The 117647-nt window shown below is 59.8% G+C and overlaps 10 protein-coding genes and 1 long non-coding RNA gene across 34 annotated transcripts; 5 read left to right on the forward strand and 6 right to left on the reverse strand.

Annotated features, from left to right (window-relative positions):
• Positions 1-379: 379 nt before the first annotated feature.
• Positions 380-5160, reverse strand: TAPBP (TAP binding protein). Of its 2 annotated transcripts, none has more exons than XM_059715328.1 (8): positions 4944-5160; positions 4651-4839; positions 3833-4120; positions 3311-3652; positions 1554-1880; positions 1362-1451; positions 1160-1185; positions 380-810 (listed from the first exon to the last, which is right to left on the reverse strand). In XM_059715328.1, the coding sequence occupies exons 1-8, from the start codon at positions 4972-4974 to the stop codon at positions 799-801; spliced, it is 1305 nt and encodes a 434-aa protein (XP_059571311.1). In that variant the 5' UTR covers positions 4975-5160; the 3' UTR covers positions 380-798. The 2 variants fall into 2 exon arrangements, with proteins under 2 accessions (XP_059571311.1, XP_059571310.1); XM_059715327.1 differs by having other exon boundaries at positions 3311-3655.
• Positions 5161-5256: 96 nt separating this feature from the next.
• Positions 5257-8156, reverse strand: ZBTB22 (zinc finger and BTB domain containing 22). Its single transcript, XM_059715326.1, has 2 exons — positions 8071-8156; positions 5257-7754 (listed from the first exon to the last, which is right to left on the reverse strand). Exon 2 carries the CDS (start codon positions 7747-7749, stop codon positions 6184-6186), a length of 1566 nt encoding a protein of 521 aa, XP_059571309.1. The 5' UTR covers positions 7750-7754; positions 8071-8156; the 3' UTR covers positions 5257-6183.
• Positions 8157-8501: 345 nt separating this feature from the next.
• On the reverse strand, positions 8502-13439 carry DAXX (death domain associated protein). 5 transcript variants are annotated; one of them, XM_059715330.1, is made up of 8 exons: positions 13201-13439; positions 12113-12431; positions 10831-11689; positions 10357-10580; positions 9996-10176; positions 9102-9762; positions 8752-8935; positions 8502-8670 (listed from the first exon to the last, which is right to left on the reverse strand). In XM_059715330.1, exons 1-8 carry the CDS (start codon positions 13407-13409, stop codon positions 8611-8613), a joined length of 2697 nt encoding a protein of 898 aa, XP_059571313.1. In that variant the 5' UTR covers positions 13410-13439; the 3' UTR covers positions 8502-8610. The 5 variants fall into 5 exon arrangements, with proteins under 5 accessions (XP_059571313.1, XP_059571314.1, XP_059571312.1 ...); XM_059715331.1 differs by having other exon boundaries at positions 8503-8670; positions 8752-8938; positions 10426-10580; positions 13201-13438; XM_059715329.1 differs by having other exon boundaries at positions 8503-8670; positions 8752-8938; positions 13201-13438.
• Positions 13440-13472: 33 nt separating this feature from the next.
• LOC102570347 (DLA class II histocompatibility antigen, DR-1 beta chain) lies at positions 13473-21229 on the forward strand. Its single transcript, XM_019492747.2, is given in 3 exon segments — positions 13473-20312; positions 20487-20597; positions 21057-21229. Coding segments are annotated over 3 exon segments (477 nt in total). The 5' UTR covers positions 13473-20008; the 3' UTR covers positions 21119-21229.
• A 6820-nt stretch (positions 21230-28049) lies between these two features.
• Positions 28050-35511, reverse strand: LOC132244213 (uncharacterized). 2 transcript variants are annotated; one of them, XR_009455776.1, is made up of 3 exons: positions 35170-35455; positions 34877-35016; positions 28050-34802 (listed from the first exon to the last, which is right to left on the reverse strand). It is a non-coding gene; the product is annotated as an uncharacterized LOC132244213 (long non-coding RNA). The 2 variants fall into 2 exon arrangements; XR_009455775.1 differs by having other exon boundaries at positions 28050-35016; positions 35170-35511.
• A 4917-nt stretch (positions 35512-40428) lies between these two features.
• Positions 40429-45383, reverse strand: KIFC1 (kinesin family member C1). 3 transcript variants are annotated; one of them, XM_059715343.1, is made up of 15 exons: positions 45204-45382; positions 44972-45128; positions 44820-44870; positions 44234-44426; positions 43950-44148; positions 43182-43328; positions 42979-43107; positions 42460-42576; positions 42207-42335; positions 41954-42121; positions 41451-41589; positions 41204-41340; positions 40941-41014; positions 40721-40796; positions 40429-40631 (listed from the first exon to the last, which is right to left on the reverse strand). In XM_059715343.1, exons 1-15 carry the CDS (start codon positions 45279-45281, stop codon positions 40524-40526), a joined length of 1902 nt encoding a protein of 633 aa, XP_059571326.1. In that variant the 5' UTR covers positions 45282-45382; the 3' UTR covers positions 40429-40523. The 3 variants fall into 3 exon arrangements, with proteins under 3 accessions (XP_059571326.1, XP_059571325.1, XP_059571327.1); XM_059715342.1 differs by having other exon boundaries at positions 42207-42380; positions 45204-45377; XM_059715344.1 differs by having other exon boundaries at positions 40542-40631; positions 40756-40796; positions 42207-42380; positions 45204-45383.
• A 600-nt stretch (positions 45384-45983) lies between these two features.
• Positions 45984-51788, forward strand: PHF1 (PHD finger protein 1). Of its 3 annotated transcripts, none has more exons than XM_019485651.2 (15): positions 45984-46466; positions 47261-47473; positions 47549-47630; positions 47792-47887; positions 47964-48073; positions 48158-48306; positions 48897-48992; positions 49246-49314; positions 49392-49515; positions 49632-49699; positions 49862-50008; positions 50251-50386; positions 50462-50565; positions 50662-50721; positions 50885-51788. In XM_019485651.2, the coding sequence occupies exons 2-15, from the start codon at positions 47279-47281 to the stop codon at positions 51204-51206; spliced, it is 1758 nt and encodes a 585-aa protein (XP_019341196.1). In that variant the 5' UTR covers positions 45984-46466; positions 47261-47278; the 3' UTR covers positions 51207-51788. The 3 variants fall into 3 exon arrangements, with proteins under 3 accessions (XP_019341196.1, XP_019341197.1, XP_019341198.1); XM_019485652.2 differs by having other exon boundaries at positions 47264-47473; XM_019485653.2 differs by lacking the exon at positions 45984-46466 and adding an exon at positions 46474-47059 and having other exon boundaries at positions 47264-47473.
• A 166-nt stretch (positions 51789-51954) lies between these two features.
• CUTA (cutA divalent cation tolerance homolog) lies at positions 51955-53582 on the reverse strand. Its single transcript, XM_059715347.1, has 7 exons — positions 53540-53582; positions 53250-53332; positions 52939-53087; positions 52640-52699; positions 52465-52510; positions 52331-52380; positions 51955-52131 (listed from the first exon to the last, which is right to left on the reverse strand). Exons 2-7 carry the CDS (start codon positions 53265-53267, stop codon positions 52029-52031), a joined length of 426 nt encoding a protein of 141 aa, XP_059571330.1. The 5' UTR covers positions 53268-53332; positions 53540-53582; the 3' UTR covers positions 51955-52028.
• Positions 53583-55905: 2323 nt separating this feature from the next.
• On the forward strand, positions 55906-88169 carry SYNGAP1 (synaptic Ras GTPase activating protein 1). 8 transcript variants are annotated; one of them, XM_059715335.1, is made up of 20 exons: positions 55906-56060; positions 59304-59425; positions 59610-59715; positions 66474-66571; positions 67105-67226; positions 71060-71213; positions 71500-71598; positions 72125-72679; positions 73218-73362; positions 73993-74137; positions 74887-75123; positions 77962-78163; positions 78457-78635; positions 78755-78796; positions 79532-80405; positions 80585-80758; positions 81224-81429; positions 81883-81983; positions 83381-83463; positions 85983-88169. In XM_059715335.1, the coding sequence occupies exons 1-20, from the start codon at positions 56039-56041 to the stop codon at positions 86139-86141; spliced, it is 3825 nt and encodes a 1274-aa protein (XP_059571318.1). In that variant the 5' UTR covers positions 55906-56038; the 3' UTR covers positions 86142-88169. The 8 variants fall into 8 exon arrangements, 7 of the variants coding, with proteins under 7 accessions (XP_059571318.1, XP_059571317.1, XP_059571322.1 ...); XM_059715334.1 differs by having other exon boundaries at positions 55907-56060; positions 81218-81429; XR_009455777.1 differs by having other exon boundaries at positions 55909-56060; positions 81218-81429; positions 81896-81983; positions 85983-86069.
• Positions 88170-88981: 812 nt separating this feature from the next.
• On the forward strand, positions 88982-90727 carry ZBTB9 (zinc finger and BTB domain containing 9). Its single transcript, XM_006271724.4, has one exon. It carries the CDS (start codon positions 88982-88984, stop codon positions 90419-90421), a length of 1440 nt encoding a protein of 479 aa, XP_006271786.3. The 3' UTR covers positions 90422-90727.
• Positions 90728-91796: 1069 nt separating this feature from the next.
• On the forward strand, positions 91797-100381 carry SIT1 (signaling threshold regulating transmembrane adaptor 1). 7 transcript variants are annotated; one of them, XM_019482418.2, is made up of 8 exons: positions 91797-92604; positions 93046-93090; positions 96461-96638; positions 96896-97015; positions 97286-97322; positions 97603-97661; positions 98037-98095; positions 98780-100381. In XM_019482418.2, exons 3-8 carry the CDS (start codon positions 96587-96589, stop codon positions 99044-99046), a joined length of 594 nt encoding a protein of 197 aa, XP_019337963.2. In that variant the 5' UTR covers positions 91797-92604; positions 93046-93090; positions 96461-96586; the 3' UTR covers positions 99047-100381. The 7 variants fall into 7 exon arrangements, with proteins under 7 accessions (XP_019337963.2, XP_019337959.2, XP_019337960.2 ...); XM_059715346.1 differs by lacking the exons at positions 91797-92604; positions 93046-93090 and adding an exon at positions 93189-93271; XM_019482414.2 differs by lacking the exons at positions 96461-96638; positions 96896-97015; positions 97286-97322; ... (1 more) ...; positions 98037-98095; positions 98780-100381 and adding exons at positions 93191-93271; positions 93536-93748; positions 93973-94318 and having other exon boundaries at positions 92890-93090.
• The last annotated feature ends 17266 nt before the right edge of the window (positions 100382-117647 follow it).

Below are 117647 nucleotides of genomic sequence, written 5' to 3' on the forward strand. Positions count from 1 at the left end.
ACACGCATACTCAGATGGGCACACTCACGCACTTGCATGCACACACCTGCCCAAGCATGTACCTGCATGCACAGGTATGTGCCTACATCCATGCACCTGCACATGCATGCTACTCTACTTGCACATGCCTGCACCTGGATGCACACATCTGCACAGGCATGTACCTACACACTCATGTACAAACCTGCATACCAGCACCTGTCTATCCATGCAAGTATGTGCATGCATATGTATGCACACACCTGTATATGCATGTGCATGCAGCACCCTATCCCTATGGCTCCAGGGCTGGAAGCACCAGAAGCCCCTTGCTCCTCAGCCCAGCAGGTTGGGGGTGTGGGGACTCCATGGGGACTTGGAAAATGAAGAAGAGGCCTGGTTGGGGGAGTCACAGCAAATGCCTTTATTTACACACTGGAAGGCCTCAGCCTCCTGCTTCCATACAGTAGTATAAAGCCCCACTCCCACCAGGGGCAAGGGAAGGGGGAGCAGGGGGAGTATAGGCCGGGTGGGGGGAGCTAGGGGATTGGGGGGTGGGTCTCAAAAAGGAGAAGGGGGTTTCCAGCTGCAGAGGGGAGGGGAGTGGGAGTGCAGAAGTAATGGCACGGGGCACAGGAGGGTCCTGGTAGGGGTTTGGAGGGTGTCAACAGGTGTACCAGGGCCATCTGGAGAATCAGACCTTTCTTAACCTTGCCAGCCCCCCTCCCAGCCTTCATCTTTGGGTTCACAGTTGCATCCCAGGGGGCCTCAGAGGCCACAACTCCCTCCTTGATCTCCTTGGGCGGCTCCACTCCGGCTTCACTCTGACTTCTATGGGGAGAAAGAGCTGTCAGCTAGAGTCCAGCAGGGCCGGGCTGGGTGTCCCTTGCAGACTGACTACCTCACTCAGGGGTGCACAAAGTACCTGAAGCACTGGGTTGGTCTCTGTTGACCCCGCTGCCACCCCATCCCCCTTTTCTCCAGCTTCTAGACCCTCGACCTGACCACCGCTGAGTTAGTCTCAAAGATGCACCCTGTCCTCCTGCCTGCAGGGAGGACACTGGGAGATCCCTACACCCCAGTGGGCGAGCTTGGCTGAAGGGTAGATCTGGTTGCTCCAGCCCCAGCAGGGCAGGGGGCACGGTGCGGGGATATGGGGCTGGTTCAGGGGATTATTTACCTTGTTTTCCTCTTCAGCGTTGGAGCCTGGGGAAGGAAGCAGGGGAGTGGAGTGAGACCTGTGCTGGGGAGGGGCTACAACGGGCTGGGGGGGTATATGCCCCAAGGAGGGGAGTATATGCCCCTTCCCCGGGAACTGTGGAAAGGTGCAGGGGAGGCTGGATCCCAGGATGGGTGTATTGGGGGAGGGGGAGGTTACGCACCGAGTCCCCCCAGGGCACGTGCAGCGCCATACAGCAGGAAGGCAAGCAGGAACAGTCCCACAGCGTCCTCCAGGGAGGGACCTGAAGAGCCTGGGGGGGTCAGAGGGACAGTGTGAAGCCACCAGACAGTGCCCTGGGTCCCCCAACCCAGTTCTCACATCTCTATGGGCCCTCAGCCCAACTGGCACCTACCTGCCACATGGAGCTGGGTGCGGCGGTGCACGCGGGTACGCAGGGCCACATGGGCCACAGAGCAGGTGATGGTGGTGCCGTGGTCACCAGGTTGAGCAGGCAGCAGATGGGCAAAGCTGGTTAGTGCATAGGTGCCATTGGGGCCACGCCGGTGCCCTGTCTGCCATGTCTCAGCCACAGCTGTGGCTCCTGCCCCACCAGGCTCCCGGCGCTCCCATGTCACAGTCACATCCAGTGGGAAGTAGCCCGAGATCTCGCAGGCCACTTCTACCCGCGCCCCTGGAGCCACCACCACTGGGTCAGGGTGCAGCACCACCTTGGGAGGCTCTGTGGGAGAACAGGGGGTTAGAGACTGGTCCCATATGGCTCAGCTCCCCTTCCCCATCCCTCAGGGACAGTACCGGAGGGGGAGAGGGGGCAGCATACAGCAGCAGAGTCATAAAATCAGAGAAAATGAGGGTTGGAAGGGACCTCAGAAGGTCACATCTAGTGCATCCCCCTGCTCAAAGCAGGACCAGCCCCAACTAGATTATCCCAGCCAGGGCTTTATCAAGCTGGGGCTTCAAGACCTCTAAGGATGTAGACTCCACAAGCTCTCTGGGTTACCTGTTTCAGTGCTTCACCACCCTCCTAGTGAGAGTTTCTCTCAATCTCCAACCTAAACCTCCCTTGCTGCAACTTGAGCCCATTGCTCTGTCATCTGCCACCACTGAGAACAGTCGAGCTCCATCCTCTTTGGAGCCACCCTTTAGGGAGCTGAAGGCTGCTATCAAACCTCCTCTTAGTCTCCTTTTCTCCAGACTAAATAAGCCCAGTTTCCTCAGCCTCTCCTCACAAGTCCCAGCCTCCAAACCATTCTTCACTAGACTTTTCCCAATGTGTCCACATCCTTTCTGTAGTGGGGGCCCCAAAACTGAACACAGTACTCCAGATGTGGTCTCACCAATGTGGAATAGAGAGGAAGAATCACTTTTCTTGATCTCTGGCAACACTCCTGCTAATGCAGTGCAGGATGCCATTAGCTTTCTTGACAACAATCACACACTACTGATTCATATACAGCTTATTGTCCACTGAAACCTAGGCCCTTTTTTGCAGAGCTGCTGCTTAGCCAGTCAGCCCCCAGCCTGCACCAGTGCATGGGATTGTTCCCTCCTAAGTGCAGGACTTTGCACTTGTCCTTGTTGAACTTCATGAGATTCCTCTTGGTCCAATCCTCCAATGTGTCTAGGTCACTCTGAATCCTAGCTCTACCCTCCAGCATATCTACTATTCCCACCAACTTGGTGTCATCTGCAGACTTGCTGATGCTGCACCCCATCCCATCTTCCAGGTTGCGGATGAAGACATTGAACAAAACTAGCCCCAGGATCCACCCCTGGGGCATTCCAGACAGAGGTCAGCCCCAGTCCAATACAGCCCTTATAGGGCCCAGCTTCCCTTCCTCCAACCCCCTTCGGCTTGGCTCTGGAGCACTGCAACCTATCGAGCAGCTAGAGTGGGCACAGGGGCCTTAGCAATCAGTCCAATACAGCTGCACCCACCTCTCCCACCCCCGGGGAAGTGCATCAGGGGACAACACAACCCAGAGGAATCTCGGGAGCAGGTGTCTTGGAGCCCAGCCCCATATGGCCCAACACAGGTTCAGCCATCGGTCCAATATGCCCCTGTGAAGCCCAGTGCCTCCTCCACACCCCCGGGGGCGGGGGGACAAAGACTATATGGAGACCCTGAGTGGGGTACAGGTCCCGACTCACCAGCAACGTTGAGCTGCATGGCCTGCTGGGCGTGCAGGTGCGGCCGGTAGACGGTGCAGATGTAGGTGCCATCGTGCTGGGTACCCACGTTGCGCAGCCGCAGGGAGACATTGTACATGCCCCCCACATTGTCGCCTAGGAAGAGCTCAGCCCCTGGCTCAGCCACGTGGGTGCGGGCAGCTGTCCCATCGTAGGCCAGCAGCACACGCCCAGTGCCCCGGTGCTGATAGCGCCACTCCACAGAGAAGGAGGGCCCCAGCGGTGCCGTGAACCCGCAGTCCAGCAGCACGTCCGTGCCCAGGCGAGCGCAGGTTTTGGGGGTACGTGTGAACACGGACAGCGCTGCTGCAGGGACACGGGATAGGCATGGCTCCAAGCTATGAACACCACCGAGACAGAGCTGTGGTCTCCCTCCACCCCCCCCCCCCCCCCGCCATTAGCCCCATCAAGGAGGGATACAAGGCTGCGGCCCCCACCTCCCACATGAGCCCCATCAAGGAGAGATGGGGATCCCCTGGTTACCGGTTGTCAGAGTCACCCCCTCTGGTTGCTGGGGCAGTGGTGGCTGGGCCTGCAGGACGCTGCTGATGCCATAGTGGGCAGACGCCTGGACACTGGCCATGAACCAGGGGCCATGGAGGCCAGTGGGACAGAGCTCCCAGGGAGTCAGCCCCGCAGCCCAGGGCACGTGGGCATCCTGGGGCGTGTAGCCTGACACCTCACAGGCCGGGGGTGCCACTGATGCCTTTGCTCCTGCTGCAGACGGGTCCTCAGCCAGGAGCAGCGCCGACCGTACAGCCCCCGCTGGGTCTGGCGGGGAGACGTGGCATTAGGGGGCATGGAGACCCCCCGCCCTCACAGCCCAGCCACGGGGGCCCCATGGGGCCTAGGGCGGGGGTTCATGGCATTAGGGGGGAAGAGACCCCCTCAAATTCTTGCTCAACCCCCCTCAAACCCACCACCCGCCCCAGGGCCCTGATGGGGTCAGGGGGGCAGGATTCATGGTATTAGAGGGAACAAAGACCCCCGCCCCCCATGCTGGGAGGTGGGTCTGGGGGAGAGAAAGACGGTACTAGAGGGAGTGGAGACCCCCCCCCCCGCAGTGCCCCACCCTGGGGCTCTCTCCCCATCGTGGCTGTGTAGGCCTAAGACATGGCATCAGGGACCCTCCCCCCCGCAAGTCCCAGGGCCCCTAGCCTGGGATCTGCCCCTGCCACTGGTGTGTGCATCGCGGCCCCCCACCCCGGGACCGGGACCGGGACCGGGCCCGGGCCCTGCCCCTGCCGTCGGGGAGGGAAACGCTGGCACGAGGCGCGACGTGACCCCCGGGCCGCACGTACCGAGGACGGCGAAGGCCAGGCCGGGCTCCACGTCGGCGGGCAGCGGCAGGCCGGGCTCGGCAGGGCCCAGGGCGAGCAGGGCCGGGCGCTGCGACACGGCGCTGGGCATCATGCCGGCGCGGCCGCCCGACTCCTCCACGAACCAGCAGCGCAGGCGGGCGGGCCCCGCGGCCCCCGCCCCGCACAGCCCTGCGGGCGGGGGGGGGGTGGTCAGCGCGGGCTCGGCCCGGCTCGGCCCGGCCCGCGGGGCAGGGATTGGGGGCCGGGGCCGGGCCCGGGCCGCGCGCACTCACCGGCCAGCAGCAGGACGGCGGCGGCGGCCATGGCGGCGGCGGCGGCAGCAGCAGGACGGCGGCGCTTTCGCTTTCATTTTCGGGGCAAGGGCGGGACGGGGAGCGCCGGGGGCGGGCGGCTGTAGCTGGGCAGCGGGAGGGTGACAGGCACGCGCGGGGAGGCCGCGCCGGGCCGGGCCGGGCCCGCGGGGCCAGGGGCGCTGGCCGGGCACGAGCGGCGCCGGACCCCGCGCGCAGCCCCAGGGCCGCGACTGCCGCTCCCTGCAGGCGGGCCGGGGCCAGGGCCGGGGGCACAGAGCAGCGGAGCCAGCACTGACCAGACCAATAAATATTTTATCGAGACGTTTAAAAAAACCCACGAATGGAATCGAGTTACAAAAGAGTCAAACAAGCGGGAACCCGGGGGGGGAGGGGGGGGGCAGGACCCACCCAGGGGGCCCAGCAGGGAGCCCGGTGTCCGAGGCTGCCCCCTGAAGCCCAGCCCACTCCCAGGGCACGGGAGAGAGCCCGGCGTGGGGGGATGGGGCATGCGCGAGGCGGGGGCGGGGTGAGGGGGGGTGAAGAGGGGACCGGTTCCCAGCCCCCACTCAGTGCCCACACTCCCAGGAGGCAGAGAAGGGGCAGGGAGCACCCCCAGTCTGCAGCCTGCCCGACCTCCGGGGCTACGGAGACGGGGGGAATCGTACCGACATGGGGCTCACTCAGTGCGGTGAGCAGGGGACGGGCAGCAGCACCGTGTACAGGGCAACTGGGGCGGGACGGGGCAGCACCAGTGTAGGGGGGAGCCATGGGGCGGGCAGTGGGGGAGCAGCAGGGGGGAGAGGCGTCAGGTTCCCAGCTCAGCACCAGTCATTGACACACACACACGCACACACACGCACGAGAAAACCGAAGCGCGTCACAGACAGCCGGACAGACAGGGACGGACAGACACGGCCCCCGGCACAGGGTTGTGGGGAAGGGGGACTCAGCCGCCCCCCCTCCCTCCCCCTGCTCCATGGAGAGCAGCAGGCGGGGTTAGTATTAAGAGACGTAGGGACCCCGGAGTCCGGGCCCCTCCTTGGCAGTGGGATGCGGGTTGGGGGGGCATTAGCTGTCCAGCCCCCGCCCAGCCGAGGCTTCCCTGCAGGGTACAATTGTCACTGCTGTACCCAGCTCCTCCGCGCCCCCAGCCCTGTAGGCAGCATTTGGGATGTGGGGGGCAGAGAGGTGCCACGGGGTGTGGGGGGCAGATGCCCCCTCACATCTTGCCCCCGCTGGCGCCGAAGCCCAGTTCACTGCGGGGCGACCGCCCAGAGGCTGCCTCCCGCAGGGCCCCCCAGTCGCCCTCGGCCCCACCAGCCGTCGGGAGCTCTTTTTTGGGGGTAACCCCCGGTGGGCCCCCAGGAAGGCTGGCAGCCCCCCCCGACAGGCGGTGGCGGCGCTCGCAGTGGCCCTTGTGGCGCATGAAGCTGTCTCGCCACATGAACTTCTTGGCGCAGACATCGCACTCGTACGGCTTGAGGCCGGTGTGTGTCTTCATGTGCTCGGTGAGGTGGTGCTTCATCTTGAACTTCTTGTTGCAGACGGGGCAGTCAAAGGGGCGCAGGTTGAGGTGCATGTTGACGTGCCGGTCACGCATGCTCTTGTGCGAGAAGGCCTTGCCGCAATGGCACATGAATATCTTGTTGCCATCGCCAGCACCAGCTGCCAGCTGCACAGCCCCATGCTCCACGGGCGCCTGGGGCGGGAACACCAGGATCTGGTTGCCCTGCATGTCCAGGGGCAGGAGGGAGCGCTGGGTGAAGCCGGCCCCGCCTGGTGACTCCTCCAGGCCCTCGTAGGGCGAGGGGAAATCGTCCGAGGACTCGCAGAAGTTGACCTGCTCCTCCAGCTTGGAGCCAGGCGGCTCTGTCAGCGTGCGCACGTCGCTGATGCTGAGCGGGGGCTCGCCACGGGCCGGCCCCACGTCCACAGGGTCCTCGTCCTCCTCACACGTCAGCACCAAGTCTTCCTGCAGACGTTCCTTCTTCACGTATACCCACTGCTTCTGCGGCATGATGCTGGGCTGCACGTAGGCCGGGCGCCGGCCCCCGCCGCCACCCCCGTCCCCGCCGCTGTCGCTCACGTCATCGTCCGTCTCCAGGATGAATTTGCTGCCCCCGGAGAAGGGCTCGGGGCAGCGCGATGGGCCCTTCTCGGCCTGGAAGATGACCTCCTCGTCAGGGCCATCCGAGCCCTCGCGCTCCAGCGCCCCGGCGCTGCCACCACGGGCCGCGTACTTGGAGGCGCTGTGCTCAGGCGCCTCACCTGCTTCACGGGGGCTGAAGTAATTGCTGCTGCTGGGCGACTGGTTCTCACTGGTGCGGCTGGAGTGGGCACGGAAAGAGGAAGAGGAGGAGGCTAAGGAGGAGGATGGTCCCACGCCGCCCCCACTGCCTGCCCGGCCCTCCTTGAGCAGCTCCGTGCACTTGTCCACGATGTGCCACATCTGCAGGACGCTGCCCACAGTGAGGAAGTTGACGATCTCGTCGGCCGCCATGCTGAGCCGGCCCGTGTAGGCCGCGCCAAGCACCGTCTCAAAGGCGCCAGGGTCCATGACGCTGGGCAGCACCACGGACGTCATGTTCTTCAGCAGCACCTGGTCATGGAAGTAGGGCGAGGAGGCGGCCAGCACGGCCCGGTGGGCACGGAAGATGCGCCCCTGCACATGGATGGAGATGTCGCACAGCTTCCCCTCCACCCGCTGCTGGTTCAGGTTCTCCAGCAGGGCACTCGCCACCTCGGGGAAGTCCACGTGCACGATGGCGCCGCCCCCGCCGTCCATGGCGCCTGTGGGCACACGAGGGGTCAGGGCGGGCAGTGTGCCTGGGCAGGGGCCCCAGCACAGCACCTTTCCCTGGGGACCCCTGCCCAGCTACACCCTGCACTCTGCCCCGCCCACACCCGCTGGCCCCGCCCCCTCGGATCCCCGCAGCGCCTGGCGAGGGGGGGGCTCTGCCGCGCCCCGCCCCCAAAGGCCCCGCCCCATGATCCTTTAACTCGGCCCCGCCCACGCAGGCCCCGCCCCCTCTCCGGTGACCCCACCCCTGCCCCGCGCGGCCCCGGCCCCGCCGCCCCGCCCGCCGCGGCCCCGCCCCGCGCTCACCGCGCTCCGGCCCCGGTCCCGCTCGCGCCCCCGGCCCCTAGGCCGCCGCCACCGCCATCTTGTTATTCGCCCTCCTCCTCCCCGCCGGCCCCGCCCCTCAGCCGCCTTAAAGGGGCAGGCACCACGGATATCACCCCCCCCCCCTCCGCTGCAGGCCGGGTGCCGGCCGACCCCGCCCCTTGCCTTTAAGGGGGCCCCGCCCTCCAGTCAGACGGAAAGGGGCAGGGCCGGCAGCGGGCCTTAAAGGGGCAGCCCAGGCCGCAGGCTCAGCTCCGCTGTGGACCGACAGCAGTACTTCCCCTTTAATGCACCACCCCCTCCAGGCGCCGCGCCCCTTCCGCTGTGGCTGCTGCGCCTTAAAGGGCCAAGCCCTACGCATCACCGCCCCGCCCCTCCCCTCCCCTCCCCCCCATGAAGACGCAGCACGTTGCCTTTTTTTTGTAATCTTTTTATTATTGTTTTTTGTACAAACACCAATGGGGGAGGGGAGGGGAGGGGCCAGTGGTCCCCCGCCCCCTGCCCCTCCCCCCGGTCCCGGGTCTAGTCTGAGTCGGACAGGACGATGATCTCCTCCGGGTCACACTGAGTTGCCACGCTGGTCTGCGGGGGGAGAGGGCAAGGGTCAAGGGCCAGGGAGCAAGGGTAGCCCTGCACCATCCCCCCACCTACCCCAACCCTCACCTTGCAGGCCTTGGCCAGGAGTTGCCGGTACCCCCATGGCTGCGGGCTACTCTGGGAGCTGCTGACTAGGCTCTGGAAGGGGGAGTCGCAGCGCGTGGAGTCGGGCAGGGGGCTCTGGCGGGTGGGGCACAGCCCCGAGCCCTCATCTTCCTCCTCTGAGCCCACGCTGTGAACCTCGATGCAGCTGCTGCCAGGGAAGGCGCAGGACAGAGGGAGTCAGGCAGGTGGGGTGAAGCCCAGGACTCCCCCGCCCATCTTGGGGCCTGTCCTGACCCCCCAGCCTCTCCCCTGCTCCATGCTGCTGCAGGTGCAGGGGCTGCCCCCAGCCCCCCCCGCCCAGCCCCTCTCACCTCCTGTTGAGAGCCAGCTTGTGACGCCCCCTCTTGTGGGCCGGGGGCCCAGTGCTGCCATTGGAGCTGGTGGAACTGATGGGGCTTCGTGCCCCATTCTCCAGGGGCCAGGGGGCCCGGGGCCACTCAGGGGTGGGTGGCCGCTGCCTCTTAGCAGGCAGCTGAGTCCGGAGCTCATGATCTGCCCCTTCCAGCTCCTTGGCCACTGTGGTTGGCTCCATGGGGCAGATGCCCAGGTCAGTCCGAGAGGAGACTGCCTCGGGGGAGGGAGGGCTCATGGCGGTGGCCTCGGAGGGTGCAGGGGAGGAGGGGACAGCCTTGGGGGTGGCTTCAGAGCCCCCCGTGCCTTGGGGAGAGGGGGGTGGTGTCTCGCTGGACTCCAGGGGGAGTGCTTCAATCTCCAGCACAAACATCTCGTGCGCAGGGCTGGGGCTAGAGCCCTCTGCTTCTGCTTCTTCAGTGCCACCTGGCTCAGGCTCTGGGTCCTTGCATGGCTGGAGGCGTCCCTTGCTCGTTGTAGGGGCCACAAGCTTCTCCTCCTCCCCTTCATGTTCTATCTCCTGAAATGTGCTATCTTCCATGCCCGACAAGGATGGCAGCAGCTCTTCACTCAGCTTCATGCACTGGTCATCCTCTGTGGCCTCGCCAACTGCAGCCTCCTCTGGGGGAGGCACCAAAGAGATCAGAACTGAGGCCTGCAGGCTTCCAGGTTTCCCATGTGCCTCCCAGAGCAGGAACAAGATCCCAGGCATCCAGGGACAGAACTCCTCAGACTCCACTCCCTTCCCAGAGCAGGGACAAGACCCATTTGTCTAGGCTCCCAGGCTCTCCCCATCCTTCCCAGAGCAGCAACAGAACCCCTCAGACCCCAGTCCTCTCTCAGGGGTCACGTACCCTTCGCTAGAGCATCTGCTACCCCTTCCGCTGCCTCCCCAGCCAGGCTCTGCTGTGGTTCCCCCTCTGCGTCTGTGCTCAAAGCCTCTTCTCTCTCAGAGTCTTCCTCCTCCTCTTCTTCTTCCTCCACCTCCTCTGCTCGCGATGCCATACTGCTCCCAGCCACTGGACTCCTGCTGGCCTGGGGTGGGTGACAAGACAGGGCAGGTCACTTGCTGTGCTTGCAGGAACCCTACCACCTCACAAAATACCCTCACTCCCAGGAACTCTCTGCTCCTCCCCACTTGGGAAAGGTGGCCCCCAAGCCTCCAGCCACTCTGTGCTCGTCAGGTTCTCCTGTGGCCCAACCCTCCGCTTTCACCTCTGCACTGGGGTCCCCATCCCCCAGGTCAGGCTGTGCTGGGGGGCAAGGGCCAGGGGTGCCCCGGACCTGCCCTGCCCGTCTACGGATCCTTTCTTCCTCCTCGCTCTCATCCTGCAGCTGGGCATAGTGCGAGATGACGCTCTCCAGCCGATTCAGGGCTGTGGTCTGGTTCTCCCGCAGACGCCGGGCCAGCATTGGGTCCGTCAGTGCAGGATCTGTACCTACAACCACGAGGGAGAGGGACAAATAAACTAAGCATCCACAGCCCAACCTTCTGCTCGAAAGGCACTAGCGTCCCTGCAACCAGATTAGCCAATAGACCCCACAGCACGTAAAGAAGAGGCTCAGTGCTCATCAGCGGGGTCCTCTGTCTACCACCTTGTGTAAGCAGGAGAGAGGCACAGCTCTCCCTGGAGCAGCAGTAGACAGAGGCCCCTTGGGCCATGCCAGCCCCACACACCCTGCACTCACCAGGGCGGTAATGGTCGGTGAGATGGCTGCCAAAGTTGTAGATGAGGTCGAGGTGGCGGCGCTCCTGGAGCCGGTTGCCGACATCCCGAAAGGCATCCTGGGCCATGCTCTCTATTTGACGCTTCTTCAGGGCTAGGCCATGGCGGGCACTGGCCTTCTGAATGACCTTGAGGATGTCAGAGTAGTCAGGGAAGATGTCAGGACGGTTGATGAAGCGCTCGATGCGACGGTTGACCTCTGGGTAGCGGGTGCCACGGTAGGGGATGCGCTGCTCGATGACGCGCCCGGTCAGGCTGCTGCACTGCTTCAGCTCGCACAGGCGCTCAAAGATTCGCATCATGCGGCGCTTGAGCCGGCTCTCCTGCAGGTAGGTTGAGTCCTCGCTGTCCATCTCCGTCAGGTCCAGCTCCCGCTCCTGTAGCCGACGGATCTCCCCCATGTAGATGTGCAGCAGGTTCTCCAGGTACCGGATCTGCCGCTTGGAGCCTGTCCCATGCCGCCCTGCCCCAACCTCTGCCTCCATGGCTGCCAACTCGCTCCTGCCCGCCTCAGTGTCCGCTGTCTCATGCTCCTCAATGTTGTTCTGCTCCTGATTCGTGGCAAGGGGTGGGCAAGGAGCGGGGACAGCACTGATGGCCAGCTTACGGCGCTGGGTGTTGGCCTTGAGCACAGTGCATACTTCATTAATGTAGACATACACCTTGTGGTGCCGGGCCTGCACGCGTGTCAGGCAGCGGCTCAGCACATTGCGGAATTCAGCTGAGCCCAGGAATGCGGGACTGGCCTTCTGGTGCCGGCCCGTCAGGTAGGGGACCACCTCGGGGTGCTCCTCCGTCAGCTGGGAACAGCAGGCTAGGAACTGTTGGTGACAGACGCACAGAAAAGAGGCAGGTGGGGCTGGGGTCAGCCAGGCACGGTGCTCCAGGAATTGAATGGGGTCAGGTCAGGGTGGGGGTGGGAAAGGGAAAAGATAGGCAGGGAGCAAGTATCAGTGCTCCACGGACTAGGGGAAGGAAAGCAGGCAGGTGGGGAAGGGGTCAGGGGTCAGCCAGACACGCTCCAAAACCTGGGGGCACAGGGGGAAGCCAGAGGGGGTGACAGTGAGCAGCTGGGGCCTGGGCCCCGCTCCACCTCCCCGTGCTGGCACAGGGGAGCCCCCCTCCACCCCCAGGGCAGCCTGGGGAACTGAGCACAGCGCGCTGGGCAGTGTGCACTGCAACCCACCCTGGGCTGGGGATAGAGAGGACCAAGGAGCCTGGGCTGGCATGCGAGGGGAACTCACGTCGGCAAACAACTGCTCGTTCTCAGCCTGGAAAGCGCCCCTGTCCTGGGGGGCCGTGGCGACAATTGTGGGACCATCCAGGGAGGCCTGGCTGGGGGGCGGGGGGGAAACGGCATGGGCCAAGGGGCCATCCTGGGGGGCGCAGCTGGTGGGCAGGGGGGAGGTGGTGGGCGGGGTGGGCGGCGCCTCATGCCCCTCGTAGTCGTCGTCGTCCAGGACAATGATGCTGCCGTGGGGCGCGGCCGCCATGGGCGCAGGCTCACAGCGGGGGGGCGCAGCGCATCCCAGGTGGGCGGGGGGCACCTCCGCGGGGATGGACCTGCGGGCGGAGGGGCGTTAGCACCACCAGGGGCCCCCACCCATCTCCCCGTAGCCCCGCCCCCGCGGGGCCCGGGCCCGCGGAGCCCGGCGGGGGCGGGGCAGCCGCACGGGCCCACGGGACGGGGAAGGAGGGGTGGGGCCGGGCCCGGGGCAGGCGGGGCCCGCCCCCCGCGCGCCCTCACCCGCCGCCGCCGGCGCTTCCGCGGGGCCCGAGCCACCGAGTTCCCTCCGCGGCCGCGCGCAGGACCGGAAGCGGGCCCCAGTGTCAGGTGCGGGCGCCGCCATGCCGCCGTACGGCCGCGCCGGGCCAATCCGGGGCCGCGTTCGCATCCGGGTCCTGGCCGGGCCCGCGGCGCCGCCATCTTGTTGCACGGCGAGCGGGGGCGCCCCGGCGCGGTACGCCTCCCATCGACCCCGCCCCCGCGGGCCGCGGCCCCCGGGTGGCTCCCGCCCATCCTCCCTCCCGCCGCCGCCGCCGCCCCGCGACAGCGGGAGGTGCAAACCGGCCGCCCCCCCGACCCCCGGGGCGCCGCCATTTTCCCGCGAGGAGAGTACTTCCCGGTGTCGCTAGCCACATGACCTCACTGCCCACGTGACACCACCCGACCAATCAGAACGCCGCACTCTAGCTTCCCCCGCCCACCGTTTAAGAGGCGCGGGCGGGGCATGACTTGGACCCAACCACCTTCCCGCGCGGGGTGGAGGGGGCGGGCGTTCCTCTCCGTTGTAGGAGGGGGCGCGCGCCACTGCGGGGGTCTGGCCGATACCATTCCCGCAGGGCGGGGGGTACGTGCTCTGCGTCTGCTCCGCTTCCGCAGAAGATGGCGGCCTCCACGAGACAAGCCATTAATAGCGCCGTCCACGCGCCGCTCCGCCGCGGGCTGCTAAAATGGCATCGGATTGATAGCGACTCAGCGCGCATGTGCGCACCCGCACCTCCGGGCAGCTGCGTTGGCGGCCCGAATGTTCTGCGCATGCGCTTCCAAGTCCGTACAACAAAATGGCGGCGCCCAGGACATTTGCAGTTTCGGTCAGGTGGGTGGAGACGGCGGCTGCGGAAGGCCAGAAAACCCCAGTGCGGCCAAGAGGTGGCTCTATGGCCCTCCCGGGGCTTTGTCAAGCTGCACGGTCTGCAGCGGCGGGAAGCGGCCCAGAGGCTGTCTCCCAGGGTCGGGCTTTACGGTTACACGGTGCATCTGAATGGTGCTGGGGGGGCTTTGCTGTCAGGGAACAGATCCACCGCAGCTGCAGCTCCGAGGTGGGCAGTCCGTGCCGCCTCTTTCAGCATGGAGCTGTCCACTGCCCCACGTGTCCCCGCAGCCGCCACGTGAAACCCAAGGGAGCGGGGCCGGGCCCTCGTGCCTCGGGGTCACTGCAAAGGAGCGGGCATTTGCAGCACAGCCGGTGCGCCAAGATGTCCATCAACCCCCCGCGGTGATGGTGGCAGCGGCCTGCGAGCCCTGGTGCAGGAAGACCGCGAGCGCTGGCTGGACACCCCTTCTCGTTCCCTGTGACTCCGGGTGGAAAAGAGGCTCAGGATCCAAGCCAGGGCCTGGTGGCAAAGCCGAGGCACATACTGCCAGGTCCCTCGTCCGACCCATTGCACAACTTCCTCAGCCCCCATCCACCGGCAAGCGTGAGCTTGGAGCAGGCCTTGGCCCGCAGACACCACAGGGAAAGGTGCCCGGCCCAGTGCAGATCCCCAGTCGCTTGCCTTGGCACGGCCATGCAGTTGAGTCCCAACTCATAAGAACACGATCGCCGCGCCCTGGGTGAGACCCGGTCGTCCTGCCCAGTCTCAGGGTGGGGAGTGAGTGCTGATGGGGGCGGTTGGTTTTCCCCCTGTTCCTCTCCCACCTGCAGCCTCCAGCTTTTCAGGTCTGGAAACCTCCGACCCAGAAGCTGTGCCCCTCGCTCTTGTGCTCCATAGTGACTGATGCCCCTCTTCTCCAAGGATGTGTCCAAACCCTTTGCAAACCTGGCTGAACTCGCAGCTTTCACCACATCCGGTGACAAGGAGTTCTGTCCTTCAATTGCACGCGGCATGAAAGACAACTTCCTGTTGTGAGTTTTAAAAGTCCTATCCAGTGCTATTATTTTGTGACCCCTGGTCCAATTACTTTTCCATGCTTTACAATCACTTAACAAAGCAACAGCATGCCGAGTTTAGGCCCTGACGAAGCTACATTTCATGGTAAATTTAAAATTGAGCTTCTTTTGAATGCTAGAGTCATGGCTGCTTCATTTTCTCCAAGTTGGTGGCTCTCAACCATCTCAGACTTGAAGCTCCTTCAATAGACTCCAGGCTGCCCTCAAAAAGTGGTAGCCCTTAATTTGCAGGTTTTTTGAATGTAGAAAATAACAGAGCAAATTTTCTGGTGCAAAGACATAAGAAAGATGCAACAGGCCAGACTGTTCTTAGCACTATGAATCCTGATGAAAAAGCTCGGGGTTTACTTTGCCAATCACATTCGCCACCTAATAGCACGAGTGTTGTGTGGCACTTTGACTCACCCCTGAGAGGATCTCACAGCACCCTGGTGGGGAATCACTGCTCTAAGTTCCTAGTCCAGCAGATGGAGATGGTCCTGTTACCTATGACCAGAACTAGCCCTGTCCATTGACAGTGAGGCTTCTGATGGGTCATCTACTGCACTGGGTAGTCATCGAGAAATCAAACAGAAGGAGGGCTGGAAGAGACCTCCAGAGGTCACGTCTTATTCAGCCCCCTGCCTGAGGCAGGATCATCCCTGTTCAAACCATCCCTGACAAATCCACAGTCTAAACCTTCACCAGCTTTTGCACTCTTACTCTTTTGACCTCCTTCTACAGTGACATCTCCAATATCTTGTGGATTAAACAGCTTACAATGCATTCAATCTTTCCCCAAATAAAACCTGTTAGAACATGTGATGCCTTCCATTTAGGGTAGATTCTTGCTGATGCCTCCCTCTTTTACACACTGGGTTAGCACATCATGCCACATAATCATTGAACACACAATACAGTCATGCGTTTCCAGCCAGCATGTTGCATAAGAATTGGTTAGTACCCTCTTTCTGAGCCTAGCACTGACCTACGAAGCACCCATCTGATGGGAGCCACTGGATACATCACCTGTTCTTTACCTGTTCAAGGCATTGGAGTGGAGCATTTGCAACCCAGCAGGGCCCACAGGTCTGGCTCCATTATCCCCCAGTCTTGGTGTCTCACGGCAAAATCCGAAACCTAGGCTGGGATCTGTTGATTCAACCCTCTTAGACACTTTCCTAGCATCAATATTCAAAGCGCTTGGACCTTGCATGGATACTACTACCCACAAGACTTGTCCCAGATGGTATGAATTCACAGGTCCATGTTTTCACTTTCTTCTCTAAAGTGGTTTCTAGTCCAGTCGTCATTTTTACTGTTACTTGGTACATTTTAGGCTTATTATAATGGCAACCTGTACTTGCCATGGCACAACATTGTCAAAGGATACATGTGGCTTTTCAGGAGGGAAACCATTGCTATCTGCTGTCCCCATCACGTCCTGGTTGTGCTGCCACCGCTTGATCCATGACTGCTTATTTGTCAGTTACCCCTGCTTATTGTGCAGCTAACCTTTCATGAAGACCATTTCACTCTCTGCCACCTGTGCACACCAGCCCAGCCCCCAGCCATGGGCCTACAAGTCCTCAGTGGTGCAGCAGGCAGAAGATGTTCGAATCTCAATGGCTGCAAAGGCAGATGAAGGCTGCAGTGGACCAAGATCCCCAATTGTCTTGGTTTCCTTGCCATTGGATCAAGATCTCATTCTGTCAAGCTGATGCACAGCAGCTTCTCCATGATAAAAGAAATAATGTACAAGCATCTTCGATGGAAACAGTTTTTCCAGCATATTCTTTAAGTCCTCCAGTGGGCAGCACCTAGTGATGATGGGAGCAGGCCTGTGAGATCTGGAAGCTCCTAGTTATGAATTGGCATGATGATGGCAGTTACAAGAAGGTTGTGTAGCACTTGGAGCCAGGACTGCAATCTGATGGTTGTCACTGTAACTGAGCAGCCCTCTTCAGGATCTGCTCTGCTTGCCCCCCTTGGGAAGGGGCCTAGAAAAAGTTGCTCTGGTTACCTCTTTCCTAACTGCATAACTGCATTCAGTGGGATCCCCTTTGCTGCAGTCAAAATCAACAAAGATACGCAATCAATTTTGGGACCTGGAACATCAGGACCTTCACAGACAATGTTAATAGCAAATGCCCAAAGTGCTGCACCACAATTGTGGCTCAAGAGCCCAGGTGACACAGCATTGACATCACTGTCCTAAGTGAGAACAGGTGAATGGGAGATGGGCAGCTCAAAGAACAAGGAGGCAGCTATACTGGAAAGGTAAACAGGAAGGAGAATGCTGGCTTCATGGAGCTGGTTTTTGCCATCAAGAATGAACTCAACCAATGCAATGACTTCCCTGTTAGAATGAATGAGCACCCCAAGACTCTCTGTTTTAAACCGGCAGGAATTCAACATGTCACTGTCATCCATCCCCTATGCCCTGACTCTTGACCCTGCTGACAAAACCAAGGAGGAATGTTATGCCAACCTCGACCAAGTCCTTTTTGGCATTCCAGAGGAAGACAGACTTATTCTTTTCAGCTATTTCAATGCCAGAGTTGGAAGAGACTCAAACCTCTGGACCAGAAGCATCAACAAGAAAGGAGTGGAGAAAAGTCAACTCCAACGGCATACCCCTTTTGACCAGATGGGCAGAACACAGACTTGCCATCACCAACGTCCTGCTCCACCAGAAAAATAGGCACAAAATATGGCAACACCTGTGATCTAAGCATTGGCACCCGATTGCCCACATCATTGTTCATGCCTAGGGTGACAGATGTCTGCATCACCTGAACTATGCTAGGAGCTGACAGTTGCTGGACTGATCGTCAACACATCTGCTTGGTTATATCATTCAGACTGGCTCCGAAATGACAGCTGCAGCAGAGGCAATGCTGACAGGTCAGTAAGGACCCAATCAAGCACAATCTCTTTCACCAGTGCCTACGTGAAAACAAGGACAATTCCAATCAACAACAGTGGGAGAATGCCAGCAACACTTCAGATGCCTTCAAGTCCACTGGCTTCTGCACCTGCATGGAGACATGTGGATTCACTAGCAGGAAACATCAAGACTGGGTTGAGGAGAACAACCAGGAGATCCAAGAGTTGATCGACCACAAGCGCAAGGCCTTTTGTGCTTGGCAGAACATTATCAATTCCAGATAACAGAACTGAATCACCAACAAGCAGAGACAGAAGCTCAAAGCAGGACCCGTGGTATGAGGAACAGATGGTGGGACAACAGAGCAAAGGGATTCAACATCTTCCTGATGTCCACAATATGCATGTTTTTTTCAGTGCCACCAGAGCCAACTATGGTCCGAGCACTCAGGGACCAATCCCCTAAGGATGGAGGAGACCTGATCAAAGAAAGGGGAGCCATCAGCGCCCATTGGAAGGAGTACTCACAACAACAGCAGTGTTGCCATTTATTTCTAGTGGAGTGAACTGAATTCATAGTGGAACTGAGGGTTAAAGTCTATAATCTGTCACTGGACATATATTGATAGGGCTGTTGTATGTGGGATCACTTGTTGGATGGACAGTTCGCTAATGTTGGGTTTATAGTTAATATTTTGGTTATGGGTTTTAATGTGTGTTGTTGAACCAATGTCATGCGTATATGTGTATTATAGTTGTTATTATTCTTTTTCTTTTCTTTTCTGTAACTAGTTATAGCTAAAATAAAGACCCTTATCTGTGACTTAGGCTGGAGTGGATTTTGGCAAGGTGAGAGTGAGGAGCACACCTTTCTTTTTGGCGGGACACCTCAGTCAGCCAAGCTGCCTGAGGGAGAGCCCAAAACTATTGGCACCCTGAGGCTCTTGAATCTGGTATAGCACCTGGCCCTGGTGCTGGGGGAGGGTTACAGAAAGAAAGAAAGCAAGCCCTCTTCTTCCACCATACCTTCAGCTGAATGCACAGGGTGTTTCTGGAGGTAGAGACTAGTCCTAGGTCTGTCCCTCTGGGAGCCCCTGGGGCACAGTGCCCTTCTGGCCCTTTCTACCAGATCCTGACAAGTGCAAACCATTCTAGGGTGAAGGAGCCTGGGGAGTGGGGTTGGGGGCAGAGGGAATGATTCTGTGGGGGAAGGAGGCTCCTGTTATCACACCATCCCTTCTACCTTTCCTGGATCATTCTCGCCTTCCCACTCTTTGTCACTGCCTCTTCCCCCTTCCTCAACACCACAGTTCAACCCAAAGTCTCCTCCACAAAATCAGGGGCCCAGACCCACCTGGACATGGTGATTTTCTCTGTGCTGGGATTCGAACCCAGTGGGATCAAGGTCAGAGTGGTGTACATGGAGCGAGTGCATGCAAAATGGAGGCAGGACCTTCCAGGTCCTGGTGATGCTGAAAACAACCTCCCAGAACAGGACCATCAACACCTGCTGAGTGGAGCACATCAGGCTGCTGAAACCTCTTGTTGGGTAAGAGACTGAGAGCCTGGGGAAGCCCCTGAGCCCCTCAAAAATGTCCTCGGAGTGTGCACCCTTCAAGTGCTAACTCAGGCCATTTTCTACCCCTGCCTGGAGCCAAAAAAATCTGGCTTCCTCTGTTCTTGAAAAGGGTGAGGTGGGGTGGGGGGTCTATCCTTTCTTGGAAAAATGAGATAAAGGGTGGGATTCCCTAAGCTGGCAAAAACTCCCCTGCTAAGAGCTGGAAGGGCCTGAGAGAGCCAGGTGGACCCAAGGCACTTAGACTGAAGGAGCCAGCTCTTTGGTCCCATCTCAACTCATTCTCATTGATCAGACAGGAGGCAGAAGAGAGGGGTTTGGGGCTGAAGGACTCCCAGCCAGGGTGCAGTGGACAGGGTCTGCCAACAAAACGATGGGGTGTCTTAGCAAGGCCATGTGTTTGGCCACAGTGGTGAGTCCCCGGAGTCGTGGGATCTTTGTTGTGTGCACAGAGATCGGGAGGCACAGGCAATAACTCAGCCTGACGCTCACCACAGCCCCCTGCTCACTGTTGTTCTGGCCTGTGCCCAGACACACCTGCCTTCACTGACAAAGATGGCAGGGGCAGGGCGCACACATTGCGAGGTGCGCACACCTGGCTTCAGCGCCCCTTTTCCCTATTTAAGTTCTTCAAAGGATCCTGGTCTTTTAATTTCAGAGTCTTAGGAAGCATCAGTCCTGGTGGATTTTGAATTAAAAAAAAATATGAAGACTGGTTTTCAGAAAGCAAATATTCAAACATTGGAAAGCAGAGTAAAAATAGCAGATTTAAATTTAAAAAAAAATAAAGAGACAATCTCCCTGCCCGAAGGCTAAAACTGCTCCCTGGACTCAGGGGGGTTGAACAGTCCTGGTCTCTCTTCTCGCTGGGAATGACCAGAACTTGACACCAATTGGAGACATTTCTGGTGAGATCCTGCCTAGGGTGACAATGGTTAGAGGTGGAGAAGACTTGGAGGTAGGGAAATAGGGCCTTTCCTCAAGGGAGGGATCAATTTTTCCCAGCTCACTCCCTCTGTTTTATGTTCATCCCTACCCCCACAGGAAAACCCAAGGTGAAAGCCTCCCCAACAAAATCAGGGGCCCAGGTCCACCTGGACACACTAATTTGCTCCGTGACGGGGTTTTACCCCAGCGGGATCTAGGTGAAATGGTTGAAGAACAGGCAGGAGCAGACGGCCGGAGTGGTGTCCACGGAGCTGATGCAGAACGGAGACTGGACCTTCCAGATCCTGGTGATGCTGGAAATGACCCCCCGGAGCGGGGACGTCTACACCTGCCAGGTGGAGCACAGCAGCCTGCCGAGCCCCATCACTGTGCTCTGCGGTAAGAAACTGGGAGCCTGGGGCAGCCCCTGAGATCTTGGAGGGGACGCGTCTCCCTTTGTGCAGCCCCACAAGGGTTGTCCATGGTCAGACCCCTTTCCCACAGCAGGCAGGGGTGTGAGCAGGGGGTGGAAGCCCAGACTGAGCCCTTCACCTCTGGCTCTTGTCTCCACAGAGGCGCAGTCAGACTCAGCCAGGAGCAAGATGCTGACAGGGGTCGGGGGCTTCGTGTTGGGGCTGATCTTCCTGGTGCTGGGACTCCTCGTCTACCTGAAGAACAAGAAAGGTGAGGGGGGCATGGACGGCGCGGTGGATTTGGGCCTTCCTTAGGGCACAATGCTGAACCGGTGGACCTGGTTGCAGGCTCTCCTCCCTGTCAGCCCCCAGCATGAGCTGCACTGGAGTCTGGCAGGGGCCTCCTGCCTTCTTACCTCCCGGGAATGGGAATGGATCCCACTGTCCCACGCATTGCCATCTGGTGACCACTCATAGCCATTTATTTCTATTGGAGTGAACTGAATTCCTAGTGGAACTGAGGGTTAAAGTCTATAATCTGTGAATGGACATACATCAATGGGGCGGTTGTACGTGGGATCACTTGTAGTATGGACTATTCACTTATGTTGGGTTTATAGATAATATTTTGGTTATGGGTTTGAATGGAAGTTGTTGAACCTGTCATGCATATATGTATATAATTGTATTATATTTGTTATTAATCTTTGTTCTTCTTTTCTGTAAATAGTTATAACTCAACTAAAGAACCCTATCTGTTACTTAGGCGGGAGTGGATTTTTGGGAAGGTGAGAGTGAGGAACACACCGTTTTGGCGGGACACCCCAGCCAACCAAGCTGCCTGAAAGATTGTGGGTACGTGTCTACCATACAACTGGTCCAATAAAAGGTATATCCTACAAACCCTTGCCTCTCTTAACTTGTGTTAAATTCTCCGGGCACATTCCCTTCCCTGTAGTGTTGCATTCGCACTACGTTACATCACAACTCATTGTGTAACACAGTGTCATGCTATGGCCAAAGGTGGAAGGAGGTAAAGTGAGGCTTCATTAGCTTATGACAGTCATGCATCAAGGCAATTATTTTCCTGAGAAAGTTTGAGTGCAAGATGTGGCACTTCAAGGAGTTGCAGTTTACAAACATTGCCTGTTCCATGTATTCTCATTTTCCAACCTGTACTTCTATTAGGTGTTTTTTCCTTCAGGGTTAGCTTTCCTATTACCATTCCCCACTCCTACACCATTCATGTGTTTATCTGCTGTCCCTACCACAATGACATCAGCTGTAACACAGCTGGAAGCTGTAGCCCCTGCTGTTAACAGGGACAGCACACTTCAGTCAAGGGATCTGGCCAATCCAGAACACAGACCTCTATTTTCCATTCCTTTTTTAGTTAGTGAACGGCTGGGATTTGGGTCTATCCTTAGCACAGTACAGTTACCCTTTTCCCCAGTCTAAGTAGTTTCATACCTAGCGCTAACTTCAGTCATTCCACTGGGGTATTCTGCTATAAGTTCTTTAGGGTCCTAGCAAACTGCTTTTCAGGGGCAGAAGAATTGGCTATGGGGGCAGAACTGGACAAGATGCCACACGGAGTTTGCTCCATCCATAAATCTGGGTCTCAGCTGCATGCTTATGTACCATGAGCATACTTACAAATGAGGACAACTAAACATATCCCTTCCCTTCTGAAAGCCAGGGCTGCAATACCATCCTTTCCATCGATCTTGTGTTCTCTCTCCTGTTCCTGTAAACAGCCTCTCGGTGGGTTATCTATGCGATTAGCTACAGCAGGGCTGTCCAACTGGTGGGCTATGATCTCATGCTTTCTTGTGGGAAGATGGAATGGGGACTCATGCTGGGATCCCAGGATCCATGACATGGGTCCCCATGACATGTAGTGACCATGACATGCAGGCTAGGGCCTGGAACCAGTATGGCACGCAACTCCCAGCCCCTTGAAGTTGGACCCTAGAGATAAAAGCCCAGAGGGAAATAACGGACCAGGGGACCTAAATGAAAAATAGGGAAGGAAGCAGTGGCAGAAGCCTTAGCAATGGTCTCAGGAAGAGGACAGGTTAGTCCGTTAGGCCCCAGAAATATCTATACAGGAAACCTGCACAGATTTGCGATTCACGGTTTTGAAAATTCGCGGTGTGCCGCGCCAACCCACGCTCTCTCCCCACACAGCGTGATGACACTTTCTTACTGCACTCTGCAAATAAGGGGTGGTTCTTGAAATTTAAAAAGAGGCACAGCCTACGTAATATAAAAGTTGATTGGGGGGTGGGGAGGAGGAACAATAAATTAATAAATAAATACAATCGGCGTCAGCAGACCATGAGGGAGCACAGGATTATCCCCTACACCTTCTTAAAGTAATTGAGGAAAAGGGTTACATGCCCGAACAAGTTTTCAATGCAGATGATGCAGTACAGTATTCGCAGGGATCTCTAGAAAGTATCCCCCGCAAAAGGCGAGGGTCTCCTGTATACGGAAAGTGAGAAGTGGGCAGACAAAACAGGAAGAATTGCAGGGGGGGTGGCCTCAGGACAAGCACAGGTTTAGGATGTTTGGGGGATGACAGAGACACAGTGGGATAGGTTACATGGCATAAAATTCATAGACAGGTGTAGCTTGTTCAGGAAGGATGGACAGAGTAAAGGAGAGGTCTTGCCCTCTATACAAAGGCAATGTCCACAGGTTTAGGGGTGCAGCACGAAGTACGAGGGAGGCCTCTTGACAGCCTCTGGGCAAAAGGTCAGGGACAAGAGACCGGAAGGGGGTGGATTTCATGGTGGGCACCTGCTACAGGCCTTTATATTAGGAGGAGGTGGCAGATGTGGTCTCCTTTAAACACGTGACAGAAACCTCCAAACCACACAACTCTGTTCTTCTGGGGGGGGACTCTACATGGGGACATCTGTTGGGAAAGAAACAGCAGTGCACAGGCAGTCTAGCCAAATCCTAGAGCATGCCAGGGATAATTTTTCAATACAGATGATGGGGAAAATCTTTTCCCCTCTTTGACTTATTTACTGCTCAAATCCAGGCAGAAATTGGTTGGGAAGGCAAAAGGTGGAAGGTAAGTGGGTGACTGCAACCCCAAGATGACAAGAGTTCAAGATCCTATAGGAAGGATGGTAGAAAGGAAGGAGAGCAACAAAACAAGGACCAGAAAAGCAAACAACACCCTTCCCCCCCCCCCCGCCAAAAAATAACAACAAAAAAACCTTTAACAAACTCAGGAACCTGGTGGGGAAGATCCCCTAGGAGGCAAGCCTAAGGGTAAACAGTGCAAGAGAGCTGGCTGCACTTTAAGGAGGCCCTTTCAAGGGTGCAAGTGCAGTCTTGCCAGGATAGTTTGCTACCTCATCAAGGAGTTGAAACTCAGAAAGGAGCCCCATACCAGTAGAAGTCTGGTCAGAAGAGAAATGCAGGGAGAGCATTAGAAAGGCCAAGGCATGACTTGAGATGCAGCTGGGAAGGGGCATAAAGAGGCAATAAAGAAGATTTTAGAGGAAGAGGATGACCAAAGAAACCATCAGTCCCTGATGGATCAGGGAAGGCAACCTAGTTACAGATGATGTGGAGAAGCCTGAAGAAAGTATTTAATACCCTTCCTACTTTAGCCTTCATGAATGAGGGCAGCTACCAGAAGATGCGTGCAGTTAGTAGCAGAGATGGGGAAAGAGGCAGTCAGCCCAGAGTAATGGTAGAACACCTTAAAGATTGCACAGAGACACTGGATGCTTTCAGTTGGGGGATAGGGGGAGCGGAAGGGATGTACCTGAGGGTGTTGAAGGAATTGGCCGAGGTAAAGTCAGAGCTGTTGTCTAATATAGGGCCTATCTTTAAAAAAGGGGAAGGAGGAGGATCCAGGGAATTACCAACCATTTGGCTTGACCTCAGGACCTGGGATGATCGTGGAGCAGGTCTTTCCACCTGAAGGAGAACAAGTTTTCAAGGAAAGCCAGTATTCACCAAGACCAAGTCATGCCTGACCAACCCAAGTTCTAAGGTGGTGACAGGGTCTGCAAATGGGGGAGCGCAGTGGATACGATGCACCTTGACTTTAGCAAGGCTTTTGACACCATCTCCCACTACATTCTCATTCCCAAGATACAGGATTACAGACTAGACTCAAAGTCCTGTTGTAGCAGAAAGCCCCCTTTTCCTCTTGCCTGCATTTGCTCTCCCCTCTTTGGGTATGTTTCTCTTCTTCTATCTTTTCTTCCTTCCTCTTTCTTTCACTATAAGATAAGGAATTGTGTTTTAAAGTTTGTGTGTGTGTATTTTGCATCTCCCCTTGTATTTTGGTATTTTTATCTATTTTTGTGCCATGGCATTACTCTTGGAGTTTATATTTTATACTCCTCACCTTTTTACTAAATGTGTTTAGTTTCAGAAGTAAGTTATACATTGTAACAATGTTAACAAGGACAGGAATCAAACCACTGCTTCCCTGTATCAGGCAGGCCCCTGAAAGAGCAAGTGAATCGGTGATTGAATGCGTAACACAGTAGCAGGTGGCTATTAACACCTAGGAAAATCACAGCTCAACCAATGGAAGAAATCAATAGGAGACAATGTAGCAACCGGGAATTCTCTAAACAACTGGGAATTCTCTAAACTTCACTGATCAAGGGCTAGAAGCCCTGGTCTGAGTTAACCAACACCGGGGACCAACTTTTGGGCTGAATATGTCCAGGTTGACCACTCCCAGAGCCCTATTCAAAATTCATCAACGGACTCCCAAACCTGCATGTACATGCAGATGATCCCTGGGGCTGACAGATGCCATCCAGTAGCCACTGAGGGGGAAGTCCCACGAGGGTCAACGACCCCTGGATTGGACAAACCTGAAAACTGGGGAGTCACCAAAGTCTGCCAAGGACAGATAAAAAGCAGTGAGAAGTGACCCACAGTGGCACTCTCTTGATCTCCAACTTGACCAGCATATGACCTGTCCAGCCAGAAGGACCAGCCAGCGACCCCCTTCTGGAAGATAACACCATGCTGGAAGAAGCCTTGACTGGCCATTGACAGCAGTGCCTGTGGGATACGTATACCTGACTCTAGTAGCTCGCTACTCTCTCTCTGTGTGTGTGTGTGTGTGTGTGTGTGTGTGTGTGTGTGTGTGTGTGTATATATATACACACCAGCCCCAAGGTTTATGATTTGACTTTATTGCAGTGTTTCAATCTGCCTAATAAACCAGAATTTTAAGGATCATGAGTTGGACATTTGTAGCCAACACTGTAAGGAGATATGTGACTGGTTGAATCACTGTCCTCGATGCCTCAATGTCTAGTAGGGAGGAGGTTTTCAGCGCATGCTTAGCAAATCTGTGGCTGACAAGCTGGGTGGAGTTGTGAACACTCTGCAGGGCAGGGCTGAGATCCAGAATAGCCTGGATAGACTGGAAAAAAAATGGTCCACAATCAATCAGATGGGATTCAACAGGGACAAGGGCAGAGGCCTGCACCTGGGAAGAAATAGCCTCGTGCACAAAGAGAGAGCAAGAAATGACTGGCCAAGAGACAGTGTAGCAGGGCAAAGACAACCCTGTTCCTTTGATGTTATTAAGTTGCAAGTAGTCAGGTCAGGGACAGGCAAAGTTAATTACTTAATAAAACACAGATGGGAAGGGGGTTGCACCTGGGGTGAATATTAACTGATTAGGAGCCAGCAGCTACATACATCTACAGCAAGGGGTTTTCTTTTGCCCCTGGGGCACCACATGGAGAGATTAAGCAGGGATGCCAGGAGCAGCAGACCCAGCTCTGGAGCAGCTTGCGGATAAGACTGGCTGCCTGGGTGTAGGTAACTACAGTGACCAGTGAAGTAAGGAGATGAGAAAGAGAGGAGAAACTTACTGGCTGAGAGAAGGTCCCATGGAGAAAGGTACCGCAGGAAAGAAAGAGAGTGGGACTGGAGTGGAGCCGACTGACTTGTGGGAGTGGGCTGCCCAGGGGTGGAGAAAAGGAAGACCACGAGCTGTGAGCACAGCCAGGGTGCTCCACAACCTGTAGGGAAGTTGCTAATAAACCAATTTTTTATTATTTTTTTTTTTATCCTGCTTCTGGGGTGATTTACTACACACTCTCTCTCTTTGGGGAATTGACTTCTTATTCTTCCATCATTCCAAAGTGTGGCAGGCAAGTCCCAGGGTGTGAGACTTCATTATTCACCCCCACCCGGCCACAGACCGCATTGAAGAGAAGGACCTGGGCATGACTACAGCTCATAAGTTGAATGAAGCAGCAATGTGTGCTCTTTTCTTTGTTTGTTTGTTTAAACAAAAGGCAAGCGCCTCCTGGGCTGTATTAACAGGAGGGGGTGCTTGCAGTTCAGAGAAGTGCTTCTTCCACTCTATTCAGCACTGGAGAGAGGCTTCCCCTGGACACAAGCCATCAGCTCTAGCCTGTTCATACTGGGCCTGGTAATCCTGGTGCTGTCCAAGAAGGTAAGGGAATCCCTAGGCCAGAACCACCCCATCAGGTTGGGTCTTGCTGCATCCTGCCTGGCAAAGGGGGTGAGAGGGGCAGGTTTGGCACAGACTGCCAGTTTAGCCCATGCCCCTGCAGACACTGTCCTTCTGTCCATTCAGGTCTGGGCTGGGGCCCTAACCCTGCTCCATCTCTCCCTCTGTAGGAGCCCCATGTGCCCTATAGGAACAGGAAGTTGACCCCCTTCCTCCAGAACTTATTGAGAAGCAGCTCAAAAATGCAAGTGGGGGGCATAGACCATGCTGACCCTCTGTCCTGACCCCATCCATAGACGTATGTACATACACCACCACTGGGAGGACACTGGACAAGGGAAGCAGGCTTCCTGCCCCATGGGTACTCTCTGGGCTACGGAGTGGGGGGCAAAGAATGAGGCCCCCTCTTGCTCTCCCCTGCTACATGCAATCTTCAGTCCCACATCGGGTGCAGCTGTAAAGGCAACACGAAGTACGACTTCAGCTTCAACCGCGTTCCCCCCAGCCTGCTCCCAGGCAGAAGTGTTTGAGGAGATTGCACAGCTAGTGCAGGTATGAGTTGGGCTGGGCCAGGCTGTGGGAGGAGGGGGCTGTTCTCCTCATAACCCTTCTCCCATCTGCAGTCAGCGCTGGATGGTTACCATGTGTGCATCTTCGCCTACGGACAGACGGGCAGTGGGAAGACCTATACCATGGAGGGGCCAGACAACCTGGACCAGGAGACCCTGGGCATGATTCCCCAAGCCATGCGCCAGGTCTTCCAGGGCACGCGGGAGCCGGAGCCCAAAGGCTGGGAGGTGAGTTTCTGTGCCCATCTGTCCCAGCCTGCTGCCCCCACAGCCCCAGCACTGGCCGATTGTGCATGTCTGTGCCCCCCTGCAGTATAGCGTGTCCGCAAGCTTCCTCGAGATTTACAATGAAGGCCTGCGTGACCTATTGGTGGGGTGCTAAGACCAGGCCCCCAATCTGGAGATCCGGTGTGTCAGTCAGGCTTTACTCCCTCCTGGAACAGACCCCAGGTGCTGAAGGTCCTGCACACAGCCAGGGGCAACTGCTGTGGTGAAGACTATGCAAAATGACTGCTTATCCCAGAGCCACAGCATCTTCCAGCTGTGCATCAAGGGCTACAATGCTGTGCCTGTGAGTGTCGGGGGTGAGGGGTCCTCTCAGACAGCCAGGTTGAAGGAGCACACATCTCTGCTAGAAATACCACTGAAAGAGCATAGAGATGCTGGCACCGAATACCAAAACAGTTTACTGGAATGGGAGGCAACTTTGAGGGAACTTTTAGGTGAAACCCGAGCACAGCTAGAGGCTGCAAGAGCAGCCATTTGGCAGACTGAAGGGGTTGAAGGGCAGCCAAGACACTCGGGGAGCTTACAGAGCCTAAGGCATGACTGAACGGCCGGAGGTGAAAGACAGGCGAAGGATAGGACACCTTGACCAGAAGCTGGAAGAACCAGAGGGGACAGCCCATGAAAAAAAGACTGGAGAACTGAGTAGGGAGTTGACAGCTCATGAGCCAGTACAAAGACAGACTGCAGCAGTGAAAAACCAAGTGTGGCACTTAGAGGCTGATCTGGGAAGGGCTCAGGAAAGAGGCCACAGCCTGCTGGGAAAAGGACCAAGCCAAGACATTGGGCAGGAGCACTACTCATCCCTGCCAAAACTGCCCTATGTGCTGAGCCACCCTGAACAGAAGGAAGAGATGCTGAGATCAGGGAGGAGGCTGCAGGAGCAGTGTTTTGGATGGCCAGAGAAGCAGTGCAGGTGGCCCAGCCTACCTAATGCATGTTGCAGCCCTGCCTTGAGAGGCTATGCAAAAGGGAGGTCACAGCTGAGACCATAGCGGTGGTAAAGAAAGGGGATGAAGGTAAAGATGCAGAAGGTGGGAGTTTTCAGGGCAAATGCATGAAGAGGCCTCGAAAAAGAGGGTTCCACACCAAACACGCGCCTGTGGGGAAATACTGCAATAGGTAACTGGAGGGGACATCAATGATTGCAGATGTAGGGGAGCTGGCTGAAGAAATAGCACCAGGCACCCCGAATAAAGGAGCCAGTCTGAGTTGCTGTCACAGAAGACAGAGCAAGGCAAAAATGGGGCCAAGACTAGAGCAACTAGAAGGGGAAAGAGCAGCAGAAATTCAGGAAAACCCAGAGCAAGAGTTTCCAAGTTGGTGCCAGAGGAAGAAACCCCAGGCACAGAACCAAGAGCCCTACAAAGCAAGGCAAGCTCAGGCTAAGGTGAGGAGAAGAAACATCCACCCCTTTCAAAAGGTAAAGGGGCAAGAAATAGAAGATCTTGAGAGAAAGGGGATGATATTGATAAGTAACCTTCCAGAAAACACTAAGCGATGAACTGTTCAGACACTGTTCACAGCCAGAGTGGGAAAGATTACTTTTGTAGACCTACAGAAAGGAGCTGGGGGAAGACCCAATGACTGGGAGGCTGGAGTTCAAAACCAGGAAGTCTGCTGAAGATTCACTGAAGACTTGAACCAAGCGGGAGCTTGGAGATAGGCCTCTAGGACTGGAAGGAAGGCCGTGGAGATGAAATGATCAGGTCTTCCAGAGCGTGGGAAAATGGGGCCCCGAGATTGCTTGGTGGGACAAGATATGGGAGGAGAGGAAATCACTCATGAACATAGAAGGCAGACCCCTCCCTGGAAATAAGACTACAATTTGGGTCAGAAGGGACCCTGCCAGGAGGCAGCTGCCAAGTCCAAGACAGCAGGATCTGTATTGGAAGTACTAGTATGGTAATGATAAGCCCTGCAAGCTGCCACCCCTCCCCAACCATAGCTGTGTGACAGACAAGAAGGTTTGTGTGTTGGGGGAGGACGGGGACACACAGAGAGCCTGAGGCTTCTGTTACTTTAAGAAGAAAAACTACAACAACTAGGGAAACAGGCAATGGCAAAGCCCTGCTGGCCACGCAGGGGAGAGGCCCATTAGGGGAAAGCAGGGGTAGGCAATTATTTGGGTCCACAGGCCACAGAGGGTGTTTTGTGGAGTATCACAAGCGGGATCAGCACCTCTGCCGCAACAACTCACCAAAACTCCCTATGTGGGATGGGGCTGCAGACAGGCGGCTGGGAAACAGCATTTGGGAGCAAGACCAGTACATTAGGGCAGGGCTGCACAGTGGTGACAGCATGGGGCTGGGGTCAGCCTCCATCTGGTGCCTGCATACCCCTGCAAACAGGCACCGGATCCAAGGGCAGAGGTACACAGGGAGCAGATCACAGCTCTGCTCTGACCCCGGTCCCACAGTCCTCACCCCCAGATCCCAGAGTCTCCCCAGCCCTATCTGCCCATCTCGCTCTTTGGCCTGCAGCCTCATCCCAGCCATGTGGCCAAGCTCCCTACCTGCACGGGTCTCAGTCAGTCTCCATGGACAACCCAGAATTGCAGGCCGGTGATGGTATGTGGGCAGGGGCGAGGCTGCAATGTACTCCCAGCATGTCTGCCTGCAGAGCTGGGGCTCTGCCCTAGACCCATGCTGTCACCGCCCTGCAATCCCAGGGTCTCCATAGAGACAAGCCAGGAGCTGCAGGCATCCAGGAAGCTGTGTCCAGGGCCAGGTTCTTGGGGCCGGGATAGTGCAGGGCCAGGGCCGAGCCGTGATCCGTTCCCTGCACGCCCGTCACAGAACCTGTGCCAGTTGTAGGGGTGTGCTTGCAGTGGATTTCAGTTCTGCCCCGGGCCCCACGCTGTTACCGACCCAAGATCTTGGGGTCTCTTTGGTCCTGTCCATCCGTCTCACTACTGGACGCTGCTCCTCAGCCCGATCCCACTTGCCCTGCCCGTGAGGGTACCACCCCCAGCAGTGGGTGCAGGGCACATGGGCTGGGGTGCTAGGGCAGCAGGGATGGCTCTGGTGGCAGCAGCCAGAAGGAGCTGCTACTGGGGCTGCCAAAAAGTGGAATCTACCCGCTATGCAGTAGAGCTGGGGGGGGGGGGGGCTTATGTCCAGGGGTGGCAGAATGGGCCATATGCACCACAGCTTAGCCTGACCCGCATGCTTGAGCTGGGCAGGACCAAGGGACCCAGCGGGGGACAGACAAAACCCCTCAGTGGGCCGGCTGTGGCCCATGGGCCATAATTTTGCCCACCCCTGCGGTAAAGGGTTGCACCTGCCATCAGCCAGCTCTCTACCTAGCTGGCTACAAGGGAATAGGCAGCTGGAGACCAGAAGCTATGACTGCTTACTGCAGGTCTGACAGCCTTCAACAAACCAACAGGGCAAAGCCTAGCTTGAGCAGCAGAACTACTGCTCTAGCAGCCTCCTAAGTCACCTTGCAGCCTATCATTAGGCCCCAAGGAAGAACTGCCATGGTTAGGGAGAGGGCAGGGCTTAGGTAGTATATAGGCCGTGAGCCTGAGCCATGGAGGGAGTGCAGCCCTGCAAGCCACTACATGAGCAGCTCCAAGCCAGGAAGATGCCAGGCTGACTTCAGAGCTGTCAGCACAACACTGGTGTCTTTCAAGGGAACACAACCCCAGAGGAGAAGCCTTGCTGTGACACAGTGAACTACTGCTGTTGCTGGCTATACCTAGAGCAGGTTAACTTTGTTATGGCTTGCAACTGGCAGTGTGTGTTTGGGACTAGCAGGGGTGGTATGGAGGTCCCAGCTCTGCTGGGAGGCACAAGAGTGTCTGGAGCCTTGCCAGGGGCTGGGGGCTTGAGCCTTGTAGGGTGGCAGCTTAGGGAAGGACTGCAGCCAAATGCAACTCAAGCCAGATCAGACTAGGGGGCCTGGAGAAAACAGAGGCAAAACAAGTTCAGGTCCCAGACCAGAGCTGAAGCAGGGCAAGGGGGCCCATGGTCTCAGCTGGGCTAGAAGCAGGGACAAGGTCTAGTAAGACCAAAGATCAGGGACCTCTGCCAGAGACCAAGGGGGTCAGAGGACCTGTAGCCCGAGAAAGGCAGAATAAGGGCCTGGGGCCCAGCAGCCCAGGAAAGGCAGACACCAGGCCGGGGCCTCAGTGCCCAAAGGAGGGAGTGTGCTAGCCCCAGTCAAAGGGACACAGGGGCCAGAGGCCAAGAAATACAGGGAGTCCTCGACTTACAACGTTTCGAATTGCAACATTTTGCACTTACAACAACATTTATAAATTGACATCCTCTTTCATCTTTCGGACATCAGTCTCGACTTTCGACGCTTGATCCAATGTGACGCCATGTCAGTGAACAAGTTTGCCATGTCACTCATCTCCCTGGAGAACATCTGTCCAAGCTTCCTTGGACACTTCCTTTAAGAAAGCAGACAAGACTCCAGAAAAACCTGCAGCCAAGAACCCTTCAAAAAAATCCAGCAAAATCACCTCAAAGGAGTCCTTCCAAATCCATGACTGCCTTTTACAATACAAGTACATTAATGTAGCTATATTACTCATCTATAATTGATCGAGTACAAAGTTCTGGGGTATTCTTGGTGAAAATAGGGTAAATTGGGCCAATCCTCCATTTATAATATTGTTTCTTATGAGAAAATTGGTTCCGGAGTTGCAACGTTTCAACTTAAGAAGCCATTTTCAGGAACCAGTTGTGTTTTAAAATCAGAGCACTGCCTCTACTAGTAACTGACAGGGATGAAGCAGAGATAGCCAGACCTGAAACTGTGGGCCAGGACTGGAAGCTTGCAGCCAGAGGAAAGGGGCAGAGGCTAGAGAAGACCAAGAACTAACCAATTACTGATCTGACAGTAATTCTGCAAGGCATGGGTGTGGTGCAAGGGGTGGATAGAGCCACTTAAGACTAGGTGTCCTGAGCAAGTCAGGAGGACCCACTTAGTTTAAAAGGGGCAGAACTGAGACTTCAACAGGGTCTGGGAGGAGGCTGCTGGCAGCTAGAACTGGGGCTTGCTCTAGGACCCTTAGGTCACCTCATTTTCCACCAAAAAAACCCATTGAGGCATGGGAACACAAACCTTTGCATTGGCAGAGACAGCCGTGCGCAAAAAAGGACTTGTTTCCTAGAAGAATAAAGAGGACCCTTGGGCCAAACAAGAGCAGAGGAAGGCCTGGGTCAGGCAAATACGGAGAACCCCAGCCTAGCAGGGAGGGGAGAGGCAGAGATTTAGAGAAAGCAAGTGGGTCAGGCTTTCATTCAAGTTTAAGTCATAGCAAAAGTTGAAACCAAAGGAGGAGCTAAAATGCCAGTTATTAGATCTACAGCTGTTTTCTGAGGAGATGGGAGAGAGAGCAGGTAAGTTCCAGTGGGAGGTTGAGGTAGCGAGGTGCTATTGTGAAAAGGCCAAGACAGCAGTGGCCTCTTTGAAATGAGACGTGCAGTGAGGGGGATAAGAACAGCAAACTAAGGAGTCAAGGTGTTTACCTCTTTCAGCTTCTGCACCCAAGGGAGCTGGAATGGCTTGTTTTGACAGAGAAAAGCAGAAAAAGAAAGGGAGAAGCTACATATACTTCAGGAAAGGGTTACTGCCATGGCTCCCCGAATAGCCAAGGGGGAAGTAATCAAAGGAGGTGAGCCAGCAAGCTACTCAGATCTTGTAGAGCAGGCACAGGCAAAGTGTGGCCCATGTACCAGACTGGGCCTGTGGTAGACTCCACTTCCCAGCACCCCTCCCTGTATGCGGCAGCTGGTCTCCATGAAGACCAAGAGTGGCAGCTGTGCCAGCAGGGAGCCAGGGTTTGCATAGGGACCAGCCCCAGCAGCACTGGCAGGGTGTGTGGCTGGGCAGGGAGCTGCTTCAGGACCAGGATCTTGTGGCAGTGACAACGTGATCTGGAGCTGGGGGAGAACTGCAACCCATGGGACTCGGGCAATGCTGGGAGTGCCCAGCAAGCTTGGCGGGGAAGAGATGGTGGTCTCTTGCCAGTCCTGTGTCAGCCCCTCCCTCTGCCAGAGCCATACTGAGCCCAGCTCACCTGGCAGCAAGCGTCTGAACATATCACAGTTGAAGGGCGAGTGGTTGCAGGAGACATGCAGGCCATCAACACCAGCCTCTCCACACCAGGCCTGGTCATCCTGGTGCTGCTCAGGAAGGTAAGGGAACCCCCATGCTAGAACCACACCATCAGGCTGAAGCCTTGCTGCATCCTACCTGGCATGGGGTGGGGGGAGGAGAGAGGCTTGGCACACTGCCAGCCTAGCCCTTTTGTCTATGCATGTCTGGGATGGGGTCCTGACTCCTGCTTCACCTCTCCTTCTGCAGGAGCCCCACGTGCCTTCCCAAAAGAGCAAACTGACCCACCTCCTCCAGAACTTGCTAAGGGGCAGTTCCTCAACAGGTGGGAGAGGCTGGCTCAAAGTGCAGCGCATAGGGGTACCTGCCCGGACCCGGTCCACAGGCTCACGTTTGTAAACATAGCGCCATTGGAGAAAAGCATCCATGAGCTGCTCAACAGCCTACCCCTCACCAGTATAGTGACCACTGGCAGAGGGGGAACTGCCCTTACCCCACCCCACCCCTGCACTACTGCCACCCCACTCCCTGCTAAGCCAGGAATGATCTCCCTCCCGTTCAACCCTCTCCCCAGCATCCACCGTTGTTGGGCGAGAGATGCCAGAGATGGCACGTCCAGCTGCTCTGTTCAATGGATGATCCATCTGTTGATGGCTACCTATTTCTCCAGCCCCTTGTTGACCCCAGTTCTGCTCTGCCTCCATCCCCTCCCGTGGCAATGAGTTCTACACAGTAACAGTGCGCCGCGTAAAATTAGTCCTTTCTCTTAGTAGTTCGAGCGCGTCACCTCCTCATTGCAGCAGGCAACCCCTGGCGCTGGTCTTCTGGGACTTGGTCCACCTCCTTCATAATGTTACAGCCCTTGATCCTCTCCCCTCTCCGCCTCGTTTCAAGTGACAGCGTCTGAGCCTTCTTTGGTCTCTGCTCCTTTGGGCGGCATCTGCGCAGCTCCGCCGTACCGAGGGGGCCAGCCCTGGGGCTGCTCGGCCAGAGCCTCGGAGCCCGAAGGGAGACGAGGAGCAGAGACAGCCGGGGGATGGCACTGGGGCCCAGCACCTGCCTGGGGCACAGGCCGGGGAGTCAGTGTGTGCAGCCTCCCTGGAGCTGCCGGGACCCCTCAGCTCCCGGACCCACCTCTGGCCTCCAGCAGGGCTGCCGGGTCCCGCGTAGCCGTCTCCAGGTCCTCGGTCGCCGCGGGAGCTTCCTGCCCGGCCCGGTGCCCGGCCGAGCCGCCGGCCCATCACCTGCCCGGGCGCGGCTCCGGCCTCGCAGGCCTGCAGGCGAGAGGGGCAGCGTCACGCCCCGCCTGCTCCACCCCGCCCTCCGCTTACCGGAGCTGGCTGTCCCGGCCCCGGTCCCGGTCCCCGGCAGGGGCCAGCAGCTCCTGCCGCTGCCGGCCCTCCCCGCGCGGCCGCTGCAGCTCCTACCGGCAGCTGCCGAGCTCCCCCTGCAAGTCGTTCCCCGGCCGCCGCTTCCTCCTGTCCGGCTGCGAGGCGCAGGGGGCGGGGCGGGGCGGGGCAACGCCCGGCCAGAGCCGTCCCGGGCGGCCAGGCCCCACGGGAAGGAAAGGAAAGGAAAGGGTAGAGCCCGGCGGCGGAGCCCCGGAGCGCCGCAGCAGCAGTGCCGAAAACCGCAACCCCGCGCCCGACTGTCGGACAGGCACTCCGCGTTTACAGCCCCGCCCTGCATTTAGCCAATCCCACGCCCCGGCCTGCCTCGCCCGGCCCGGCCCGGCCCCACCCCGCGGCCAATCCGCGCCCTCCGCTCCCAGCTCGCCCCGCCCCCGCCGGGCGCTGGGGGTGGGGCCTGCGGAGCGAAGCGCTGGCGAGGGGGCGGCCCACAGGCGGGTCCCGGGAGCAGGTGGCGGGCGGCGCTGGGGGGACGTGAGCGCTGGAGCCGCCTTCGAGCTCCAGCCTCGGGGCTGCGTGGGCGCGCTGCCCCACGCGCGCCGCGCACAGCAGGCCAGGGGCAGGGTCGGCAGTGAGGGGCTCGGGCTCAGGGAGTGGCCGCCGGGGTTTCCGCGCGGGGCCCGCCCGGAGCAGAAGCGGTGGCGGACGGCTGAGCTGGAGGATGCGAGGGCGATCCCGAACGCCCTGGACCGACTGGGAGCAGCGGGCCACAATCACTGAGCCGAGAGCCGACAGGGGCAGGGGCAGCCCCGGGCGCGAGGGGCCTGGCTGGGCGGGGCGGGGCGGGGCTGCACACACGGAGCAGGAGCTGGCTGGAAAGCGCCTCCAGCGCTGCATGAACCGGAGGGTCTTCGCCGCGACTCTCCCGCTCGGGTCAGCGCTGGGGCGGCCGGCCTCCCCTGGACTCCTGCGCCCGCCCGCCCGCCCGCCCGCGGGATCCACACTCGAGCAGCTCGGACCGACTGGAAAGTCTGGCGCAGTGACAGAACGGAGTAAAGTCTGAGGAGCGCGAGCTGCCGGGACAGGCTGAGACAGCAAGCGGGACTGAGTCTGGAGAAGAGATGCCTGAGGGGGGAGTAGATCACAGCCTTCAGGCCCCTGGAGGGTGATGGCAGTCCAGTGGCCAGGCCCGCACGCAGACCACATGTGCATTTTCACGCAAGTTTGCATGCCTTCGTTTTCCTCCTCCTCCCTGCCCATGTCTAGGTCCTAAATCTAGGAAGATCACAGCAAAGCCCCCTGGGCCTGGGCCCTCTCAGCAGGAGAAGGCCGGCAGGGCAGATCTGCCCCTTGTAGAATAACAAGAGCGCACACACGCACGCACACACACACTCTCTCTCTCACTCTCTCTCTCTCTCAGGCTTTCAGGAGTTCAACTCTCTTCCTCAGGGGCGGTATGATGTGTCAGCTCACAGACGCTTGTGCTATACTTTATATCTATCTCTATACATGTGGAAATGCATACATGCACACCATACTGTGTGTGTGTATAGATCTATATTATGTAAATAAATGGGAGTATCTGTCTACAGGATGTGACTAAATGTCTCCATTAAATACGGAGAAGACCCACACATACACACTTTGGTTAGTCTACAAGGTGCAAGCTTAGCTTGCCTTCCATGGAACTTCGGATTAATTCCGCGGACAATCTCACTCATCACATCAGCCACATCTCCCACTGACTCCCTGTCCTGTGTGGAGCTGCCCAAATTGTTCCAAAGCTAGGAGAGACCACAAAAAAAGGCTCAGACTCTTCCATTTGGAACGAAGCTTGAGGGGGTCGAGGACGGAGGTCTATGACATCATGAAGCGGGCAGACCAAGCAACCAGGGACCTGCTGTTCCCCGCACCCCAGAAGACTAGAACCAGGGGGTACCTGCTGCAATGAGATGACAGGTTTTAAACCAACAAGAAGGACTTTAAAATGCATTGATTTTTACATGACGCACTGTTAACACGTGTTAACACACTGCGTTATCACTGTTAACACAGTTAACATTCATTGCCACAGGGGTTGGTGGAAGCAGAGAGGAGCCAGGGCAAACAGGGGGCTGGATAAATTCATGCATGATGGATCTGTTAATGCCTATTGAACAAAACAGCTGGACATGTTTCGTCTGGCATCTCCCACTCAATAATGGTGCATGCTAGGCAGGGGATTGAATAGGAGGTCATTCCTGATTCACCTGAAAGATTAGAGACAGGGGGTGAGGAGGCAGCAGCAGAGAGTGAGTGTAGGATAAGGACAGCTCTCCCCCAGCATGCATCGTGGTGGTGACACGCAGGCTGCTGAGCAATGTGGTGATGTTCTCCTCCAGTGATGTTATGTTTACCGTGCATGTTGGACTAGCAGCCCAGCAAGTTCTGGAGGAAGTGGGTCACAGCTGTTTTTAAGGCATGGGGGGCTCCTGCCAGACGGAAAGATGGAGCCAGGGTCCTAGCACCACCCCAGATACACAGACAGCATCTGTTAAAAGGAATGGACCAGGCTGGCAATCTGTGCCAAGCCTGCCTGCCCCACCTGCCACCTGGCAGGATACAGCAAGACCCCAGCCTGATGGGGTGGTTCTGGCTTGGGGGTTCCCTTACCTTGAACAGCACCAGGATTACCAGGCCCAGCATGGAAAGGCTGGCGTTGATGGCCAGCATCTCCCACAGACGCTTGCCCTTCAGCTGCATCTTGCCCACTACCCACTGGGTCTACCAGGCTCAGCAGAGCTGTGGCAGAGGGAGGGGCTGACACAGGACCCGCCAGAGAGGACCCCCCCCCCCCCCCCGAGCGCTGCCCCAGCCCCACATTCACAGGCCCAGTGCAGGGCCCACCTAGTCTTGCAGCCCTTAATGTGCAGCTGGAAGAGGCTGTGGCTCCGGGACAAGCAGTCATTCTACGCTATCTTCAATACCGAGTGGTTGGCTTTGGCGGTGTGCAGCAGCTTCAGAACCTGGGGCTCATTCTAGGAGGGAATGAGGCCCAGAGGGACCCAGGGCCATAAGGCCTGAACTCCTGCCCAACCCAGCCACAGGTTCCCTTTCCATCCAGCCCAGACCTGTCACGTTTCCACCCTCCAAAGTGCCACAGGCAGAGAGCAGGCCTGGCGAGATGCTTGAGAGATCCTATTCAGTGCTCCCCCCTCTATAGCATCTACTCTTGTCATTGTTGGGGATAGGACACTGAGCTAGGACCGTGGATCTGACCCAGTTTGGCCCTGTTGATGTTCTTGTGCTGCCCTACCCTCAGCAAGTCTTGCAGTACAGCTGTGCACTGCAGGCTTTGGGGGGTCCCACCGCCCCGCTGAAAGGCACTGGGGCCCCTGCAGGCTCGTGCTGCCAGTGCCAGGGACCCCACTTCCTAAAACACATTGTTCTGCCTTCAATTCCTTCTGTGCCAACACTTGCTCTTCCAATGCTCTCAATAGGCAGGACCTTGCAGCCAAAGGACAGGTGTAACCTAATAAGGGGCTCACACCCCCACTAGGGGACAAAGATCAGGACCCTTTCGCCTCCCTGTCAGGCTGTGTCAGTCACTGCTGTTCCTCCCCCCTCAAGCCTAGACAGGGACAAGCAACCCCTCACTCTGGTTGAGTCTGGCTGTCTCCATCAGGAGGAAATATAAGGCAAGAGCAGAGCATTCCATGCTATAAACAAACTCCATTAACCAGGAAGCTAATGGTTCAGTGTGTGTGTGTGTGTAACAGCCCAGTAAGGGCACAGTTACCCACGATGGCAGGCTAGTTTGAGGCAGGGGCCAGGCACGGACAGATCCTGCACAGCAGAGCCACTGGCATCGGTCTCCACATTCTTCCCAGGCAGCCTGTTAGCTAGGCTGTGAGTCTCTGCGTCAATCCTCCTGTGCTGTGAAACCAGAGGACCAAAGCCAGCCCTCGTGCAGCCCGGCCTGGTCTCCACCTCCTACAAATCCAGGCATTTTACACTAACTTCTCAAGTCTGGCTCAACCCTCCACCTAGAGACAAGGGGAAGCAGGCAAAATCCCACTGAAATAGGGTTTATTGCAGGGGGAGAAGGGCACACACACATTCACACACACCCCACCCTTGCCTAAGCACAAAGGCTTGTAGGCTAACCCTCTGGGCCTTCCTACACTGGTCTCACTCCAAACCCTGACTTGTCCCTCTCACTGGACTTGCCTGCCCTGACTTGACGGAATATGTCAACTACAGGCAATCACCCCAGTGCAACAGGCTCCTAGATATTTGCTCCTTCTTTGGACAGTCCAGTTACTGCAGATGTGCCTAATGGCTCTGGGCCCACGATTCAGGACAATGAACTTCAGGTGCAGCATGGTCCATCTCAGGCTCACAGCTTAAAAGCTAAGCAGTGTTGCTGTTAATCCATCTCAGTAGGCACTTCCTGGCTGAGCTTGGACACCTTAGCCTTGAACATGGGCTGCAGGGAAGTAGGGGAGCATGCTTGTGTATGCTAGAGCAAAAGGGAGTGAGCAGTGAGGCCAGACATGGAGGTGCTAATACAGAAACAAGGCAGGGGCTTTGCCTAACACCACCCTGAGATGGGGAGAGGGAGAATGAGGGAAAGCATTGAATGCTTGTTGTCATCCTGGTAATGGGGTAGGGGCCCATTAAATCCATCACTCCAAAAAAACAACCCCCTCCCTGCCCCCAATGAACTGTGGGAAGCATTAATAGAAACCCAAAGCAGGTCATGTGAGTCACCAGCAAACCAACCTCAAGCTACTGCCCAGCCCAGTGGGATGGGGAGACTTATCCAGGGCTGGCACCTGGGGGTTTTGCCATCTTGCAGCAGCCACAGATTGAGGCCTTTTCCAGCTACTGGGGTTTGCTGCCCTGTCCACCTCTATGTACTGCCTCTGCCATCCCACTCTGCTGGGCCAGGACCTCCTTCGCTGGTAGTCCGGGTATCCTTCAGCTCCTCTGGCCCCGGTCAGGCCAAGGGCTCTACTTACAGTGCTTCAGAGCCCTGGGTCACAGGTGCTTCCCCCACAAGGAGTACTCTGGTTTGCCAAGGAGTGTCCAGGGCTGTGGCCTAGAGTCACAAGTCAGGGTGTGCCCCAACACTCCTGCTGTGCCACACCAGCCGCAACCCCTTCTGCAGCACTGCCCCCCCACCCAAGCTCCAGCCTCCTTCAAGCTGGTATGGGCCCCACTACCCTTTCCCCCCACCTAGGGCTAATATGAACCAGCAAAGTGCAGAAAAGACCAACAGCCCCCATCGCTTCTCCAGTGAGGCCTGGCTCCATGTCCAGCTTGCTACCTCCTCCCAAGGAAAGATCCCAGGAAGCAATAACACCGACGCTTTATTGGATATAAAAGATTTTAAAAAGAAATAAAAGAGTAAAAAATAAAGAGCGTTTTGTTCCTTCACACCCCACCTCTCAGTTGGGACCAGGTCCCTTCCCACCACCCCCAACATCTGAAGTCCGTGGTAGACCCCCTCCTCCTTTCTTGTGTGCTGGTGCCGTGCCGATGTGACACTGATTAACCTGAAAGTGGAAAGGCAGGGGATGAGGAGGCAGCAGTAGAGGGCCAGGTGGGGGTAGGCTTAGTCCCCTCCCCACTTCCCAGCACTCACCGTGCTGGCAAAGCGCAGGCTGTTCAGTGACTCACCGATGTTCTCCTCCAGTGGCGCTATGTTTACAAACATGAGCCTGTGGGCAGGGCAGAGGGTTGGTACTGCGGGACATAAGGTTGCTACCATCCTCCCCCACCCCCAGTGGCAGGTGCCCCCATACCCTGTCCTCCGTGAACCAGCCCCACCCCTTGCCCAGGTCCCAACCTGTACTTCCACTCACATTTTAGAGTTGCCGCCCAGTGAGTTCTGTAGGAGGTGGGTCAATTTGCTATTACGATAAGGCACATGGGGCTCCTGGAAAGGGAGAGATGCAGCAAGGGTTAGGGCCCCACCCTGGATGGATAGATGGCATCTGTGCAGGGGCATGAGCCATGCTGGCAGTCTGAGCAAAGCCTGCCTGCCCTCTGGGCCCATGCTGTGCCAGACAGGATGCTGCAAGGCTCCAGCCTGACAGGGTAGTTCTGGCCTGGGGGGTTCTCTTACCTTTTTGGACAATGCCAAGATCACCAGGCCCAATGTAGACAGGCTGGCATTTATGGCCTGTGTCTCCCGCAGCCGCTCGCTCTTTGACTGTGGCTTTAGGCGTTCGCTACCCGCCAGGTCGACCAGGCTCAACACAGCTGCGGCAGAGGGAGAGGCTGACACAGGACTGCCCAGAGGACCCCCCCCCAACCCTGTGCCCCCCCAAGCTTCTGCAGCACCCCCAGTACTTCCATCACCCACCACTCACAGGCACAGCGAAGGGCCCGGTCAGTGTTGTAGCCCTTGATGCACAGCTGGAAGACGCTGTGGCTCCGAGATGAGCGGTCATTCTGAATAGTCTTTGCCACAGAGCGGTTGGCTTTGGCTGTGTGCAGGAGCTTCAGCACCTGGAGTTTGTTCCAGGAAGAAGTGAGGCCCAGAGAGACGCAGGCCATCACGCCTGACCTTCTGCCCAGCCCAGCAGCAGGTTCCCCTCCCACCCTCTTAACAATGCTTTTTCCACCCTATAAAGCGCCACAGGTGAAGAGCAGGCCTGATGAGGGCACGCTGAGACTTGCAGCCATTTTGTGGCCAGGTGCAGGCTGTGGTATTGCAACAGGCACTTTGATGCAGGGGAATGAAGTAACTTCTCCACCTCCAGCTTCTACCAGTCTCACTCAGAGGATGATTCTTCTGCCCCAGACTAGGCTGCAGGCACAGCCCCAAGCCAAGACAGGCACACCATAGTCTGCAGCCCCCCCAGGCACTTACCTCCTCCTCAGAAGCCACAGGCACGCAGCGCAGGTTGGGAACGTGGAGATCCTCACTGGCCTGACTGACGCGCCGGATCTCCAGATCAGGGGCCTGGTCTGAGCGCCCCACCAATAGGTCACGCAGGCCTTCATTGTAGATCTCGAGGAAGCTTGCTGAGAAGCTATACTGCAGGGGGGCACGGACATACACAATCAGCCAGTGCTGGGGCTGTGGGGGCAGCAGGCTGGGAGACATGGGCACGGAAACTCACCTCCCAGCCTTTGGGCTCCAGCTCCCGTGCGCCCTGGAAGACCTGGCGCACGGCTCGGGGAATCATGCCCAGGGTCTCCTGGTCCAGGTTGTCCGGTCCCTCCATGGTGTAGGTCTTCCCACTGCCCGTCTGTCCGTAGGCAAAGATGCAAACGTGATAACCATCCAGTGCTGACTGCAGAGGGGAGCAGGGGAGAGGGGTTATGAAGAGAACAGCCCCCTCCTCCCACAGCCTGGCCCAGCCCAACTCATACCTGCACTAGCTGTGCAATTTCCTCAAACACATCCGCCTGGGAGCAGGCTGGGGGGAACACGCGGTCGAAGCTGAAGTCGTACCTCGTGTTGCCTTTACAGCTGCGCCCGGTGTGGGACTGAAGATTGCAGGTAGCAGGGGAGAGCAAGAGGGATCAGCCAGGGGGCCTCATTCTTTGACCCCCCACTCCGTAGCCCAGAGAGTACCCATGGGGCAGGAAGCCTGCGCTGCTGCACCTGGGCATGACACTCTCCCCACCTCAGCCTTTGCTATCACTCTGCAGCTTGTGGCTATCCTCACCTGTTGCAGACAAGCTATTTCTGAGCATGGGCAGCAACCCACAGGGGTCCCCCAGGGAACAGGTCAGCTTTGTAGGGAATGGATTATACCTTTGCCAGCACCCCTGGGGGCTTCAACACTGCATGGAGCAGGGGCATCTCCAAACTGAGGCCAGACAGCCTGTGGCTGGTGCCCAGTGACCTAGGCCCATTGCTGTCCCCCACCCCCCTGCCTGGCTCACCTCCTCCGGCCGGGAGAGTACAAGTGCTCCGTTGTCCTGTGGGGGGAAATGCAAGTGCTCCAGCCCCTTCCCCGCCTCCTGTTCAGAGGGCAGCAGGGGCCGCACACGGCAGAACACACGGATGTTGCCCTGTGGAAGAGATGCATCAGTCTAGCCCAGGATCCCAGTGCCCTCCCACCCATCTGCCCTGGGCCCAGCCCCACCTTGAGCTCCAGCACCAGGTTGTGCAGCCGCCGCCGGTCCATCTCCAGCTGGTGCAACTGGTCTTCTCTCTGCGTTGCAGCCTGCAGCAGGGTTGTCACCTGGGCTTTCAGCTCCCTGTTCTCCTGTGTGCTCTGAGCCAGGTCCCCCTAGCAGAGAGCCCGAGTGTCACTTAACCCTGGCTCAGAACTGTCTGAAATGATGGGCATGGGAGGCCATAGCTTGAGGCATCACCATGACCTGCTGACAGGTGCTAACACATGGGCTCACTGGATACGAGTGGCCATCAGCATGGCCAAAGTGGGCTACTGGGGACAGGTGGGGGCAACCTGGGGCAGTGCTGCCTATGACAGCAGGGCACTTGTGGCTCTGGCAGAGGTGCCATGGTTGCAATAAGGGAAGCCAGGGAAGGCAGCACCATACAGAGTCACTGGCCTGGCCTGGACCAGGGGACTGTGACAAATGCCACGTTGGGAATGTGATGCTGGAGCAGAACCTGGTGCCATTACAGCCGGTGCCCACAGCCTCAGAGATGTTGCCATAGGAAACTGTGCTTGCGTGTCAAGCTGCAGATTGTACTCATCTGTCAGAGCTGCAGCACCGTCTGTCTCCACACACACAGCATGGAATAGCGTGCCAATGGAGACGGGCCGATGAGCACAACTGCCTGCCCCAGGGCAGGCCGCAGGACAGCAGAGCTCCTCATCAGAGGCTCTGGGGCCGGAAGGAGAGCCAAGCTGCTCTATGGACCCCTCAACTTCCAGACCCACCTCTCTGGCTTCCAGCAGGGCTGACAGGTCCCGCTTAGCCATCTCCAGGTCCTTGTTGGTCCCCTCGAGCTCCTTGTTGGTCCTAGTGGTGTCAGTGAGCTGCTGCTCCAGTTGGTGCTTCAGATCCGACAGTTCCTTCACTTCCTCGAGGCGCTGCTGGGCCTGCTCCTGGGACACGTGCAGCTCGGACTTCACAGCCCTAGAAGTGCAAGGGGCCAGGGTCACTCCCCGTCCGCATCAGGCTGCTCCTGCCCCCACCCCACCCCACCCCACCCTCCTCTTACTGGAGCTGGCGGTCCAGGTCCCCGTTACGGGCCAGCAGCTCCTGCCTCTGCTCCTCCAGCTCCTGGCCCCCCTTGCGCAGCTGCTGCACCTCTTCTTTGTAGATTTTGAGCTCTGCCTGCAAGTCGCTCACTTGGCCCTTCAGGTCCCAGGGTGCCCGCTTCTTCTTGCCACCCCCCAGCTCCAAGGCACGGCCTGAGGCAGAGAGAGAGATTGGGGGGGAGGGGCGCAGACTGTGGTGGGGAAGCCCAACCGGCCAGGCCAGCACAGGGGGAACTTGGTGGCACCTTATAAGTACATTGGGGCTTGGAGGAACATCTATTCACCAAGCCCTGCAGGGGAGGACAAATAATGGGCACAAACTGATCAAAGATCGTTTCAAATTAGACATAAGAAAAAGCTTCTTTACAAGCCAAGCGCCGAGGGGCTGGAACAGGCTCCCCCAGGGTGGTCTAGGCACCCGCAACGGCCATCTTCATAAAGTGCCTCGACACCCAGCTCGCCGGGGCCTCCTGCCCACGTCCGAGCTCCCTAAGCCCCCCGCCCCGCCCCGCCCCGCCCGCCGGGAAGCTGCGGGAGACGGGTTACCTGTCTTGGGAGCGGCTGTGGCTGCGGCCACGGCTAGCCTGGAGGCGGCCCCTGGGGAAGGAAAGCAAGGCAGGCTGGAGGCCCGGAGCGGGAAAGGCCCGAGCCGGGTGCTGAGGGAAGGGCTCTGCCCCCAGCCCCTCCCCCGCCCGTACCTGGGGCAGACGCGGCGTGTGCGGCGGGGCCCGGCGGCGGGGCGAGCGGGCGGCCGGCGAGGCCGGGCGGGGCCGCCGATCCGGGGCGCTGCGGGCGGGCGCTGGCGAGGCGGCGGGGCGGGCGGGCGCGGGCGGGGGGCTGCAGGCGGGCGCGTTTCTGCGGAGAGATGGAGACGTGAGCGGGGCGGCGGCCGCGGGGCCCGGGCGCCCCGGTTCCCGTTCCCGTCCCTACCTGCTCGGGGCCGGGCGCGGCCTCGGCGGCGGGCGCGCGCTTGGGCACGGGCAGGCGGGAGGCGGGCGGCGGGTCCATGGCGCTGGCGCAGGCGATGGCGGAGCCGGAGTCTGGGCGCGCGCGCCTTCCGCATTTGAAATAGGCCCCGCCTCCGCCACCGCGCGCAGCCAATCCCGCGCGCTCGCCCGCCCCGCCCCCTCCGCCGCGCCGCGGCCAATCGCAGCCCGCGGCCAATCCGCTCCCACCGCGCCCCGCCCCCCAGCCCCGCCCGGCCTGTGGCGGCCTGCGCGCTGGAGGAGGGGAGGGGGGTACGTGCCCTGCGCGCGCCCAGCGCCGCTCGCAGTTGCGCAGGGCGGGAGGGGGTGGAGCCGGGAAAGAGGAGAGGGAGGGGCGGGGCAGGTGCAGGAAGCGGGGGGCGGTGGGGGGGGGGCTGAGTGGGAGCAGTTATGGGGTGGGGGCGGGGCAGGTGGGCGGAAGTGGGAGGGGCTGGGGCAGTTCGGGGGGGGGGATCGAGGGCGAGAGACGGGATGGAGCGTTTAGGGTGGGAGGAGGCGGGGCAGTTTGCGGGGCTGGTGGGAGGGGTTGGGGCAGTTTGGGGGGTAGATGGGGAGATGGGGCAGTTTGGGGGGAAGTGGGCGGGGACGGGGTAGGTGGGAGGGGATGGGGGGGGCCTGGCAGGAGAAGTGGGTGGTGCACCAGGGGCACTGGGTGAAGGAGGGGTGACCGGGGCGGCCGGGGATGCTGCTGGGGTAGGGGCTGTGAGCAGGGGGGAGCTGGGGTGGGCGCGTGGGGCAGGGGCCTGGGGTGGGAGGAGACTGCTTGGCTCCTGCACTGGCTCCCCTGTCGGAGCATGGGGCTGCAGCCCCGGACCCGGTCCCATCCCCTTCCCCATCCCCAGGCAGTAGGAGTGGGGAAGGGGCTGCCCCCAGTGCCAGGAGGGGGCACTTGCAGACGATGCCTGGCCTGGCCTGGGGAGGGGTCCAGGGTGCCAAGGGCCTGGTCCCAGGCAGTGCCAGGAGGGGGGCGTTAGGGGGGGTCCCCTCCCCGGGCGTCTCTCCGCATCCCCCCTTGTTCCTCCCTGCTCCGGCGGCTGCGGCGGCTGCTGCTGCTGCGTCACTGGGCTCAGGCTGCTGCGATGGAGCCTCAGCGGGTCCTGCTCTTTAGCCCCTGAGGGCCCCGCGGCCTCTTGGCCCGCAGATACCCCTCCCCGGCCGGGGACTGGGGAGTGCCAGCCCCCACCCCTGCAGGAGACACCAAGACCTGGTAAGGGCGGGAGCGGCCAGGGGCAGGAAGCTCCCCTCCCCCATCCTGGAAGGAGAGGCAAGGGGCTCCCCTGCGACACCGTGCCCCCCTTCTCCGGTTGTGACCCACCCCCAGTCAGTCAGAGACCTCAGGGAGTTCCTGCACCTGAGATGCTCTCAGCCCAGACCCCTGCCTCCCAACCCTGATGGGGGTCCCTGGTCTGAAACACTCTCCCACCTCCCATGCAGGGCACCCCACGGACCCCACCTTGGAGGCCCCACCTCCAAATTTCCAACCCTGCCCCAGAGACCACCCCATGTCCCAGGGTCCTGCCCCCACAGATCCCCAGAGAGGGGCTCACATAAGGAAGACCTTCCCCCAAATAGCAGATCCAGCCTCCTAGATGTGAGACTCCCTAAACCCCACACCTGCCAGAGGGGACCTGAGCTTAAGACCCTCTCCCTCTCCCAAACCCCACGCTTGCCAGAGAGGGCATAGGCTGAGACCTCCCCGAAACCCCACACCTGCCAGAGGCCCCAGGCTGACACCTCTTGGGAGCCCCACAAATCCTCCAGGTTCTGCGAAGCTCCTGCACTTGAGAGACGTGTCCCACAGTAAGAGCTCTCCAGCACCAGGCCTGGAGGCTCAGACCTCTTGCTGCACTCCTGGCCTGTCCTCCCTCACCTAGCTGGCGGCCTTTGAGTGGGGTGGAGTGAACCACACCATGGGAAGGAGAGAGGGAGGCAACTGGATTTGGGGGAGGGGGACTCAGACTCCTAGGTTCGGCAGCTGGGACTGACCCTCGCTGCATGCAGCAGGTTGGTCACAATGTGATGGCGAGCGAGCTGCCCACCCAGTCTTCCCGGGTGACGCGCACGACCTCACGCCTGGCCTCCGGCCCCTGGAAGCGCCCAGCAGGTGCCCCGACAGCCCCGGTCCCCGCTCCCAGCCGGCCCCGCTTCTGGGAGGGGCAGGATGTGCTGGCTCGCTGGACCGATGGCTTGCTCTACCTGGGCACCATCAAGAAGGTGAGTGCAGGGCCTGGGCCCCCACCTCCGCCAGACCCCACAGCCACCCCCCCTCACACCGCTCTCCCTATACAGGTGGACAGCTCGCGGCAGGTTTGTCTGGTGCAGTTTGAGGACAACTCCCAGTTTCTTGTTCTCTGGAAGGACATCAACCCGGGTAAGCAGCTGGCTCCCAAGACCCCAGCCGGGGGCCTGGCTTAGCAGCATCCCATGTGGTGCCTGGGCTTCATCACAGGTTTCTACTCCCTCCCCCCACCCCAACCCTTGCCCACTGGGTCCCCCAGGCAGTCATGGGGCTGGTTCTGTCATCTCTTGCAGCGGCAGTGCCTGGTGAGGAGCAGACCTGCTGTGTGTGCTACACGGAGGCTGTGAGCGCAGAGAACCAGCTGGTGCGGTGTGAGAAATGTGGGCATGGTAAGTGTGGCTCCTGGCCCCTGCCCCATGGCTCCCTTACCCTGCCACCCATCTCATCTATGCTTTGCCCCCACAGCTTACCACCAGGAGTGCCACCTGCCCACAGTGCTGGAGGTTGGTGGCAATGGGGCAGGAGTGCCTGGCACCTGGACGTGCAGGCAGTGCGTCTTCGCTGTGGCCACCAAGGTGAGCTGGACCCCCACCCCTTTCCTGACCCCTGTGCCCCTTGCACCCACTCCTGGCCTGATACTCTCCCTCTCTCCTGAGCAGAGGGGCGGTGCCCTCAAGAAAGGCCCCTATGCCAAGGCCATGCTGAGCATGAAGATGGTGCTGCCATATGAGCTGAAGGCTCTGGAGTGGGACCCAGTGCATCTGACTAATCGGCAGCAGTGCTACTGTTACTGCGGTGGACCGGGAGAGTGCGTGTCCTTCCCCTTCCTCCCTGGGGTCTCCCAGATCTAGAAGGGCCTGGAGCTGGCTCTGGGGTGGTGGGGGGTTTCCCAGAGGCTTTAGGTCAGGGTCCATCCTGGTGTAGGCACCAGTCTAGACTAGCTCAGTTGGAGTCCAGGGCAGGGCTCAAAACTCTGGAGCAGGCATTAGAGCGGGGAGTTCTTACCTTGAGTGGCAGCCTGGGTGCAGGCCCCTCAAGGGGCACCCCTGGAGCTGGAGCCAACACGTTCTGGACGGGGGACACTAGGTGTTGGGGCTGAAGATTTTAGGCTGGGACCATCCCAGGGGATGAGCTGGGGAGGTTCCAGATTGGGCTCAGCCTGTGGCATGGGGCTCAGAAGCAGGCAATGAAGCTGGAGAATTTGGAATCAAGGCTACTTTGGGGTTGGAGCAGGATTCGCATTGTGGGGAGCCCTGGGGCCTTCCCTTGCATGGGTGCTGGGGACTAGCGAGGTGGGGGGGGAAAGCTAGTGGTCCTGGCAGCAATTGTGCACACCTGTCAGATGAGGCAGGGCTGGGCTGTGCACTCAGCCTGCTGCCCTCCTGCTTCCTCCCACAGGTGGAACCTGAAGATGCTGCAGTGCTGCCGCTGCGCCCAGTGGTTCCATGAGGCCTGCACCCAGTGCCTGAGCAAGCCGCTGCTCTATGGTGACAGGTAAGGCGGGGGCGCTGAGCTTCCCCAGTGCGGGGGTACTCACTCTGTCCTGTCCCATAGAAGGGGGGTGCATGCAGCCCAGGAAGCCACCTCATTGCTCGATGGTGGAGGTAGGGTGTAGTGTTTAAGATCCCTCAGGTTGGGGGTGCCAGGTGTTGGGCTAACGCTGCTCTTTCATCATGGGGTGGGGGTGTCCATGATTGGAGGTGCTGGGCTGACACTCATTCTGGTCCCTGGTGCGGGTCTCTTGCAGGTTCTATGTCTTTGAGTGCTGTGTCTGCACAGGTGGCCCAGAGAGCGTGCGCAGACTGCCCCTGAGATGGTGAGTGACCCCAGTCCCTCTGTCCTGTCTTACCCGGCCCCTGCTCATACTCCAATCCTGATCCTGGCTTCTTATAGGGTGGACGTGGCTCACTTGATCCTCTACCACCTCAGTATCTGTTGCAAGAAGAAATACTTTGACTTTGAGCGGGAGATCCTGCCCTTTGCTAATGAGAACTGGGACAACCTGCTGCTGGGAGAGGTGGGCAGGGAGGCAGGGGCAGGAGAGGGTGCCCTGTGTTGGCAGGGAAGGAGAGGAGGGGCTGGAGGCTGGATTAGGTTGGGCTGCTCTAACTGACCCTGCTTTTTACCCTGCAGCTGGCCGACACACCCAAGGGGGACCGTTACAGCCAGCTGCTGAGTGCCCTGAGCAGCCACAAGGACAGGTGGGAGAAGCCTCCAGACTATGCCCTGCACCTGTGACCACCTGCAGCCAGAGCCACCCAGGCCTGGCACTTTCCTGGGCTTGTCCAAGGCCCTCAGCTGGAGCTTGGTACCTGTGTATGCACCTGTCCCCCAGGGTTTGACTGGCCTTTTCCCTCCTGTAGGTTCATCTCTGGAAAGGAGATCAAGAAGCGGAAGGGTCTCTTTGGGCTCCACACCCGTGTGCCACCTCCTGCACCCCAGCTGCCCCTGGGGCATGGGGGCCCTATGTCCCAGCAGCCCCTGGGGCAGCCTCCTCTCACAGGCAGCAGGTGAGCAAGCCCCACCATCCCCATCTCACCCATGCATTGTCCCTTTCCAGGGGTAGGGGAAATGGAGACAGGGCAGAGCTGAGGGGAGTGGGGCTAGGCAAAGGGCTGCGGAAGAGGGTGTAGAAGGTGTAGAAGGCGCCAAGCAGGCCCAGGGGCAGCTTTGGGGCTGGGCTGGGCAGGACCCCTCCCAGGGCACAGGCGCGGCCCCTCCGTGCTGTGCAGATAAGGAGGGTCTCTTACAGCTTCCTTTCAGGGCAGGGCAGCAGTGGGGCAGGACGCCGGAGGCTGGCACGGCGCAGGGTCCCATCGGAGCCCGCCGAAACCATGGAACTGCGCAGCAGCAGGGAGCGGTGGCGGCTGGACAAAGCCCTCACGCAGGTATCCAGCCCCCGTGCAGTCCTGCTGGCCCCATCCCCTCCCTCCAGCTCCACTGATCTTCCCTTCTCCATACAGGAGGTGGTGGAGACCCCAGCCAGCACTAGCCAGGCCTACGGCAGCTACGGCGGCTCCTCAAGCTCCTACAACTTCCGCCGAACTGATGCCCGCTGCCTGGAGAGGTGAGAGAGTGCGAGGACCAGCAGGGGGGCCAGGAAATGCAGGGGTCTAGGGGGAAACTGGCAGCCTGGTGCTCACTGTCTCTCTGTTGCCCACAGCGCTCCCATCAGGATGTTCGCCTCCTTCCACCCATCGGCCAACACCGCCCGCAGCCTGAGGTGAGGGACCAGGCTAGGGTCTGAGGTCAAGGCAGGGCCAGCCAATGGACTCATGCATGGGCCTTGGGCTGTGGTCCTAGGAGGTGGTGACAGGTGGGGTTGATGGGTGCCCTGGGCCCAGGTGGTGAGGAAGGCTCACCCTGATCCCTGCCTCTTGGTACAGGAGCACAGCTGTTGGCCCAGACACCCGCGAGGTCTCTGCCCCGGAGCGTGACAGCCCTGAGCACCCACCTGCCTGCGCCCTGCTGCCCCATGTGGACCGCCCAGCCCCCAGCAGCAAGCGCCTGCCTGAGCACCCAGCTGCCACCCCCACCTCCTCTGGCACCCTGTGCCCTGCCACCACCACCCCCACAACCAGTAGCACCTATTTTGGGGCCATGGGGCGCCTGGCACGGGGAGAGGCTGTCCGGGTCCTGGCCCGCAGGGTCACACTGGATGGCACAGTACAGTATCTGGTGGAGTGGGGGAATGGGGGTATGTTCTAGGGGCATAGAGCTGCCCCCAGCCCCAGGTTGGGATGGCCCTGGACTTGCCCTGCTGGCCTGAGAACATGGTAGTGCCTGGGACAGGCTGGCCCCATGGGAGTGACTTTCCCCAGACAAGCACATCTGACCCTGCCTGTCCTGGGGCTGGGGGCAGGGGCAGTGTTCCAGGGAGGTAGGAGGGGAGGGTCCTACCTCTTTTGGTGTGGACCTAGAGTGGGGGCTGGGGGCCCTACCTCCACCAGCCAGAGGCTTTCTGGTACTTAAAGGGTTTATTTTCTTGTTGCTTTTTTATTATTATTATTTTGTAAAGATTCTATTTAAAAGGAGGCATGCTGGGGGTGGGGGGCACAGCAGAGGGTTCAGTGGAGCAGAGCTGGGGGGCAGGGGGGACCCCACTGGGCCTGGCTGGGGTCTGGCAAAGAGGGTAGGAGGAAGGGTCCCCTCAGCACAGCTATGCCCCCGCCTGCACCCCCATGCTGTAGAGACGCCACCCGGACCTCCCCTCCCACCCCACCCGTGTGCCACCACTGCCGCCGCCGTCTGACTGTACAAACAGACACCTAGAATAAAGAGCTTGCTGCAGCCAGACTCTCACTGGTCACTGGGGGCTCCTGCATGAGAACCCAGGCATCCGGGCTCACTGTCCCTTCCTTCCTTGTTCTTACCCTACCCCTAGGCCAGCAGACCCCAGGTGCCTTGGCATGGACCCCACTAAGGCTACATGTGAAAGAGGGGCTGACTTGGCCAATACAAGTGTCTGCATGTGGTTTATTGCCTGTTGTTGCCCCCAACACACAGCTCTGGCTGGACCACTGGCAGGTCTTACTCAGAGGGCACGGTCTCCTGTACCCACTGCAGGTAGGGGGCATTCCCTTGCTGGATGGGAAGGGCGATCACTTCGGCCACCTCATATGGGTGCACGGACCTGCAGGGGGATGGGAGGTCAGAGTAGGGTCAGGGCTGAGCACCCGACCTTACCTAGAGCCCCAGCTTGCCCTGGGGCAGGGTGCTCGGACCCCCCTGCCCCCCAAACAGGTGCTCAACTGCTCCACCACTAGGGGCAGCTGCATCCTCCCTCCCTCCCTCCTCCTTCAGGCTTTTGCCAGATCAGCAAAAGCACTTACCGGACATATTCAGCCAGTGCTGGGATTCGGGAGCTCCGGGTTTTAATCATCTGGGGAGACAGAAGAGGGTGAGAGGGCACCTCTGGGCCCCGGTCCCAGTCCTAGTCTGGGCTCTGCACTCACAAGGCACTCACCAGCAGCACTTCGCTGTCCTCCTCTATCTTCCCCTTCCACTCGTATCTGGAAGACCAGGAGCAGCAGAAGCCAGTGAGCATCAGCCTCCGAAATACCCCAGCACCCCCTGGCCCTCACTCAGCATGGGGCTGAACAAGTCATCCCCCACTCCCAACTCCCATGCTTCACACTCACATGGATGTGATCTGCGGCATGATGTTCACGCAGGCTGCCAGGTGCTTCTCCACCACCGCCCTGCTCCACATGGACACCAATCAAGCCCACGACCCTGCTGCTGTTGCAAGGGATGGGCAGAACCCAGGTGCCCAGGCTCCCCCCCAACAACCCCAGCTCCCCCCAACCGCCAGAGCTGTTCAGAAACAGGCCCAGACCCCGGGCTCTTGCCCACCCGACCCCACATACTCTCCCCAGAGCTGGGCACAACCCAGGTGTCCCGGCTCCTGGCTGCCCCCCAGCCCAGACCGAGGGGGCACCTGGCGATCTCCTTGGCCACGGTCTCGTTGGGGCAGGTGATGAAAGCAGCCGAGAGGCTGCCGGGGGCGTAGGACTCTGCGGCCATGGAGAAGAGACGCTGAGACACCGTCCGGAGCAGCGGCACCATCAGCAGGGACACCACCAGCACCTGCCGGCCAGACGGGGCGGGGCGGGGCGGAGGTCAGGGCTGGTCCCGCGCCCCCAGGCACGGGCCCCGCACCGCCGGCTAGCCCCCGGGCAGGGGGGGCTGGTAGCAGCGCTGCCCCCCGGCAGGCGGCCCCCACGCCAGCGCCGCTGGGGCAGTACTCACGCAGCACGCTGCCTTCATGGCGGGGCGCCGGAGCGGGGGGGCGCCGTCCCCTCCGGAAGCATCCGGGGGCACCAGGCCCTGCCCTGCGGGGCAGCGGGGCAGAGCCTGGTCAGACGGCTGCGGCCGTGCCCCTGCACTGCCCCCGGGGCTGCCTGGAGGGGACGGTGCAGCGCGCCCTGCGCCAGCCCCAGCCCCAGCCCAGCGCGCCCCAGCTCCGCCCGCGGGGGACAGCGCCCTCTGCCGGCCCGGGGGCTGGGGCTGAACCCCGCCCGGCCCCGCACCGCTCCTACCCGCTCGCGGCTCCAGCGCGGTCTGGCTCGGCCCCGCCCCCTCCCCCCGCATATGACCCCAGCGCCTCCACGTGGCCGCCCGGGCCCGCCCACCCGCCCGCCACGTCACCCGGCAGGTCCCGCCCCCCTTCGCCGCACCGCATCGCACCGCCCTCCACCTAGTGCCGCCCGGCTCTGGTCCCCGGTCCGGCGTCCGGGGCCCCGGGGCTTGCCCTGCTCCAGGCCCTAGGTCTGGCTCCCAGTCGCCCTTCCCCTGCCCAACCCCCACTCCTCTCCCAGAGCCGGGTGGGGACCCAGGCGTCCGGACTCCCAGTGTCCCCGCCTCTCAATTGCCCCCCATCTGCAGCCTGCCCCCCAGCCCCCTCCCGCCTGCCCTACCCTGCGCCCCCACGCCTTGCACGCCCATGTCCCTTTGCACACGCGTGCCACACGCTGCATCAGGAACGCCTGTGCCTGCTGGAGCCCGGCGGTGCCCTAGAAACGCCCGTCCCGGTCCCCAGAGCCGGCTCTCCTGACCCACTAACGGGAGCCGTTACACAACGGCGCACGGCGGGGTCAGGCCGCCCCATCACACCCCGCCGGGGAGGGCCTGGGATGCGGCCTGGCCCAGGCCCTCTGCAGTCTCACCCTCTGCCGGCTGGCCCCTTGCCCCAGGGGTAGTGGCATTCACCCCCTCAGAGCGCCTGGCACCCTCCGGTGGCCCAGCCCCCAGGTCCTCACCGCTGCCCTGTGAGCACACGTTGCACGTGTATGCACGTGGGCATCACACATGCACCGCTGCACCCCCAACATGTGTCTGCGTCCACACACCCTGAGTGTCTTTGTCCCCAGTGCATGCTTGCCCATGTTTGCTGTTCCATGGTTTCTGATGGTGCACACATGTGATGGCACACACATGCTAGTGCACACATGATAGTGCATACATGATGATGTGCACTTGTGCACGTGATGGTATACGCCGGTGGTGATGCACACACACAGTTGGAACATGAGATGGTATGTGCTTGTGGTGGTGCACACATGTGATAGTGTCTGCCCACAGTAGTGCACACATGATGGCACACAGTTGTGATGGCTCACATTTGTGGTGGTGCACACACATGGTGTGGTGGTGCGCATGCTTGTGGTGGTGCACACACCACACTTGTGCAGTCATGATGGTGCTCAAATGATGGTGTGTACACTTGATGTATACACCTGCTGTGGTGATGCACACATGTAACTGCACACTTACGATGGTGCACACACATGCTGGCATACACTTGTGCAAGCTAGTGATCCTGTTCCCAGTCACTGCACAGAGGCTGCCCTGGGCCTGCTGGGTCTGGCCCCGTGAGTACACACTCTACACAACCCTGAGCATGCATGCCTACTGTCACGCAGGTGGTGACAAACCCCTGCAGTGATCCCTGCCCCTGCTGCCCCTTGACTTCTGTCTAGGACAGGGACCAGCTGTGGGGGATGCATGTAGGAGCTCAGACCTAGGGTGTGAAGGAGGGGTAGAGCTTGGGGTATGGGGGTAGGAGGGAAGGAGAGGGGCTGGCACCCTAGAGAGCAGGGAGAGTGGGGACAGCTCTGGGGGTCAAGAGCAGAGGCTGGTGATGTCTGTCAGTCTCAGTGTGGGGCAGCTGGGGGCACTGACACAGAAACTGGGGCAGGGCGTAGACCAGGGCACTGGAGGCAGGTGCACAGGGCAGGTGCCAGGGGTAGGTGCATGGGTCACTTGGGCAGGGGCTGGAGCAGCTATAGGACCAGGTGCCAGGGCTGGGATACAGGTGCGTGGGACACATGGGGCAGGTGCCAGGTCGAGAGCAGGTGCACAGTGTACTGGGGCAGGGGCTGGAGCAGTGGCAGGAGTGGGTGCCGGGGCCGGGGGGCAGGTCGGGAGCAGGTGCATGGCGCAGTGGGGCAGGTGTACAGAGCACTGGGGGCAGGGCCCGGGGCAGGTGTACGGGACACTCAGGGCAGGGGCAGGGGGCAAGTGCATGAGGCACTTGGGGCAGGGGCTGGAGCAGTGGCAGGAGCGGGTGCCGGGGGCAGGTGCCAGGGCCCAGTGCACGGGGCACTGGGGCAGGGGCCCGGGCTGGGTCCGGAGGAAGGTGCACGGGGCTCTCGGGGCAGGTGCGCGGCGGCGACGGCGGCGCGGACAGTGGCCAGTCCCGCTCCGGCCCCGATCCGGCGGGGTGTTGGGGGGGGCGGCGGTGGGGGGGCTGGTTAAAGGGGAGGTGGCGGCGGGCTTTTCTGTCGGCGGCGCGCGGCGCGGCGCCCACCCCCACTGCAGCTGCCGCGCGGCCGCCTTTAAGAGTGGGCAGCCGGCCGGGTGCGATGCTGGCGCTGGAGCCTCCCCCGGCAGCGGCGGCGGCAGCGGCGGCAGCATCCTCCGGCCCGGCGGCCCCGCGGGGCCCGGCCAGGCAGCGCCGACCCAGCCGCGGCGCCCCCCGCCCGGCCCGGCCCGCGCGCGGCGCCCGGGGGTAGCGGCGCGGAGCGGCGGCGGAAACCATGTCCTATGTCCCCTTCCGAGGTGCGGCCCGCGGGCCGGCGGGGGCGGGCCGGGCCGGGGGCTGCAGCCCCGCACCCCGCCCCCGCCGGCCCGGCTCGGCTCGGCTCGGCTCTGCTGGGGGTGGAGGGGGCTCCGTGGGGCGGTGTGGGGGTGGGGGCAGGCCTGGCTCCTCTGTGGGGCAGGGGGTGTAAGACCTGGCCTGGCTCTGGCGGGCATGGGGGGCAGAGCCCTCGCTTGGGCTGGCTCCATCGAGGTGGGGCAGGCCTGGCCTGGCCTGGCCCTGGTGGGAGGAGCGGGGGTGACAGGCCTGGCCCGGCCGGGGGAGGGGGGGGGCAGGCCTGGCCCCCCTTTGAGGGGCAGGAGGTGTAAGGTCTGGCTTGGCTCTGACGTGGGGGGCAGAGCCCTGGTCCCACTCCTTGCAGGGTAGGGCTGGCTCCGCTGCCTCTATGGGGCTGTCTTGGAGCTGGTGGGTAGGACAGGCCTGGCTGGGCTCTGGGGGGCTGGGTGTAGGACAGGCTTGGCCTGGCTCTGCAGAGGTGGGGTAGGACAGGCCTGGCCCTGTGGGCCCCAGAGCATGGGGATGGGGAGGGGAGGGGGATGGGGGGGCATTTGTGCCTGCTGTGGCCCTTGGGGCAGGAGAGAGCGTGTGAGGGCCCTACCAAGGGGAGACCCTGCAGTGTGTGGGGCTGGGGGTGCCCAGGGCCTGGGGTGGCTGTTGGGGCAAGACCTGAGGCTTTTGGGGTGGGGCGCTGGGGGCTCTGTGGCCAGCAGGCTCTGTGTGATGGAAAATGCTAGGAGGGCAGGGGGGTGGGGGTGGGTATGGGCCTGTGGGCAGAGGGAACCGAGGTCTCTGTGGTAGCGGGAAGCTGAATCCTGGATACTGGTGGGGGGAGCGGGGCATGAGCTGAGGGTAGCGCTAGTTGCCCCTCAAGTCTCGTGGGGTCTCCCGTGTGCGGGGCCTATAGGGTAGGAGGCAGGCAGACAGTGCAGGGGGGCTGTGATGGGGAGATCTCTGGCCCACCAGGCTGGGGGGTGTTGTGGGGGCATTGCCAGAGGCTTGAGAGCCAGTATCTGGGAGCAGCAGGGCTATATTTGGGCTGTGGGGACATGGTCCCCTGTGGCCTTAGGGATGTGGGGCAGGGGGCTGCTGGAAGCCTAGCATCCTGGCAGTGCCAGGGGGCTCTGTGGGGTATGCCCCCTCCTCTGGTACTGGGGGTGGCAGGGCTTGGCCCTGCGAGGGGGCCTTGCCCTGGGTGGGGTGGGTACCAGTCCCCGGGAGACCCACGCGACCCACTTTCCTGGTGCCAGCCCAGGATGGAAACCAGGACGGGGCCTGTTTGCAGACATGTGTGGGGACAGAGTCCATCCCTGGGCCACCCCCAGTGCTCCCAGTACTGCTGCTCTGGGGGTGCCTCCCCCGCCCCCCCGCCCCGGCTGTGTGGTGACCCCTGCTGGGCATGTGCAGAGCCACCAGACTGGGGGAGGAGGAGGATGGTGGGGGGGGTCTCCCTAATCTCTGCCCTGTTGCTCACAGCCCCCCCCCCAGCACCTCTGCTGCCCCCTCCCCCCACATGGTGCCCCCTGGTGGGGCTGCAGTGGATGCCTCTTGCTGGGGGGGGGGGCTGGGGATGGGTGCCCCCCTGGGCTGGGGATGGGAGCCCCCCCCTCCTCTGTTCCCAGAGCTGGCTCCGCGTGTGTGGAGGTGGCGGGATGCGGTTGCTAGGTTACCCTGAGCTCAGGATGCTCCCTCCCCCCCATGGGGGGGCTTCCGCATGGCACAGGTCCCTGGGGTGCTGCGGTGCTGGGAGTGTGCGTGTGGGGGGGACTGCCTGGGTGGTGCTGGGGTCCAGGTCCCTGTGTCCCACCCCAGGCAGAGGCCTGTGCAGCCCCATCTTGTGCCCCCTCCCTGCACTGACATGTCTGAACCCACGTGTTCTGCATCCCCCCCCCCCCCCCCCCCCAGCCCCAAGGCTGGGAGACATCCTGGCTTCAATGGATACCTCGCAGGCACCTGGGGCAGGATCTGGCCTCTGGGCAGGAGTAGTTGGCTGTTATCTGCTGGGGGGAGTACACTCCTCACCAGAAGCTGGGGCAGGGATTAGCCAGGCTGGCTGTGATGGCTAGGAGGGGTGGGGGGCTGGACACCTGGGCTCTGTGCCTGTGGGGAGGGGTTTGGGGCAGTGGGGCTAGGAGTCTGGGTGCCCCTCCCTCCACTCCCCCTGAACTTACAGAGGAGCCTCCCCAGACCACAGGGTCCCTGAGTGGGGTCGGGGTGGGGGTAATGGGAGCTGAGCTGCCTGCGGCGACATGCTGCGTCCATTGGGTGGCAGCAGGTGCTGCGAGAGATATGTCCCCCCAGGCCAGGCCTGGCAGGGCCTGGTCTATACCAGGGTGGGTGCAGGGTGAAGGGGAGCCCCTGTGCAACACTGGTGGGTGAAAGGCAGTCTGGCTGTCAGGGAGGAGGTCTCCCAAAAAGCCCCAGTGCCTGAAGTGGTGGGGCATTAATGGAGCCCCCAGGCTTCCTTGCTTACTTTATTTCCCATCTGATGATTTTTGTGGGGGGGGGGGCTCTGATGGAGGTCTGGAGCTAAGCCTTGCAGCTGCTTCTGCCCTGCCCTAGCTATCCCTGTAGGCATGCGCATGCAGGGTCATGGACATGTGGGGCTAATAAATGGGGATGGTAATAAGTGGATTTGGAGGACAAACCTGGGGCCACATCACATGGGAGGACTTAGGCTGCTCTGCTTATTGTGGGGAGTGGGGGAAGTGCCAACCCAGCAGGGATGAGGGGTGGGAACATACTCTGGGCACGTATGTAAATGGGGGAGCATGGACTGCTAGCATGTTTCTTGCTCAGCGAGTGTCTGAGCCGCCCCACCCACCTGCCCATGGCAGCAGGGAGGTGAGGGTGCAGGGGGAACAGCATATCCCTCCCCCTGGGTCAGGTAGGGCCCTGGAGCCTGAGAAGCTCCTATGTAAAACCAGGGGAGCCTGAGGTGTGTGTGTGTGTGTGTGTGTGTGTGTGTGTCCTGGGGCTTGAGCAGGGTAGAGATGGGGAGAGGTCTCTGCCTGTGACAGCTGCCTGGAGACCCTGGTGAGAGCTGGAGTCCCCCCTGCTTGGGGCATCCCCCCTGCCCACCTTTGGGGTCAGATGAGCACAGGCTGGGTGGGGGTGCGGGGTGGGTGTTACGGCCAGGCTGAGTGGGACCGGGGGGGATGCCCCCAGCTCACATGGCCCTGCCATTTCCCCCCCCACCGCCCCAGATGTGCGAGCAGCTCCCATGCACCGTATGCCCTACGCCCACTCGCCCTACGAGCGCCCGGCCTGGAACCCCCGGTTCTGCATCATCTCCGGCAACCAGCTTCTCATGCTGGACGAGGAGGAGGTGAGGGGGGCAGGGATGGGGGAAACCTCAAGGGCTGAGGCCTGCTGCCTCCCACCCCCATGACTGCCTCAGCAAGACTGGCAGGGCTGGGGCTGGAGGGAGGGGACCCCCGTGAGAGGGGTCCCTTCCCCAATGCCCTGAGGCAGCACTAACTGCCCCCCGCCTTTCCTCCCCTGCCCCCCAGATCCACCCGCTGCTGATCCGGGAACGGCGGAGCGAGCCCTGTCGGACCAAGCTGCTGCGCCGCACGGTCAGCGTCCCTGTGGAGGGGCGCCCCCACCCTGAGCACGGTATGGGGTGCGGGGGCACAGGGGGCAGGTGGGGGTGGCGGGGCTGGGCCAGGCTGGGAGCTGGGGGGAGGGCCCCCATCTTGCCAACCCTGCCATGGCCTCTACCCTGCCTCAGCTGGTGGCTCCTTTTGCCAGCCCGTGCCTCAGTTTCCCAGATAACCCCCTGCAAGGCACCCGCAGCATAGACAGCGGGCAGAAGAGCTCATTACCGCCCCGCCGTGCGAGTCCCTCGGGCCTGGTCCCAGGCGCGCGGGGGGCGCGGGCGCGGGCCCCGGCCCCGTGGAGCAGGGGGGTCCTGCCCGCGGGCGCACGGCTGTGAGGCCCGGAGCCGGGTGCGGCAGGGCAGGGCTTGGCTTGGCTGCTTGGGGCGGGCAGGGGAGTGAGCGGGGATCCGGCCTGCCTGTCCCGTCCCTGCGGGCCGGGCCGGGCCGGGCCGGGCCTTGGCGCGGCTGTGCGGGGGGCGGCGCGGGCCAGCTCCGTGCGACCCCGGAAGCGGCTGCAGCCCCGCTCTCGGGGCGGGGGGGGAGGGTCTCCGGGCGGTGCCGGACACGCGGGCTCGGGGGTCCCGCGCCCGATCCTGCTGCCCCTCCCCTCCCCCCCTCCCCTCCGCCGCGGGCTGGAGCCGGGCCAAGGGGCGCCAGCCCATAATAGGGCCCCATTGAGAGGTAGCGGCGCACGGGTGCCCGGCAACGGTTGCTAGGGGAACCCCGCTGGCAGGGTGCCCGGCCTCGCGGCAGCGCCGCTCCCGGCCGCCAGGGGGGGACGTGGTGCCGCGCCCGGCCCCCCCCCCGGGACCCAGCCCCCCGCCCCCCCGCCCCAGCCGCGCCGCGCTCCCGCTGAAGCCGCTTCAAAGGTTTCCATGGCAACGCGGAGCCCAGGGAAGACGTGACGCGGCGCGGGGACGAGCGCGCCCCTGCGACCCCCCGCCCCCCGTGCGCGCGCGTCCCGCGTGTGCCCCCCGCTCCGCCCGGACACGCGTGGACCCGCGCCCCCGGCCGCAGCCCGTGGGGGAGGGGGTGTCGCGCGCGCGTGGGGGAGGGGGGGCGCGCGCCCCCGCGGCTCGTCCCGCCCCGGCCCCGGCGGCGCCGCGCGCGCTGGTTGGCGGCGCCGGGCAACGGCAGCGGTCGCCTGGCAACGCCGCGGCGCGCGGGGGGCGGGCGGCGCGGCGCCGCCACCGGCACCGGCCCCGGCCCCGGCACCGCCCGGCCCGGCCCGGCCCGGCCCGGCATGGCCCCGGCGGCCCCGGCCCCGGCCCCGCCCCCCCGGGCGCGCGGGGCGGAGGTGAGGCGGGGGACGGGGCGCGCCGCCGCGCCCGGGTGTGCAAGCGCGTGCCCGCGGGCGGGGGGCGCGTGTGTGACAGCGCCGGGGGCGGCGCGTGAGGAGGCGGGCGGGGGGCGCGCGTGCGCGTGTGTGCAAGGATGAGTGTGTCTGCACGCGGCGGGGGGGGCAGGCGCGTGCACGCCGGGGCACGTGTGTGAGTGTGAGCACACAAGCGTGTGAGCCGGGACAGCGTGTGCGTGCGTGCATGTGTCTATGTGCAGCTTGCGTGGGTGGCAGGTGGACTGGTGTGTGCACACGCATGGCGCACATATGTGCTCGCATGTCGGGAGGCTCTGTGTGTGCGCGTGTGTTCCCCTCCCCCTCCGCCCCCCCAGCCCTGTGTGGGTGAGCGCACATGCGTGTGGTGCGGTGCCTGCCGGCTGTGTGCTGCTGCCGGGTGTGCCAGGCCCACTCACCCCTGGCCGCTCCGCTCCGCTCCGCTCCTTACCTAGCTGAAGTGGCAGCTGCTTGGTGTGAGTGCGTGTGCAGGTGTGTGAGACAGTTGGGTGTACGTGTGTGTGTGTGTGTGCGCGCGTGCAGCCGTGCCTGTTGGAGGGGGGGGCTGTCATGCGGTGGTGTGAGTGTGCATGCATGCGGTCGTGTGTCAGTGCATGTGCTTAGGATGCGTCTTGGTGCATGGGGTAGTGTAACCGTGTGTGCGTGTGTGTAGGTGTGCATGCGTGGGTGCCTGTGGTGGTGCGAGTGCATCTGCCTGGGTCTCTGGATGGGGGGTGGCATGCAGGGTTGCCTGTGTGTGCGCTCGTGCCTCCATGTGTGTAGTAGGGCATGTAGGGGTGCGTGAATGCCTGTGTGTGCCTGCCTGCAAGGTGGGGTGTGTGCGTGTGTGTGTGTGCCCATGTGCAGCATGCACAGGATTGCATGTGTGGTGGTGGGGGGACGTATGTGTGGTTGTGTAAGCGTCCGTGTCTGGGTCTGAGGCAGTGTGTCAGTACGGCTATAGCTGTGCAGGGTGTGTCGCGGGGTCGGGGGGAGGCTGCATACAGTTGTGTGTGTGTGCGTGTGCATGTGTGAATAGAGCCATGTGAGCGTGTACCCATGCCTGCCCAGGCGGGGACCGGCGTCCAAGGCGTGTGACCCAGGCGATGTGGGGCGGGGTGGGTGCAACCCACGTGCCCCCAGGCGGCGGGGGGCTGCCGCCCGCGGGATGGGGGGCCCGCGGCGCCCGGGACCCGGGGTTCCTGTCCGTGCCAGGCAGCCGGATGAGCATGGAGGAGGGTGCCAGGACTGCCATTGCTGGTAGGCACACACGCGGGCAGCGGGGGGGGCAGGGGTGGGAGTGGGAGTGGGGAGCCGGGCCAGCCCGCGCCCTGGGGACCCCCGCCTGGAGCAGGGGACGCCTCGTCCTAGCAGCCTCGAGCGCCGTTGGGGGATGCACGGAGGTGCAGGAAGGGGCGCGGGCAGCCCCTGGGCTGGGTCTGTGGCCCTGTGACCCTGCGTGCCGCTGGGGGATGAGGGTGGGGGGTCATTCCAAGTGCCCGGAGTGAGGTATTTGCCCTGCGGATGCTGCTGCTCTCCTTAGGCTTCAGAGTTAATGCCCTGGGCTGAGGGCTGGCTCTGGTTTTGTAGGGGCAGGGGCCTGGCTAGGTGGTGCTCCCTGCACAGCCCCTGGGGCTCAGGGAGAAGTTTGGTGGGGGGTGTTACCATATCCGGCCCCTTCCCACCTATCTCTCCTGCCCCCCAGCAGGCTGGGGTTTTGCCACCCAGTGCCCTACTGGATGGGTGGGGATTGGGGTGTGATGTGGCCCAGGCTCTGTAGGCCCTGTGGGACTGGGTGCTGAGGGTCAGAATGAAGGGGACCAGGGCAGGTGCACAGACCACCCCAGGCGCTGTGGTTTCCCTTGGCCACCGGTGCACTGCAGGGCTGACAGCCGCGGGGCAGGGGGTGGGCCTTGGGCTACTGAGATAGTGGGGAGGAAGATCCTCCTGGCTTTCTGGAGAGGCTGAGCCCTTCCCTCTCCCACAGCCAGTCCCATGCTGGGGTGTGAGTGGCCTGGGGTGGGGCTGGGCCAGGAGTGACACTCTGCAGGGGTAGGGGTGCACATGGAGCAGGACCTGGCCCTCCGGCAGACATGGGGGAAGGGGAGCGGGGTGCCTGGTGATGGATGGATGGATGAAAGTATATGGGGAAGGAGGGATGGGTCCTGATGAGGGGTGGGTGGAGGGTGTTCATGGCTATGGATGGAGGGCAGATGAGGTGAGGGGTGGAGGGGGATGGCATTTGGGGTGCATGGACAGGCAGTGTTTATGGGGAGGCCGGGAAAAAGGGGTCTGGTGCTGGGCATGGGGCGTGGATGAGAGGCCTGGCAGCGTGCGTGGGCAGCAGCTGGGTGAGGGGACTCTGGCAAGGGCCAGGGGCTGTCTCTGCCCATGGGCGCTGTGGCGGGGAGGCAGGTGCTCCTCAGCGTCAGCACAGGGGGAGCTGAAGGGTTAACTGCGGTAGTGTGGTGATGGGGGGGAGGGCATCTTCCTGGGTCTAATTGTTTCATCCCGTTTTTATTCTGCTCACATGCTGCAACCCCCTTCCCCCCCTCCGGACACGCTTGGTTGGCCTCGGCCTGCCCAGAGCGCCATCCCAGCCAGCGCAGGGGAGGGCAGGGGGAGGGGCTCGTGACAGACCTCTACCCCTCTCCCAGGGACTCCCGCAAGGTCAGGGGCACGGGCACCCGTGTGTGCCAGGTGCACTGAGTGAATGCCAGCCTGGCTGTCCCTGGCTGGGACAAGCAACCCTGTGCCTGACCCAGTACCCCCCCCCCCCCCCCCCGACTGCAGCCTCCACCCAACCCCACCACTCAGCTCACAAACATGCACGCACACGTGTGCATACCCCTACCCTGGCCCCCTCAGTCTATCTTTGGGGCAGATACAAGGGCTCTGGGGTCCTTGGTGGCTGCCGTGGCCCTTCTGGGTTGGGGCTGGGGTGGAGCAGGAGAGTGTTGGGGGTGATGCCCTGCCTTCCGCTAGGATCCGTCATGTCTCCACACACGGGCAGTGGGACGTGGCAGTCCTTGCCCCGCTTCCCCCTGCCTGCCCAGTAACTTGGGCCCCCAACTGCTGAGCAGCGCTGGGCAGGGGGAGCCAGGGACTCAGCCAGCACCCCCACCCAGGGGTCCCCAGGTCAGGCAAAGATGAAGGGCCTCAGATATGTACCCCCCCAGGGCAGGGGGTTGTTGGCAGCTTGGACACCTGGGTTCTGCCACTGGCTGCGTTGCATGACCTTGGCTGCCTCTGTCCTAGGTACTTCAGCATTTTGCGGGGGTACCTCAGCCCTCCCCATCCCACTAGTCCCCTGCAGCCAAGCAGAGTCCTCCACAGGAGACTGGGGCAGCTGAGGCCCTGTGACTTGCCTGGAGCCAGGAATCACCCCTGGACCTTGCCGTCCTCTTGCGACCTCCCTCACTCCTCAATCCTGCCTCCCTCCGGCTGTGTCTGCACAGCATCAAGGCTGCTGGCTCTCAGCTCCTGCTCCCCCCATGCACCCCACCCCAGAGGCAGCTGCATTCCCGCCCGAAGGAAGGGGCTGCTGCGTGCTGGGGGCTGCGGGAGCGCTTCGCCCACCACCCCCTCCAGCCAGTGCTGCTGCTGCTCCCTGCTAATGAGATGTCATTAGAGGGGAAGTGGGGGGTGTTTCCCATTCATGGTTCTCCTGGAGACCTGCCTGGGGGAGGGGGGGCTGATGGGGTGGGGGAGGGGGGCTCTTTTTAACTAGAGCTTGTCACAGCTACAGCAGTAGCGGGGCGGGGTGGGGGGGACCCAGAGTCCCCCCCCAGGAGTGGGGGAGGCTGCATTGAAGCAGCTCAGCGGGTGCGTTCCCAGCCCCCTGGCAGCCAGCGTGGGGCCCATTGCCAGCAGCACATGGGGCGCCACCTCTGCCCAGCTCATGCAGCTGCCTGGGGAGCAACAAGGCTCGGCTGCAGAGAGTACCTGGGCCCTGGCTTGTGGAGAAGGGACCCCTGCCCCGCTCCTCATAGCCTGGCACCCCCAGGCGCATTGGAGCCAGCCCTGCCTGCCAGGGAGAGCAGCACCCCCTGCTGGACCCCGCTGTATCCTTTTTCAGGTACTGCAAGGCCAGACAGTCCCCCGAGCCCCTGGGTGCCGGCAAGTGGGGGTGTCTGCTCCAGGCAGTGTCTGTCGGGGAAGTCTTCCCCATGTTGCTACCCCACCCTCTGCTCAGTGCTTCCCCAGGCTGGGTGCTCCTGCCACTTCCTTCATCTCATTTCCTGGTACATGAGGCTGGGACAGGTTGCAGCGGGGGCAGGGCGTGCAGGTGCTTGCATGCATGCGGGGCTGGGGCTCCTTGTTCGGGATGGGGGTGTGGCCCCAGATCCTCCCCCCTTCCTCTGCTCACCTGGCACACAGGTAGGTGAGGCCCTAGGGCCCACCAGCCTCTTGCAGAGCAGCAGCAGGGCTGGGAGCCCCCAGTGCTGCCAGGGGGGCCACCTCCAGGCTGGCCCTCGGTGGCTGGTGATGCAGGGCACCAGGGCCTGCGGGCTCTGTGCCCTGTGGTGGCTGTCATGGGCCTGCGGAGTGGGTGCTGAGGTCCCTGCTGGGCCTATGCGTCTCCCTGGGGGAGGGGGCTCCAGCCTGGTTGTGGCACTGTGGGTGTCGCATGTGTGGCAGTGGACATGGGCCTGGCTCCTGTGTGCATGTGCACACGGGTGATGTAGAGGGGGGGGTAACAGGAGGGCAAGAAGGAGGCAGTGAGTCAATGCGGGAGGGAGTGAAGGGGGGTCAGAGCCTGCCTACTCCCCCCCCTTCCCCTCCTGGCAGAGCGGACAATTAGGAGGGGCGGAGCCAACGTGATGTCACTGGCTGCAGGGTAGTCTTGGGAGGGGCTGTGAGGGAGGGGCAGTGGGAGGGGAGGCAGGGTGAGGTACCTGCAGTTCCTCGCGGCGGGAGGGGTAGGGCCAATGGCCTCCGGGGGCGGGGTCAACAGGCCACCTGGGGGTGCGGGGCATAGACCCCCAGGGCCACATGGCAAGGTGAAGGTCACCCCTTTGCCCCCATGGCAAGGTGAAGCCCCGGGCTGAGAGGGGGCAGGATTGTGGCCCCATGGAAGGGGACATGGCAGCGTTGGCACAGGAACCATTTTGAGTAGACGGGTGGCATCTCTGCTTCCAGGGCCCTCGGAGGACGTGCTGCCTTAGCCTTCCCATGCTCTCCCTCCCTCAGCACACCGTGGCAGCCTCTCACCCTGCCCTGGAGCTGGGCTGTGGCTGGCTCCCCCTCCCCTCAAGGGGAAGCACCTCTGACCCCATGCCCTGCACCACGGCCTATGATCCCAGCACATTTGGGGTGCGCTTGGGGTCCAGGCTGTGACCGCAGGGGCTGGGGTGTTGGGTCAAGCATGTGCTTTCCCCCCTGCACTGCTAATAGTAACCAGCCCCTCCTTCCCTTTCCCCAATTCCTCTCTTTTTCAGATTATCACGTGAGCCGCTCCAGGAGGAAGAGTGTCCCTGGAGGGAAGCAATACAGCATCAACATGGATGCGCCCCCTGCTCCCCCCTTCAGGCCCTCGGTGAGAGACCCCTCTCGCCCCGTGCACTCCCCTTGCTTCCCTTCAGCTCCCCTGTCCACTCCTGCATGTGCCTCCAGCCCCCTCCATGGGCTACTGCTGCAGACTCCCTGCCCTACTGCATCCTGCTGCAGAGGGGCCTGGGAACTTCCAGACCCCCTGGACATCTGCGGGGCATCTGGGAGGAGGGGGTGAGAGCAGAGAGAATAAAGGAGCCTCATCAGCCCCAGCCCCACCTCACTCCAAGAGTTGGGGTGCAAACCCAGGTGTCCTGATCCCCAGCTGTCTCCCACTTATGCTACCAGATCTTGCTCCTTTCTCTGAGTTGGGAATGCATCCAGCAACCTATTTCCACCTGCCACCCAGCTCTGTCCTAGTAGTCCTCACTTCCCTCCCAACACTGGGGATGGAACCCAGATGTCTGGGCTCCCAACTCCACGCACTGAACTCCACTTCCCTGGCACCACTGGTTGTCTGGGCTCCAGTGATGCACCCCCACTCAGTGACACTCCTTTCTTTCCCTTTGCTGGCTGCAGCAAGGCTTCCTGAGCCGGCGCCTGAAGAGCTCCATCAAGCGGACAAAGAGCCAGCCCAAGCTTGACCGGACCAGCAGCTTCCGTCAGATCCTGCCCCGGTTCCGCAGCGCTGACCATGACCGGTGAGAGAGAAAGGGACTCTCGCCCCTTCCCCATCCCACCCAGGTGTAGTTCCCCCCACCCCCAGACCAGTTCAGCCCAGGTTGTCCTGGCCTGCTACCTCAGAGCCTGGGCAGGGACTGCAATGGGCCAGTGCAAAGTGTTAATGCACTTTGGCACTGGGCAAGGGGCCTCCTTGTAGACACCCTCCGGCGTGCCCCCTCCAGGAGCCAGCCACTTCTTAGCAACCTGTATACCCAGTTCCTGATGCATTCCACTGTAGAGCTAGCCACATCTCAATGTTGGGCAAGGGATCCTAGTGTAGTAATCAGCCCTGAGTGTGCCCTGCCCTAGAGCCAGCTGCCTCAGTGCTGTACCAGGGGTTGCTGTATAACCAGCTTCTAATGCACCCTTCCCCCCGCACACTGGAGCTCACCCCAAAGCGAGCTGCATCTCAGTGCTGATTGAGGGGTCCCTGGCTAAACAGTCCCTGACAGTTTCCTGACTCCAGAAGCAGGTGTATTTAACTGCTGTGTGAGGAGTCTCTGTCTAAACAGCCTCCACCCCAACTTCTTCCCCGCAACTCCAGAATCAGCTGCATCTCAGGATGGACAAGTGGCTGCTGTATGATCAGCCTCTGATGCTCCTCAGCCCAGTTTTGGGGTGGGAGGGGGTAACTGTGTCTCTGTAGCATGACAGCCTGGTAGCAGAAGTGGGGCTGGGGCCTGATTACTGAGACTTATAGCTCTGCAAAAGTGGGTAGGGGCATCCCCTCCAAGCTTTGCCTTCCCCCTTCACTCTTCTTTAGCTGTCTTGTGTCACTCCCAAAGTTGGGATTGTGGAGTGGGTAGTGTGTGCAGCAGTGATACTACACTGAAGGGGCACTGGGGTGCTGCTGATTAGGGTTAGTAGCCAGCAGTGTGGGGAAGGTAAGGGGGCAGAGGATGGCCCTGGGGCTACTAACGAGGCAGGGGGAAGGGATGGGGAACTTGGGGGGGTCAGGCCTTTGGGGACAGGGCTGGGCAGAGGGCAGTCTAGACAGGCAGGGGTGGGGCCACAGTGGGCTTGGTACTGCCTGGGCAAGTGCGGGAGCTGTTTATAGCTGGATCTAGTGGGTGGAAGCCAGGAGCCGGATCTGGCTGCTTGGCAGGATCCCAGCCTTGGCCTGGCGCTTCTCTTGCTGCCTCCCTGCTGGTCTCACCCACCTGGCTCAATGCAGCTCTCTGGCCCTACTGCACCCAGGCCCCCCTGACCCGCTAGTGAGCACCCTGCGTGGAGGGGAGCCTGCCAGGAAACAGGCATGTGCATGAACATGTGCCATTGGGTATGCACCATGTGCACACTCAGGATTGTGCTGTGTGGGCCCAGGTGTGCAGTGTTGTATGTGCTTACCTGTGCCTGACTGCGTGTATGTGTTTGTACACATGCAGTTATGTGTGTGTGCTCTTTCGGTTCCTGAGGGGGTGTATACAGGTGTGCTTGTGCGGTGAGTGTATGCATAGCTATATGTGCTGTGGGGATCTCTCTGTGTGTTCATGCCCTAGTATGCTCTGTGTACGTGTGCATGCACACCTGTGTGTACTTTGGGGGTCTGTTGGTACCATGTTTGTACATTTCCGTGTCTGTCATGAGGTGCCATGCATATATTCATGCCTGTGTGTGCAGTGAGCGTTTGTGGGGTTGTGTGTGTGGTTTCTTTCCATGGGGGTAGGGGGTCAAGGGCTGTGCATGGTGCATGAATGCAGGATGCATGTGTAGGTGGGCATGCATAATAGTGTGCATGCATGTGTGTGTGTGTGCACGTGCACAAGCTAAAAATGTGTATTTGCATGTGGATTGTGTGCCCAGGTGCAGGTGTATGAGTGTGTTATAGGTGTGCATGGCAGGATGTGCCCTATGGGTGTATGCCTGCACATGGTTGGGGGGTGTTACTCTGTGATGATGGCCAGCTAGGCTGGTGCTCTGCGAAGTGTCTCAGTGACTTGGGCGTGTGGAGTTTCCATGTCTGGAGCAGTGGCGTAGCTCACCCAGGCCAGGCAGGGCTGGCCCCAGACTGCAGGCAGCACTGGGGAGGCTGGTGGGAGAGCTGTGCTGGAGGAAGATGCCCTGAGTTTCCTGAGTAGCTTCTGAAGATAACTGGGACCAAACTCCTTGGTCCCGTCCCCCCTCCCTGCTCTGGGAATCTGCTGAACATTTCCCCCTCTTCCAAACGCTTCTTTCTAGCTCCCAACCTGCCTGCTGCGAGCTGCTGTTCAGGTGCTAATGGTGGCTGAGTCTTGGCTGGGTGCGGTGTCCCCTGTGTTACCAGGTCCTGACATGCCCTACCCCAGAGATGGCTGCATTTTAGTGCTGGGCAAGGGGTCTCCTGGAAAAAGGGCCCCTGCTGTGCCCCATGCCAGAGGAAGCTGCAACTCCACACTGGGTGTATGACCAACCCCTGACATGCTTCACCCTAGTGGTGGCTGCATCTCAATGCTGGGTCACTGTATAAACAGCCCCTGATGCATCCCACCACAAAGCCTCCCTGCATTTGTTGTGTCCAGGGGGCTGTGCAGGCAGAGCAGGGCTGTGGGTGGTGGGTGGCATGAGGCACTCTGCAGCCACCTGGGGTCCATCCCACCTCTGCTGCTTCCAGCTCTGGGGGAGACTTGAGCACCCCTGCCTCAGCCTGGCCCCCACTGCCCTGCTCCTTCCTGCGCCCCACTTCTACCCTTGCGTGTCCCCGCCTGGCTGGGCAGTGGGGGGTAGGGGGGGGGGGGACAGGCGGGTATTTTTAGCGGCACCCGCCCCCGCCCGCCGTGCTCGACTCCGGCTCCGGTGACGGCAGCCCCGAGCCGCGCCAGCACCGAGCCCGGCCTCCCGTCGACGCAGCGGCCTCTGCTGACGCAGCCCTGCCGCTAAAAATAGCTGCCCGGGGGCGGGTGCTCACCTGCGCCAGCTGCCTGCCATGGGGGGGGGAGGAGGGGGCAGCAGCCCTGGGTATCCTTGCCCGCCCGCCCGCCCGCTCCTGGGGAATCATCCTTGGGAGGGGGAGCCCCGGATGCCTGGGCTCCATCCCAGGTTCTCTTACAAGAGTGGGGTCTGGTGTGAGAGCTACATGGAGCTGGGAGCCCCGGATGCCCGGGTTTTCTCCTTTATTCTTGGCTGATCTACTGTGTGATTGCATTTTTTGGAGGCGGGGGGAAGGGAAGGGAGTAAGTCCCATCTCTCTGCTTCGTTTCCCTTCTGTAACATGAGGGGACAGGCCACCTTCAACCCTCTTACCCTGCCCTTCCCCCTTTGAATGAGCCCCAGGGTCTGGGACACCCTATGAACAGAGAGGTGCAGTTGCTGTACCCCTTACCCCAGGGGACTCTTGTTGGAGTCCCCTCCTCACAGCCCCCCCATTGTCCCTGCCAGTCAGGGCAGGGGTGGGGGATGGTGCCTGGCTCTGATGCTCTCTCTTTTTTTCTCTCCCTTGGTCGCCCGCCCGCCCATGCTGTGGTCCAGGCCAGGGCGGCCCCCACAGTGCAGAGCCCTCCCTCTGGGCTGGCGCACCACCCCACCCCTCCCAGGTATCCCCATCCCAGGCTTGGGCATCCACGTGGCCTCACCTGTGCCCTGGTGCCACCTGTGGCACGTTCTGTGCACAACTCACTCCTGCTTGTCTGTGCCACCTCCCCAACTCACGCTCCGCCCCCTCGTCTACTGGCCACAGGCACTGGTCTCACCTTCCTCAGCCCTGCCGCTGCCTGTGCCTATGCCCCCCACACGCTTCCACGCAACCCTGTGCTCACTTCAGCATCACGCCTGTGCCTCCTGCCCCCTCGCCCCCCCCCCAGTGCCCCAGGACCTCACTGGCTTCTCCCTGCTGCAGAGCCCGCCTCATGCAGAGCTTCAAGGAGTCGCACTCACATGAGTCCCTGCTGAGCCCCAGCAGTGCAGCCGAGGCCCTGGAGCTGAACCTGGATGAGGACTCCATCATCAAGCCCGTGCACAGCAGCATCCTTGGCCAGGAGTTCTGTTTTGAGGTATGGCAGAGGGAGCTGTCTGGAGGCCTGTGGAGAGGGGGGTTGGAGGCCAGCAGGTTATTGCTGTGGGAGCTGGGAGCCCAGATGCCTGCATTCTGTCCTTGTCCTGAGAAAGCAGAGGGATTTGATAGGTTAGAGCTGTGGAGACTGGAAGCCTGGATGCCTGGGTTCTGTCCCTGCCCTGGGAGGGGAGTGGAGGCCTGGGTCAGGCTGTGGGGGGCAAGGGGGGTCAGGTGTGGAGAGATGGGAGTTCTTGCTCAGCCGCTGCTGGTTCTTCTTGGCCCAGGTCACCACCGCCTCTGGCACCAAGTGCTTTGCCTGCCGCTCAGCTGCAGAACGCGACAAGTGGATTGAGAACCTGCAGCGTGCTGTGAAGCCCAACAAGGTGCTGCTGGCTGGAGAGGCCAGGGGGAGGGAGCTGCAGGCTCTGCTCTCAGTCACTTTGGTGGCAGGGCTGGCCATGGGCAAATCATGCCCCAGGGCTACATGCTTGCCTGCCAGTGGGGGGACTTGCTGGCTGCTCTGTGGGTGTTCCTCCTTCCTGCTTCAGCCCTGCGGTGCTGACCACCCCTCCTGTGGCCCCAGGCCCGCTCCCTACCTCACTGCAGTGACTCTTGCCTGACTCTTAGTTCTGTGCCCCACCCTGGGCAACAGCTGGCATACCTGTTCCAGTCCCCCCAGGAGATCAGCCTGTTCCCCTGCTTTGGCCCCTCTCCAAGCCCTGTACCCCTGTTGTAACCCCTTCCTTGCCTCAGGGCAACAGCCAGGACACCCCCTGCTCTGCCCTCCCCTACCCAGCTCCCTCTGTCCCCACATTGACAGCCAGCACATCTTCCTTCCTGCTCCCCAATGATCTAAGCTCCTTCCCCTGCCCCTCCTGTGCCACTACGCTAACCCCTGCTCCCCCCCAGGACAATAGTCGGCGGGTGGACAATGTGCTGAAGCTGTGGATCATCGAGGCGCGGGACCTCCCCCCAAAGAAGCGATACTACTGCGAGCTGTGCCTGGATGATATGCTCTACGCCCGCACCACTAGCAAGCCTCGGGCTGACAATGTCTTCTGGGGGGAACACTTTGAGTTCAACAACCTGCCAGCCGTGCGCACCATCCGCCTGCATGTCTACAAGGACACCGACAAGAAGCGCAAGAAGGACAAGAGCAACTATGTGGGCATGGTCAGCATCCCCATTGCCAGTGTCACCGGGCGCCACTTTGCTGAGCAGTGGTACCCGCTCAGCCAGCCCAGTGGCAGCAAGGCCAAGGCTGGCTGCCCAGCCCTGCGGGTCAAGAGCCGCTTTCAGACCATGAGCATCCTGCCCATGGAGCTTTACAAGGAGTTCGCCGAGTATGTCACCAACAACTACCGCATGCTCTGTGCTGTCCTTGAGCCTGTCCTCAGCGTCAAGAGCAAAGAGGAGGTGGCCTGTGCCCTCGTCCACATCCTCCAGAGCACTGGCAAAGCTAAGGTGCTGGGCGATGGGGATGGGGTGGGCAAAGGGGGCTACAGGGCAGGGGCCGCCAGAGGGGCCTGGAAGGGGTCAGGCAGTGATTGGAGGGACATTGAGGTGGGGACTGGGGGCACAGGAATTCTGGTGGGTGTTCAGGAGAGCAGGTGGAGGAGGCTAGGAAGGGGAGCTCTGGGCTTTGGGAGAGGGCTGGGGAGGTTTTGGGAGGGGAGCTGAGGGTACAGGTTTATGTTGGTGGAGGGTTGGGAGGGCAGGGTAGTGGTCAGGGAAGCTGAGGCATCAGGGGAGGACTGGGGGAACATTGCGGGGGGGCTGGGAGGGTGGATGTGGTGGTGGGTGGAGGAGCTGGGGATCCAGTTTCAGGCTGGTTGTGGAAAGGTCTGGGTGGTATCAGAAGAGGCTGGGTGGGGATGGGGGCTCCAAAAGGGACTGTGACTGAGAGGAACCCTTCTCCCATGGAAATTGAGGGGAAGTCTGGGTGTGAGGTTCACCTTACTGACCCCTCCCTTGCTCCCTCCCGGCCTTGCGTCTCCTGCAGGATTTTCTCTCAGACATGGCCATGACGGAAGTGGACCGGTTCATGGATCGGGAGCACCTGATATTCCGGGAAAACACCCTCGCCACGAAAGCCATAGAGGAGTATCTGAAACTCATCGGCCAGAAATACCTCAAGGATGCCATTGGTGAGCGTGTGCATGTTCCTGTGTGCACGTGCCCTTTGTGAATGTGCGTTCATATGTGCATTGTTGCTTGCCTACTCCTGTGTCTGTGTGTGTGTTGTGGGCTGTATGCGTGTATGTGCATGTGTGCGTGCTGTTATCTTTAGAGGTGCATGCTCCTGCTTGTGAGCTGTTGATGAGGGCATATGCACATGCATGGACATACTCCTGCTGGTGTGCCATTTCTGGGTGTGTGTGCCCTCACACGCTTTTCCTTGGCACTACTGAACATGTGCAGTCTTCATGTGTGCTGTGAGCATACGTGCATGTGCCATTAAGGAATATGGGTATGCATCTGTGTCTGCATGCACATGTACTGTGCTGTTGTGGGTACGCTCCAGGCATGTCCTGTGCCCAGGGTCTGAGCACTTCCCATCGCTCTGAGCCTACTGATTTGGGCACAGTGAGTTTCTACCTCCTGACAGGGCAGCCCCTAACCTGACTCCTCATTCTGCTCTGCCCAGCCAGGCTCGTACTGTGCCCCCCTTCTGGCTGTGGGCTCAGGGAGGGTGTGGGGGAGGGGGCAGGGGAGGGTTCCCAGGGGGCAGATGCTGGTCTGGCGCTGCCCTCATGTCCAGCCATTTCTTCCTCTAGGCGAGTTCATTCGGGCGCTGTATGAGTCTGAGGAGAACTGCGAGGTTGACCCCATGAAGTGCTCAGCCTCCACTCTGGCCGACCACCAGGCCAACCTGCGCATGTGCTGTGAGCTAGCCCTCTGCAAGGTCGTCAACTCCCACTGGTCAGTGTGGGGCAGGGAAGGGCAGGGGTGGCTGCCTGAGGCATGGGCAGGAGCCTGCAGCGGGGTGAAATCTCAGAGTAGGAATCGATGCCAGTTCCTGCCCCTTGAGGGGCATGGGGGGCCCTAGGAGCTCCTCTGATGTCCCCCACCAGTGCTTTCTTGCCAGAGATCGGGGGGTGGGAGGGTCAGGACATGTGGAGTCTGTCTGAGGGACTGGGCTATGGCAGGGTTTAGAGTGTGTGTGGGGTCTTTGTGGTGCCCAGGGGGTGTATGGCGTCTGTGTGGGGATGCATGGGGTCTAGAACAGTGCACAGGGTCTGGGGGAGCATATCAAGGTCCTGAGTTTCTGTGGGGGTCATAAGCAGTTCCTCAGCCTGTTTCCATGGGAGATGCAGGAGGGCAGGGCCCCATGGGTGGGTGTGGCGGGTTCAGGGCCATGGTACTGGGTGAGGGTACAGGTCTGTGGAAGGTGTTTGGGGAGTCCTGGGGACTGAATGGGGGCAAGAAGCCCTACCCAGGGGCATATGGGGTGGTCTCTGGTGGCAATATTTGGGTGCCAAGCACCAGAGAGGGGATGAGTGGACCCTCAGGCTCTGTGGAGTTTGAAGGGGGGTGCTGCTGTTGCTGGGTGGGGGGAGGGGGGGGCACCTCTGAGGTCATGGGAGGCACTTAGAAGGAGCAAGGAGCGCTGGGGACCACTGGGAGTCTCTGACAGTGCTTGCCTTCCTCTCTTCCTCCCCACCATGTAGTGTATTCCCCCGGGAGCTGAAGGAAGTGTTTGCTTCTTGGCGTCTGCGCTGTGCGGAGCGGGGCCGGGAGGACATCGCTGACCGGCTGATCAGCGCCTCACTCTTCCTGCGCTTCCTGTGCCCAGCTGTCATGTCGCCCAGCCTCTTTGGACTCATGCAGGAGTACCCTGACGAGCAGACGTCTCGCACTCTCACCCTCATTGCCAAGGTCATCCAGAACCTGGCCAACTTCACCAAGTGAGTGCCACACCCTTGGGGTGGGATCATGGAGCTATTGTAGAGTTGGCAGGACATGGGGGAGCATTTGAAAATATGAATGGGAGTTCAGTACTGAAGAGGGCGTCGGGGGTTGAGGGATCCTGCAACAGGGCAGGAGGCTTGGGAAGTGATTCAGGAAAAGCATAAGGTGGTGCTGGGGCTGGAAGACCTGCCTCACTCATCCCTCCTACCCCACTTACCCCCCCCCCCCAAATCACCTGGGGCAAGGAGAAAGGGATTTGGTGGTAGGGGTCTGTTACAGACCCCCACATCAAGGGGAAGAAATAGATTCGGGGCTCCTGAGGCAGCTCTCGGAGACCATAAAAGCTAAAGAGGCGGTAGTCATGGGGGACCTAAACTACCCGGACATCTGCTGGGAGTCACAGACAGCAAAGTCCCACCGCTCATGAAGGTTTCTAACCTGTGTACAGGACCTCCACCTGACACAGGAGGTACACGGTCCCACTAGGGGGAATGCCATACTGGATCTGCTATTGGCAATGGGGGATGACATGGTAGGGGACCTCCAGATCAGTAGCCATCTGGGGGACAGTGATCACATAATAATAGAATTCAACATAAGATGTCGAGTGGGTAAGGTAACTAGTAGGGTGAAAGTGCTAGACTTTAGGAAAGCTGATCTCAATGAACTCAGGCGATTAGTCAGGGATGCACTGCAGAGTAGGAGTTTTGATGGGATGGGAGCCCAAGAAGGGTGGCTGTGCCTTAAGGAAACGATCCTTCGGGCACAAAGCAAGACGATCCCCGAGCGAGGCAAAAGAGGGAAAGGGGCCAGGAGGCTTCCCTGGCTGACCAGAGAAATCCAGGGCAGCCTAAGGGCCAAAAGGGGAGCGCATAAAAAGTGGAAACAGGGTGAGATCACCAAAGATGAATATACCTCCTCTGCTCGTGCTTGTAGGGAGGCAGTTAGACGGGCCAAAGCTACCATGGAGCTGAGGATGGCGACCCAAGTAAAAGACAACAATAAATTGTTTTTTAGATATATAGGGAGTAAAAGGAAGGCCCAGGGAGGAATAGGACCCCTGCTAAATGGGCAGAAACAATTGGCGATGGACAGGGGGGACAAGGCTGAACTCCTCAACGAGTTCTTTGCCTCAGTGTTCCTAAGTGAGGGGCACGACAAGTCTCTCGCTGGGGTTGTAGAGAGGCAGCAGCAAGGTGCCAGACTGCCATGCGTAGACCCTGAGACGGTGCAGAGTCACTTGGAAGAACTGGATGCCTTTAAGTCGGCAGGCCCGGATGGGCTCCATCCGAGGGTGCTGAAGGCACTGGCCGACATCGTTGCAGAGCCACTGGCGGGAATATTCGAACGCTCATGGCACACTGGCCAAGTCCTGGAGGACTGGAAAAGGGCCAATGTGGTCCCCATTTTCAAGAAGGGGAGGAAGGAGGACCCGGGCAACTATAGGCCAGTCAGTCTCACCTCCATCCTTGGCAAAGTCTTTGAAAAAATTATCAAGGCTCACATTTGTGAGAGCCCAGCAGGACAAATTATGCTGAGGGGAAACCAGCATGGGTTCATGGCAGGCAGATCGTGCCTGACCAATCTAGTCTCTTTTTATGACCAGGTTACGAAACGCCTGGACACAGGAGGAGGGGTGGATGTCATATACTTAGACTTCAGGAAGGCCTTCGATACGGTATCCCACCCCATACTGGTGAACAAGTTAAGAGGCTGTGATGTGGATGACTGCACAGTCCGGTGGGTGGCGAATTGGCTAGAGGGTCACACCCAGAGAGTCGTGGTGGATGGGTCGGTCTCGACCTGGAAGGGTGTGGGCAGTGGGGTCCCTCAGGGCTCGGTCCTTGGACCGATACTCTTTAATGTCTTCATCAGTGACTTGGACAAGGGAGTGAAATGTACTCTGTCCAAGTTTGCAGATGACACAAAGCTATGGGGAGAAGTGGACACGCCGGAGGGCAGGGAACAGCTGCAGGCAGACCTGGACAGGTTGGACAAGTGGGCGGAAAACAACAGAATGCAGTTCAACAAGGAGAAATGCAAAGTGCTGCACCTAGGGAGGAAAAATGTCCAGCACACCTACAGCCTAGGGAATGACCTGCTGGGTGGCACAGAGGTGGAAAGGGATCTTGGAGTCCTAGTGGACTCCAAGATGAACATGAGCCGGCAGTGTGACGAAGCCATCAGAAAAGCCAATGGCACTTTATCGTGCATCAGCAGATGCATGACGAATAGGTCCAAGGAGGTGATACTTCCCCTCTATCGGGCGCTGGTCAGACTGCAGTTGGAGTCCTGCGTGCAATTCTGGGCGCCGCAATTCAAGAGGGATGCAGATAACCTGGAGAGGGTCCAGAGAAGGGCCACTCGTATGGTTAAGGGCCTGCAGACCAAGCCCTACGAGGAGAGACTAGAGAAACTGGACCTTTTCAGCCTCCGCAAGAGAAGGTTGAGAGGTGACCTTGTGGCTGCCTATAAGTTCATCACAGGGGCACAGAAGGGAATTGATGAGTATTTATTCACCAAGGCGCCCCCGGGGGTTACAAGAAACAATGGCCACAAGCTAGCAGAGAGCAGATTTAGATTGGACATTAGGAAGAACTTCTTCACAGTTCAAGTGGCCAAGGTCTGGAACGGGCTCCCAAGGGAGGTGGTGCTCTCCCCTACCCTGGGAGTCTTCAAGAGGAGGTTAGATGAGTATCTAGCTGGGGTCATCTAGACCCAGCACTCTTTCCTGCTTATGCAGGGGGTCGGACTCGATGATCTATTGAGGTCCCTTCTGACCCTAACATCTATGAATCTATGAATCTTCCCTCCCTCTTGCTCGGCTCTGTCAGGTTTGGCAGCAAGGAGGAATACATGGCATTCATGAATGAGTTCCTGGAGCTGGAGTGGGCCAGTATGCAGCAATTCCTGTATGAGATCTCCAATCTGGACACGCTCACCAACAGCAGCAGCTTTGAGGGCTACATTGACCTGGGTCGCGAGCTCTCCACGCTGCATGCCCTCCTCTGGGAAGTCCTGCCCCAGCTCAGCAAGGTACTGGCATGCAGGGGCCCCGTGCCCAGGTCCACAGGGAGGTCTGATACGTTAGAGCTGTGGGGCAGGGAACGGAGGGACCCGCATTCTGTCTCGGCTCTGGGAGGAGTGTGCGTCAGGTAGGTTGCAGCAGCAGGGGCTGGGAGCCCAGATACCTGTGTTCTATCCCAGCTCTGGGAAAGGAGTTGGTCTGGGGGGGTTACAGTAGGGAGTGGGCTGGGAGTGGAGACGTCTGGGTTCTCAGTAGGCTGGAAGCCTTATTTGGTTCTCACTCTTTTTCCCTCCCACCCCAGGAAGCCCTCATCAAGCTGGGCCCCCTGCCCCGTCTGCTGAACGACATCAGCGTCGCCCTCAGGAACCCACACATCCAGCGGCAGCCGAGTCACCAGGGTGAGCGGCTGCAGCCTAAGCCCCTGGTCTTGCGGGGCCCTTCAGCTGATGTCCAGCCCTATGTTGTGCGCGACCTCAACAGGTGAGTGGGGAGGGGAGAAGGGATGGTGGAGCACTGCCACTAAGTGGGGCAGGGTGCATCTCCTTCTGTACCCCCTGCCCTGTCCCACTGTGCTAACGCTTGCCTCTGCTTCTCTGCAGCTCTGTCGATCTCCAGCCCTACATGGTGCGGGGCCTCAACAGGTGAGTGTGTCCCCTCCTCCCCAGTCCCAGCCCCAACTGCACCTCTGCAGGAATCCTGTGATGGTGACCCCTCACCATTGGCCTGTCCTCCCTGTGAACTCTCCTTCCACTGGGGAGATGCACTGTCCCTCTGGGCCTGCCCAGTCTCTGAGGAGCTGTGGGTGTGTGTGTGAGGTAGGGAAAGGGTGGCACCTTATTCTGGGTCACAACCACTCTTGGCCCTGCCAAGAGCAGGGACTTGCGCTCTGTTGGAAGGAGCTACAAGGGGGCCAGGGTCCTTTGACACCCCACCCTCTTGGAGGGGGATAGCACTGGGCTGCCCCCTGACTGCCCCCACCCTGTCCTTCCTACTTCTCCCTCCCCAGCAGCACTGGGTCAAGGATCACTAGCTGCTCCAGTATCCACCAGTCTCCAGGCCTCACATCCCCAGCTGCCTTATTTCTTTGGGGGCATGGGGCTGGGGCACCTCCTCCCACACTCCCTTACTGGCTCAGGGGCACTGATCCAGGAGCCCCACTGGGCCAGAGCTTCTCCCACTGCACCCCACCCCATCCCCTGATCCAGTTGGCAGGTGGATCCCACTGTCCCAGCCCAGTGTCTCTCCAGTGGGGATGGAGGGAGGGGGAGGGGGGTTTTCTGTTTTCTTGCGTCCTCTTGTGGTGGGGGTTGGGACTAGGCTGGGGGTGCACCCCTGAGCAGCAGCCTGGCTCTCACCCCTGCCCCCCTCTGCCACAGCTCCATGGACATGACCCGGTTGCCTTCGCCCACCAAGGAGAAAGGGGGGAAAGACGTGTTCTTTGTGACGCGCCCGCCCCTGGCCCGTTCCTCCCCAGCATACTGCACCAGCAGCTCGGACATCACTGAGCCTGACCAGAAGATGCTGAGCGTGAACAAGAGCGTCTCGATGCTGGACCTGCAGGACAGCCGCATGAACAGCGTTTCCAACCTGCAGAGCGTTGGTGACCTGCTCAACAGCAGCCAGGCCTCCATCACCGCTGCCATGGGGCTCCGGCCCAGCCGCCTCTCCCAGGGCAGTGGCTCCAGCATCGCTGCTGGCCTGCGTCTCAGCCAGATGGGGGTCACCACCGACGGGGCCCCAGCCCCGCAGCTCAGGGTCCCCCTCTCCTTCCAGAACCCCCTCTTTCACATGGCCTCGGATGGGCCAGCTGCTCCACCCCCGCACCGCCCCTCCGAGGGCAACCCCGACACCTTCGCGCCCTTCCATGGGTACAGCAAGAGCGAGGACCTGTCGGCCAGCAAGCACATCATTCACAGCCACAGCTACAGCGACGAGTTCACTCGCCAGGGCTCCGAGTTCACTAAACGCCAGCTCTCCCTGCAGGAGAACCTGCAGAACATGCTCACCCCGCCCCAGATCACCATTGGGCCCCAGCCCCAACCCCCGCCTCGGCCCCCGCCTCAGCCCCAGGCCCCACTCCAGCGTGGCAAGTCACAGCAGCTCACTGTCAGTGCTGCCCAGAAGCCCCGGCCTTCCAGTGGGAACCTGCTCCAGTCTCCCGAGCCCACCTATGGGCCTGCCCGCTCCCGCCAGCAGTCGGTCACAAAGGACACGTCCTCCTCCGCCCTCAAGCCAACCATCACCAAGCAGGTGCGGGGGCAATGGGATGGAGAGCTGGGTGTAGAGGAGGCTTGGGGCATTGGCTCTTGTTGACTGGTGTAGAAGGGGGAGGTGGAGAGCCTAGTACTGCAGTGGGGAGGCCAGAGAGGGTGGTCTGACTGCTACCTGCGTGCTAACGCTCTCTGTTCCCTCTTCCCTCGGTGCGGCAGCCATCACACACACCCTCGACACTGAACCCTGTGATGCCAGCCTCGGAGCGGACGGTGGCCTGGGTGTCCAACATGCCGCACCTGTCGGCTGACATCGAGAGCTCCCACATTGAGCGCGAGGAGTACAAGCTAAAAGAGTACTCCAAGTCCATGGATGAGAGCCGGCTGGACCGGGTAAGGGAGCCTCCTCCTCCCCCACCCACAGAGAGTCCTGGCATCATGGTGCTTCTCCTCTCCCCTGACTCCCTAGGCCTCTGGGCTCCCAACTCTCACCTCTAGTTTAACCCACCGGTTCCTTCTCTCTTCCCAAGGCTGGAGGACAGAATCCAGGTATTTCAGCTCCCTGCTGTCCTTCTGACCCACCAGACCCCCTGCCAGGAGAACGTGGGCATCTTGGCTCCCTCCTACCCCCTGCCTCCCCAGAGCTGGTGACAGACCACAGGCATCTGGGCTCCCAGCCCCCCTATTCTAACTCACCGGACCCCACTCTCCTCCAGAGCTGGAGGAGAGCCCAACATCCTGGCTCCCAGTCCCTCCCGGTGCAGCCCACCAGTCCCCTTCCTTGTACAAGAACCCAAGTGCACTGGCAGCAGGTGCTCCCTGTCACACCACTGGCTCTGGCCACCTGCACAGGTGAAGGAGTATGAGGAGGAGATCCACTCACTGAAGGAGCGGCTGCACATGTCGAACCGCAAGTTGGAGGAGTACGAACGGCGCCTGCTCTCGCAGGAGGAGCAGACCAGCAAGATCCTGCTGCAGTACCAGCAACGCCTGGAGCAGAGTGAGAAGCGCCTGCGCCAGCAGCAGGCCGAGAAGGACTCCCAGATCAAGAGCATCATTGGCAGGTGAGGGGCGGATCGGCGTGCCCGGGGCTGCATGGCAGGGTGGGGCACCATATCACCTGCACAGCTGGAGGGGGGCAGGGGGGGCATGGCTCCCAATGGAGTCATGCCGTCCCCGGCGCGGCAGGCGCGAATGCGGGGAGGTGGAGGGCACAGGGTCCCTGGCACACACAGGCGGGTCACGGGGGTGGGTCACAGGCCCTCGGGGCAGGGGAGGCCTCTCCTGTCCCAGGCCTTGGTGGCCAGCTGGGTCTGCAGCATTGCTGGCTTGGCATCCTCCCCTTCCACCCCTGTCTGAAACTTCTTGGTCCTGGGAGACTTGGCCTGTCTCTGCCATGGGGAGCTTCCCTGCTGTCCCTCCCCCTGGAGAGACACCGCTCCCTCCCCTGTGCCCCGCACTAGCTGTCAGGGACCCGTGGCCTCCCCCCGCGGGGGCTCGGGTTGACTCCAGTGAAGCCTGTCCCTGCAGGTTGATGCTGGTGGAGGAGGAGCTGCGCAGGGATCACTCGGCCGTCCACGACGTCTCCGAGTCCCGGAAACGCCTGCTCGACGCTCAGGTGGAAATTACAATGTCATTGTTCTTTTCCGTGTGTCCATGGCCCATCCCATCTCGTCTGCTGTCTGTCCCTTCCCCACCTCCCCTCCTCTCTCCTCCCATGGGCAGGTCGCGGGGCAGCGCTGGGAGAGACCAGACTGACTGGGGGCAGGGAACAAATGCTGGAGAGTTGGACAGACACAGGTGGACTGGACGGGTAGAGGTCTCTGCTGGGAGTGGTGGTGATGGCTGGTGCAGGGTGTGGTGGGTCATCAGTGTTGGAAGAAGGACAGACAGATGGAGGAAACCAGGCGGGGCAGGGAGGTCTGTGCTGGGGAGATGGGTAGACAGATGGACGGACAGACCAGGGGTGGGGTCAGTACTGATGTAGGTGGACAGATAGATGGATCTGGGCTGGGAATGGGGTCAGTGCTGGGCTAGGGGGTAGATGGATGGATGAACAGTACTGCTGGGGGCAGTACTAATGTTGTGGGTGGACAGGCAGATGGATTGAGGCTGGGGCTTGTGCTTGGGGAGGTGGACAAGTGAATACAGGTTAGTGCCATGGGAGACAGCTGGGCTTGCACCTGTGCATGAAGTAGGCCATCAGGCATGACAGGCTGTGAGGTGGGGCAGGGGTATTGCAGATCCAGGGAGGCTGTGGGGCAGGGCAAGGTGCCAGGGGACTCTCCTTGGGTTTGGGGGGGTAGTGGTTGCGGATGGAGTAGTCTGCCTTGGGGTCTCTGCGGATGGCAGGGCTTCATGTAGGGTTGGGGCTGGGCTTCCAGCTCCTCTTTATCCAGCCATGGGGGCTGCTCCTTCGGGAGATGTTTAGGGTGACATCGGGGAGCACTGTCTCAAACTTCCAGGGCTTGAGGCTAGGGTGGGGCTCTGGAAGCTCTGGAGGGGCCTTGGGGGCTCAGAGGGCAGGCTGGGGATGCTGTGGGATGGCCTTGGAGCATCCAGTATGCTGTGGGGATGGGTTGGGGCTTGGGCCAGGGAAGGGAGCTCATGCAGCAAATAGGAGCTGGGCCAGGGATACGGGGGTTTGACGATTCGGGGGTGGCTGTGCAGGTCTGCAGACCAGCTGCCTGGCACTCAGTGACGATAGGGGCACCTGATCGCTACCCCACATTGCTCTCTGCCCTTGGGTCCTGCTCCCTGAGGTGTCAGGGCTCTGTGTTGCCAGGAGCGGCTGTGCACCAGGTGAGGGTGTGTGCTGCAGTTTCTGTCCATGACTCCCCAGGCCCTTGCCCTTCCTTCTGCCCCCCTGCTCCTCCACCCTGCCCTGCCTGGGCCCCCCATTTTCTGGGGGGGGCATTGGAGGCTACGCCGGAGCTGTCCATTTCCCCCTGCCCCCCAGGGGGGCGCCGATGCTGGGGCCCTGACCCCGTCTTGTTTCTCTCCTCTTCGTCCTAGCTGCTCATCAGGTAACTCTCTCTGACTCTGCTTTTGTCACGTGGAGGGATCGGGGTGTCTCTCGCCGCTCGGTCACAGACCAGGTGGGTCCTCTCCACTCCCCCCCCCTCCCCCGCACACGCACCCGACCCCCACCCCCCACCTCCCACCTCTGTCCACTGCCCTTTACCTGTAGACTAGAGACCCCTACACCCTTCCCCTCCCCTCCCTGCTCCAGCTAACTCCATTGTCTGGTTCCCGGGCTTCTGCAGCCCATCGCGGGATTGGTGCCACCTGAGGGGACGAGCCTATTCTGGACGTTCAGCAGGTGCTGCACACTGCCTGCTTTTCCCACCCTGCCCCCTGGGGCCGTGGGTCCGATTGGAGGCTCCTGCTGGCCCTAGGGATGCCAGGGACTTTCTATGGGGGTCCCAGGCTGGCTGGGTCGAATGAGGAAATGGGCTGCAGAGCCGTCTGCCTGAGACTGGGCCCACAGCCCCTCAGGACCCAGGCTCTGGGACCCTGTGGAGCAGCTGAGCAGTCAGGCTGGGAACCCTGAGAGGCAGGAGTGGCTGGGTCCCATGGCACCCAGACCCCAGAACCTGCTGTCCCGTGGTTCAGGCTCAGGCAAGTGAATACAGCAGTTCCAGCCCATTACTTCTCGGACTTGCCCTCTGTCCCCCACCTCCACAGCGGGCTGCCCAGTGGGGGGGCCTCTTGTGCCTGGCCGCAGCTACCAGAGGCTCGGTTCCAAGCAGAGTGGGTCCTGGTTGAGTTCTCCACTGAGCGCATCAGCCTCTGGGTCGGGGACACCCCAGAGCTTGGGAGCAAGAAGAGAGCCACTCCCCTGGCCACTGGCCCGTTCTGACTTTGGACCTCTGACGGCTGTGTAGGGGTAAGCAGCACCGACTCTAGCCTTCCACGGGCCTAAGGATCTGGGACTGGGCTGCTTTTTCTTCTCCTCAGGGCAGGAAGCTCCCCTGCGTCGGCTGCCTCCCTTCTCACCCAGCACCCCATGGGCACCCTTGCTCGTGTCCCACCCAGTGCCCCCTGTTCTAGGGCAGAGCAGCTATGCAGTGGGCTCCTGGCTGTTGTGCCACATGCTGCTCCCCACCTCTTGAGCATCATGGCAGGGTGGGCCCCAGTGATGTGCTGGTCTGGGTGGAGGTACAGTCTGCAGCAGAAATGGGGTCGGGTGGGTCTGGCTGGGGTTTTCAGCAGTGCGGGGTGAGGGTAGGGGGAGCTGTCTCTCACCAGACAAGGGCAGTTAGTGTCATGCTGGTGCCTCCACTTGTCTCTCTCAGTGCTGGTTGCCCTGCATTCCCTGTGTCTTGTCCTCCTCCTGTCTTGTGTCTGTTCACACCGCATCTCACTGGAACCTGGAACTCTCCGCAGGCGGGAGGGCAGAGGGCAGGGGTGCAAGGGTGGGCTGGGGGAAGGGAGCAGTGCCGCCAGCCCAGGGGTCTGCTCCCCAGGGCAGCAGCTGGGAGGCAGAGGGAGGACATCCTTGTGCCTCTGCCCCCCTGACTTTTGGAGGTTCCTGGTTCCCTAAGGCTTGGTTGCTGGGGATGGGGTGTCTGTCTGTCTGTCTGGGGGGTGCAGGGTGCATGTCATGGGATGTGTGTGCGTGTCCCTGTCTGGTGTGACTGTTGGGGACAGGGTGGGGGTCGGCGGGCTGTGCGATTCCAGCAGTGGCAACACAGTCCCCTGTCCGGAGAGGGCACCCCTGGGGGGCCCCTTGGTGCTGGATGACTGGCGTGAGAGGTCAGTGCCCAGGCTGGGCAGGATGGGCCGAGGGCTGGGGGGCCGGGGCAGCTCTTAGTATCAGAGATGGCTGGGGGCCCTGGGTGGGGGAAGGGGACAGCATGGCTAGACCTCATCTGTGCCCCTACCCTACCCTGCCCAGGCAGACAACACCTGGCGCCGCAAGGCGGGGGAGAACCTGGGACCTCAGTGCAGATGGGCGAGCTGGTGTTGGCACCATGTGGCATCTCCCTCGCAGGGGTCTGGGTCTGCCCAACGTGGTGTGGTGCTCCCAGGCCACCTGGGCCGTGGGCTGCCGGAGCCACTCCTCCTGGGAGGGCTGGCATCTGTGACCTGTACGGGGCGTGCAAGGCCGAGGGCAGTGCAGGTTGGCCCCCCAGCCGTTAGGCCCACCCCCCGGTGCTTGCCACTGGCTGCTAACTCTCAAGTCCCTAGGTTCTGGCAGCGTGTGCTGAGCTGCGTGCATTTTGCCCTTGTCTCTGGGGCCAGGTGGGGAGCAGACCTTGCATCTCCTGGGTCCTCCGCTCCGCCCAGAGCCTGCAGTCCTCATGCCCACTGCTGGCATGAGGCACCGTTTCCTCAGGGCACAGGGCTTGCATGAGTTCCTGCTGAAGAGTCCTGCCAGGTGCCGCGCCTTGCTGTGTCCCCCCGGGGAGCAGGGCCCCAGCATTCCTCGTGGGCTGTGGGCCTGGCCTGCAGCGTGTCCCTGCGAGGCAAGGGGAGCCCGGCCATCCAGGACAGCCTGTGGCGGAGGGCCTCAGGCGCGGCCGGGGCCCAGTGCAGAGCGGGTGGGGGCGGCGTGGCCATGTCCCGTGTGCCGTTAATAAATAAGCCCGTGCTCTGCATGTCTGCGTTGCAGGAGAGGCAGCTTTCCGCCGTGGGTGCAGCAGACTCGCGTGTGAGCGGCGCCCTGGGGCCGCCCTGGAACGGGATGCTGCCCGCCCAGCCCCCGCCTCCGCCCCCGCGACTCCAGATCACGGAAAATGGAGAGTTCCGCAACACCGCTGCTGAGCACTAGCCACTGCCCCCGCGGGATGTGGCGCCGGGCCCCGCGCCGGGCGGACCCTCCCTGCCCGCCGCTGCCGCCCGCACGCCCGCCCGCGGCTCTGGGGGCGCAGCAGAGACCCTGGCCGGGACATGGCGCCCTCCCCCTCGGCCCCCGCATCGCAACCGAGCAAGCAAGCAAATAAACCCGCCCTCTTCTGGGGGGAGGGGCCCCCCACTCCTGCCCCCCTTTGCGCACCAGCCCCTGCCCTGCCCCTGCCCCTGCCCCAGCCCCCCATCACGCCGTCCCTCGGGGAACGGTGCGACTCTTCAAACACAACTTCAGGGTGTTTTATAGCAGGACACAGATGACAATCTTACATCCACCCCTCCCCACCACCTGCCCCGACGCTCTCCCCTTGGCCCCCCCACCCCTCGTCTATCTCAGGAGTGCCCCCTACCCCATGGCAGACTGTCCATTGAGTTGCCCCCTGGGGGCCCAGGTGTCTATGCCTTGGCCGGGGGCGAAACACCCCACCCACCCCACTGCCTCTGAGCTGCCTCATTGCTGGGGCATGGGGGAGTGTAGCGCCAGGCTGAGCCCCAGGGAGACTGCCTGGGGTGAAGCTGTGGGCTTTGGGGGGTTGTGAGACCTGCCAGGGGGGCCTGGCTGGCTCCGGCTCCCCTGGGCATGGGGCGGGAAGAGGGTCCTGATTCTGCCCCTGCCCCCCCAGCAATGGGGAGTGTGGGGACAGGTGCCCGTGGCTGGACCGAGGATCCTAGCACTGAGGCCCTGGGTCCTGTCCCTGCCCCTGCCCCAAGATTCCCCTGCAAACCTGCCCCCGCCCCTTCCCTGCAAGGCAGGGTGACCCCCGTCCCTGGGGAGCCTCCCCTCTTGCTGGGGGCAGTGCTGGGCTCTGCCCCCGGCTCGCCCTGCCACCCCTGCCCCGCCTGGCGCCGGTGTGGGGGGAGGAGGGTCTCCCACGCCGCCGCCTGCCCCAGCCCTGCTTTCTGTGCTCTCTACTCCGACAAAGGGCTTTGCCTGCTCAGCGCCCACCCGCCCGCGGCCTGGCCAGCGCCCCCGGCCCCCGGACACGGACACTGGGCTGTAGCTGCCTGGGGGAGACGGGGCACCACGGGAGGGGCTTTCTCGTTCTTTCTTTCTTTTCTTTCTCCGTTTCCTCCCGGTCTCGAGACGCCCCAGGCCCTGCCCCACGGGGCGAACGTGGGGGCAGGGGGGGAACGCGACCACCGACCAACCAACGGGAAATCTTGAAGAAGCCATTTCTCTGCCCACCCGCCAGCGCGGGCACGGGCCCTGGGTGGGGGTGGGGGTGGGGGGCGCCGGTCCTACCCCCTGGCCTGAGCACGGAGAACTGGAGGGGGCCTGTTGTGGCTGTTCGCCGTCGTGCTATGGTCCGACCTGCTGGGTGAATGTGTTCAGCGCAGTGATTGTACTGGGTGTTTCTTTGCTGTTTCTGTGTCTCTATTTCAGACTCCCGGCTAGGGCCACCCTCGCCCTTCACCGGCCCCCAGCCCCTCCTCCCTGTGGTCCATATTTCTTTTGTAAGGCCTCACGCCTGCCCTCCCTCCACCGCCCTCCCCCCCCCCCCCATCCCGGACGAGGGCGGCGCCGTGATATTTATACGTATTAATTATTATTATTATTAATGATTATTATTATTATATAAAAGTTTGTACATATGTGAAATTTTCTCGGCTCCCGCCCCTCCACCCGGCCGCGCTGCCCCTCTCCCCTGCCCGTCCCTGGGCTGGGTGCTGTAATTACCACCGGATTTGTACTGTACATAGACCTCTCTGGACCTCACTCTCTGTACATAGCCCGCCTGCCCCCCCCGCCCCGGGAAGGGAGCTCAGGTGTGAGCCCGGCGCCCGCTGGTGCCCCCGGGCCTCTCTCTTCTTTTCTTTTTATTATTCCGCCCCCCCGGCCCTTTTCTTTCTTTCTTTCTTTCTCTTTCTTTCTTTCCTTTTTTTTCTGGAGTGTGTGGTGACAACATCGGAAACAAATGAAAATGTTTAATAAAAAGCGATTGTTCTTTTACGCCGCCTCGGCCCCGGGGTGCTCGCGGCAAGGCCGGGCCGGGGGGGCGGCGGGGCGGGGCGGGGGCCCGTGCCGGGGGCGACTCACGCACATGTCCGCTGGGCCGCGCGGGGAGGGGGCGTGGCCAACCAAAACCCAGCTCGGCAAGAAGCTCGAGAGGCCCTGCGATTGGCTCCTTCTAGCCAATCAGGTCTCAGGTGCTGGGAGCTGGCGCCCCGCCCTCCGGCGGTGGCGGCGCTGGTTGGCTGGCGGGAGGAAATGGCTGTCCGCCGGGCTGGGCGCTGGTAAGCTTGTGGAGGGGGGGGTTAGTTTCTGGTTGGCCGCCTGCGGAGCGGCGGTGGCGGGCGCTCCCGAGAGAAGCCCGGCGCGTGGGATACATCGTGGTCGGTCGCGTAGGGCAGGGCAGGGCAGGGCGCCGGGGGCTGAGCCCTGCAGCAGCGGCGGCGGCACGGGCGGCTCCCGCGGTGGAAGCGGCCTGCCTGGGGCGCTTCTCGGGCTCGGCCCGCGCGGGGCAAGGCCGGGTGTTTCCTGGTGTTGAGTGCCGGTCGGCCCGCGGGGCGGGGCGGGGCGAAGCGGTGCCCGGGGTTGAGTGCCGGTCGGCCCGCCCGGAGGGGCGGGCGCTTCCCAGGGTTGGGTGCCGGTCGGCCCGCGCGCGCAAGGGAAGGAAGGGGCGGGGCGCTTCCCGGGGTGGGTGGGCTGCAGTGGGCCCGCGGGGGAAGGGGCTGGGCGGCGGAGCGGGTGCGGGCTCCGGTGGCAGCGCTGCCCGGCGTGCCGTGCCCGGCCCGGCCCGGCCCGGCCCGCCCGGCGGCGCGATGGAGGCGGCGGCGCGCAGCGTGCAGATCGAGTTCCCGCACTTCGCGGCCGCGCTGCTGGAGACGCTGAACAAGCACCGGCTCGAGGGCAAGTTCTGCGACATCGCGGTGCACGTGCAGGGCCGCGTGTTCCACGCGCACAAGAGCGTGCTGGCCGCCGCCTCGCCCTACTTCCACGACAAGCTGCTGCTGCAGGACACCAGCTGCCTGGCGCTGCCCAGCGTCATCGAGCCCGACGCCTTCGAGAACCTGCTGCAGCTCATCTACTCCGGCCGCCTCAAGCTGCTGGTGGAGGCGCTGCCCAGCCACCTGCTGGTGGCCAGCGGGCTGCAGATGTGGCAGGTGGTGGACCAGTGCTCTGCCATCCTCAAGGAGCTGGAGGGCGGCCCCTACCGGCCCTGGTCCAGCCGCGCCAGCGAGAGCCAGTCCCCCAGCAGCAGCAACTACTTTGCGGTGAAGGAGGACGGGGAGCTGGGAGGCGGCGGGGAGCGCGGCATGGCGGCTGTGGCCCGCGGGGTGCCGGGCTGCCCGGACGATGAGGTGATGAAGATCCGGGTGTCCCATGAGGAGGAGGAGGAGGAGGAGGAGGACAAGCACCCGGCCGGGATCTGCAGTGGGTCCCTGGACAAGTCCATGAAAATCGTGCTGAAGGATGATGAGGAGGTCGGGCTCGGCGTCTCCAAGGGCCCGGCCTCCGCTGAGCCGGACGGCCCCTTCCCCAGCCCTCGAGACCACCCCAAAATCTACTACATCAAGCAGGAGCGCTTCGACCCAGAGGAGGCTGCAGTGGCGGCGCTGGGTGGTGGGGCCGGGGCTGTGGGCGAAGCCTGCTTTCTCAAGTCGCTGGCACAGGGCCGGGCGCTGGGCATAGCCGAGGTGCACGGCCTCTACCAGGCCAGTCTGCCGCCAGGCAGCAGCAGCGAGGTCAGCTACATTATCCCGGCGGCAGGCAGCACTGCCACCAGCGCTATCGCCTCCTCCTCCTCCTCGCTGGCCGCCCCCGGCTTCACCATCAAGGCCCAGCCCCTGCCCTCGGACGAAGTCGGCTTCCCCCAAAGCTCCTGGAAGCCGGTGGACCTGCACGGCAACGAGATCATTGCGCACACGGTGCACGGGCAGGTGGTGCACGCGCCGGTCAAGATCGTGGCGGCGCCTGACGGGAAGAAGTTCGGCTGCCTGTGTGGGAAGCGCTTCGCCGTGAAGCCCAAGCGGGACCGGCACATCATGCTGACCTTCAGCCTGCGCCCCTTTGGCTGCTCCGTCTGCAACAAGAAGTTCAAGCTCAAGCACCACCTCACCGAGCACATGAAGACGCACGACGGGAACCTGTACTCCTGCGAGGACTGCGGGCGCAAGTTCCGTGTCCAGAACTGCTTCCTCAAGCACAAGGAGCTCTGCAAGGGGCAGGGCTGGGCCACTGCCTGCTGGACCTACAAGTAGACTGGGGCGGGCGGGGACAGCCCCGCGCCACATCCCGCCAGGCCGGGCCCTGCCTGACCGCTCTGCCCCCCATGCCTTTGGGTTCCCGGCCCCGTGGCCGGCGCCCTGGTGCTGGGGCACGTGGGAGCTGGCGATTTGGGCCCTGCGGCTTCAGTGCTGCGATGCTGGCCCCGGGAAGGAGGTGGTGCAGGGCGGTTGGGAAACACTAAGGGGGTAGCTGTGGGTGGGGGAGGGGGGAGCGTGTGCAGCCTTGTGCCAACCCGTTCTTGTATAAACAGTTGCAGCCCGGCGTGGGGCCGTCCGGGATCTGTCTGTCGGCCTCGTCTGTCCCCCGCGGGGGGAGGGGGCAGAGCGGCCTGGGGCCGGGGCCTGTGTTGCCCTCACGGCCTCCCCGGGGCAGCGGGGCGGGCTCGGCCGGGGGCTGCCCCGACCTGGGGGCGGGCTCGGGCGGCGCAGCCTGGTGGCTGTGACCTGCCACATGACCAACGTCCGTGCCCCTGGCCCTTGGCGTGCGTGACCTCCTGGGGGCGGGAGGTGGGTCGCGTGGCTACGCCCCCTGCCCCTTTGGCCGACACCGAGGCTGATTGGGCCGGCCGCGGAGGGCGGAGAGGGGTGCCGGCCAATCGCCCCGCAGCGGAAGCGGCCCTTCTTGCCAATCCGGGCGGCGGGGCCCGGGCAGGGAACGCGGCCGGGGGGCGTTGCCCTGCGTGGGCCAATGGCAGGTGAGCGGTGGGGGGCGCGAGCGGAGGGAGGCGCGCAGCCAATGGGCTGGGGGCGGCAGTGACGTAACGGGGGGAGCGAGGTTTGAAAGCGGCGCGCGCTCGGGCTGGGGGCGGGGCCGCGTCGCCCCGGCAACCGCCACCGCGGCCCCTCCTCGGGTCCTGCCTCGGCATCGCCTCGCGTTGCCGTGACAACCGCTGCGGGGGGGAGGGGAGGGATGCCGCCGGGCCCGGGCCCGGGCCCGGGCCCCGTGCGGGTGCGGCCCCGCGTGGCGCTGCGGCCCGACGCGCACGGCATCTACAGCCTGGGCGCGGGCCCCGCCGCCCGCCTGGCCGCCGGCTTCGGCAACGGCGCCGTGCAGGTGCGGGGCGGGCCGGGGTCGGGGCCGGGCCGGGCCGGGCCGGGCCGGGCGCTGACCCCGCGCTGCCCCCGCAGGTGCTGGACGCGGCGTCCGGGCGTCCGGGGCCGGCGCTGTCCGGCGGCCACCGCTCGCGCCACGCGGTCACGGCGCTCGGCTTCCACCCCGCGCGGCCCGGCCTGCTGCTCGCCGCCTCGGCCGACGGGCTCGTCAGCCTCTACCGCACCGAGCAAGCCCCCGCCGCCCCGGGCCCGGGCCCGGGCCCGGCCGCGCCGCTCGCCGTGCTCGCAGGTAGCGGGGCCGAGGTGCTGGGCCGGGGCCGGCCAGGCCGGGTGACCGTACGTCCAGGTCCAAGGAAGAGGACGCCTGTCCCGGGCGGTGGCTCCGATGCGGGAGGCGGAGGGGCGCGGCCGGCCCCGGGGGGGCTGGAGCGGAGAGGAGGGGGTTGCGGCACCTCCCACCCGGGCTGCGGCTGCCACACCGCACCGCACCGCACCGCACCGCACCGGCAGACTGGCCGTGGCGCCTTCCTCCCCGTTCCCGGGGCAGCGCCGCCCCGCCCCGCCCCGCCCCGCCCCGCGAGCGCGGCCCGCTGTCCTCCGGGCCCCGGCCCCTTCCCCGCTGGACGGGCAGGCCCCTCCATCGCACGGCCCCTGCCCCAGCACAGCCCCGCGGAAGGCAGGGGAGCACCACGTAGGCCTGCGCCTCCGCAACTGCAGGCAGGTACCTCTGTGCTCCTTGCTGCCTCCGACCCCTCTCCCCCTGCTCCCAGAGGAGGAAAGCAAAATCCCAGGCATTTCGGCAGATTTAAAAAACCCTCCCAGGCGGAGACCGGAGGGCTCAAAAAGAGGACATGTCTAGGAAAAGCCAGACCTGGTAATCCTAGCAGCAGGGCTCCCCCTCCGCGCCCTGGCCCCAGCGGTGACTGCTGGAGGGGGGCGGGGGGCGGTCCCTGCTTCCACCTGCACAGCCACAGTCCCTCCCTGGTGCCCTGGCAGAGGAGGACAATGAGATCAACGCCATGGACTTCTGCCTGGATGGCAGCGTCTTTGCCACGGCCGGCACCGACCGCCACATTCGGCTCTACGACAGCTGCACCATGCAGGTGGGTAGCGCCAGGTTTGTGACATGGGCGCTGTGCTGGCATAGGGCAGAGGGGCTGGTGCCCCAGCATGGGGAGGCGGCGTGTGGAGCCAGATTGAGCAGGGGGTCCCGGCTCCCCCAGCTGAGATCCTCATCCCCTGCCCTTCTCCTGCCCCCTTTGTCTAGTGCAGCCATGCACCACCTCTGCCCCTGACTTCCCTTCCCCAGGATCACTGTGCTGCCAGCCTCCCTCTCCACTGCCATTCATCCCTGATCCTCGTCCTGCTCCCTGCGCTCTTCTCCCCAGCCCCTGGGCCCATCCTGCTCCCTAGGACTTCAGCCTCTGTCCCTGCTTCTCCCCCAGCTGTTTCATACACTGGAGGCTCCAGACTTCATGACAGGGGATGTGGCAGTGACCAGTGGGCACTCCCGCCGCATCTTCGCTCTCCGCTTCCACCCACAGGAAAATCATATCTTCCTGACGGGCGGCTGGGACAACAGTGTCAAGGTGAGGCCCTGCGGGGCAGGGCTCAGGGTGCTGGGCAGAGGGGGCCAGGGGGGAGAGGGCCTGGGTCCTGCTGGAGCTGCTGGTTTGCCTCCCGTGTTAGGTCTGGGACAAGCGGATAAGGAAGGAGGCTCAGCGTGTGATCAACGGGCCCCACATCTGTGGCCCAGGCCTTGACATTTGGGTGAGATGGATGTGGGGCATGTGGAGGGGCATCACAGGGGATGTGGCCAGCAACGTGCCTGTTCCTGGGCTGGGCTGTGGTGATCTGACCAGAAGGTGCCTGATGGTCCCTCCACCTGCTCCCCTCAAAGAGACATCCTTTGTAACTGGAAGTGCCACACACCTGAGCCAGGCTCCCCTTCCCCACCGGCAGCCTGTGCTCACTGGCTCTGGGGTGCATGCTGGGGTTGACATGCTGCATCTGCCCCCATCTTCTCTTCCCTAGGGTCACTGCGTGCTCACGGCCTCCTGGGTGCCCCGCAACGCGCTGCAGCTCTGGGATCTACGGATGTCCCAGCTGCAGAAGAACCTGCCATTCCCCGGGGGCCATATGCAGGGCCAGTTCCTGTATGCAGCCCAGTTCTGTGACCCAGACACGGTGCTGGCCGGGGGCAGTGGCACCTGTGGGGCTGGCGTCATCCGCATCAGCACCCACCAGGTGACACAGGGCTGGTCCTCCTTGCCCTGCAGGCAGCAGTGGAGCTTGGGGATCCCTGCAGAGTGTGCCTCAGGCCCCCACCGAGTTGTGGGGGTGCAGAGAGGGTGTGAACGAGGCTAGGGCTGAGCTGAGACTCTCCATGGGCTTGGGGAAGCAGGGCTGGTGTGGGGGGCTCTGGGGTCTCAGGCCTGCCTGACCTGGGGCTACCCACTCTGTGCTCCCAGGTGCTCGGTCAGATCCTGCTCCCACACAAGCCAGTGCAGGCTGTGGCAGTGGCGTGTGGTGGCTGTGTGGTGGCTGTGGCCGGCGTGGGAGGGAACCTGCATATTGCAGACCTGTGCTGAGCCCCTGCCGGTGGGAGGAGGTGGGCAAGGGGGCTGCCTACCTCGCAGGCTGATCCAGGTACAGCCGTGCCCCCAGTGCATGCTCATCAGGCCTGTGGCCCTGAGGATCTGAAGTACCCCCGTGCACAGCATCGGGGAGCCTATGTCCTGGCTCCCTCTGCTGCAGGAGCTTGGAGCTGCCCTTCCCTCAAATTCCTGATAATAATAAACTTGTAACTTGGCAGCATGTGGCAAAGTGGCTTAGGGATCTGTGCTGGGGATGGGGGGAGCAGGGCAGCGCATGGCCAGGGCTCGGGACTGGGGAGGGAAGGATGAGGTGACGGAAAACGAATGCGTGTGGAGGGGGAAGGGAGGGTGGGCCTGGTGGGTGGGACTCAGTGAGGTCACAGGGTGGGAATGGGAGTGGTGGAGTAGGGGTAGGGTAGAAAGGCACCTATAGACTAACCGAGATAGGACACTGGTGTCAAAAGCGATCTGGCCAAGTTCGCTGACTACACAAACTTTGGGGGAGGGTGTCCACACTTGAGGATAGGTTGGTGATCCAGGGCAACCTTGATTGACTTGCAAGGTGGGCAGATGAAAACCACATGGCATTCAGTACGGAGAAATGCAAAGTGCTCCACCTTGGGAACAAAGCCCCCCATCACACTTATAGGTTTGGCAGTGCTACACTAGCTAGTGCCATGACCAAAAGAGACTTGGAGGTCATGATTGACCACAAGATGAATATGAGCCACCAATGCGATAACAGCTGGCAAAGCAATCAAACTCTGACTTGCATCCACTGATGCATCTCGAGCAAGACCCAGGATGTCATCCTCCTGCTGCACTGGAGCTTGGTGAGGCCGCAGCTGGAGTACTGCATCCAATTCTGGGCTCCACAGTTCAAGAAGCATGTGTATGGAGAAGCTAGAGAGAGTGCAGAGGAGAGCCACACGCATGATCAGAGGGCAAGACAACAGGCCTGATGAAGAAAGGCTGTGAGCCCTGGGACTCTTTGGCTTGGAGAAGCGAAGGCTCAGGGGTGACTTGGTGGCAGCCTATAAGTACATCAGGGGTGTGCCTCAGGATCTGGGGGAACGCCTGCTCACCAGAGCACCCCAAGGGTTGACGAGGTCCAATGGTCACAAACTCCTCCAAGACCACTTTAGGCTGGACATAAGGAAAAACTTCCTTACTGTCCAACCCCCCAAGGCCTGGAATAGATTCCTCCAGAAGTGGTGCAGGCACCTACTCTGGACTCTTTTAAGAAACATTTGGATGCTTATTTTGCTGGGATCCTTTGACCCCAGCTGACCTCCTGCCCCTGGGGCAGGGGGCTGGACTCGAAGATCTTACAAGGTCCCTTCCAGCCCTAATATCTATGAAATCTTTCCAGCACTGACAGGGCTTCTAGCCTTTCTGATTGGCTGCCTTTGCCTGTGTTGCCCTCCTGGGTTACAGCAGCCAATCAGGACCAGACCGAAGCCCCCCCCTCCTCCCCAGAAGTGATTGGGTGGGGCTGGGGAGAGGCAGAGTGCTGTCTGCTCCCCCCACGCTGCCAGCCCAGCTCAGGGGTGGAGGTAGCATTCCCCCCTGTGGCTCCCCCAGGCGGTGGGAGGGGGAGGGGGGCAGAAGCCCCCTTCCCTCCTCCTGAGCAGCTGAGATGGGGATTGGGGGAGCAGTGCTGGCTAGGAGGGACTCCCAACCTGTCATCAACTGTAGGTGCAGGGTTTGGCAAGAGCTCCTGTGGTGAGGCTGGTGTGTGCTGCGCAAAGTTGGCTTCACTGGAGCCACCCTGGAGGCTGGAAGGCGTGGGGACAGGGCTGGGGACTGGGACCCCTCCGCACAGGTCATCAGAAACTGCCAGATTTGGGCAGCGAGAGGGGGCTTGAGAAGCAGGGCGGGACTGTCATAAAACCTGCCATGGGTTTGGCTGGGACATGCATTTTGGGCTCTCTGGGAGTTGGGGACCCTTCCCTGCTGGCAGTGGGAACCTCCGCACCTCCTGCCCTTTCTCCGTGCCCCACAGATGCCTCCCAGCCCTCAGCCTCGTCCTGCCAGGCTGGGAGCTCCAGCCTGGGTCCAGCAGCCACTGCTGCAGCAGCAGCTCCAGAGCTGTGGAGCAGGTGTCTGTGGCTCCGGAAATCCCCAGCTGCAGATGCTGAGTACCGGCAGGAGGGGGAGGGACGGGGTGGGAACCCTGCCTAGGCTACGGAGGCACCAGAGTGAGACTGGTGCTGCTGGGATCAGGGTGGTTGCAGGTCCCTGTGCTCTGGAGCGACTCCCGGGTTGACGTAGGCATCTACCCAGGATCTGAAGCGACACCCCTGGCGTGGGAATCTGTCCAGGATCTGGAGTGACTCCCCTGGGGTGGGTGTCTACCCAGGATCCGGAGCGACTCCCCCCAGCTCTGGCATCTGCCTGGATCCAGAGTGACTCCCCTCGGCGCCGGCACTGGTCTGGGATCTGGAGTGACTCCTGTCTGCAGCCCTGAATCTCTGGAGGGAGTGGCATGTCCAGAACGCCTGCGCCCTGTGGCACCTGTAACGGCAGCTGCTTCCTGGGTGAGTGGGGACTGCTGTGTTACACGGGGGCCCATTGTCTCCTCAGGTTACTCAATGTGACCCCCCTCCCCTTCCCCAGGGTGCTGAGGGGTGTTTGTGCAAGGGAAACTTCCTCGAACTGGCCTTGCTGATGGAGAGGACCCAGCACTTTCCAGGCCATGGGGGTGAGGGTGGCGGTGCAGGCATGGAGGCTGGTGCCCACATTGGGGGGAAGAGAGCCCTAGGCGAGGGCTCCCAACACTTTCTCTGTCCTGCAGGCCTGGAGGAGCTTCAGGGCTCCTGTGCCCTGTGGGGGCTCCTGGGGGCACTAGCCCTGTTCTATCTGCTCTCCCTTGTGTGCAACGTGCTGTGCTGCCTGAGGTACAAGAAGGTCAGAGGTAGGTATCGTTGGGGGCAGGGGCACCCCAGAGCCAGCCCATCTCCCTGTGCTTTGAGCCACCAGCTGTTCTTGGGGCAAGGGTGACCTGTACCCCTCCCCCTGCAATTACAGGGGAAGCTCCCAGTCATCCTGGAAGTCTCCTTCCCTTGCACTCCCTTCTTGCAGGCAGCCTGACCTGCTGCCCTGGGCACAGCTGCATACTGCCCCCATGGGCACTGCCCAGCTGCCAGGCTAACCTCCCTGCTCTGTCCCCTTTCCCTGCCTGCAGATAAACTCCGGTCGCATGTGACTCGACTCAGGGGAAGGTGAGTCCAGCAGAAGAACCTGGAGAAGCCATCCAAATGGGGCCAGAGCCAGCCCTTCCTGGCACCCCGACTCTGCAGGGCTGCTCTACCTGAGAGCAGGGACTCTGCCTCCAGGAGGGGAGGGTGGAACCCAGGAGTCCTGGTGCCCAGTTCTGCATTTTCACTGCAGGCCCAGCTGCATGCGGCTGTGATTGGGGGAAGGGGCACACTTCCCCTGCCCTACTCCCCGTTCCCCCACGGTCCCCTGGTGCCTCTGACCCCCCCGTCTCTTCCTCCACAGTGCGGCACACCTGGCAGAGGAGGTGCCTGTCTATGGCAACATCGGCTACCTGCAGTCAGGTGAGCAGTGGCAGGGGCCAGGGGAAGAGGGGTGGACATGCCAGGGCCCTAGCACAGGACGGGAAGGTGTGTCCCATCGTATGTTCATTGGCATGTGGAGCTCCATCCTGGTGGCATGGATCTCTGTGCCCACAAACCTCTCTGCCCCCAGCTGGGCCCTGGCCTGGGTGCTGCTGCCGGGTGGATGCTGGCTGGCTGCTGGTGCAGTGGCAGCTCGTGCCTTAGGGTGAGGATGCAGCAGGCACCCTGCTTGCTACTGCCCCAATTCTGCACCATGAATACGGCTGGGTACTGCCAGGCCTGTAAAGCAGAGCGGGCCCATCCTGGGACCCCACATCCACTCTCAGCTGGCCCTTCTACTCTGCTTTCTGATAGGACATGGCTCTGGGGTGCACACAGTGAAGACTGAGTCTGAGAGGGAGCCCAGGGTGAAGGTGAGCTGATGTCCTTGAACACCTGGGGGTCCTGGCTGCTGGGGACCCCTGGCTGCTGCTCTGGGGGGCTGCGGGCCCAGAACAAGGGGTGACGGCAGATGCGTGGGTGGGGGTGCGAATGCTGTGCATGCAGGCTCCTGAGCAGCAGCTGCACTGTGCTGTGGCAGGAAGTGGTGGGGTATCAGCACAAGCATCTCTGCACCCAGCCTTCCCCTCCCCTCCCCCTCTTCCGGCCTCCGCTGCGGTGCCCTGCAGCACTGCCACCAGCGCTGGGGCACAGATCCCTGCAGGACGGCAGCATCCAGGACCCAGCTGCTTTCCCATTCCTCCGGTGCCATCTTGCTTGGGCTTGACCCTGCTGGCAGAGGGCATCCCATGGCAGCTGTGGGGCCGCCTGGGTCACTGTCCTGGTGCCCAGAGCCGGGTGCGGTTATGGCTGACGCTCTGGGGAGCAGGCATGGGTCTAACCCGGAGCCAGGCTGGCCCCGAGTGTTACAGGGAGGGAGGGAGGGGTGTGGGGGTCCTTTCCCTGAGCCCAGCCCTTCCTGAGGCGGGTGCTGTGGCCGGCACGGAGGAGTCTGCCTGTGCTTCCCAGGGGCGAGGGGCCCGAGCCGTGGGGGAGGGGTGAGAGCAGCCCTGGGCCTGTCCCCTGGCTCCCAGCCCCGCGTCTGCCTCCGCCCCTAGAAGCCGACCTGCTACGCGAACCTCAAGCTGAAGAGCCCAGGCCGGCTGCTGCCCGAGGCGCCCGCGGGGAGCACCGAGATCCAGTACACGGACGTGGTCCTGGCCGGGCCGCGGTGCTCGGAGCTGGAGGTCTGGGCCGAAGGGTGCGTCGCAGGCCGGGAGGCTGCCCAGCCGCCAGGCGAGCTCTACGCCTCCGTCCACACCGACCGCTTCCTGCCCGCGTTTGAGAACCAGGACTACGCCAACAACCACGCCGTGCCCAGCTGAGGGGCAGGTGCGGCCGCAGGGAGCTGGGGCCGGAGGACAGCACCGCGGTGGGCCATGGGCCACTACGGCGTGGCCACAGCGGAGCCCCGGGACTCGGGCGGGTCGCCCCCGCGCCCACCCTGCCAGTGCAGACAGGGGGCACTGGGAGTCCTGCGGGCCGGGCCGGGCCGGGCCGGGCCGGGCCGGGCTGGGCAGCACAGCACGGGGGGCGCAGGGGGCCCTGGAGGCCGGGGTGAGCCCGGGCGGGGGAGGGCGGGCAGACTCGGAGGGAGGGGGCTTGAGGGCTCGCGCCGCGATTGGCTGCCCGGAGCGGAGCGGTGATAGGCTAGCACTGCCGCTGAGGGACGGGGGAGGGCGGAGGGTGTGGCGGACGTCTTCGCTCTGATTGGCTGTTGGGAGTGGCTCCAGCCCTTCTCCGCATTCTGGTTGGCCGTCGGGACGTCGAGCCCCTTTCGCCGTTGTGGGCGCTGATTGGCCGGGCTGTGATCCGCGGCAGCCGGGGGCGGGGGGGGGGCGGAGACGGGGCGGGGCAGCCGTGCGCCGGTAGGGTGTAGCCGAGAGCCGCCCACCTGGGGGTGCGGCCCCACCCTGCCCCGCCTCGCCCTTGGGGCCGCTAGGGCCCTGCGCGATCCGGATCAGCGGCGCGGCGGCGGCGGTGGAGACAGCCGGAGCAGACGACAGACGCGAGGGGGCGGTGAAAGTGACCGCGCTGTCCGACCCCGCGCCCCGCTCCCGCCTTCGCCAGACGCGGCCCGGGCGCGACCGCAGGCTCGCGCTCCCATTGACCGCCTCCGGGCGAGCCCCGATTGGCTGGAAGGGCTGCATGGGCGGGGCGGGGGGGGGTGGTCAGGTCTGTCTCGGCATTCTTCCCTGTGATTGGCTACCTCCTAGCTGAGGAGGCGGGTCCAGCACTACGTAGTCCTCCTCCACCTTCGGATTGGCTGTGGGGCGGGCCGGATCCTTCTTCCTCTGCGTGCTGATTGGTGCACCTCCAATGCCCAGCAGGCGGCGCGGCGCGGGGCCGGGTTGTGAAGTCCGCCTGGGGTGCGCTTTTTAAAGGTCGCTTTAATGCCTGCGAGTCGGGGTCGTGGTCGCCCCGCCCCGCTATGGGTTGGGCTGCTTTCAACCGCCGCGCTGCTCCTCTTGTCCTGGGGCCCGGGCGGGGCGGGGGCGGGGGCGGGAGCGGGTGCCCCGGATGTGGGGCGGGGGGCCTGGGGGCAGGCGCACGGCTCGTGATGCGGGAAATGCGGGATTTGCTCCAGTGGAAGACGGTTGTAATTCTCCTCCGTTGTAAATCTTGAAAGTAATAAGTAAAGCTCCCGCAGTGGTTCCAGTGCCGCGTGTACCTGTGTCCTCAAAGGCAGGTTTACCAAGGAAAGCCCGATACAAATGTGTGGTGCGATCAAAATGGCAGAAAGGAAGGCGGCGCTGAGGGATGGCGCGACGCCAGCGCAGAGCCTGTTGACCGGAACCGTAAAACGAAAACGCTGGCCGTGGCTTGCCTTTTTCACTTGCGCGCGTTTACTGGCACGTTTCTCGACCGTTGTTAATCCGTCCTCGCTCGGCCTGCCCGTGTTCGCGGCGGTGGTGGTCTTGAGAAGGAAGAGAAGCCGCACGCCCCGCTGGGTGAAGGTTGCGTTTCGTTAACGCACAAAGCTTAATTCCTGTGGTAAAACGCGGGCTGTTTTCCTGGAGAGTAGGAGCTGAAGACAGGAGCGCTCAGGGCAAAGCTGGGAGTCAGGATGGCCCCTGTGGGATAAAGCGCGTTGTGAGACCGGGCAGACCGCAGTACACCCGGATGCTTTGCTGTCTCCTGTTCCTGTCCTCATGGCGCCCGCTTGCCAGAGGGGTAACGGGGCCGCTGGGGGCCTGATGCAGCAAGTGACGTCTGGCTGCGGTGTTGGTGATGTGGCTGTGGCGGCAGCTATCATTTTTTCATTTGTACGCCTACTCCAGTACCACGGCTGGCTCTGCTTCTGCTCACCACCACAGCCCTACTCTTCCACTCGATAGGTGTGTCAACACGAGATGTTTATTATGGAGTTGCCTGATGAGATCTGCGCTAAATGTCGTGGTGTTTACACGTGCAACCCTACACGTATACACGAGAAGTACCCTGCTACAGAATTTGTTGCTGACCTGGCTGGCTGGAGCATGAGGCTGCTTCGGTGTGGGTGCTGCCTGCCAGCTAGCCCTGTGCTGGAGAAGCTTTGTGCCCCTCCTCAGCACGTGGAGCTGGGTCAGAGCAGCCCTGGGTTGGCAGGCTCGCCACTGGGCTGCTCCAACCTGGCTCAGTGTGCTGTGGTCCTGGCGCATGTTCAAACGTGGCACCTGAGAACAATAAACTCTGGTGTGATGTGCAGTGAAGTTCGTTGCTGTCTGCTACTAGCACGTGTCGATGTGCCCGATACAGATTTTCATAGTCCCCTCATCACCATGGTATCCAAACATCTAGTGTGCGTTCAGCAACATGATTACCATTTGCCAGGCACAGCTTGTTTTCTCTCATCTCTTATCCCCAGAGAGGAAAATTGTGCTATAAGGTGTTTTGCTAGGAACATGTTTTTCTAAACATGCATCACTTCACCCAGACCTGGTAGCTGAGAGAGAAATTAAGTAAGAAATGCTGTTGTCCACAGAATCTGTTACTTCACTTGTGTAAACTTTTTAAAACCAAGTGACTCTGTGTGGGCATTTCTATATGTACAATTAATGCGATGCAATAAACTCTGGTGCTAATTGCACGAGAGTATATTGCTCTGGGTGCGCCATTTACACACGTGCCCAGGACTGTAGCAAGTTGAACTGGGTTGGAGCAGCCCTAGCTGGCAGGAGGCCTGGGGCGGGCAGGGGTGGAGGTCAGTCTGCCAGCCTGGGGCTGCTCCTACCCAACTCAGTGTGCTGAAGAGGGGCTGGCTGGGGCATGAGGGTATTTCAGCATGGGGCTAGCTGGCAGGCAGCCCCTGTGCTGAAGCACCCTTATGCATAGGTGACTGGTGCCTCCTGAGTCTGGGGTGGGGGCACCTGCAGAAGCTGTTGGCGACAATGACAGAGCTGGCAAGCATCTGCAGATGCCACCAGCAGTGCCGGTGGCGGGGATGGCCTTGTTGAGGGGGCATGTCGAGCACCCGCAGATGCCGGTGCTGGCGTCAGCAGCAGGGAAGTTCCCTTCAGGGGGGACGTGTGCCCCCCACGTTGTATCTCCTACAAGTTGCCTATGCCCTCAGCTCCCAGCCAGCCCTGCCAGTGTCTACACATGCACTGCTGTGGAGTAAAAAACTCTGCAGCAGGTCTATGATTTTCTGATTCTATGGTACTCGTATTTACAAGTAGTACTCTGCTGTGGAGTTTATTCATTTACTGCAGCCTTATAGGGGCGCACATGTAGATGCCAAAACATTTACTGTGCAGCTAATTAGTCTACTGAGCAGTAAACATCTTGTATGGATGTGCCCAGTATGTCCAAAACCCAGGCAACTGGGCCAGAGTGGGTGCATGCAACTGTTCTGGAAGCTGTAGGACTAGTATCACACCAAACTAAGATTCCAGATGGCAAGACCCTTCACAGCCATGCCAATCAAAAGGTTGAGTACCACATGATGTGCCACCTAAAGATCCAGAAGACAGTTTACTGCCAGCAGGACCAGTCATTACAGGTCCACCAGCTGTTGTTCCAGAGCTGTTAAATTCCCCAGGTGCTAAAATGAACCAAAAGAACTGAAAGAGCTTGTTGCCTTTGTCAATGAGATGACATGAACCCTTGAATTGGGTTGTCTAGGTCAAATGATTGTGTAGCCAAGTTCTTGGAGGGCTATTTATCTAATGGCAGATAGGGTGTTATGTACCATGTTATGCGTATGTGTTATGATTCCTGACAGGAGGTGGTGCTATTCCATCAGTTCTTGTTTCTGGGAAGCCTTCAGTTTAGTCTTTTGTTAATGACTTTGTTGGGCTGGCCATGTCATCCAGATGTCCAACTCCAGACTCCCAAAGCAAGTTTAATTCTCCCAGCTCAGCCAAGGTGTATGCTCAAGAGGAGGGCAGAGAAAGCTCTTCAGGGATATCCTCAAGGCCAACCAAAAAAAAATGCAACATTGATATCAACTCATGGGAGACCATCACCCAGGACCACCTCAAATGGAGGAAGAGTCTGCTGTATGGTTCTCAGTGTTGTAAACCTGATGACAACAACAGGAGATGGAAAAGTAGGACCAGCAAAAATACTCCATTGTGGACCAAATCAAGAATCCAGCATCGCTCATCCCACACAGAAATGCGTGTCTGAGCTGCAGTAGAGTCTGTTGACCCTGGATAGGCCTCATCGGCCATCTTTGGACACACAGACAAGACAATCATCCTTGACTGTGAGGGATTGCTGAAGAAGTACAGTATAGATTGTTGCATTATTGCTCCCTGTCTGATCTCTCTGGGATAAACAGATCTCTGCAAAAGACAAACATGGCCTTGGGACTAACTTGGAGTTTCTAATAGCTGATGACTTCTTGCTCAGAAATTCTGTTTTGGTCTAGTTCAGACATGAGGTTATGAAGGTTTAGAGTTTCAATACTGGAATGAGGCTGTTCAGACACGTAGAACATTCTTTTTGGATACTGCTGCTGCTTGTGTCTCCTGACTCTTCTCCAACTCATACTGCATACAAGTACTGCCATGGGGGCAGGGGCGGGCTGCACTACAGACAGAATTCTCTGTGGCACCTTGATCACATATTGAAAGCAACCTTATGATCCTAGGGGTGAGAGACAGACAAACAGAGAATCTCCCCTGCTCTTCAGTTGGATCTCACCTGCTCCCTTTCTGAACCGGGTGATTTTCCAGTCCAGATCCTACCAATATCACAGCCTACCACCAATACCACGTCTCCCTGTTCCGAGTTCTACTCTTAATGCTCTGATTCTCTCTCCCAGAGATTTTGATTCTGGATCCAGAAACAGCTCATCCCATCCTTGTTGTGTCTCATAATCAGAAAAGTGTGAGATGGGGCACGCATAGAAGATTCTGTCTGGGAATCCCAAGAGATTTGACACATGGTGCTGTGTGATGGCCTGCAAGGGATTTGCCACAGGGAAACACTACTGGGCAGTGAGGGTGGAGGGCAAGGGAGACTAGGTTGTAAGTGTTGCCAGGGCATCTGCAAATAGGATTGGATTAAATATGTTTTTACCCAAAGGTTTTGCCTTTACAGAAGGGGGGAGGTCTATACCAGGCTTGTACCTCCCCTGTGACCTACCTCACTCTGAGCAAAACCCCAACAAGAATCTGGATCTACGTGGACTATGAAAGCGCCTCGGTGATATTTTCCAATGAGGCCCATATCTTTTGTTTTCCCCAGACCTCTTTTGCAGGAGAAAGAATCATTCCTTGGTGGGAGCAGGATCCAGGCTCCACCTGTGTCGCTGAGACATGGTTGGACTTTCTATTGAAGATTCTTCAGTCAAATACTCTAACCCAGTCGTTCTCAACATTTTTGGACTCAAGGCACTCCTCATTTGACTCGAGGCACCTTTCATTCAACTCAAGGCAGTTCCCCATGACTTTTTTTGTGAATTGAGGGCACCCCACTTCAAAAACTGTATGTTACAGTGTTTCTCTTCTTGCAGAGGGGCCAGGCAGTAGGGGTGGGGGACTCATCATCATTGGTGATCCCTCATGGTCAAGGATGATCATTCCTATGAGTCAAGTAAAGGGTTGTACAGGAGTCCTTTGATGGCTTAGAAAGCCAATCCCAGAGCCACAGACTCTCTGGCAGATGCCACAGGTGGAGGTTAAAGGAAGGGTTGAGCCACAGATTTCTTGGTCTTGTTTCCTTTCCTTCCATTTCTATTACGTTTCTGCCTCCAGGCTGAGATGGTTTTCCTCAAAGTAAAATGTACCTTTTCTCACAAGGTGTTGCCATATAGTCTGGTTCCAGGCTAGTTTTTCCTAATTTATGATGTCAGTGCCAAACTTCACTTTGAGGGTCTCCTTGAAGCATTTCTTCTGCCCCCCATGTGTCCTTTGTCCTTGGATGAGTTGGGAGTGAGTATAGCAGTTGTTTTGGTAAATGTACATCAGGCATCTGCACACAGTGCCCTGATGTTGAATAATCAACACTTCCATACTGGTGGTATTAGTGCCAGTGAGGACACTGGCATTTGTGCAATGATCCTCCCACTTTATGCCAAGGATCTTCCAGAGGTAGCGCTGGTGGAGTCATTCCAGGCTTTTCAGGTCATGCTCGTAGGTCACCCAAGCTTTGCAGCTATAGAGTCGAGTTGGGATTACCACAGCCTTATATAGTAGGAGCTTTGTTTGAGTCCTGCTGCTGTGCTTGTTGAGCACACAACGATACAGTCTTCCAAAGGTAGAGCTGCCACATCAATCTTATACTGGATCTCCCCATCAATCTTGGCTTTCTTTGAGAGATTGTGCCAGCATTTGAGAGATGCCTAGCTAGGCAAAGACAAGCTCCAGCCTGTCTTATCTGCTTATCTCCTCATACCTTACAGCACCCTTCAAAGGATCTGCAGGCACTCCTGTATGCCACAGCACTCTGGTTGAGAATCACTGCTTTAGTCTCTCATGTGCACATATACACATGCGCATGCGTGCACACATGCATGAAGGTGCATACCTCCACCTACCACTGACCCTGAGGAGTCATAAACACCACAGTTATGACAGTCTTACCTCCTGCAAATCCTAGGTTATGTACCCATGTTTAGGCGTATCGTTCTAGTCACCCAGGTAGCTGCAAGGATGCCTCTATTTTACCCTGGAGTACCCATACCTCTTCCATTATGGCAATAGGATGTCATGTGTGACTCCAGAGAATGATTCAGAGCATAAGCATGCAGACTTCACACACATTGCAGGCCACTCAGAGGCAGGAGCACATCAAATTGCACCTTTGAGAAAGATACATTCACGAGAGCCTCTATCTGCACTGGGGAGACAATGGGGTCTCTTGCAATCAGCTCACAAGATGCAGGGAACTGCTGCTACAAACTGAAGGCAGGGACGGGGGGTTCTGTTTGATTGCATTATCAGCCAATGAGCAATTCAGATTAGTTTGGGTGATGAGATATTAAAAACCAAAAATAGCATCCCCAAGGCTTTATGTCCAGCAAATAAAAAAACAGCAAACAAAACCAGTAGTTCTTCTCCAGGCAACAGAAAGAACTATTTAGCTCTGGTCCAGCACAGTAGCATGGTCCTCCAAACTAGTCCATCCCACTCACTGCTCTCTCCTCTGGGTTGATGCTCTTGTGTCTCTTCAAAAGGCTTGTTGAAATCTGCTTTCCAAGGGCACCCACAAACAGGGTTTCCTTTCATGGGGGAGAACCAGGGCTCCCCTCTCAGTGAGACTGCTCCTAGTCTCACAAGATGTGCTATACCACTTGTGACAGAAATGCAGGAGGCATGTTGTAGCTACCATCAGTATATCTGTGCCGAGGTACAAAACACTCCCACTAAGCAGTGCATTGCTGTGTCAAGAGAGGTTACTGGCCCCCTTCACATGGCTCACCCATCCATGCCTCAATGCCTCACCCCAGCACCTGAGTCACCGGAGGTCACCTCTCCAGGCCCTTCAGATAGAGTCCCAAAGCTTGCAGGTAGAATGATTTAGTAGGATCGGCTGACCTGACCATTATGCAGAGAGTGCTGCTACAACTTTATTTCACACAGGGAAATTACACCCAGTCACAGAAACCCCCACAGCTCACCATCTTTGCAGGTTGGTTCCAGAGGGCATGGAGAGCGTGTTAAGGCTGCACTCTAGAAAGAAAGGAGAAGGGAGGAGAGGAATACACTGTAGTAGAGCCATGCCTCCTCAATTAGCCCTTTCAATCTTATAAGCCTCTAAAAGCATCTTACAAACAACAGACTAAGAGATACTGCTCTGCTGTTAATCACAGGAAGCAGCCACTTATCTGTAGTGCTTACTGAAACCAGACAGGTGGAGCTGCTCTATAGCTATTGCCTAGCTGACCAAAAGAGACAAAAGCTGTTCTTCAATGCCTAGTGCTGCCGTTGATTCTTTTCATAGATTCATAGATGTTAGGGTCAGAAGGGACCTCAATAGATCATCAAGTCCGACCCCCTGCATAAGCAGGAAAGAGTGCTGGGTCTAGATGACCCCAGCTAGATACTCATCTAACCTCCTCTTGAAGACCCCCAGGGTAGGGGAGAGCACCACCTCCCTTGGGAGCCCGTTCCAGACCTTGGCCACTCGAACTGTGAAGAAGTTCTTCCTAATGTCCAGTCTAAATCTGCTCTCTGCTAGCTTGTGGCCATTGTTTCTTGTAACCCCCGGGGGCGCCTTGGTGAATAAATACTCACCAATTCCCTTCTGTGCCCCCGTGATGAACTTATAGGCAGCGACAAGGTCGCCTCTCAACCTTCTCTTGCGGAGGCTGAAAAGGTCCAGTTTCTCTAGTCTCTCCTCGAAGGGCTTGGTCTGCAGGCCCTTAACCATATGAGTGGCCCTTCTCTGGACCCTCTCCAGGTTATCCGCATCCTTCTTGAAGTGTGGTGCCCAGAATTGCACGCAGGACTCCAACTGCGGTCTGACCAGCGCCCGATAGAGGGGAAGTATCACTTCCTTGGACCTATTCGTCATGCATCTGCTGATGCACGATAAAGTGCCATTGGCTTTTCTGATGGCTTCGTCACACTGCCGGCTCATGTTCATCTTGGAGTCCACTAGGACTCCAAGATCCCTTTCCACTTCCATGCCACCCAGCAGGTCATTCCCTAGGCTGTAGGTGTGCTGGACATTTTTCCTCCCTAGGTGCAGCACTTTGCATTTCTCCTTGTTGAACTGCATCCTGTTGTTTTCTACCCACTTGTCCAACCTGTCCAGATCTGCCTGCAGCTGTTCCCTGCCCACCGGCGTGTCCACATCTCCCCATAGCTTTGTGTCATCTGCAAACTTGGACAGAGTACATTTGACTCCCTCGTCCAAGTCGCTGATGAAGACATTAAAGAGTATCGGTCCAAGGACCGAGCCCTGCGGGACCCCACTGCCCACACCCTTCCAGGTCGAAACCGACCCATCCACCACGACTCTCTGGGTGCGACCCTCCAGCCAATTCGCCACCCACCGGACTGTGCAGTCATCCACATCACAGCCTCTTAACTTGTTCACCAGTATGGGGTGGGATACTGTATCGAAGGCCTTCCTGAAGTCTAAGTATACGACATCCACCCCTCCTCCTGTGTCCAGGCGTTTTGTAACCTGGTCATAAAAAGAGACTAGATTGGTCAGGCACGATCTGCCTGCTACAAACCCGTGCTGGTTTCCCCTCAGCATAATTTGTCCTGCCGGGCTCTCGCATAAGTAAGCCTTGATAATTTTTTAAAGACTTTGCCAAGGATGGAGGTGAGACTGACTGGCCTATAGTTGCCTGGGTCCTCCTTCCTCCCCTTTTTGAAAATGGGGACCACATTGGCCCTTTTCCAGTCCTCCGGGACTTGGCCCGTGCACCACGAGTGTTTGAATATTCCCGCCAGTGGCTCTGCAATGATGTCGGCCAGTGCCTTCAGCACCCTCGGATGGAGCTCATCTGGGCCTGCCGACTTAAAGGCATCCAGTTCTTCCAAGTGACTCTGCACCATCTCAGGGTCTACGCATGGCAGTCTGGCGCCTTGCTGCTGCCTCTCTACAACCCCAGCGAGAGACTTGTCGTGCCCCTCGCTTAGGAACACTGAGGCAAAGAACTCGTTGAGGAGTTCAGCCTTGTCCCCCCTATCTGTCACCAATTGTTTCTGCCCATTTAGCAGGGGTCCTATTCCTCCCTGGGTCTTCCTTTTGGTCATGTTAGGGCAATGTACAGATACATTTAGCTTGCCAGAACTTATGGCACATTTCAATGGCAAGTATCAATAAGACCACAGGCTTTTTAGGTCATAGGCAATGCATAGGGGGGCACAGGGGGACATGTGCCTCCCTGAGATTGGCTACCACCGAAGCTGCCACCAGCAGAAGTGCAGGTAGTGCCTGTGGGTGGTCCCCACTTGCTGCCTGCTGCTCGCCACTCCCCCCCCCCCCCCCCCCCCCCGTGCTGCCAACAATGCCGGCAATGGCTGTGGGCAGTCCCTGCTCACCACTCGCTGCCACTGACAGTGTGGGCGATGGCTGCTGCTGCCCGCCACCATGGTGCCCCCCCCATTGCAGGAGGCACCAGTTATCCATGTTTTAGATATTCAGAGATTATTCTTTGTTGACCATGGGATGTTGTTCGAAGAAGATGGATTGCTCGGAAGAGACAGGATCAACCTGGCAAAGAGAGGGAAGAGCATCTTCGCAGACAGACTCATGAACCTAGCGATGAAGGATCTAAATTATATTTGCCGGGGAGTGGAGACCAAAGCCCTGAAGTAAGTGAGGAAGTGGTTCACTTGGAGAAAGCACAAGCAGGAGGGGGCAGCAGGGGAGGCGTTTTCATTCTTCCTGATGAAGTAGGGCAAATGGGTAATTAGTTCAGGTGCCTGTACATGGAGCCTGGGAAACAAGCAGGGAGAATTGGAAGTCCTTGCAAAGACCTATAATTTGATTGGAATAACAGAGACTTGGTGAGATAGCTCACATGATTGGAGCACAGTTGTGGATGAGTCTAAACTGTTCAGGAAGGACAGGTAGGGAAGAAGAGGAGGAGTAGTTTTGCTGTATGTAAAAGAGCTATATGATTGCTCACAGCTCTGGTATGAAACTGGAGACAGGCCTGTTGAAAGTCTCTGGGTTAGGGTCAGAGGGGAGAGGAATAGAGGTGATGTCATGGTGGGTGTCAGCTATAAATCACCAGACCAGGAGGATTAGATGGACGAGGCTTTCTTCAAGCAGCTAAGGAAAGTTTTCAGAACACAGGTTCTGGTTCTTTAATAACCCCGACATCTGTTGGGATGGTGATTCGGTAGTGCATAGGAAATCTAGGAAGTTTTTGGAGAGTGTTGGGGACAACAAGGAGTACCCAGGTAAGTGACGGGGGTCTGGATAGTCCTAAGAATGGGGGTGGTGGTGCATGCACCAATACAAGGCCTTAAATGCCTCTACACTAATGCTTGTAGCATGGAAAATAAGCAGGAGGAACTCACCCTCTGGATAGCTAGTACAAACCCAGACATAGTAGGGCTCACAGAAACCTTGTGGGATTCATCCCATGACTGGGTGGTAAACATTAGGGGCTACAAACTATGCAGGCAGGATAGAACGGGGAGGAAAGGTGGGTGTGTGGTGCTCTGTATCAAAGAGCAATACATGTCCTCAACTAACAGCACTGGGTCAGAGGAGGGGCAGGCTGAAGTGCTCTGGGTCAGAATACAGGGGGGTTGTGGGGAAAGGGACTTAACGGTAGGGGTCTACTACAGACCACCCAACCAAGGGGAAGAGCTAGACCAGAAATTCACAGGCCAGCTTGCGGAGGTACTTGAGGCAAGGGATGTAGTCATCGTGGGTGATCTAAATTACCCAGACATCTGCTGGGAAGAGCAGTCAGTGAGGTCTGACCACTCACGAAAGCTCCTTGCTGAGATACAGGGCCTCCACTTAAACCAAGAGGTGCACAGTCCCAACAGGGGGGATGCCCTGCTGGACCTGGTCCTGGCCACAGGCAATGACCTGGTGAAGGGACTCCAGGTTCATGATCACCTGGATGACAGTGATCATTGCTTGCTGGAATTCACCATCCAATGCAGGGTGTCAAGGGCCTGCAGCAAGGCAGTAGCCCTTGACTTTAAGAGGACCAACTTCAATGAGTTGAGATTGGTAGGAGACGCATTGGGGTCCTGGAGGGTAGGGGAACTGGGTGTCCAAGATGAGTGATCGTTCCTTAAGGAGACGATTCTCCGAGCCCATGAGGTGACAGTCGCAATGAGAATCAAAGTGGGGAAAGAGTGCTTAAAAGCCCCCTCGGCTCGCCAAAGGCATTCAGAAATGCCTGAAAGCCAAAAAAAGAGGCATACACCCAATGGAAGGGAGGGGCTATCATCAAAGAGGAGTATACCTCCATTGCTCAGGTTTGTTGGGGGGCTGTTAGGAAACCTAAGGCAGACACGGAACTAGGGCTAGCATCAAGGACAACAAGAAGTCCTTTTTTAAGTACATAGGGAGTATGAAGAAAGCACCAGGTAACATGGGGCCCCTGCGGGATATGCTTGGCAATCTGGTGGTTGCACCAGAGGAAAGGCAGACCTTTTTAACAATTTCTTTGCCTCCATTTTTTTGTGCAGGGACTGGGACACCCCCACTGAGATTCAGGATGGACACAGGAGAGACTCCAACAGGCCTAGGGTCAGGGAAGACCGAGTTAGGGAACTTCTGGAGGGGCTGGACATGTTCAGATCAGCTGGTCCAGATGCTCTCCACCCCAAGGTGCTGAGGGTGTTGGCTACAAATGTCCAACCTGGGATCCTTAAAATTCTGGTTTATTAGGTGGATTGAAACACTGTAATGAAGTCAAATCATAAACCTTGGGGCTGGTCCCCTCACACACACACACACACACACGCACAGTAACGAGCTACAAATGTTTGTGGGGAGCAGGGGGCACCAGAGTCGGGTATACCTATCTCACAAGCGCTGGAGTCTGCCATCGATGGCCAGTTGAGGCTTCTTCCAGCGTGGTGTTATGCTCCAGAAGGGGGTCGCAGGCTGGTCCTTCTGGCTGGACAGGTCGGGTGTTGGTCAAGTTGGAGATCAAGAGGGCGCCCCTGAGGGTCACTTTTCACTGCTTTTTATCTGTCCTTGGCAGACTTTGATGACTCCCCAGTTTTCAGTTTTGCTCAATCCGGAGGTCATTGACCCTCATGGGACTTCCCCCTCGGTGGCTACTGGATGGCATCTGTCAGCCCCAGGGGTCGTCCGCATGTACGTGGAGGTTTGGGAGTCCATTGATGAATTTTGATTAATTTAATTCTGTCATGAATAGGGCTCTGGGAGCGGTCGATCTGGAAATATTGAGCCCCAAAAGTTGGTCCCCGGCATTGATTAACTCAGACCAGGGCTTCTAGGCCTTGAACAGTGAAGTTTAGAGAATTCCTGGTTGCTACATTGTCTCCTATTGATTTCTTCCATTGGTTGATCTGTGGTTTCCACAGGTGCTAACTGTTGTGTGTTACCGAAGCCTGCTACTGTGTTACGCATTCAATCACTGATTCACTTGCTCTTTCAGGGGCCCACCTGATACAGGGAAGCAGGGGTTTGATTCCTGCCCTTGTTAACATTGTTACAGTGTATAACTTACTTCTAAAACTAAAACACATTTAGTTAAAAGGTGAAGAGTATAAAATATAAGCTACAAGAGTAATGCCATGGCACACAAATAGATAAAAATACCAAAATGCAAGGGGAGATACAAAATGCACACATACAAACTTTAAAACACTATTCCTTATCTTATAGTGAAAGAAAGATGAAGGAAGAAAAGGTAGAAGAGGAGAAACATATCCAAAGAGGGGAGAGCAAATGCAGGGAAGAGGAAAAGGGGGCTTTCTGCTACAAGGGAATTGCCAGGGGTTATTGAGGGGCTGCTGGCACAGCTTTATGAGTGCTCTGGCCAGATACCAGATGACTGGAAAAAGGCCAATGTGGTTCCCATTTTCAGAAAAGGGAGGAGGGAGGACCCGGGCAACTATAGGCCCGTTAGTCTTACCTCAGTCCTGGGGAAGCTCTTTGAGAAGATTATCCAGAAGCACATCTGGGAAGGACCAGCAGGGGGGATGATGCTCAGGGGCAACCAGTATGGGTTCATTAGGGGCAGGTCCTGTCAGACCAACTTGATTGCCTTCTACGATCAGGTCACAAAATCATTGGATGCAGGTGTCGCAGTAGATGTAGTCTTTCTGGACTTTAGGAAGGCCTTTCACACTGTCTCCCACCCCATTCTCATTAAAAAAGCTAGGTGAATGTGGCATCGATGTCTACACAGTCATCGGCTAAGGGGCTGCACCCAGAGAGTGGTGGTGGACGGGTCCTTTTTGACCTGGAGGGATATGGGCAGTGAGGTCCCCAGGGCTTGGACCTCAGGCCCGCACTGTTTAATCTCTTTATTAGTGACTTGGATGAGGGGTTGAAAAGCACCCTTTTCAAATTTGCTGATGACACCAAGATTTGGGGTGAGGTGGGCATGCTAGGATACCACGTGGGCAAGGGACAGGATACAGCTGGACCTGAATAGGTTACAGGGGTGGGCAAATGAGAATAGGATGGGATTCAATAGTGATAAGTGCAAGGTACTGCACCTGGGGAGGAAGAGCCAGCAGCATACCTACAGGCTAGGAGCTCCCTTCTCGAATGCTCAGTGGCAGAAAGAGATTTGTTTGAGAGTAGGTTCAGGCTGGACATTAGAAGACAACATTTCACAGTCAGGGCAGCTAGGATCTGGAACCAGCTTCCACGGGAAGTGGTGCTGGCTCCTTCCTTGGGGATCTTTAAGAGGAGGCTTGACAGTTACCTGGCTGGGGTCATATGTGCCCAGTATTCTCTCCTGCCCAGGGCAGGGGGTTGGACTTGATGATCTACTTAGGTCCCTTCTGACCCTACATCTATGAATCTATGAAACTTCCTGGTGTAAGTTGTGGTATAAAAAAAAGCAAAGGCCTTAAACTTTGATCGAAAAAAGGTTATAAAGATAAAACAAAAGGCATTGTGTAAAAGTGTGGGCTGGGAAAAGAGGAAGAATGTCTGGCCTTGTGGTAATCAGCGGTTACTGAGACAGCAAGGAAAGAGTGTTTTGTAATAAAGAAATGAAAGTAATGTTTTTGTAACTGTTACCGCAGCTAGGTCTCTAAAAAATTTCACTATATGTTCATGTGAATTGTAGGCGGCTGTTAAAAGGTATATAAGCCTTTTACTTTAACGTTTAGGGAGGGAGCCCCCTCCAAGTGCATGGTGAATCCATGTCACTTTGGGCCCCTCCTACAGCTGTAGCTCTAGCCAAATAAAGCTTCTGCTGACCTGACCCAAAAGTTTGCTGCATGTGTTTTCCACGACAAAGTGATGGAGCAGCCAACTAGGGGCCATACTCTTCTTGATCTGCTCACAAACAGGGAAGAATTGGTGGGGGATGTAAAAATGGATGACAACTGGGCAGCAGTGATGACAAGATGATTGAGTTTAGGATCCTGAGGAACAGAAGGATGGAGAGCAGCACAGTAAGGACCCTGGACTTCAGAAAAGCAGTCCTCAACTCACTCAGGGCAGGATCCCCTGGGAAGCCAGACTGAGGGGGAAAGGAGTCCAGGAAAGCTGGCTATACTTTAAAGAAACCTTACCAAGTACACAGGAATGAACCTTCCTGATGTGCAGGAAGACTAGCAAGTATGGCAGAAGACCAGCTTGATTTAGCAGAGAACTCTTTGGTGAGCTTAAAAACAAAAAGGAAGCTTACAAGAAGTGGAAGCTTGGACAAATAACTAGGGAGGAGTATAGGAGCATTGATTATGCATACAACAGTGAAGTCAGGAAGGCCAAAGTGCAACTGGAGTTGCAGCTAGTAAGGGATGCAAAGGGTAACAAGAAGGGTTTCAACAAGTATGTCAGCAATGTGAAGAAGATCAGGGAAAGTGTGGGTTCTTTACTGAATGGGGGAGGCAACCTTGTGACAGAGGGTGCAGAAAAGGCTGAAGTTCTCAATGTCTTTTTCACCTCAGTCTCCATAGGCAAGGTCAGCTGCCAGGCTACTGCACCTGTTAGCACAATTTGGGGAGGAGGTGAGCACCTCTCAGTGATGAAAGAACAGGTTAGAGACTATTTAGAAAAGCTGGACATGTATAAGTCCATAGAGATGGACGGGATACATCCAAGGGTGCTGAGGGAGCTGGCCAATGTGATTGCAGAGGTGTTTGGATGTCTAGGCAGGGCCAGCTCTAACATTTGCCCCATCTCTGCACAAAGGGCTGGATTGGGGGGAGGGTCCAGACCTTTACCAGTAATGGTTACTTTTTGTCTCCCTGCATGTGAGTGATGCCCCCAAGAGCAGCAATCTTGGCTAAGGATAGGGGTCCTAATCCTGCAGTCTGAACACAGGCAACATTTCTCATTGAAGCCAGTGTGGGGGCAACTTTTTCAGTAAGGAGCATGGACTGACCAGGGTTGCCAGCTCAAGTAGACAACTATCTACAAACATTTTACTAACATCCACACTATTTTTTTTTTTTTTTTTACTGACATACATTTTTACTGACCTGTTTTACATGATGTAAATATAACCTTTCTGGAGGCCTTGGAAGGCAGTGAAAAGGTGGGGCTCCAATGTAGGGGATTAACATGGTTGCATTGTGTAAGAGTTTGGTGTCTATATAAAGTTCACAGTTTTAAGTGGAAAAAAATGTCCTTTGTTTGGAAACCCTGCTTGATGGCAGCCATGGTATTACCATATGGTGCCACAAGCCCAGGGGGTCCCTACTCACCCCCATACTCTGACACTCCTAACCATAACCCAGACAGTGCTGCACCCTACCCCCTAGCCCATCTCCTAGGATTACCCCACCAGCTCTGCTTCCCCATCCTGGCACAGACTTCCCTCCCCCCCCCCCCCCCGTCCCCCCCCCCCCACACACACACACAATCTCCCTCCCTGTACTTTTGGGATGTTAGAGGCAGGGGAAGGCCCAAGGGACCCAGTGGCAGCACATGGCTTGGAGGGAGGAGAGGTCTAGGCAGGTTCCTGTGACCCCCAAAACATTGACAAAAGCTCCCTGCAGGGTTCTCTGCTCCTGCTCAGACACCAGGGGGTGGTGCTTGTGGCAGGCCAGTAGGGGGTACTCCTGTATTGAGCCACCCACCTCACTGCGCCCAACCACCTTCCAGGCTCCGAGTGCCTCCCTGGGGGCACCTCATGTCTGGTCGACCCCCTTCCTGGAGCACACCCACTAGCCTGGGGTAAAAACTGCCACCACCCAGGAACGGGCTTTATTCTGGCTCTGTTGGAATAGGTACAGGGTAGAGCAATATCAGAGAAATCCCATAGAGCAAACTCCCATGGCTGGGTAGCCTTTGATCAGGCATCTGAGTTACTGCAAACTATATATCTAGTTAGATCTAAGATAGTTTGCTCACAAGTATCATCCAGAGGCAGGTGGAGATTCCCTCTGGAGGCAGGTAGTTCCTTGATCATGGGTTTTGAGAGAGAGCGAGAGCAAGTTTCAGATGGTCCAACTCTTTTCTCTCTCTCTGAGTCTTCCTCATGGCTGCTGCCCACCCCACCTTGAGCCTTGCCTCTTTGGCCTCTGCCTCACGCAGGCGCTAGGCTTCTCTAGCCTCATGCTTTCACTGTTCCTTCTCATGCTGGCGCTGGGCCTCCTCCTCTGCCATTTCCATCTGCTTCAGCTCAAGCTTGTACTTGAACTTGCATTCTTGCTCTTCAGCTTCTAGCTGCAGCTGGTATTTCCAGAAGTCCCACTCAGAGGCTGGCCCCTCGGGCCCCCGGTGGGTTCTGTAGGGATGGCTGGATGTGATCTTGCGGCATGGTCATTATCACACAGGATCTTAATCAGGTCTTCCCTCTTTTGCTCCTTCCTCACTTGAAGGCCTCTCTCTTTCATCAGCTCTCTTAAGTCAGCCACCGTCAGATTGTCATACTCATCAGCCATCCTAGCTATCTACACTGTCCAGTTGACCCGATGCCAAATTACAAATTGTTTGCTCAAGGGTTTTCAGTGACTCTATTCCCTTCCCCGGATTATACCTTCAATACAGCAGGTTGTCATATCCCAGTGTTACCACCATGTGTAGCCAGTAGGGGGCGCTCCTGCATTGAGCCACCCACCTTATTGCTCCTGACCACCTTCCAGGCTCTGAGTGCCTCCCTGGGGGTGCCTCACGTCTGGCCGACCCCTTCCCTGGAGCACACCCGCTAGCCTGGGGGTAAAAAACTGCCACCACCCAGGGCTGGGCTTGATTCTGGCTCTGCGTCCCCTGGGTAACACAGGCCTAGTAGCCCTCGAGGGTACTTGATTCACTTTAAGAAGTTGGCATGCTTCCCTCAGTCGGAAGCACAAGTAGCGGTCTCCCTTAGTCAGCCGAACCAAGGGGATCCCAAAGCATAATCTAGACCCACTCCCAATAAGTCTCCCATGCTAGGTACAAAGGAAAACTTTATTGGTTACAAGGGGTAGGGGTAGGGTTGGGTAGAGCAATATCAGAGAAATCCCATAGAGCAAATTGGCATGTGTGGGTAGCCTTTGATCTCACATCTGAGTTACTGCAAGCTATATATCTAGTTAGATCTCAGGTGGCTTACCCACAAGTATCATCCAGAGGCAGGTGGAGATTCCCTCTGGAGGCAGGCAGTTCCTTGATCATGAGTTTTGAGACAGAGTGAGAGCAAGTTTCAGATGGTCCAGCTCTTCTCCCTCTCTCTGAGTCTTCCTCATGGCTGCTGCCCACCCCACCTCCTGGGCAGTCCTTAATTTATATAGCCCTTGTGATCTCATTTACCTGGTCCAATGGAGGCCAGCACCTGTTGGCTGTGAGCCAACCCATTTGAAATGCATCACTAGTTGCTGGGCAGACTGGCAGTTCCTAGCTCCGCAGGGAGTCCAAGCCCCTCACCCAGGTGTGTGATGCCAGTCATGTAGGCAGAGGGAGCAGGTTTCCTCCCTC

Source organism: Alligator mississippiensis, chromosome 11, assembly GCF_030867095.1.
Source record: "Alligator mississippiensis isolate rAllMis1 chromosome 11, rAllMis1, whole genome shotgun sequence".
NCBI classification, from domain to species: Eukaryota; Metazoa; Chordata; order Crocodylia; family Alligatoridae; genus Alligator; species Alligator mississippiensis.

Coding starts and splice junctions, on each gene's coding strand:
- SIT1 (XM_019482414.2), top strand. CDS start 92,521: ATGGACTTCTGCCTGGATGGCAGCGTCTTTGCCACGGCCGGCACCGAC. Junction 92,605..92,889: donor ACGACAGCTGCACCATGCAG/GTGGGTAGCGCC, acceptor TCTTCTCCCCAG/CCCCTGGGCCCATCCTGCTC. Junction 93,091..93,190: donor GCTGGGACAACAGTGTCAAG/GTGAGGCCCTGC, acceptor CTCCCGTGTTAG/GTCTGGGACAAGCGGATAAG.
- SYNGAP1 (XM_059715334.1), top strand. CDS start 56,039: ATGTCCTATGTCCCCTTCCGAG. Junction 56,061..59,303: donor GTCCTATGTCCCCTTCCGAG/GTGCGGCCCGCG, acceptor CCACCGCCCCAG/ATGTGCGAGCAGCTCCCATG. Junction 81,984..83,380: donor AACGCCTGCTCGACGCTCAG/GTGGAAATTACA, acceptor TCTTCGTCCTAG/CTGCTCATCAGGTAACTCTC.
- CUTA (XM_059715347.1), bottom strand. Junction 52,511..52,639: donor ATGCCGCAGATCACATCCAT/GTGAGTGTGAAG, acceptor CTGGTCTTCCAG/ATACGAGTGGAAGGGGAAGA. Junction 52,132..52,330: donor GCACTGGCTGAATATGTCCG/GTAAGTGCTTTT, acceptor ATCCCCCTGCAG/GTCCGTGCACCCATATGAGG.
- KIFC1 (XM_059715342.1), bottom strand. CDS start 45,281: ATGGACCCGCCGCCCGCCTCCCGCCTGCCCGTGCCCAAGCGCGCGCCC. Junction 42,577..42,978: donor TACTCTCCCGGCCGGAGGAG/GTGAGCCAGGCA, acceptor TGCAATCTTCAG/TCCCACACCGGGCGCAGCTG. Junction 40,632..40,720: donor GCCTGCGCTTTGCCAGCACG/GTGAGTGCTGGG, acceptor TTCCACTTTCAG/GTTAATCAGTGTCACATCGG.
- ZBTB9 (XM_006271724.4), top strand. CDS start 88,982: ATGGAGGCGGCGGCGCGCAGCGTGCAGATCGAGTTCCCGCACTTCGCG.
- PHF1 (XM_019485651.2), top strand. CDS start 47,279: ATGGCGAGCGAGCTGCCCACCCAGTCTTCCCGGGTGACGCGCACGACC. Junction 47,474..47,548: donor ACCTGGGCACCATCAAGAAG/GTGAGTGCAGGG, acceptor CTCCCTATACAG/GTGGACAGCTCGCGGCAGGT. Junction 47,631..47,791: donor CTGGAAGGACATCAACCCGG/GTAAGCAGCTGG, acceptor CATCTCTTGCAG/CGGCAGTGCCTGGTGAGGAG.
- ZBTB22 (XM_059715326.1), bottom strand. CDS start 7,749: ATGGACGGCGGGGGCGGCGCCATCGTGCACGTGGACTTCCCCGAGGTG.
- DAXX (XM_059715329.1), bottom strand. CDS start 13,409: ATGCGCAGAACATTCGGGCCGCCAACGCAGCTGCCCGGAGGTGCGGGT. Junction 8,939..9,101: donor AAGCTGGCTCTCAACAGGAG/GTGAGAGGGGCT, acceptor CTTCCCTGGCAG/CAGCTGCATCGAGGTTCACA. Junction 8,671..8,751: donor TCCTGGCCAAGGCCTGCAAG/GTGAGGGTTGGG, acceptor CTCCCCCCGCAG/ACCAGCGTGGCAACTCAGTG.
- TAPBP (XM_059715327.1), bottom strand. CDS start 4,974: ATGGCCGCCGCCGCCGTCCTGCTGCTGGCCG. Junction 3,656..3,832: donor GGGGGTGACTCTGACAACCG/GTAACCAGGGGA, acceptor GTGTCCCTGCAG/CAGCGCTGTCCGTGTTCACA. Junction 1,452..1,553: donor CACCCAGCTCCATGTGGCAG/GTAGGTGCCAGT, acceptor TGACCCCCCCAG/GCTCTTCAGGTCCCTCCCTG.